General features: G+C 39.5%; 1 protein-coding gene and 3 gene segments (V, D, J or C); all 4 read right to left on the reverse strand.

Moving 5' to 3' along the window:
* Window positions 1–37,358: 37,358 nt before the first annotated feature.
* On the reverse strand, window positions 37,359–48,078 carry LOC105722710 (T cell receptor beta variable 25-1-like). The segment is given in 3 exon segments: window positions 37,359–37,946; window positions 38,071–38,235; window positions 48,011–48,078. Coding segments are annotated over 2 exon segments (387 nt in total).
* Window positions 48,079–69,150: 21,072 nt separating this feature from the next.
* Window positions 69,151–69,962, reverse strand: LOC105713689 (probable non-functional T cell receptor beta variable 23-1). The segment is given in 2 exon segments: window positions 69,151–69,505; window positions 69,619–69,962. Coding segments are annotated over 2 exon segments (375 nt in total).
* A 6,378-nt stretch (window positions 69,963–76,340) lies between these two features.
* Window positions 76,341–80,268, reverse strand: LOC105713681 (T cell receptor beta variable 20-1-like). The segment is given in 2 exon segments: window positions 76,341–78,926; window positions 79,261–80,268. Coding segments are annotated over 2 exon segments (456 nt in total).
* Window positions 80,269–101,212: 20,944 nt separating this feature from the next.
* On the reverse strand, window positions 101,213–107,333 carry LOC135276756 (uncharacterized). Its single transcript, XM_064381504.1, has 6 exons — window positions 107,049–107,333; window positions 106,518–106,923; window positions 105,294–105,332; window positions 103,918–103,995; window positions 103,777–103,834; window positions 101,213–101,410 (listed from the first exon to the last, which is right to left on the reverse strand). Exons 1-6 carry the CDS (start codon window positions 107,257–107,259, stop codon window positions 101,213–101,215), a joined length of 990 nt encoding a protein of 329 aa, XP_064237574.1. The 5' UTR covers window positions 107,260–107,333.
* Between the last annotated feature and the right edge of the window lie 36,846 nt (window positions 107,334–144,179).

Raw genomic sequence — 144,179 nt, forward strand, 5'->3', positions numbered from 1 at the left:
GTATACCTTTGACTCCTTGTACTTTGTAGGAACCGATGTATTTTTGGATGGTGGAATGGAAGGAGGCTACCCCATTCTTCCCAATTGCTTCCTACCACAGGTAGAGCCTCACAGAACCTGTCATTGTTTTGCCAAATCATTATCATCTCCAGACAAGAAGGGGCCCCCCTACCAGTTTTCAGGGCTACCTTCAAACCTCAGAGATGAGTTCCTTGCCCCTAGACCCCTTCCTGGTGAGAGGTGCAGCTCTAACAGTTTCCATTCCATGCACTGAGGATGGAGCAATTCCTATCAGGACCTTATCTCTGATCTAAGGAGGAATGTTCTCTCTTTTTCTATTTCTGCACCGCTCCTTTCTGGAAAGAAATGTGGGGAGAGAACTTGGCTCTGCTTCAGCTGTAGGTGTTTGCATTGTCCTGGCAAATCCTTTGTAGCCTAGCTGTGAGTTTGGGTGTTCTCAAGACAGGGAAAACAGCTTTGATTCTAAAAGCCCACTGCAAATAAATAATTTCATGTTACTTAGTAAACTTTGCCATCCCAAATAGCAAAACCTTTCACAATTTACTTGCATCCACATAGCTAAGCTCACTCTTAGTGGACATTGGATTTCCCCACATTCTGTGGTGGTTTCAGAGTTGAAGAGGTGCATAATTACACTTCAGAGTATCATAATTTTCCCAGTCTCTTTTCATATTATTAAGATTTAAGAGGTAGCTAATCCTGTATTCCGTCCCTCTACCAACTAATTCACTCTCCTCAGCTATGTGGCTTCTCCCTCCCTGTTCCTTTGACTATGAGGCTATTCTGTTCTCTCTTCCTTTTCTACATTAACCAAAGGCACTAAAATGATGCTGTTAACCCGAGGCCCCAATAGCCTGACAGCAGCAGCCATTGTTTGACTTTCTCACCCCTCCTCCCTGCGACATTTCCTCTGATCTTTTCTACCCAATTCCACCACATTTAAGAATTTTGGAAACTTATACTCTATTCCACTTCCCTAATGTAGGACAGACTCCTGTGTTCCTAACAGCAGGAATGGAAAGCACACAGAACCCTCTAGACAGCTGGGCACTCGGAAACATCTTCCTTTGTCTTTGCATTTTGATGGAAAGCATTTCATTCTCCGCTGTGCCGTCCCTTCCTCTCCTTCATACTTCTTCGGTGTTTGCTCTCTTCCTTCTCCTTTTAGAGACTGCTCATTCACCCATCGGGAAAACAGTATCCTGACAAAAGTAATTAAGCCTACACCTGCTAAACTGATGAACTGTTTCTTAAAAACCCTTATAAGAGAACCTATGCTTTGTCCCTTTAAATACATAGCAACCTTTTTTTTTTTCCACGTGATTTTTAGCCCAGGTATCCTATAGAATTCTCACCACACTTCAGATTCTATTTCACTGATGCTCAGGCCATTTCAGTTCTGAGAAAGTCACTCCAGTCTATGTATTTTCTTGTACTATATGATAATTTTGAAAGACCCCAATGAGAGATACTTATATATTATGGTTTTTTAAAATTGATAATACAGTATTCAATTTTATCAAACTTTCCCTCCCACTATTATCTGCATTTTAAGGTTTCTATTACAGGAATATGTTAGTGCCCTCTAGTGGAATATCGCAGTGGTGGGCAAAATGGTCCCTTAAAGATACCCAAATGCTGATGATAATCGCTGCCACCTGTAACTATGTTCGGTTAGCTCTCAAATGGGAATTAAGGCTGCAGGTGCAATTAGGGCTGCTAATGAGCTGACCTTGTGATAGGAAGCGTTTCCTGGATTATCCAGGTGGGTCCAATGTAATCACGCACGTCCTTAAATGTGGAGAACCTTTCCCGGCAGTGTTTAGAGGGAGCTGTAAGTATGGAAGTAGGGTCAGAGCAACAGAAAACACTGCCTTTGAAGATAGAGAAAGCAAGCCACAAGGTAAGAAAATTGGTTTTCCCCTACAGCCTTCAGAAAGAAAAGTAGATCTGCCGGCACCTTGGTATTGACTGGGTGAGACCTATGTTGGTTTCTGAAATATAGAACTGTAAGATGATACATTTGTATTGTTTTAAGCCGCCAAATGGGTGGTAATTTGTATAGTAGCAACAGAAAGCTAATACAACCACCAGACCAAAAATCTGTGGCCAAATGTGTAAGAGAGTAATTAGAATGAGAACAGTAAAGGAACGAGTTATATCAGAGTGCAGAGTCTCTGGGGCATCCTGAGCGTGTGGGGGGGCTCGTAGGGCAGGTCACTGCGCCCCTGGGGTTTGACATATCCACTCGGTGAGGACGTGGCTGCCCTGATAGACTGCTGCTGCAGAGGGGTACAGAAGTCTGGTTAGTGCTGGATGATTTAAGAGTTGGGAAAGATGATTATTTTTCCCTTTTTTTGGTTGAAATGACTATGCTGACTCAGGGCATGTTTTTCAAAGATGCCAACTTCAGAGGAGTAATTAATAGACTAAATTTATCCCCAGCCCTGGATCTTATGGATTCCAGAACGTTTGGTCTGGTTGATAATCTGAAAACATTCCGATACAAGTTTCCCGCTTCTCTGACCAGGTTTATCCACAGCACTGCACAGCCAGCTGCCCTCTGCACAAAGAGGGCAGCTGCAAGAACAGATGAATGCTAGAGAGAGAAATGGTATTCTAGGTAGAGTGACCATTGCAGATGAAGACACAAGAGTGAGTCAGCAGCAGAGACGTATTTGGGGACCTTCGAGAAATGGTGTTACTTTGTTACTCAGGGTCTGTGTTACTTTGACATTCATGAGCCCTTAGAAAAAGGATGCAGAAAGTGACTACATAGCCCACCAAGAACCCCATGTGAAAACCATGTGGAAGAGCCTGTTCCCAGAGCCTGGACACACCAGGACCGTGATGTTCCCATGTGCTTTCTGAGAATACCTGCCCCTGTGAGCCACAGGCCACACACAGATGAGTGCTCCAACAGCTTCTCTCCAGATTAGGTCTTTTCCTCACAGAGTCTTAGGAAGATATGCACTTTTAGACCAACTCAGTTCTAGAAGAAATTGTTTTTTTTCTGTTCTACATATTTTCTAACACAGTTTTGTTCTCCAAAAGACACCTTTTAAAATTTGTCAAGCTGGTTTCTTCTGAAGCTCTCTCCTCGGCTTGCAGATAATGATTTTTTTTTCCTGTATCTTTTTTCTGGTTTTCCCTCTGTGTGTGTCTGTGTCATAACCTCCTGATGAGGACACCAGCCATATTGGATTAGGGCCCACCCTAATGACCTCATTTTAACTTAATTATCTATGTAAAGACCCTATCTTCAAATATAGTCAGTCATATCATAGGGCTCTGGGGTTTAGGATGTCAACATATGAATTGAAGAGGGCAGCACAATTCAGTCAAAAACAATGGAAATAATAAAAGTACTTACCTTAATGGCCAGGCATGGTGGCTCATGCCTGTAATCTCAGAACTTTGGGAGGCTGAGATGGGCGGACCACCTGAGGTCAGGAGTTCAAGACCAGCCTGACCAACATGGAGAAACCCTATCTCTACAAAAATACAAAATCATCCAGGCGTGGTGGCACATGCCCATAATCCCAGCTACTTGGGAGGTTGAGGTAGGAGAATCGCTTGAACCCTGGAGGTGGAGGTTGCAGAGAGCCAAGATCATGCCATTGCACTCCAGCCTGGGCAACAAGAGTGAAACTCCGTCTTAAAAAAAAAAAAGAAAGTACTTATCTTACATATTTGTTGTATCAGTTAAATGAGTTCCTGTGAATAAAGAGGTGAAAAGATTGCCATGCATACAGCTGTTCAAAATATTTTCTCTACTGCTGCTTCTATCACAATGCTTTCTTGACTATCATGTCTGTGCCAGTCTCTGTGTTGAACTACTCACAGTGTTTCATTCAACCCTCACCCCACTTCTGAGAGGCTTATATTATTTACTTCATTTTATAGATGTGAAAACTGAAGGCTTAGAGGGCTTAAGTCACTTTCTAAAGCTACTAAGTGCCAGAAACTGTCTGACTGCAAATTCTGCACTTTCAACCATGATGTGTAAGTATTTCAATTTCTTTACATGCTTGATGTTAAATATGATGGTGAATTTACTGTTCGACAATTTGTGCTCGACAATTTGACTTTTCAATTTCTTTTAGGAATTGTTTTCCAATCACTCCAATTTCTACACCTAAAACAGAATTCATACACTTTCCATTATCTGTGTTGTCTCTTGCTGTCTGTCATCCCCAAGTTACTGGTGGAATATATCCGAGTTATCAGCAGTGAATCCCTGCTGGTCTGTAGCAACCTCAATTCTTGCCTCCTCAGAAGAAAATTCCAGTGAGGGGCATACTGTAGCAAAAGAGACTAAGGCAAGTTTTACAGCAGAAGTGGAAGCTTATTAAAAAGGCTTTAGAACAGGAAAGAAAATAAAAAGCACTTGGAAGAGATCCAAGCAGATGACTTGAAGAACAAGTGCGTTGGACTTGATCCTAGGACTTCATAGGCTGCCATCCTGTGCCCTTTTCTCGTGATTCTTCCCTTAGGAGAGCCTGCCCGAATACGGTACCCTCCTTACGCTTGGGAAGTGAGCATGCGCAGTGTGTTTAGGAAGTTGTACGTGTGCACATCTGAGGCTTTCTTCCTTTTTCTGATGAAGTGCCCCTGGAAGGTCATACGCCACCATTTTGTCTCTCAATGTGTATGCCTGGGTTCACTTGCCAGATTCCTGAGATTTTATTGGCAGCCCTATATGCTTCTCCCTGGTGCCTGCCTTCAATTGCCACGTTAATGTTAACAGCTGTGGATCAGCAGGAGATTGTCTCTCCCTGGCTCAGCCTGCTGAATTATCATTTTTAGAGAGGCAATGTGATTATCTCTGAATCAACACCAGATTGTCTGACATTCCTGGTCCGTGAGGGGAAGGGAGCCTTCTCCTGCCCTACTCATGCCTATCTAACCACCTGTAACATCCAGGCGTCCTATACTGTCTCCCCACATTTCTTGCAGGCTCAGGGTGAACCTCCCAAGCAGGATTGGCTTTGTTTACATGCTAAAAATGTGATTTCCATATCAACAGCAGGAATCTGTTACCTGTAGTTTTCCTTTTAGATTATTACATTATTACAGCAATTTTAGTCAAACTGCATGTGTACTTGTACCCAGGTTGGCATCTTAAATGGAAACAAATATTGTTCTAAATGTGTTCATTTTCTAAACATTCATGTTTCATGTATAGATTTTTGTGAATGGCACATGGTTTTAACTGTTTATCTAGATGCTCCTACAGAAACAAACATCATAGGGTATAATTCTTCTGAGGGGCAATGTGCTAATTTCTTGTACAAAATGGCTTTCTGTTTGTGTGCTTCCATTGTGTGGGAGGGAAGCTGGACAGTGAGTGAGCTTCCTCTCTGAAATTTCTGATGACAAGAATGGTTTCTACTCTCTTGCTGTTCAGAGGGTCACTTTCTACATTTTTTTGTTACAACGTCCTTACTTTCCTTGGTGGCAGCACCTTTATGACTGAGTGCTACTTAGCTGGGTCCATGCACATTATCCTGCAGCAAAGCAAGGAGTTATTCCCAAGATGATGCATACTCTCTCTGAGGATAGAAACAGCTGTAGGGCTCTCTGCTGGAACATTCTAATCCTAAACCTGTACAGATGAGGAATTTGTAGGAATGAAACCTGCAAGAGCAGAAACTGGTAGAATCTGTCATAAGTAAAAGGTCCCAATCAGACTCCAAGACAGGGTTCTTGGATCTTGTACAAGAAAGAATTCATGAGGAGTCTGAGTAAAGTGAAAGCAAGTTTATTAAGAAAGAGGAATAAGAGGATGGCTACTCCAAAGACACAGCAGTCCTGAGTGCCGCTGGTTGAATATTTCTATGGTTATTTTTTGATCATATGCTAAACAAGGGGTAGATTATTCACACCTTCCCTTTTTAGACCATATAGGATTACATCCTGATGTTGCCATGGCATTTGTAAACTATCATGGTGCTGGTGGGAGTGTAGCAGTGAGGATGACCAGAGGTCACTCTCATGGCCATATTGGTTTTGGTGGGTTTTGGCTGGCTTCTTTACTGCAACCTGTTTTATCAGCAAGGTTCTAAAAACTTGTATCTTGTGCTGACCTCCTATCTCAGCCTGTGACTTAGAATGCCTTAACTGTCTGGGAATGCAGCGCTGTAGGTTTCAGCCTTATTTTACTCAACGCCTATTCAGGATGAAGTTGATCTAGTTCACATGTCTTAGACATTTCCCCCTTCCCTTTTATAAGAGATCCCTTAATCCTAAGGTTGTAGGGGGACAAAGATCCATCTACCATAACTTCTTCAGGCTGAATAGGGGCAATGATATTCCTTCCTTACTATTAGGGTCTCTTGTGTTCAGGGTAGAGAGGAACTCAGTCAGAAAGCTTCAGTATGGTGAGGGCCATTCAGAACTCTTGAGTCCTGACAAAAGGTGATATCTGAAAGATTAATAAGAATTCAGTTTAAGAAAACGTTTAGTAAGCTTGGTCTGCATTCCTACATAAAAAGTAAAACAGCAGTATAACAAAATAAGCAAAATTATTCCAAGTAAACTAAATTTAGAAGGCTCTTCATGAACTGGGCAATGACGGGAACCAAGCTGACATGAGGTGACTATCCAATTCCAACACATGCCCAGAATTAGAATACTGATCCAGATTTTTGCATTAACAAAATGTCTTGTTTATTCAGAGTAGCAGGCAGAGATCACTGTTTGGTTCACAGAAATAAGCAGGGTTAGCCTAAACTGTAGAAACAAACTTAACAACTGATGAGACTAGAATTTAATAACAAGTGTAACATAGTTCTTGAAACATATTCTCTCTCCTGTTTCCCATTTTTACTAAAAACAAGTCATAGTAAGACTGATTTGCTTTATTATATTTGGCCTGATTATTTGTATAAAGTGCAGCAAGAATAATTATTTTTCTTATCGACTTTTAACATTGGGTTTGATGGAACTTTGTTTCTTAGAAGGAATCTTAGATAAGACTGAGCTCTACCATGGGTTTGTACCCTCAAATACCTATGAGTTGAGTAAATTCCTCTCCTCTTGGGATCCCAAGATAACTTGGGGCTCCTGGACCTGTTAGAAAGTGACATTGTTTACTTACCACAGGTCAGAAATCATGTACAGGGACTGTTGTAGCAAAGGTCTGAGGCCAGTTCCCCAAGGGCCTTTTATTGACTTGGCAAGTCAAGTTTAATTCCTTAAAGGAGAGTACACCATTCTATCAAAGTCTTGGTAAAACAACCAGTTGCTCCAATTGTGTCCTATTACAAAAGAAAGCAGATTCTTATTGCACTCATGCAAATAACTATATTGCCATAAATTAAGAATACTCACAACTAATTCCCAAAATCTGGAGAAATCGGGTAAAGAGAAAAAATATGCTTTCAATTTTGTTCACACAAGTATACTTTACTTGATTGCTAAAAGCTGTAGTAGCTCAAAGGAAAAGTTTCCTTGACTTTGAAACAAAAAAGATCAGCAACATTTTACTCAAAAAGTTAAAAATATTACTTTAGACTTTTGCTGATTTAGTCCATGAAGTTAACTTCTGTTCTGCTTGATATTCATGAACATTTCAGCTCTCCCTGAGTGCTGAAAGGTTTTCCTCTGTTCTGATGTCACAATGTCCAAAGTTATCAGAAAACCTGCATTTCAGAGCACTATAGAGTCCTACAGTTGATTCTAAACCACCTTTTAAAGGGTATCAAAATGAGACAACAATTGTCTATGGATGATCAAAGTCTTAGGACAGCCACAATTAAAGCCAAAATTGACTAGAAAAATTTGGTTGCCTCTGTGGCACACAATGATTTTAATTAACAATAATTAATAACATACACTAAGACATATCAGAATTATAGAAGCTTTTATAATTGTGGGACATGTACCAATAACACATTTATGCAAATACAGCCCCAAAAAAACCAAACACTATTTTGTAACACATTTATGCAAATACAGCCCCAAAAAAACCAAACACTATTTTGTATTTGATAATGCTTTTGTATGGTTGTAATATTAAATAAGCCAAATGTCACTGTTGCATTGATGCATTATTGATGTCAAACCAATTCTTAGTAAAACTTTATAGACAAATGTGTTCAATCTTAATTATGTTGACCATAAGGTAAGATTTTTATAAACCTTTTATAAGCCTCTACAAGTTTTTGTTAAAGAGCAGATTAGTGCTTTGGAATAACACTGTTCAGTTTCCAGAGTAACTAATACCCTTTTAATTTTAGCCAATATCCACACAATCTCTTTTACAATTATTTTTTCATAAGATTTCCACAGCTTGTTCGAACACTCAGCTTTATCCTAACTTGAAATGATTCTTTAATACTTTAATCTAGACAAAAATCTGAATTCCCATGACTCTCTCTCTCTCTCTCTGTCTATATATATATATATGTACACACACACATATATATAAAGTCTAAATTTATATATATATATGTATTTCCAAAAATACATTTCACTTTCTTTACACAGTTGCATATAAAACTGTTTCTTCAGTAGTATCAATTATATTTTATAATGTTAACTCTTAGCAACTTTTACTTTTGGTGAAAAACCTTGGTAAGTTCAGGATTTTAATTATTTACTAAGTGTGGAGCCTAGCCTGGGACACACCAGGCAGAAGGGCAGATAAAGACTGACTCCAGCAGAGTTAGGTGGTGTGGCTAACTCCACAAGTCCCCAGGTCTTATCTAGAATCTAATGGCTTCAAGGTAAGTAAATGGAACAATTTTCAAAAGTTAAAGAAGCCATTTATGACCTTCAAGCATTTAGCAGTTTAATATTTGACCTGCCTAATTTAAGCCAAATGTTTACCTTTTTGAAGATATCTTTATTTTACTGATAATCTTTAAAACTGTCTTTATTTCTGGAAAATTGCTAAGTCACAAGAACTAAAAGGCATTACACTTTTTACTTTTTTGACAAAACATTAGATTTAAGCTCTCATTATTGTTAAATCCATTAATTAATGCTCTTTTAGAAATAAACATCACACACATAATACACATAAATACACACAGAAGAAGATACAAAAACTCATCCCCTGAGACAGGACTAGAACCCTGAACACAGACTTCCATTGTGAAAAAGAAAATGTGGCCACATCGTTACAGCTTCAACCTCCCAAGGACAGACAAGACAAGAAGGAAACCTCATTCAGTTTTTTTTTTAGGAACCTGCAGCGAAGTTTGTAACTGACCAATTTGCTGAGTTGTCTTGAAAAGTGAGTTTACAGGTGTCCTAAGCCAGTGTTATATCATAAAGTACCCCTCTTTATGACAGGACAATACAGAAAAACACACAAAGCACACCAGATTCACTACAACTTATGTCTAGCCTCACAAATCCTTTTTTCCATTAATCAAAACTTTACAGGAGATAAACAGTGATTTTTACCATTCATTCAACCAGTTTGCACAGAGAAAGAGACAGACAGGGAGAGAAAGAGAAAGAGGAAAGCATTGCCTGAGGCAGGATTGGGAAGGCAAGGCACTCAGAGAGGCCAGAGAAAGACCCACCCACTGCAGTGACACTGAACAGTTCAAGTGGCCGCTTGATGGTTGTGAAGGGACCTTTTCCATCAGCTCTCAAGTTTTCCCTTTTAGGGAGGAAATAGTTCCCCATGTCCCATGATCCTATACATGCCTAATCCTGTCACCCACAGCTGTCAGCAAGGAGTTCAAGGCAGATTAATCCAAATATAATAGCAGCTAACATCCCGTAGTGCAAAACCTATTCTTAACTGAGGGATTTTACCAAGAGGGATTTTTCTGAGAGGGGCCGCTAACCTCTAACCCTCTTAATTTGGGCTTCTAACCCAAAGTCATTCAAGTCTTGCCTTTTATTAAGAAGGGACTTTAACCCACTCTGCGTCAGGAGAGACTCTAACTTCCCTATTAGGCCTCCATCACAACCCCATTCTTTACCTGGGTAGATTCTCCACCGCTTACCCAAAGTCGTCCAATCAGTGCTACAGTCTATTTCCTTGGGTTGCTGGGAGGTCTCCTTAGTAGCTTTCCTTTAGGGTTTGCCAGGAAGATGTTATGGGACCCCAACGCTTACCCAAAGTTATTTTGATTCCGGGGTTTCCTCACTATAGTCCCTTCATCGTCACCAGAAAGCAGTTACAGGAAAGACTCCTTATCCAGACCCCAAGAGAGAGTTCTTGGATCTTACGCAAGAAAGAATTCAGGGGGAGTCCATAGCGTAAAGTGAAAGCAGGTTTATTAGGAAAATAAAGGAATAAAAGAATGGCTTCTCTACAGATAGAGCAGCCCTGAGGGGTGGTTGTTGCTGATTTTTATGGTTTTATCCTGTTCATATGCTAAACAAGGGATGGATTATTCATGCTTCCCCTTTTTAGACCAAGAGGGTAACTTCCTGATGTTGCCATGGCATTTGTAAACTGTCATGGTGTTGGTGGGAGTGTAGCAGTGAGGACAACCAGAGGTCACGCTTGTGGCTGGCTATCTTGGTTTTGGTAGGTCTTGGCTGACTTCTTTACTGCAACCTGTTTCATCAGCAAGGTCTTTATGACCTGTATCTTGTGCTGACTGCCTGTCTCATCCTGTGACTTAGAATGCCTTAATCATCTGGGAATGCAGCTCAGTAGATTTCAACCTTATTTTGCCCAGCTCCTGTTTAAGATGGAGTTGCTCTGGTTCACATGTCTCTGAAAAATCCACCCTTGAAAGTGGAATCATCTGATTCAAACTCCTATTTTTGTACTTTTGCCTTTCAGGCTACTTCCCAGCATGACTTCCTTCATCAGCTGCCTTTTTTCAGCTGCTTGGAAATAGAATCTTATAATAGTTTTCTCTTACTGCTGTACCCTATTACTGCAAGCTTAGTGGCTTAAAACAACACAAACTTATTATTATCTTACAATTATTTTGGTTAGCAGGCCAGGATGGGTCTCATTGGCACTTTGCTTTTTGGAGACTCTAGGAGAGAATACGTTTGTTTTTTCTCTTCTAGCTTCTAGAGGCCTCCCACATTCCTTGACTTGTGGCCCCTTTCATTATTTTCAGCCAGCAACAGCAGGTAGAATTGTCACATCACTCTCACCACAGTCACTTTTAAGTACCTTTATGTTTACATTTAGCCCACCTGCAAGTCAGGATAATCTTCCTGCCTCAAGGTTAGCTAATTAGCACACTTAACTATCTACAAACTTAATTATCTTCTATTAAGTATGGTAACATAGTTACAGGTTCTGAGGTTTAGGACATAGACATCTTTCGGAGTTATCCTACCTACCAGTAGCCCTTAGACAGAAAACAAAGCCAAGGATGGTTAAATTTAAGGAATACACTTTGGAAGAAGAAGGAGAGAAGAGGCAAACCCAGGATCACATCACTGTAGACATTGCTGATTTTTTTTTTTTTGTTTCTTTTTTTAACAGACACATAATGAACACCTGTTAAATATCAGATGCTGTTTCACACCTGAGAATAGAGGCATAAACACAAAAGTCAGCATCCTCACCCCTATATTAATTGTGTCTAATCTTTCATTAAACATGGGTACCATGCATAGAAGATTCTGGGGAAGGAATAATGGAAATATATGTCCTTTGACCACAGGGGTTTTGTAGGCCCATGGTAAGATCACTATACCAATAAACACGATAATCTGGTATTTGCAGAAAGGGAGAATTGTATAAGGTATGGAGAATACAGAGGAAAGAGTCTACAGTCTTCTTGGGAAAACAGCACATTTCATGTAGTGCTGTTGTTTTAAGTTATATTTGAAAGTACAGAATAAATTTGCAGATGTGCCATGTAAGGGAAATATTATGCACAGCATGTTTGGAGATAGGGTTCAGTGTTGCTTACAGTAAGTGGGACCGTGCGTGGTAGGTGTGGCTGGATGTCATACTAGGTTTGTAATCATAGAAACCTTTGTATATGTAAAACAATTTTTTTTCACCCACCCATCTCCTTCCTAGATGGATTTAACCCCTTCCCACTTTCCACCACACCCAGGGCTCTCCTGGTTCACCACAATGTAGGAAAGTAGAAAATGATTTAACAGATTGAAGAAGATAGAGAACTTGTCAGCATGCTATACACCGGTGTACTTGAAGAGCTGGTGAAGACATAGAGACAAAGGGGTGATTATATTGTATGTGTTTCAATCAAGCTGGATATGATCTGGTCATTTGATTTTCTTCACCTTTTCCTCTGGACGTGTCTGAGATTCTGAAGCACTGATCCATTCTTCCTACTCATAAGAAGCAAATGTTTTAGAATATGAGTGTTGTTGTTATTCAGGTATGGTAGAGCTAATGGATCAGAGACAGCTGCCACTGAAAACACAGTTCGTTAGCTACAATTCCCAAGAAGAGGCATGACACACTATGCAGGGCCATACAGGCCCAGTTTTTTTTTTTTTTTTTTTAAGGTGGAGTCTTGCTCTGTCACTCAGGCTGGAGTGCAGTGGCATGATCTCTGCTCACTGCAACCTCTTCCTCCTGGTTTCAAGCAATTCTCCTGTCTCACCCTCCCCAGCAGCTGGGATTACAGGTGCGTACCACCATGCCTGGCTTATATTTGTATTTTTAGTAGAGACGGGGTTTCACCATGTTGACCATGCTGGTCTCTTAACTCCTGACCTCAAAGTGATCCACCCGCCTCAGCCTCCTAAAGTGCTGGTATTACAGATGTGAGCCACTGCCCGTAGCCCCAGCTTTTTTCTTTTTTAAGGCCTGAAACAAATTATTTGAAACCTAGTCATACCTTGTCACCTTTGGCCCAGTTGAAACTTCCCCTCCCGGTATAGTTGGTGGCTATATGGTCTATTTCTCATTCCCCTGACCCAACACACTCCAGAGCTGCTGACCATGATAAAACCTAATGGCTGGGCTGGGCACAGTGGCTCACACTTGTAATCCCAGCACTTTGGGAGGCCGAGGCGGGCAGACCACGAAGTCAGGAGATCGAGACCATCCTGGCCAACATGGTGAAACCCTGTCTCTACTAATACACAAAAAATTAGCCAGGCATGGTGGCTTGCGCTTGTAGTCCCAGTTGCTTGGGAGGCTGAGGCAGGGGAATCACTTGAACCTGTGAGGTGGAGGTTACAGTGAGTAGAAATCATGCCACTGCACTTCAGCATGGTTACAGAGCAAGACTCTGACAAAAAACCAAAACAAACAAACAAACAAAAAACGATGGCCAATGCTACTGCAAGTAAGTTTCCTTTTTCTGGAATGTTTTATTTGAAGTAGCTGACCCATGACCCCCACAGGAAAGCCTAGGGAATAATGCCCGTGGACTTTAATGAAGACATAGTTCCACAGGCCCTCACTTACCGCTCCTGCCTTACCTGCTCCAACTGGATGAGCTCCCTGCCATCTTCACACTTTCCGTAGGCCTCTCTAACCTCTTTGGTTTCTGTGGGTAATAAATTTCTTCTTTCACACATTTTTGTTTTCACTTCCTCACCGTATCTCACCTGACACTCACACCTAAATCTAACTCCCCCTCCGCTGACACAGAGGTCTCCTAGAGAGTAGCTATATTGGTTTAGGGCTAGTCTAAAAAGAGAGAGGTCAAGACAAAGTTGGAAAAAAAAAGATAGCAGTAGGAATCACAACAGTTGGACAGAAGAAAGGAGTGACAGGAAACATTGGCAAGAACCTTTATTGTGGTTTTCACTGAACGAATGAGTGAGGAAGGGTAGCAGGCTAAGTAGGTTTAGCATTGGAGAGTTTGAAAAATTTGAGCAGGCTCCAAGGTGCAGGGATTACCTCAAGTTGTTTAGTACCTGGCCCTGTGGTAATTAGGGCAGGAAAATAGGAGCTCAGAGTATGAGAGCCCAATAAAGGAGGTGGTTTGGATTGCTTGATCTAATATGAAAGGCATGCTCTAGGGAAAGTAGTTTCTATCCTTAGGAATTAGCTAACCCTGAGAGGGTCAGTCCCTCCAAGATCAGCAAGTTCCCAGAGGTAAAAACATCGGAAAACATGAGTGTCAAAACATGGAAAATACAGACAGTAAGAAGGCATGATTAATACAGTATGCCCTCCTCAGTATCCCAATAAGAAGGCATGATTAATACCTTCAGGAAGTTTTCACCAGCTTGCTGATAATAAAGTCACAGTAGATTCTCCTGTTAACTGGATTCGAATAGACATTGCTTTTTCGAGGCTTTATCTTGAGGTTGAGCCTAGTTTTCTACTCACTGGAATTTCAAAGGATTGTGTTACCTCCCCCCCAAATTAATCAGCTGATAAGAAAAAGTATTTCCATAAGTTACCTCAAAATTTGTAAGGACAAAGCTAATTATTTATCTCTTTTCATCTGACAACTAAGTTTATTCTCTTCAGAAACGTGCTCTCCACCCTCACTCCATTCTGCCTTTCCACTGCACTGCTCTTTCATTGACAAAGGTTCTGGTCTCATCTTTCTTCTCTTTTGTTAACTCAGGGACTAAGAAAATTCCGTTCAACTTGAATCTCCAGTGTCCTTCCAGTAAAAGCCAGATCTATTCCACCTTCCTGCCTTTCCTTTTTAGATCTGGTCTTTGCTCTGTTTTGATAAAGACCAATTCATTCTACTTTTGTACTGTGTCCTTGATTAAGCAGTAGTAAGGAAATTTGATCCACTGCATGGCCAAAACTCTGAACCATCTCTTGAGTAGTTTTGAATTCTAATTTAGTATATTTGATTGTATGCTTTCTGAATTTCTATTCCTGACTTTCCTGGCATTTGATCTCCATTGGTATGGTAGGCAGAATTCCAAGAATGACCTCTAATGACTCATGCCCATGTATAATCTCCTTCACTTGAGCATGAATGGAGCCTAAAAATATAATAAGATGTCATTCAAGTGATTATGTTACATTCTTTGATAAAATAAATACTATTCAGGTTGGCCTAACCTAATCACCAAAGCCCTTTAAAAGCAGAGTTTTTCTCTGTCTTGAAGCAGAAGTGGAGATCAGAGGGATTTCAAACATGAGACAGATCTGATGTGTATTTGAAGACCAAGGGGATCAGAAAGAGACTGCAAGGAGCTAAGGGCGAATCTCATTGTCGCTCTGTGACAGCCAATAATATTAAAATGGAGACCTTAAGAGTGACAAAACAGGCATTTTGTAGCAATAAAATATCAACATGACTGATGGCAGGCTCTGAAAAAAAAAATCAAAATATTTTACCCCAAAGTATATTTTTTTGACATATTTTTAAATGGCCCTGCAAAGCTGTCTATTATGGGGAAAATCTACATTCTATAGATAATTCTCTTTCCTTTCCAGGTCTTTTCCCTGATCCAGAAGAGAATTAACTTATGAGTCTAGAACCTTTTAAAGTCTGATAAGAAACACAATCTATTCTCTCTGAAGCCTGCTCCCTGGAGGCTTCATCTGCATAATGAGAACCTTGGTCCCCACAACTCAGACACTCCTTTATATTGATTCCAAGTCTTTAGATAATAACTCTTTCAACCAACTGCCAGTCTGAAAAGTCTTTGGATCCACCTATGACTGGAAGCCCCCTCTTTGAGTTGTCCCATCTTTCCAAACTGAAACAATGTACAGCTTACAAGTATTGATTGACGTCTGATGTCTCTAAAAAGGTGTAAAACGAAGCTGTAGCCTGACCACCTTGGACACATGTTCTTAGGCCCTCTTGAGCTTCTGCCTCTGGCCATACTCACTCATGTTTGGCTCAGAATAAATCTCTTCAAATATTTTACAGAGTTTGGCTCTTTTTGTCCAATACTTGTGAGGAAACTTCTCTTATTTGGGGTGAGGAATTTTGAGGGCAGGCTTTTCCTCTTTATTCTGCACCTTTTTTGTGCAGAGAGGATGTGGGTATGCAGTGCTGTGGCTGAACTGCTGGCGCAGAGATACACAGATGTCTGGTTGGTGCTGGCAGACTTCAGGGTCAGAGGAAAGTATGTCATATTATTTCAAAAAACATGATACCCCTCAGAGACATCTCCTTTTTCAATGCTGCCAGGGCCAGGTGAATAATAGACCAGCTTCAGTCCAAATCCTGGGTCTTGTCGATACCAGAACATTGCAACATGATTCATATTCTGGGAACACTGTAGAATGAATTCCTTTCCTGTCCCAATAATTCTGTGTCTTGGGAATTGTGTAACTGTAGCATTCTTGAAGTCTGTTTGGGGGAAAAATGGGTGATCAAATAAAGACAGAGCCTGGAAAAGGAGACTAATGTGACTTTCATGAAGAAACATTTTATAGTTAGATCCTGTGAATTCAGTGACAGGGACTCCTCACCTGTGCCCAGGACTCACCTGCTCTCAGGAGACAAATGATCACACAGCAGAGAAGCCTGTTGCTCATGGCTGCACCAGAAGCAGGATGCTGTGATGAATTTAGTCTCTGATACCAGCACATTTCATTTATTTCCTGGCCAGAGAAACAACACTCTTCTCCCACACTGCCAACAGCTACATAACTGCAAATCGTATAGCCCAGACACGTGCAATAGTAAAATCTTTGACTTTTAACAATACCTAGAACCAAAGACTCCTCCCCTTAGAAACAAGACCAAGACATGACTGAAACCTGAAAGCCAGACCTCCTTCAGTAGTGAGGGGTCCACTGGCCCAGAAGATCCCGGGTTAAAATGTATCTCAACATACCTTACCATAGATAGTTATATTTGGAGCCCTCTAATCAGACCCTACCAAGTCAACATTTCTAAATCCTTTCCCTTTCTCTCTGATCCCTTAAAACCTCCCCTACACCCCAAATCAAGGTGATAGATTTGAGCCAACTCCTTTCTTTTTGCTGACTGGTTTTTCAATAAAGCCTTTTCTTTTCTCTAAAGCTGGTGCCATAGTTATTGGCTTCTGTGTGCAAACCCATTTGCTTGATAGCAAATCTTAGTGCCCAATGTGAGGCCAATGCCTGCCAAGGCACTGTAGCCCCTCAGTGGGGATGAAAGCTTCTTCACTGACCCTGAGTGGTGCTGCCTAGATAAGTTTATCCAGAGGCTTAGCTGTGGGGTTCTTATTCTCTGTCATGACATTTCAGGCTCCTTGAGTGCTACTTTCTCTTTTGAGGAAAGAAATTGCTTCTGGATAAGATGTCTTTTGGACTAATATGTTGTTAATATGTGGTTACACCTTAAATTGTCTTTGGTCTAGGACTATAGATTAGAGGCCTATTTTTGTCTAGCATCATGGGTTTGAATCCCACACTAGGGAGATCCTGGTTAGATTATTACAGTCCTGGCTTTGGGGTAGGGTCCTAAAGAATAAGTGCAATATTAAGATTCAGTAACTGTTAGAGTTCTCAGTTTGGCTTGGTTTTGGTTTTCCTTTGTCTATGTGTGTGAGTTTTTGGCTTGCATAATCATTTGTCCTAACAGAGGTTAAACTTTTTGGTGGTTGTGACAAGAACCTCATTAGAAGTTTGTTTAAATGAAAGTCCTTGGATTCCAAAGATGAAATACATTGCTTCCTCCTGCCATTTTAGGGTGTTCCTAAGAGCCTGGCAGAGGTGTTGAGGCTATTGGCCTATGACATAAAGTAATTTTATAGGCAGTCCCACCAGAAAAAAACATACCCCATTCCTGGGTTAGAGAGAACTTCAACAGCTCATCCAGAAGGAGCACATAAGGGGCCTTGGTAATGCCAACATCTCAAGCAATCCAATACCATCTGGTGTTAAGGACCCTCTGAGACATGAAAGAGGGCATATCTAGCCCATTGGTGATTCTCTGAAGAGGAATACCTATAGTCACCACACCACAGACCCAGAATACCTTCTTAGTACAGGAACTTGTTCCAGTCGTTTCAGATAAATTTCTACACAATGGAAAACTTTAGTAACATACTTGTCTATGGACTTTTAAGGTAAAATTCCCCACAAGTCAACCCACCACATGCCACAGCTTACTAATAGCAACCAGTAATGATGAGACCCAGAGACTTCTATACACTCTATTAGCTCTGTCAACATTTCCCACAAAGAACTGCAGTTGACAATTGCTGTGGAAAAAGAGATGCATAGATTTTCTAGTTGACCCTGGAGCTACATACTCTATCCCAAACACAAGGCAAAGCTTCTTCTTCCCAAAGTCCACTGCTATTACTGGTATATCTGGGGAAACACCTTTGAAAGCCTTTCCTTCAGCCACTCAAATGCCATAGAGGAAAAACCTATTTAAACAAAGCTTCCTATGTATACCTGAATGTCCAATACCTTTTCTGGGATAAGACTTGCTAACAAAATTAAATGCACAAGTAATTTTTCACCACAACGAGTAAATATTAGGGTGTCTCTTAGACAAGCTTACACCCTCCAAGTTGCCTTATTACAAGTAGAAGAAGGACCACTGCCTGAAATCCATGAAGAGGCTCTATAAGAACAGGACTGACTTGACAAATCAGTTTTTGAAATACCCAGACCTGGGAATGTTCACCAATGTGAACAGATCCATGGATCAGGATCTCTGAAAAGCCAGATATACAGTAGTGACTTACCAGAAAATCTTAAAGGCTGAGGCTTTCCTACCAGGTATCTCTGCCGAAAAAGCAGAACGCATGCCCTCACATGAGCTTCACATCTCAGGACAAAGAAAAAGGTAACCATTTATACAGACTCCAAACATGTCTTTTTGGTAGTGCATGCAAATGGAGCCATATAAAAAGACAGAGACTCACTAATCTCATAAAAAAATTAAACATACAAGAGATATATTAGACTTCTTAGACTCCATTTTGCTGCCAAAAAAGTGGCCATAGTGCACTGCCCAGGACACCAAAAAACTGATAGCTAGATAACTAAATGCAATAATCTAGCTGATCAGGCAGAAAAACATACAGCCAGGACAAAAGAGCCTAAAACAAAGGCTCTGGTGCTTATTCCAACTATGAATCTGGCCTTATTTAACCCAGTACTCAAAAGTAAATCTAGAAAGAGCAAATCAGTAAAGATTTCATACTCAAGACTTGGATAAGGAACAGTATAAAACAACCAAAGAAGCCTAGATTTACAGTGAACAAGGAATAGTGCTTGTCCCTGAGCATTCGATAAAGGATTATTTTCCAGTTACATCAAAGAACTCATTATAGAAGAAACACAACCTATCATTAGTTACCAAAGTTTATTGTCAGGCTACACATACAAAAGACTATCTGAAAGGTTGTCCAAAATTGTCTGATTTGTGCTACAAAGAATCCAAAGACAGTTCACCTCCAGAAGGTGAAGGGATCTAAACCTGAGGAACAGAAACAAGACAAGATTATCAAACAGACTTTGCAGTTATGCCAAGAGCTGGAGGAAATGATAGATGCCTTTTGGTACTTGTAGACGCCTTCACTAGATGGGTCAAGGTCCTTCCATGTCAAACAAAAAAATGCATCTGAGGTAACTCAAGCTTTATTAAAAGACATAATTCCTTACTTTGGATTGCCAACTTCAATTCAAAGTGACAACAGAGATGACAGACTTACATAAGAAGTGTATGGAGCACTTAGGATGCAGTGGAAATTATGCATCTCTTAGACTCTCCAGTCTATGAGAAAGACTGAAGAGATAAACAATATCTTAAAAAATACACTTGCCAAAATGTGTCAAAAACCAATTTAACACAGGATAAGGTCTTGACATTTGCCCTGCTTAGAGTAAGATTGGCCCCTAAAAGCAAGCACTGGGTTAGCCCCTACAAAATTCTATATGACACATCCTTTCTTAAGACTAAATATTATTTTAATCTTGAAAATGATCATAATGTAAATGCATTAGATGCTATAAAACATACAGTCTCTGGGTACAACTTCATCTGCTATACATAATTACTCTTCTAGCTATATTAATGTTTCCTATAGATGTTCCTTTACATTGTCTAAGTCTAGGAAACTGAGTGCAACTTAAGATCTAGAAAAATCACCACCCTGAAGACCAACTACAGTCCAAATAGAATAGGCCCTATGAAGTTCCTTTAGTGATCCGTTCAGGAATAAAGATAAAAGGTTTGAGGCCCTAAATTCATCATTCATGGGTAAAAGTTATTCCCATTTTCAGAAGATTCCTCTTGGCCCCTGTAAAATTCTAAAACAGGTCATACCATTCACAGATAAGTAAAACCAAAGGACCAGACTGACCAGATACCAGATGGCTGTGGAGGCCCACAACCAGCTTTTCCACCCAGGAGCACTCTTGGAAACTCGTAACTGATCTTAAGTTACTTTTCAAAAAACCCAATAAGACCAAAAAGGCTCCTGGATCTCCAGATAAATGAAAATCCATTTCTGTCTCTAACACCAGCCTCCACCTGATGGAACTGGGAGGACAGAAATAGGAGACAGCTAAAGGCGAAAGCTTGCCCAAGATATTGGACCAAGCCTATATTAATGCAACTAAATTTCTACCTTGTTGTCATATACATGATTCTATGCTATTGAATTAATCATCTCTACCTCCTTGATTTAGCCTCAAAAATATTATTTAGGACCTTAGAGCCCTTCTTTGGGTAGAGTTTATTTTATTCTGATTCTTTTCTTTCTGTCAGCCAAATAGCTGCTCCCAGGGAAACAAAACCATTTCCTCTGTTAAAAATGCCCACAGTTTTTCTCTATTATATCCTTTTGCTTGCCCCAACCTCAACATAAAAATATTTCTTTTTTCTTTTTTTTTGAGATAGAGTCTCACTCTGTCATGCAGGTTGGAGTGCAGTAGCATGAGCTCAGCTTACTGCAACATCTGCCTCCTGAGTTCAAGCAAGCACGTCTGGCTAATTTTTGTATTTTCAGTAGAGATGAGATTTCACCATGTTGGCCAGGCTGGTCTCAAACTCCTGACCTCAAGTGATCCACCCACCTTGGCCTCCCAAAGTGCTGGGATTACAGGCATGAGTCACCATGCCCCACCAAAAAGACAGTTTCTTAATAAAAATGTCCCAATCCCTACCTACCTCACAAAATCTGTCTAAATGTTAGAGATGTCATCCAAAACCTTTCTCCACTTGATCGTGCTGATCCACTGCTTACCTCTGTGACCATCTTCTCTAAAGTGCCTAATTTTCTGGTGACCTATGATCAAAAACCCACAGGTATAACCTATGGGGTCAGATTTGCTGGTAGAGGATTGTTAGTTCCCTATTTTCCATTAGCATCCCCTGCAACGACACCTACGTCAACAGCTAAAAAACTGTGAGGATAAAGGGTTCTGTGCTCACAGAAGCCAGACGTTGGCTAATGCAGAAACAGAAATCATCTGTTTACTTGACACACCTATGTTCCACTTCCTGTTTTCTATCCTCTGGTTCAGGAGAGATACACTGGCGTGTCCTCAAACTGTAGATCTACATGATTACATCAAGATTTAAATAAAAAGAACCTAGTATAACTTCAAGGATTGCCCTCTTCCCTACCAATTTGTAAGTTAGATAACTCTTTCTAGACTCCACTATACTCTAGCTTCTAGTGTGACCAAGTCCAAAGTAAAATTCCCCAAACTGAGAACTTAAATGTTAACGTGGTTGGTATTTTATGTACCTCCTCAGGATACGTCTTTGTCTATGAAACAAATGGCCAGCCCTGGGACTATGAATGTCTTGACAGCTGATGCCCAAGAGACATCTGTTTACTAGGGTACTTAGTCACTCCTTTCGCTGCCTATAACGTTAATGATGCTAGGCATTAGACTAACACCATAAAACTGTTCACAATGGCCAAAAGATCTATGCTAAACATCCTCCCAGATAAATATTTACCAGGTGGCCCACCAGATGGTATAGGATATTTCTTTAGACAAACTCTGTTGTCATGGCAGGGAGTTGCTTCTCATAAACATATGATTAAAAACCTTTCTATCTCCCTGAAAAAGCTTGCCAAGGAGACCACATTGGCCATGGTGGCTCAACAGAGAGAGTTAGGTGCTTTGGCTAAAGTAATACTAGATAATAAAATTACTCTAGGTTATATACTGGCTAAACAAAGAGGTGTTTGTGCTTTGACTAATACGTCATGCTGTGTTTACATTAAAACTTCTAAAAAAGCTGAGACCCACCCAAATAATATTATGCCAAAAACCACTTGAACATTTCTAGTGTTCTCTAACAAAACTGGATATAATATATAAACAACCTGTTTTCATCAGGAATAAGATCTATGTTTAAGGGTCCACTTAAACTAAAAATTACATTTCTGTATATGTTGAGATTTCTCTTCCTTCTCTCAAGATCTGTACCTGCTGTCTATCTTCTATTTTTAAGTCAATTCCCCTGCTCATGAAATAATTATTAAATATCAAAAGTTCGCTGATCCACCTGTTTGACCACAACCCAAGACCTGTGAATATTTACAATTAAATACGAATCAATTTCATTCCTCAAACCCAGACCTATATCCCTTCTCAACAAAAAGTAGCTAGAGTGGTAGACAATTCCCTCAAGACTGAAAACTAAACCAAACAAAAAGGGGAAGATTTGTAACTGCAGGATCAGCCCAAAATGGCTCTATTATGCTGATAACAAAATGTTGAGTTAGCTTGTAGGTACAACAGAGCCAAAAGCTCTAACAACACCTGGAACCAATGATTCCTCCCTTCAGAACCAAAAAGACAGGAAGATCCCTGGAAGCTGGATGGCAAAACTCTTTCAGGAGCAACGGGTTCATTGGCCAGGAAGATCTGAGCTCAAATCTACCTCAACCTACTTTACCTTAAATGGCCAAATCTGAAGCCTTCCAACCAGACCCTACCAACTTAGTATTACTAAATCCTTTCTCTCAGTCCCTTAAAACTTGTCCAAGACCCCCAAATCTGGAAGACAGATTTGAGCCCACTCATGTCTCCTTGCTGACCAGTTTTGCAGTAAAACCTTTCTTTACTCAAAAACTGGTGCATGGTTATTGGCTTCTGAGCATATCAGACAGCAAGCCCATTTACTTGATAACACTACCACAAGGTTAGTGGCTAACACAGAAGGCTCTGGAGAGACACTACCTGGGTTTAAATATTGGTTCTTCAACTTAAGCTTATTTTAGGCAAGTAGGTTAACTGTGCATGCTTCAGTTTTACTTTCTGCAAGTTGTGCTAATAAAAGTATGGACCTTACGGGGTTGCTGTGAAGATTAAATGAATTAATGTGTTAAGAAGTTACCGCTGCACCATGCATGCTAATCACTCACTCAGGCTCAGCTTTCAGAACGGTCAGCTAGTAGTAGCACTCTTACTGCTACCACCATTAGTTATTATGGAGTCTTATTCCTGTGCTAGAGATTGTGTCAAGCAATTTACATACATTTTCTCAACTAAATGAAACCTCTGGGAGTCATGTGTGACTGTTTCCATTTTGTAGGCTAGGAAACTACGGCAAAACTAGACTGTGACCAGATCAGTCCAGTTCTAAAATATGTACTTTCAACTATTAATAATACATTTTTCAAATATTCTATACTTTGCATTTTTTTCCTTTTTAAAGTTTGGCTGAAGCCTCCTTCAGAAATTATTTTCATTTTACTCTAATTCCCAAAATTAAACCACACTTAGCATGCTACCCTCAATGGCCTGAAATTCCAAATATCTTTCACTACCAGGCATCATTGACTAGCTCTGTTTATTTTTTTCTGAAAACCTTGAGTGTTCTTATAACAAGTGACTTACTTAAATTCTTTTATCTTTTATTCTTTTGCCTTCATTTCTTACTTCAATTCTTTCATCTCAGTATTCCTGGTGGATCTCTTCTCCGTGAGCAGCTTCCGGAAAGTCCTTTCTTTGTCCTTTTCTAGGTTCTATCCTCTGGCTGTCCTACTTCTTATTTCTAAACTGACTTATTTCAGCATTTAGTATGTCTTAAATGATTCCAGACAGTTCATTATCATGCTGAACCACTCTTGAAACCTCACTGATATCTTCTGAGAAGAATAATGATATTGCCAACTGAAGAATGAGGAGGTTCAAATTTGGAAGGGAGAGCCTTGTTTCTCATAAAGGGCTGCAGCCTGCAGTGTGGCCATTCTGCCAGGCTGGGAAGCACAGCCCCTGGCCAGAAGCCAGAAACAGACACTTCTAGGGAGGGGCAAAGGAAAAAGAAATATATGCTGAGTGGAATGGCTAAAAATAGATGCTCAATAAGCTATACGAGGAGTCATGAACATTAATAAAGGGAAAAACAGGTGCATCCACAAGTGAGTTTCCTACCCCTTCATGGGACCCCTGTACAAAAAAAATGGCCATGTTAGCATGATTTGAGGGTGGAGTTTTTGGCCCTCTGACATCAAAAGGTGAAGCAAAGGACACCAAAAGCCTCACTAACCATCCTCCGTAGACAGGCAAGAAACATTGTGTGGTTGGTGGCTTCTTAACAGGCAACAAGGAGGGACAGCATCAGACGTTCAGTTGACATCAGTGGTGGAGCCTTTTGAAAGGGCTGGTTTGTGTTTAGAGTTTAGGAAAGAAAGCCTCATCACAGCTCCAAGGGAGGGGTATAACAAAGCGTACCTGACCCCTCCATCCTGTCCTGACCAAGAACTCAATGTTCAAGTTTACTCTGGGATGTCCTTGGCCCAGAGATGGTCCTTTCAGTCAGTTGCTGGGTTTAGGATTTTATTTTTAGCTTATAATGTAATTCTGAAGAATTATGTCTTCATAAGAACATTTCTGTTTTAAGTAAATATTTCATCCAACAGAACATATTTTTGTTTTAGCAATTTCTCTTCTTATTGGCCACTAGTCTGCTTCCAAGGGAGGGAATAATTTTAGGGAATGTGATTCTTGGAGTGATTATATAGTTAAATGTGTTGTATAATATTTTCCCACATGCATTTTTTTTGTTGTTGCAGCTGCCTCCTTGCTGGGATGGTGCTGGTGCATATGTTTATGTGTGTGAATCTGTGAGTAAGTTCACCTGAGGTTAGGGTCTGAGAGGGGGAATATAAATAGGCTACTCGAGCCTTGTTAGAAATAGAATAAATTCCAAATTGCAGTTTCCTCAAGGGGGTTACTTCCTGTGATCCTTTTTCTTTCCCTTCCTCTCAGGAGCAGGGTGTTGTGTATTCCTGTGGCTTAGTGGAGGCAAAGGCCCACCCTGATGGCCCATGTAGTGGCAGTGAGGAGATTTACGAGGGAATAGCTCCCCGCTGAGCCCAGAGATTGTTGTGAAGCCCCTCACTGGAAGTCCTTGAACTTGTGAGGAGTGGCATTCATAGAAATGAGCCAATTTAGAAGTTTAAACCAACTGCATCTGCCCTTATATATGGCATCATCAGAGTAAAGGTATTTTTATTCCTGTGTTCCTCTTCAGCATTTTCTGCAGAGATTTTCTTTATCAGCCTCCTATTTCAACCTGCTTAGCAATAGGGCCCACTCTTAACTAGGGAAGGGGGATGAGACCTAAGACATGAGATAGTTAATAAATAATTTGGGGGTAAGTAGGAGATGGTGAGGCATAAGTGCAGGGTCAATTCCATAAAGACATATTTGAGTCTTTCATATTATTGAACAAATATACATCTATGTGCACTATAGTACTAGACTCTGGGATACAAGCATGGACAACAATAAGATCTCTTCTCTCTTGGGACTTATAATTCTGTCTCTGATATATCATTCCTAGTCTTACTACTGCAGTTACAAAGGTAGGAAGATATACGGTCCCATCTTTCACGTAGAAGGAGTCAGACATGATCAAAAAAGCCATAATATAGTGATATATAGTAACAGACTTTTAATTGTTGTAAGCGCATAGGGGAAGAAACCTCCATAACTCCCTGGGAAGAAAGGACTTCACAGAGGTAGTGTGGGTTTAAGTAAGATTTGTAGGAAAATAAATAATTTCCTGGTGGACTAGTTGCGGGGACCAGCTTATGCAATGTCTAAGAGAATGACATTTTTGGAGTTTGCCCAGAGTTTCAGTAGAGCTGGAGAGTACCGTTGAGAAGAGACATGAATGGCTAAAGAGGAGGGTAAATTTCCAGATAGGGTATATCTTAATGATTCCAATAATTATGTGTTCTCTTTCAATGCCTTCCTGAGGCAGCGCTTTCTACTGACTCTTTTCCCAGGACTCAGGCCAACCCCACTGACTAACATCATGGATTTGATGAGTAAGTTTACTAATATTGAACTACCCTTACAGTTCTGGAGAAAGCTCCAATTTGTAGATTATTTTTTAGTGTTGTTGTTTGATTCTCTATTATTGAATACTTTTTTTGTCAATATTAGTCAGTGATGTTGGTCTATAGATTGTTAAAGGTGCAGTTTTGTTAAGTTTTGGTGTAAATGTTAAGCTTGTGTCATGAAAATAATTTAGAAAGTTCCCCTACAATTCTATACTTTGCAATGTTTTAGGTATTCTCAAAGTCTCTGATTTTTAAAAGATGTGGTAAAATCCCTGTAAGAAACTATAAAGAACTGGCACTTTTCTGTGAGGAAATTCCATTATAAATTTCTTTATTTTTTTGTATCCATTGTTTTGTTTAGGATTTTAATTCACATTAGGACCAGTTTTGTTAAATTATATCTTCTTACCACTTCATTTAGGCTTTTAGGTTGTTTGCAGAGAATTATACAAAACATTGTTTTTTAAAATAGAATTTATCATGATAGTCACTTCCCTTTGTCACTTCTTTTTAGTGTCTTTCTTCTCTCTGTCTTTTGGCTGGCAAGTGGTTTTCCATTTTTCCCAACCAACTCGCTTATTTGCCTATTTTTTAATGCTATCATTAAACAATTTTCTACCTTATTAACTTCTGCTTTTATATTGATCAATTCTATCTTTTTGCTTCCATCCTGTTCAGGATAAAAGTCTGAAATGAGTCTTATGGGGCTAAATATAAAGGTGTTGGCAGGTGGTGTTCTTTTTGTTGGCTTTATGAGAGAATCAATTTCTTTGCCTCTTCCAGCTTCTAGATGCCATCTGCACGACTGGGCTCAGGGCCCTTCCATCTTAAAAATGTGTCATTCCAATTGCTGTTTCCATTGTCACATACCCTTTTTCTGACTTGCATCCTCTGCCTCACTCTTACTATGTGCACCAGACACAGTACTAGATTCTGTGATACAAGCATGAACAAAACATAAATGTTTCTGCTCCCATCAGCATTATAATTCTGTATCCAATATATTGTGCCAAGTCCTACATATTGGATTTACAAAGGTAAAAGAATATATAGTCCAGTCCCTCAAAACCCATACTAGTAGTCTAGGAAGAGTCAGAGATGACCATAAATATCATAACATAGTGATGGAAGTTGAAGTTTCTTTAATTTGTTATAAACACATGAAGGAAGAAGCCTCCATATCTGTCTGGGAAAAGAGAGAGGGCTTCACAGAGGTGGTGTGGTTTTAAGTAAGATTTTTGGGAAAGGATGTGATGGTATTGGGCTCACTCAGCTAATCAAGGAAAACCTCCCCCTTTCAAGATCCTTAACAATCACATCTGCAAAATCCTTTCAGCAAAGTAAGAGAACATAGTCACAATTTTCAGGGATTCAGATCTGAACATTTTGGGAGACTATTATTCAGTCTACCACAATGTGAAAATCTCCAAACTATTGCAGCAATAATTTTGAGAGAGAAATGTTTAGATAGCTGAGATCATATCTTAGCTAGGGAGGCAAGAACTGATAAAATCCAGGATTTTTCAATAAATATTTATAGAGCCTGTAATACTTAAGATGCAAAAATTAAAACCTTGGACATGGTCCTTGGCCTCATGGAGCATATTTTATATTAATCAATAATTTTCAAAACTATCATAAGTTAAACAATGAAGTGTGTGATACTCTATATTAGTAGAAGCTATAGATACTGTGGATTATTTACCACAGTCAGAGACTCAGGCCCAGTGATTATGCCATTTAAACATGGAGGATTAGGAGTACAGATAAATGGAGAGAAAGATTATTCTAGCTAGTGTGAACAGCAGCATGTGTAAAGGCTCAGGAGTGAGTGAGAAAGTATATACGAAGCTTTGGGAGAGCTGAGGGATTATGAATATTATTAGAGCATAAGTGTGTAGAAGAGAGTAAAGAGCAGGTGAATTTCACAAGACGGGATAGGTATGCAAGGGCCAAATTATGGAAGGTTTTAAGAATTTGTAGTTGGGAAGATTTTTTTTTTTTTACAAAAAGAATTTATGGTTTAACATTTAGATACGAAAAAGATTGGTCGAACCCTAAAGTCAATGGAAAGCTACTGACGTATTCTCAGTTACAGAGAATGAACTGAGTTAGAACAGAGAATAAGACATCAGGTAGGTGGGTATTTGGAAGATGCTGAAGTAATTCAGGTGAAAGACAGTGGTTGCCTGAGCTAAGGCAGTATTCGTTGGAATAGAAAATAGTGGTAGAATTTGAGAGGTTGTAATAAATAGAAGTGTTAAAGATGTGGTTATGGACCAGTGTGTAAGAAGAGTGGGACAGAGGAGGTGAAGATATTCTGAGGACTCTAGCTAAAGCAGTTGAGTGAATGCTTGTACCACTTAGGGATCTCAGTGATGCAGGAGATATATGTCACAACATGCCTTAGGGTGGATTATTGTCTCAAAAAGCTAAAGAGCCAGGACTTGGACCAGAATGTGGAAAGGCATTGTAATGAATGTGATTGGGACTTGAAAAAGGGATATCTTGTCTGAGGAGCAATAAACCTGAAAGGGCAGAGTAAGGATCTTAATACATATAATTTAATCTGAGAAATAGAAAATGATGCCATTTGAGCTGGCCATAGACTAGGGAAAGTTTTCTCAACTTCTGTACTCACTAGCACAGCACAAGGAGATAGGGGAAATAGTGCCTTTTGAAGTCTGATGCACAGTTGCTGCTCAGATCAGACTTCACACACACACACAAATCTCATGTTAAAGGTTCTGGAAAGGTCTATTCTCTCCCCCTGTAAAAGAGGTTCTTTCTCAGAACAGGGTGGAACCTCATGTGGGTGGGCACTCCTCCCTTTGAGACTGCCACTTTGCGTGGTGAGCGAATACCTGTGCAGTGCTGTGGAGTGACAGCACAAGGACACAGGGACACCTGAAAGGGCTCTGCAGATTTCAGAGCCAAAGGGAACTTCTGTGTTTTGCTGGGAAGTATTATTCTCAACAGGGATATGTCTCTAATCAACAATGTCAATGTTAACTGAATAATGGATCAGCTCTAATTCCAACCCTCTTGTAGAAACCAGTATGAAATCATGGCATATATCCTGAGAACTCCTTTCCTGTCTTTGTAATCAGGTGTCTTGGAGTCTAGGTAACTTCAGCTTCTATGAGCTGAGGGACAGAAGATAGAAACAGAGCCAAGGAGAGACTCTGATGCTGCAGTGTCCAAGAAGGAATCTGGGCTATTGCCAGGCAAGCTCAGAATAACAATTTCCCAAATGTTTGCAAGACTCACTGCTCCCAGAAAACAAAAGTATATGCAAGGGAGGAATATCCAGCTATGGTAGAATGAAGAGATCAGCAAAGCTCCCCATAAAATAAGTATAAAAATCAAACAATTCTAATCAAAAGGCAGGAATTTTCCTTTTTCCTTAGGAGTACAAAGCTATTTGTTATATGTGTGTAAGGCACACATGTTTTCATGGCTTTCTGTGGGTTGTGAGCAGTAATTTGAATTTAAATTTTATGCAAACACTTGTTTAATGCACATTTCAGTATAAACCAAAATTACAATAATTCTGTTACTACAAAAATTGTTATACTGCTATATAAGCTTAGTTGAAAGCTATCTCATTTCTTTATTATTTATTTATTTTAAATTGACAAATATAAATTGTATATATTTATGGTACACAATGCGATATTATGACATTTCGATATATGTATACATTGTGGAATAATTAAATCAAGCTAACATATGCATCACCTCACATAATTACCATTTTATTTTGGCTTTTTTTTTGGTAGGAATATTTAAAATCTACATCCTTAGCAATTTTCAGGAGTACATATATTATTAACTATAGTAGTCATGCTGCATAATACGTCTCTAGAACTTCTTTCTGTCTGATTAAAACATGTACCCTTTGACCAACATTTCCCTATTTCCCATCCTTCCCTTCCTCAAACCCCATCCCAGTGCTTGGCAATTACCATTCTATTCTCTGGTTCTATGGGTTTTACTTTTTTGGATTCCATGTATAAGTGAGACCATGAATTATTTGTCTTTCTGTGTCTGGATTATTTCACTTAGCATAATGTCTCCAGGTCCAAACATGTTGTTGCAAATGATATGATTTCCTTTTTCCGTAGGGCTGAGTAGTATTCCATTATGTGTGTGTGTATGTATGTGTATGTATACACATGTACATATACAGAATATATATCATGTATTCTTTATCTAGTAAGTTTCCATTGGTGGAAACTTACATTAATTCTGTATTTTGGCTATGTGAATAATGCTTCAAGGAATATAAGAGTGCATGTATTTCTTCAACATACAGATTTCATATCCTTTGGATTTATATCTAGAACTGGAATTGCTAGATCATATGATTGTTCTATTTTTAATTTTCTGAGGAACTTCTACACTGTTTTTCAAAATGGCTGTGCTAGTTTACATTCTGTATTAGCCAGGATTCTCTAAAAGGACAGAACTAATAAGATAGATGAATATATGAAGAGGAGTTTGTTAAGGAGTATTTACTCACACGAACATAAGGTAAAGTCCCACAATAGGTTGTCTGCAAGCTGAGGAGCCAGGAAGCCAGTCAGAGTCCCAGAATATCAAAAGCAGGGAAGCTGAGAGTGCAGCCTTCAGTCTGTGGCTGAAGGCTCAAGATCCCCTGGCAAATCACTGGTTTAAGTCCAAGAGTCCAAAAGCTGAAGAACTTGGAGTGTGATGTTTGAGAGTAGGAAGCATCCAGCACGGGAGAAAAGTGAAGGCCAGAAGACTTAGCCAGTCTAGTCCTTCCACATTTTTCTGCCTACTTTTATTCTAGCCTTGCTGACAGCTGATTTGATTGTTCCTACCCAGATTGAGGGTGGGTCTGCCTTTCCCAGTCCACTGATTCAAATGTTAATCTCCTTTGGCAACACCTGCACAGACACATCCAGGAACAGTACTTTGCATCCTTTAGTTCAACCAAGTTGACACTCAGTAATAGCCATCACACATTCCTATCAACAATGTACACGATTCCCTTTTCTCCACATCCTTTTCAATGCTTGTTATCTTTTGTCTTTGTAGTATTAGCCAATCTAACAGTAGAGAAGTGATATCTCATTGTGGTTTTAATTTATACTTCCCTGATGATTAGCAATGACGAACATTTCTTCATTTGTATGCTTTCTCTTGAGAAATGTCTATTCAGGTGATCTGTCCATATGCTAATTGGGTTGTTTCCTTGCTAATGAGTTGTTTGAATTTCTTACATATTTTGGATATTAATCCTTTTCAGATGTGTGGTTTGCAAATATTTTCTCCCATTTTGTAGCTTGTCTTTTTATTCTGTTGATTATTTCCTTTCCTGTGCAGAAGCTTTTTAGTTTGATGTGATCCCACTTGTCTGTTTTGGCTTTTGTTGCCTGTGCTTTTGCAGTAATATTTAAAAATTATTTGCCAAGACCACTATTAAGAAACTTTTCTTCTGTGTATTCTAATAGTATTTGTACAATTTCAGGTCTTATATTTATGTCTTTAATTCATTTTGAGTTTATGTCGTAAAAGAGAAAAAGCAAAACCCAACTATTTTCTGACTATGGGAAAATCACTTTAAAGACACAAATATATTGAAAGTAAAGCATGGAAAAGCATACGTAACGTAAGTAGTAACCATAAAAGCTTGAGTGGTTATATTCATATCAGAGAAATAAATTATAAAGCAAAAAAATATTATTAGAGAAAAACAAGAACACTTCATGATTAAAGTTTCAACCTATATATGTATATCAAATGCTATAAAAACATATGCAAAATATATATTCTATGTGTGTTTGTATGTGTGTATTTTTTTTTATATATTCACACATATGTTTATCCTTTCAGGTGCTTTTAATTTCTTACTATGGATTTTTGTTACTAACAATGTCATTTTCTCTCAGCCTGATGACTTCCTTTAATATTTCTTGTAACATATGTCTGCTAACCACAAATTCCTTGGCCTTTGCTTATTGGGGAATGTCTTTATTTCATCTTCATTTATAAAGAATAGTTTTTGCTGGATGTAGAATTTTTGGTGGGATGTTTTTCCTTTCAGTGCTTTTCCATTATCTTCTGATCTCCATTGTTTCTGATTTAAAGTCAGAAACAATGACTTCTGATTTAAAGTCAGGTTAATTATATTGTTCTTCTCTTTCACATAATGAGTCATTTTTCTCTTGTTAAGAAAATATATTGATTTCAATATATTATTTGTGGATTTTGGCTTTCTGAGGTTTGAGTATAATGTATTTAGACATGGATGTCTGTGTTTACTGTGTTTGAGAGATGTTAAGATTCTAGGTTCTTTTGATTAATGTTTTGCAACAAATTTGAGAAGTTTGCGGTCATTATTGTTTTTTATCTTTCACTTCTCTCTTTCTGAGACTCCAATTTTTCATATGTGGGTATACTTGATTGTATTCCACAAATATATAAGTTTAATTACTTTTAGTGTAGAAACCATGTGCCTGTGTAGCACTGTGGAGTAATTCCTGGGGCCTACCAACAGAGTCCTAAAATACATAAAGTAAAAATGACAGAAATGAAACAAAAATAAACATATCAAAATTGCACTGGAGATATCAGACAATACAGTCAGATAAGAAATTGCAATAAAAGTCGTCCAGGTTGGAAAGGAAAAACTAAAACTCTTTTTAATCTCAGACTACATGATCCTTTATGTAAAAAACACTCCTACAAAATCTATGAAGAAACTTTGAGAACTAATGAATCCATTTACTGATTTCAGGATACAGTATGTATAGCAAAAATCATATGCATTCTAATCCAAAAGGGAAATTAATAAAAATATTTTATAGTTGCATTATAAAAATAGCACTTTGCAATATATTAAACAACCTATACATGGAAAAATATAAAATGTTGAGATAAATTTAAAAAGATCTAAAAGAAAGGAAAAAGCTTTCCATGATCATGAAGGGCTCCATATTATTAAGACAAATTATCTTCAAATTTATCAATAAGTACACTGCAATCCTGTTCAAAATTCTAGTAGTTCCTTTTGTAGAGGTTGACAAGCTGATCCTAAACTTGAATGGTAATACATAGGACTTGAATAGTCAAGGCAATTTTGAAAAAGAAAAACACAGTTTAAAGACTTACACTAGCCAATTTTAAAACATAGTATAAAGCTACAATAATCAACAGAGTGTGATATTAACATAAGATAAACATAGATTAAGGAAAAAGAAGACATAGATCTAGAATAAACCCATCCACTTATGGTTAATTCATTTGTGACTAAGGTGTAAAGTCAATTTAATGATGGAATAATATTATTTTCAACAAATAGTACAGAAGTTATCCTATGCAAAAACACTAATGCTATTAATAATAATGATCTCACATCATACCTCAAAATTAACTCAGAACATTCCATATGCCAAATATCAGAGCTGAAACTATGAAACTTCTAGAAGAAGACAGAAAAAAATTTATGACTTTGGGTTAAATATTTTTTAGAAGTACATGAAAAGCATAATTCATAAAAGATAAATTAAGAAATTGAAACTCATCAAAATAAAAAAATAGTCTTCAAAGTCACTGATTAAGAAAATGAGAAGACAAATGATAGAGCAATAAAAAATGCTTTAAAATCATATAGCTAATAAAAGACTCTTAAAACTCAATAAATAAAAAAGACAAACAGTCCAATTAAAATGAGTAAAGAATTTTAATAAGTATTTCATCAGAGATCATATAGGAATGACTAATAAACAAACAAAAAGATGCTCAACATCATTAGTTATTAGGGAAACAAAATTTAAAAACCACAGTGAGATGACACTACACATTTGCCAGAATGATGATTATTAAAAAAGACCAAATGTTGGAGAGTATGAGAAAAACCTGGAACCCTCACACTTTGATGATAGAAATGTAAAATGAAATAGCCAGTTCTAAAAACATTTTGCACGTTTTCTTGTTTTTGTTTTTAATTTATTATACCCTTACCCCATGACTCAGTAATCTTACTTCTAGCTACCTACCAAATAAAATGAAAGTTTATAACTTCCCAAATATTTAAATAAGAACATTTGTAGTGGCATTATTTATAATAGGTTAACAACTGGAGCAATCCAAATGTCCAAAAATTGGTGAATGGATACATAAACTATGCTATATCCATACAATGGGATAATTTTCTGCAACAAAAATGTAGCAAATAACTTAAATATACTACAACATGAATGAACACTTCAAATGTGAGGTGAACTTAAAGAAGTCAGAAACAAAGACTGCATACTGTAATACTCTGTTTTTATAAAGTTTTTCAGAAAAATCAAATCCATGGAGGCAAAGAATAGATAAGGGGCTGCCTGGGGCTGCCTGAATAGACATTTCTCAAGAGAAAGAATACAAATGAAGAAATGTTCGTCATTGCTAATCATCAGGGAAGTATAAATTAAAACCACAATGAGATATCACTTCTCTACTGTTAGATTGGCTAATACTACAAAGACAAAAGATAACAAGCATTGAAAAGGATGTGGAGAAAAGGGAATCGTGTACATTGTTGATAGGAATGTGTGATGGCTATTACTGAGTGTCAACTTGGTTGAACTAAAGGATGCAAAGTACTGTTCCTGGATGTGTCTGTGCAGGTGTTGCCAAAGGAGATTAACATTTGAATCAGTGGACTGGGCAGGGCAGGCCCACCCTCAATCTGGGTAGGAACAATCTAATCATCTGTCAGCAAGGCTAGAATAAAAGTAGGCAGAAATAGATAGTTATTGCCTTAGGAAATAACTGCTAAAGGGCAGAAAGGATCTTTTGAGGGCAATGAGAATGTTTTAAAATGATTTTGAGATGCTTGTAAAACTCAATATATTTACTATAAATCATTAAACTATACCTTACAGAGGGTGAATTTCATGGCATGTAAATTATACTTCAATAAATCTATAAAAACGAGCAATAGCTGCTTTTTTTTTTTTAAATAAAGCAAGACTGGGTTTGCTCATATATAAATAATATCTATTAACATAAACATGTCACTTATTTCTTTACACTGAACCCCACAATTCACCTGGCATCTTTCCAGGAAGCATTCATCATTATCTGTTCCAGGGGCAAAGCTAGATCTTCCTTTCATCAGAGAATATGGATCAGCTTCCAGCATCACATTCAAAAATACTCAGCAGAGGTGACATTCATCCACACTCAGAGACTTTGCTTTGTTTTGTTTCTGTCTAATTTATACCCTGTGACCATTCTTAAACAAAATGCTCCAGGAAAACCATGTACCAAAAAGAGATATATCCTGGAAAATAAGGAGGATGGTGATGAAGAGAGCCTCCCACACCACTGTTTGGAGGACAGGAACAATCTGAAGCAGATTAAGACTTTTTGTGTTAGCATAGTCATTAATGAGATGCTGGAGTAGAAGTCAGCCCTGTAGATAAGAAGTGCAGACTTCGTAAATAGAGTGACAGCAGGTACAGTGCTATAGAAAATGGTCAGAAGTTCAGTACTCCCAGGATGAAAAACAGCTAGGATAAGGTGTTCAAGATAAGCTAATTTCTGGAGTCTAGATCACAAAATATCATTAAGCCAGGTGAAGAAATTTAAATTTTATCTTGAATATGGAGGAGAAATATGGAGAAATTGTGAGGGCATCCAGTAGCATAATCACATTTGTCTACAGTTATCCCTCAGTATCTTGGGGAATTGGTTCTAGGACCTTCCAAGGATAACGAAATCCACAAATGCCCAAGTCCCTGATGAAAAATGGTATATAGTATTTGCATATAATCTATGCATATACTTTAAGTCACCTGTAAATAATTAATAGTACCAAATATAATATAATGCTATGTAAATAGTTACCATACTGTATTTGTTAGAATAATAACAAGGAAAATGTCTGTATGTGTTCAGTATAGACATAATTTTTGAAAAAAACATTTTTGATCTGTGGCTGGTTGAATCCAGGGATGTGGAACTCATGAATACAGAGGGCCAACTCTATGATGCATATCACTTTTGGAAGAAAGGCCAGAAGGGTAAGGCATGAGGCTAAGAGTTCAGTAAGGAAGGGTTTTTAATCTTTTAGGTGTTTGCTAAGGACACCTGATTACTGGAGATGAGCCTCCCAAGACAATGGTGTCTCCAAAAGAGGATATAGTATTGGGAGGATCATGAACTCTTTTGGGGACAAGTTGAGTTGAGTAGCCTATGAAATACAGAGATAGAAATATCTAGTAGGCAGCTAACTTGAAACTAATGAGACATATACTTCAAGTAACAGAGTTGATGATATTGTCTAAGATGTACATGTAGGTTAAGAGGCAAAGAATAAGAAGTCCAGAAATAAGGACAAAATAAGGAAAATGAGAATAGAAGGAGCCCACAAAGAAGAGTGAAGAATGGCTAGTATTGTAGAATACAGAGAGAAAAGAAGAATGAATAAGCAATGACTTTTACAATAAAATACGAATTATGTTCTCTAGATTCTTTTCCAACATATTAAAGCTACTTTTTAAGGAGGTAAAACCAGGACAGAGACTCTGTGACTTTACTTTTTGGTAACCTCAAAACAGAGGTTTCACATCTGAGCTCAGCACCCACACATTCTCAGGAGACCTAGGGCCCCATAGCAGTCTATGCTTTTGTGAAAAATGAATCTATTCAAGGTCCAAGGTCTGATCTCATGTGGATAGAGAACATTTCCCTGAGATTCAGCATACCTAAGACAGAAGAATCATCTATCTGTGGAATAGTCTCCCAATGGCAAGAGTAGTCTCCAAAGAGATTTAGGGCTGAATCTAGGGACATTGTTGAAGACTATTCTTTGCCAAAGTTGGAGCCTTTTCTCTTCCTTCTGCCTCATTAGATTTAGCTAAAATTACATTTATTTAGAGGGAGATTAGTGAAAATAATCATTAATCACTCATTCCAAGTGAAAACAAAAATTTATTCCAAGTTCAAAGTCATAGATTGAGGAACTGAAGTCGTCAAGTGCAGGACTGGGGTCAGGAAAGGGCAGGGACTTTGTGAGGCTGTGTATGAAGGAACTAGTTTAACATGAGGAAAGAACCATGAACCAGGGTCACCTCTAAGATGAGGACATCTTGCCTTCAGAAACCTCATTTTAAACTACAGAAACCCCTGCAGATAAAGACAGCCTGCGCAGAAAGTCAGAGGATCCTTTTCCTGTTTCTTAGCTGACAAAGACTTTCTTCAGCCAGTCATAAGGCAACTGTCAAATATTATCACATTTATCTTGAAGGATAAAATTCATGCAAGCTCAATTGAACAGCAGAAACTAAATGCAAGAAAGAAGTCAGCCATGATGATTGTGGGGCTGGATCATTTCTCAGTTTGGTAGAGACTGAGCCAGAGATAGTCTTTAGTCTAGACTGTTACTTCAGGCACACTGGTGGTCCCTTAATGCTGAGGAGTCTGGGAAGATTTGCAGGGGTTTCTGTAGTTTAAGATGAGGTTTCTGAAGGCAAGATGTCCTCATCTTGGAGGTGAGCCTTTCTGTGCAAAATGTAGGTGTCCATGAAGCACTGTGTATTTGCTGCTGGCACAGAGGTACTAAGAGGTAGGTGAGGGGCTGGCAGACTTCAGGATCGGGAGAAAATTCTCCTTCCTTATTCTGGAGACTGCTGACTCAGAGGAAAGATCTCCCTCCTCTGTGGAATTAACTCCATGGGAATAATGGATGAGCTTTAGTTCCATTCCTGGATCTTGTCGATACCAGTACATTCTGTCATGGCCAATGGTTTGAGAACATTCCAGAGTGATCTTCTTTCCTGTCCCTATTACACAGTGTCTTGGGGTCTGGTAGATGTCAACTTCCATGAGGCCTATGGGAAGAGACAAAAATTGGCAACAGAGTTCACGATGAACTTAGATGCTGAGTCAGGCACAAACCCAACAAAGAAGAAGTGTTCTTTCTCGATTTTGGAATGAACTGTGTCTATGACTTACCTGCCCCCAGAAAATAAAAGGCCACATGGCAGAGGAGCCCGACAGTCACGGCACAGTCAGGACGAGAGAGGATGTCTCGAGTAGTGGAGAAGCAGGATGGGCTCTTGATGGTCATTGTGTGGGTATGACACAGCCCCTGCCAGCTTCCTGAGTCCCACAGCCATCCTGTTGAAACAGTTTCATCTATATCATTTTAACCTATCAAATGGCTAATATTTTTGTTCACTTCCCTCATCCAAAGTCAGCTCGGTGCTTTGCTTATCTTAACTCAAGTTTTAATATTCTTACAAAACATTCCACTGCAAGTGTTATTTATAAGCTACGAATATAAAAACTACATAGCTTCGCATGCCTATAATAGCAGGATTTTACCTAATTAAAAAGGTTGGGAAAGGAAGTGGCATTTGAGTTGAGTTCTGAAGGATGAACAGGAGCGAACTTTGCAAACCCGAGAAGAATACGCAGAAGAGGGAACCAGTGAATAGCGTGCCTTGATCAGACAAGGAGCAGGAGAACTTGTGAGCATTAAACGTGGCAACCTATGTGTATAAACGCATGTAAAGGGCTTGGAGAAGTAACTGGAATTCATTCAGTTCTCAGAAAATATGGTGTTATTATTGTGTGATAATAGCTTTCTCAGTCTCATTTTGCACTGACTTGGTGTTCAGGCTTTATCAGCTTGATCATCTTAGCCTTTGCCTGGGTTGATTTTAGTCCATATTCCTTTTAATTGCACTATCAATCATGACAGAACAGAAAATACAATACAATACATGCTTTGATAATATTGCTAAAAATCGTTTGGGTGCTGCGGCAGTAAACAATGTCTAAACCAAGTGTCATTCTCCCCCCTCCCTTTTCCTCATTTGCTCTTCACAGAAAAGCCTTTGGTTTTGCTTGAGACACAAAGATTAATCCCAGAATGTCTCCAGCTTTGTCCACTTCCTTTGCCGTAGTTCATTCAGATCCATAGTCAGTATTCACTGAAATTTTTGTTCACCCCATGCTGACATGGGGTTTGGGTTTTTACAATTATATCTCTACTATTTGAGAACCATGTTTTCAGTCTGTATGTATTTTACATGTAACACATGTAGGCCCCTGTTTATTCTTCCTCTGCCATGTGTCACAAAGAAATATAACAGTTTTGACTCACCAAACCCTGAAACACTCTTGCCCTGTCAGGGGCTCCTTTAAGACAAAAGTAACCATTAAAATCATTAATGAGATTTGGCTTTAGCCTTTACTGTGAAATCTGGTCTTAATAGTAAGTGCTGAGAACAGAAAAAAATAAATGGAATATTACTGCCCCCTGCTGAAAAAAAAAAGTGTTAGAGGGTTGGGGAGATTCTGACAAATGTTAAAGAAACAGGAAAGAGGGAGGGTCCCAGTTGTTCTCAGTGTGAAATGACTTAAGGATGAGTGATGAGTTGATGAAAGTCTTCAACAGTGACTGGATGTAAAATCTATATATACCTCACAGTAGAAGCAACTAAAGGAAGGAAAGAAGAGAAGTGCTCAATCTGGGCTTGAAAGTAGATATGAGAGAGTCTCAGGTCTTAGTCAGATGAAGGGGTATTCAAAGGCAGAGGTATCTTATCTACTCCTTGTTGCCCAGTACAGGAATAACTCATGCATAGCTTGCCTTTTGTGGATGAAAACACTTTTCCCAAAGACTACCTTTCTAGTTTAGATAGGGAAGTCTCTGGAGAAGCTGCTGAGAATTTCTAAGTGTGAATAATTACAGAGACAGAAATTATTGCTTGTAATTCTTGTATATATCTCTATATATCTTTGTTCTAGTAAGACACCCTCTCTCAATGGAGGCTCCTTGATTCTCAGAAACTTGTAGTCCTTCTGGTGTCCATGAAGTTTGCATAGGAAAGAGATGCCAAGAAAGACAAGGGACAAAATGCAGTCTTAATATTCAGCCAGGCAGGAAAGATCTGGAACCAGAATATGGAAATGCTAAATTAAGACTTCATATTATGGCAAAGGACTCATCTGTCTTCAGACAAGCCAGAAGAGAGAAAGGCAGAGGGTCCTGGTTTCCCAAATAATGATAGCCATTTCCTAGCTCAGGGCTCTGGGGCCCCATGGAAGTAGTATTACCTCTCAGGTTTCATTTCCCATGCCAAGAATAGCCTGTAACATCATGGTTTCTGTTTTTACAGACTAGAGTTTGATTCCAGAGAATCACAGGCACTGACTATAGGGCATGTGTGTTGAGCTTTTATGCAATGTCTTATGTCTGAATCCCACACCAAGGGCTTTTTATGAGCTTCAGCACCATGTTCTTAACACAGTGGTTCTTTGGTATTCATGGGGGATTAGTTTAAATCCACTGATGCTTAAATCTCTTATATAAAATGGCATAGTATTTGCATATAACCTGTGCACATCCTCCTGTATATTTTAAATCAACTCTAGATTACTTATAATAGCTAATACAATGTAAATGCCACACAAATAGTTGGTATACTGTACTGTTTTAAATTTTGTATTTTTATTGTTGTGTTGTTATTTTGTAATTTTAAAAGCACATTTTTTTTCATCTGAGGTTGACTAAATCTGCAAACAAGGACCCCCATTGATACAGAGTGCCAACCGCATACTCTACCAGCATTTGGAATTTCCAAAGGCCCTCAAATACAGCATATGTAATTCATCCTCTTTCTTCCTTCTAACTCTGCTTCTTTGCCTCTAATACCAAAACTAAGACTCTGGGCGTAAACTTAACTTATTAAATACTTTAATTAGAATGTATTATAGACTCACCTCAATATATGAGTATATAAATTTGTGTTAACAATTAAAACAGGATAAATCTTTCACACAAATGCATATATACATCTACCTTTACATGTCCTCTTTCTCAAAACTCAGATTCCATTAAAAAAAACAGCTTTGATTTCCCCCTGAACATTCTCCCATGTCTGTTTGGGATTATGTCACTTCACACTAGTTCTCAATTAATCGTGTATTGCCATCAGATATTAAAATTGGATAATAATTATTATATAAGTAATTTTTGTCCAGTAAAACCCCCTCTCTCATTTTCCAGCCTTCTCTTAACCAAACATATTTTCTTTGTTTTAAAGGGACTTGTAGATGAGAGGTGTGAAGGACTTAAGTACACATTTACTGGAAGCCAGAAAATATGTTACTTGGAAGAAAATCCTGAAGAACTACTTAAACACATATTTAAATCTACTTCCCTATGTTCTTCTTTTACTTCTTCTCTTCCTTCCTCTTTCTCTTTCTTCCTTCTTTTGTTCTTTCACTAAGCTAGATATTGTACTCAGTGCTAGGGAAATAAAATTGGAGAGGCACTACTCTTAACTAAAGAATATATAGCCTTGTAGAGCCAGTATAAAAAGAAAACCAGCACAAGACAAGGATACCCTCTTTCACCACTCTATTCAACACAGTATTGGGAGTCCTGGTCAGAGCAATCAGGCAGGAGGATGAAACAGACATCCAAACAGGAAGAGAGGAAGTCAAACTATCCCTATTTGCAGATGACATGATTCTATATCTAGAAAACCCCATAGTCTCTGTCCAAAAAGCTGCTTGATCTGATAAATAGCTTTAGCAGTTTTAGAATACCAAATCAACATTAAAAACCAGTAGCATTCCTATACACTAACAACATACAAGCTGAGAGCCAAATCAGGAATGCAATTCCATTCATAATTGCCACACACAACAAATAAAATTACTAGGAATACAGCTAACCAGAGAAGTGAAAGATCTCTACAACAAGAATGACAAAACACTGCTAAAAGAAATTAGAGATGACACAAACAAATGAAAAACATTCTAGGCACTTGGATAGGAAGAATCAATATCATTAAAATGGCCATACTGCCCAAAGCAGTGTAGATTTCATGGTATTAAGTTGGTAGCAAAAGTAATTTTGGTTTTGGTGAATTTTAAATCATTATAGCTAGGCTCAAGCACATCTTTATTAATCAAAATAGGAACCATCACAATCAACACATTTTTGCCAATGAGATATGTTTATTTATTCCTATAGCATAAAAATCTATGCTTTGGAATTCAATGATTTCTTGTAAAGCATTTTCTGCATCCTGCTAGCTGTGGAAGTATTTTGTGTTTTCCCTGCAAAAAGTTGACAAGATACTTGAAGAAGTGGTAGTTGGTTCGTGAGAGGTCAGGTGAATATGGTGGATGAAGCAAAACAATGTTGCTGTGGACAAAAATTAGGCCCCTTCTGTTGACCAATGCTGGCTGCAGGCATTGCATTTTTGGTGCATCTCATTGACTTGCTGAGGATACTTCTCAGATGTAATGGTTTTGCCAGGATTCAGAAAGCTGTGGTGGATCAGATTGGCAGCAGACCATCAAACGGTGAACGTGACCTTTTTTTTTTTCTGGTGCAAGTTTGGCTTTGGGAAGTGCTTCAGAGCTTCTTGGTCCAGCCACTGAGCTGGTTGTTAGCAGTTGTCATATAAAATCCACTTTTCATTGCACGTCACAATCCGATTATGAAATGGTTCATTGTTGCATAGAATAAGAGATGACACTTCAAAATGATTAAAAAAATTTTCGCTCAGTTCATGAGGCACCCACTTATCAAGCTTTTTCCCCTTTCCAATTTGCTTCAAATGCTGAACAACTGTAGAATGGTCAACACTGAGTTCTTGGACAACTTCTCACATAATTGTAAGAGGATCAGCTTTGATGATTGCTCTTAACTGGTGACTGTCAACTTCTGATGGCCAACCACTATGCTCCTCATCTTCAAGGCTGTTGTCTCCTTTGCAAAACTTCTTGAACCAACACTGCAGTGTATGTTCATTAGAAGTTCCTAGGCCACCAAATGTGTTGCCTATGTAGTGAGTTGTCTCTGCCACTTTATGACACATTTTGAACTTGAATAAGAAAATCACTTGAATTTGCTTTTGTGTAACATGTGCATAGTCTAAAATATATACAAAATAAGTAGCAAGTAATAAGTCATTAGCAAAAAAACATAAAGTTAGAAATGTGCATTAAAATGATGTATAACATAATCACATTTACTTTAGAATGTATTCCAATATAAAAAAATGGCAAATTTCAACAATGCAAAAACCACAAATACATTTGCACCAACCTAATATTCCTATCAAACTACTAATGATGTTCTTCACAGAATTAGAAAAAACAATATTTTTAAATTCATATGGAACCAAAAAAGAGCCTGAATAGCCAAGGCAATCCTAAAAAGAACAAAGCTAAAGGCATCAAGTTACCCAACTTTAACTTATACTACAAGGCTATGGTAACTAAAACAGCATGGTACTGTACAAAAACAGATATAGACCTGTGGAATAGAATAGAGACCCAAGAAATAATGCTACACTTCTACAGTCATCTGATCTTTGACAAAGCTGACAAGAACAAGCAATGGGGAAAGAACTCCTTATTCAACAAATGGTGCTGGGGATAACTGGCTAGCCATATGCAGAAGATTAAAACTGGACCCCTTCCTTATTCCATAAACAAAAATCAACTCAAGATGGATTAAAGACTTAAATATAAACCCAAAGCCATAAAACCCCTGAAAGATAACCTAGGAAATACACCATTCTAGTCATAGGATTTGGCAAAGATTTCATGATGAAGATACCAAAAGCAATTTCAACAAAATCAAAAATTGACAAATGAGACCCAATTAAAGAGCATCTGCACAGCAACAGAAACTATCAACAGAGTAAATAGACAGTCTACAGAATGGGAGAAAATATTTGCAAACTATGCATCCATCAAAGATCTAATATCCAGAATCTATAAGGAACTTAAACTTACAAGCAAAAAACAAATAACCCCATTAAAAAGTGGGCAAAAGACATGAACAGGCACTTTTCAAAAAAAGGTATATATGTGATCAATAAGCATATGAAAAAAGTTCAACATCATTAATCATTAGAGAAATGCAAATCTAAACTACAATGAGATACCATCTCACACCAGTCAGAATGGTTATTATGAAAAAGTCAAAAAATAACAGATGCTGATAAGGCTGCTGAGAAAAAGGATTGCTTGTATGCTGCTGGTGAGAGTGTAAATTAATTCGGCCATCATGGAAAGCAGTGTGGTGATTCCTCAAAGAACTTAAAACAGAACTACCATATGATCCATCAATCCCATCATTGTACATATACTCAAAGGAATAGAAATCATTCTTTTATAAAGATAGATGCACACAGATAATCATTGCAGCACTATTCACAATAGCAAAGACATGGAATCAACCTAAAAGGCCATCAACAGTAAACTGAATAAAGAAAATATAGTACATATACATCATAGAATACTATGCAGCCATAAAAAGAATGAGATCATGTCTTTTGCAGCAACATGGATGGAGTTGGAGGCCATTATCCTAATCAAACTAATGCAGGAACAGAAAACCAAATACCGTGTGTTCTCACTTATAAGTGGGAGCTGTATAATGAGAACACATGGACACAAAGAAGGGAACAATAGACTCTGGGGCCTACTTGAGGGAAGCAGGTGGGAGGAGGGAGAAGATAGAAAAAAATACCTATTGAGTCCTATGTTTATTGCCTGATTGATGAAATAATCTGTATACCAAACCCCCATATCACCCAGTTGACCTTTAAAACAAATCTGTACATGTACCCACAAACCTAAAATAAAAGTTAAAAAAAGAAGTGTAAAAACATAACAACTACGGTAACTTTGAAATGCGTAAACTATCACACACAAGAGAAAAACTGAGTCTTTGTCTATAGAAGTCAGAAAAACTGTTATAGGTAAGCTCATCTCTGATCTGAGAATTAAAGGATATGTGAGAATTAGCCAGGCACTCAAGATTTATTTCAAACAGTAGATGTTAGTGAGGTTCCAGAGGAAAGGGAACACTTACACAGTGTTGGTGTATAAGTTCAGCCACTGAAAGAAAAATAGTTCAGCCACTGTATAAAGCAGTTTGGAGATTTCTCAAAGAACTTAAAATGAAGCTACCATTTGACCCAGCAGTGGTACCCATTAATTATGTACTCATTATGTTCATTGTAGCACTATTCACAATAGCAAGGACATGGAATCAACCTAATTCATAATATAATTATGTACCCATTAATTATGTACCCATTATGTTCATTGTAGCACTATTCACAATAGCAAGGACATGGAATCAACCTAATTCGTAATATAATGATGTACTCATTAATTATATACCCACCATGTTCATTGCAGCACTACTCACAATAGCAAGGACATGAAATCAACCTAAGTGCCTGTCAACAGTAGATTGGATAAAGAAAATGTGGTATATATACACCATGGAGTACCATGCAGCCATAAAAAACAAAATCATTCCCTTTACAGCAACATGGATGAAGCTGGAGGACATTATCCTAAGCAAATTAATGAAGGAACAGAAAACCAAATACTGTATGTTCTTACTTTTAAATGGAAGCTAAACATTGAACACACATGATTGTAAAGATAGAAACCATAGACACTGGGGCTCACTAGATGGGTAAAGGAGGGAGCAGGGCATAGGCTGAACAACCACCTGTTGTATATTATGCTTATGGCCTGAGTGATGGGATCATTGGGACATGAAGTCTCAGCATCACGCAATTTACCCATGTAACCTGCACAACATGTACCCTTTAATATGTAATAAAAGTTGAAATTTAAAAAATTATTTTTGACAAAAAGGGAATAAAGAAGTTCATTTCAGATGAAGGAAAGAGGTTTTGCAAAGGTATACCTGTGCAGTTCAGCCTGGTGTATTCAGGGGATTATAAACAGTTCAGTTGAGCTACAGTCTGAAGTGCTGGAGTGAATTTGGCAGATTTGGCCAGATGTTTAGTTGGAAAACCGTTTCTGAAGGGCTTTGTGTGTTGTGTGAAGAGTGTCGTACATGGTCACGCTGGTGACAATGTGAGAAATAGGATAAGGGAAAGGGAAAAGAAGCTAGTAAGCCATGGAGAGGGCACTGCATTTATTTCTAGGCAATGGATGATGAGGGTCTGCCCTGAGGTAGAAGCAATGACGAGGGAGAGGAGTAGCTGAATCAGATAAATATGTGTATATTAGGAACTGTGATGCTGATGGCTCTCTGTGAATGGCCTTGTTCTAAAGAGACACCCCTTTCCCAACAAATTCATGACTGCTTCTCGGAGCAACCCACATATAGTGACATGGTTACAAGGAAAGTGGGAATAAGACCTGCCACCTCACCTTGGGATGGCGCTAAAGAACCATCCAGTTTCAGAGCTCCCTGTGGGGTGAGTGAAGGACTTTGTTGAGGGTGTAGCACAGCCCAGCTTCTCCCTCTGCCCCATTTCCCTCTGCTCCTGTGCAAGGGCAGTTTCCAGAAACCTTTTCGCACACAAATTTCCATCTCAAAATCTGCTTGTGAAGAACACAAACTATGACAAACTGGGATATAGAAGTAATAGATTTGGAAACTGATTTAATGAGGCATAGCAAAAAGGAGGAACCTAGAATGGTTGTTCCAGTCACTGAGATAGAGACACAGGGTGCTGCCAAAGTGGGCGAGTGTGAGGATGAAGAGACAATAATTCAGGAATAAACTGAGTTTGACTTGCCTGTGGAGCATTCTGCTGAAAGTGTCCAGTAGATAGTTGAATTTTCCAGGAAGGAACTTACAAAAGAAGTTGTCATGATAATGAATGGGAAGGTTGTGGGAAAATATGTATATTGAGGAAAAAGGAGGGCAGAAGGGAAAATCCCAGGAAAATCTATCAGAAATGTCCAGGAGACAATTAACTGGGACAGTTAATAGCTTGCGATGGGAGAATTATTATTGCCGATAAGACTTGATGAGGTGTGCATAGAAAGCAGGAAACGAAACTCTGGAGAAACCTGTTTTTTTAAATGGAAAGCAGATGAGATAGAATCCCTAAGACTGACATTCTTTTCACATGAGAATGTAGAGAAGGAAACAAGTTGGATTTTTTGTTTCTGAACAGTCACCAAGTCCTGTGGATTCTTTTGCTGAAATAATTGAGGTTTCTGGGACCAGAAGGCAATGCACATGAGGAAGACATCAACTTGATTCTCAGGAAGACTTTTACATCAAGCTCTGGCAGTCCTTGATCAATTATTTTTGTGCCTGGGCCTCACTGGCTCCTAAAAGAAGCCCCACTGCGAGGGAACCAGGGGCTTATTCCAGTGCCTGGAAAAAAAAGGGGCATTCCCAAGCTCCTAGCTTTGGCCTCATACTGGGGACAGGGAATTTTGTTTTTTGAAATTCAGTATATACAGACAATAAAGCAAGTCTATCTGCACCTGCAGGTTAAAATGAATCTCAGCAGAGATCAAAGTGTGGGTAGTAGCTGAAAGATTGCTCTTATAAATCACAGCGTCTGGCAGTTGAACTTCAACTTCTGAGTCAGATTTAATGATAATTAAATTTACTTACGGTGAAGTTCTAGAAAACAAGCCAGTTATTTTGTTTTTAATAGAAAGGCAACCAAATATAGAGCTAAGTGGTGGAGCTGAGCTGGGAAGAACTGGGGCAGAGAAAGGTTAGACAGGATAAAGGAGCTGTCAGTGGGAACAGAACAAAGTATGGGATGTTGCAAAGTGGGTGGACGTAATGGCAAAGGGACCATAAAAACTACATTGGATTGAGCTCATAAGAAATGCTCTTGTTGAAAATCATGAGCTTCTGTCAAATGCTCAAGTTCATTCTCCTGAAAGGTCACTGTTAGGCTAGCTCACTAGGAAAAATAAATAGACAGGGTAGATTGATTCAGTGTAGCGTGTGGTTTCATAGTCACTAAAGGTCACATGGCTCGAGAACATTGATCGAAAGTGGTCCTTAGCTCAGACCGAGGCTCACACTGCCTAAGCTCACTGAAAGCTCTGAACACCCCACATCCCACAACCCACATCCAGGTGCCCTTCAGAGCAAACAACTCACCCCTGTGTCTGTCTTTCTGTGTAGAGAGCAGGTGGCCGAGAAGCACTGTGCTAATAACTGGTGGCACAGAAGTAAAGAGCTGTGTGGTTGGGGGTGGCAGACTCTAGGGACAGGGAGAATTTAGGCTGTTCCTGTCGAGAGACACTGTATCCATCAGAGATCTCTCCTTTGTTTATATCTCGGACACCAAGGGAGTAGTAGATCAACCGTAGCCCCAGTCCTGGGTCTTGTCGATACCAGTACATTTGATAATCATCTCTAGTCTGAGAACATTCCAGCATAATCTTCTTTCCTATCTTTGTAATCCTATTCCTTGGGGTCTGGGTAACACCAGCATCCATGGACCCTGTGGAGAAATAAGACAGAAACTGAAGACAGAGCCTGGTAAATGTCCTCTTGCTGCAATCTCTAGGGAGAGGCTTTATCCAGAACCTGGAAAATTTAAGGCAGTGATTTCCCCATCTGCTTTCCAAACTCACCTGTTCCCAGGAGACAAAAGGCCACACAGAAGAAGAGCAGGGAGGGCATGGCAGGGAGAGGCAGGATGGAGGTGTTTCCAGCTCTGGATGTTGATGGAAGCAGGGCAGGAAATAGAAAACTGGGAGGATTCAGGAAGTGATGTCATTGTCCCTCCCAAGGTACTGGCCTTAAAGAAAGATGCAACTTTGTCGTATGTCTTGTATGTTCTCAGCAGATGCTGAAACGCTTCTACTTGCTTCTCTTCTCTTTCTGGTGCTTTACTGACAACCAGCAGAGAGTTGTCTCTCTCCCCTTCTCAGGGCATACCTATTTCAGTTGTTCAAGGAGAGATCATCCTCCTGACAAAACATACTGGAGAAAATTCAAAACCAAATTGAATTTTGAATAAAGGGAATGCAGTCTCATTTGAATGATAGAACATTATAGCTCTTCTCCTTTTTTTCTGCATTTAATCATTTATTCTAACTAAGTTCTTGGTAAACAGTACAATTTGAATACATTCTCTGTAAAGTTTGAGACTTTTTTGTTTCTTTTAAGGAAGACAGAATTCCTAACTTTGTTTCAAATTGCTCCAATTTTTTGGTGACTCCTGCTTTTCTGGTCAATGTGTTCTGTGCACAGAGCTTTATTAAAAATACTAATTTATTATAGAAAGGTGTTAGTATAATATGGGTATGTGTTTCAAAGAAGTACTCAACACCTTCATTCCTATTTTGAATTAGCTGAAAATACAGTGGTTTATTAAATAATTGATTTTATCCTAACGTATATTACTCCTGACTTTAGGAGGAAAGAGTTTAATATTTAATGCAGCAGATTGCATGTATAGAACAGTTATAGTGATAGCGTGAAACCTTGTCTGATGTAATAAACAACTGGCTCTTTGCTGCTTCAGATTTGTGCTTGTCTGGTGAAACAGGAGAGTTCTCTGACCCCCCTCGAAGGACTTGCTACAGGAGTGTAACTCACCTCTTTGATTGCTGCAGCTGCTCAAACCTTTGAGGGGAAAGGGAGCACGCAGACGGACAGGTGCAGGAGCCCAAGTGGGCAGATAGCCCTGCCATCTGTGCACGGCTTGCGTGTTAACTAGCTCAGTGGACCCTCTGCTTTTTGGAAGGGCAGAGGGCCAGTGTGACAGCTTTCTGTATCCTGAGCTCTTGGTCAGCGTCCTGGAAGAATCGGGTCACACACTGGCTTGAAGGATGAGTGTGGGGTTTTACTGAGTGTGGAGCTGGCTCTCAGTGGGATGGATGGGGAGCTGGAAGGGGGGATGGAGTGAGAAGATGATCTTCCCCTTGGAGTCTGGCCATCCAGGGGCCAAACTCTTCTCTTACCACCCCTAGCTGAACTCCTCTCTGGGTTCAGACATTCCTTCACTTCTCTTTCTTTCTGCTATGTCATTCCACCTTCTGTCTGCTTGTCTCCTCGTCTCCTCGCCTGCTCGTCTGCCTCTGAAGCCTGGGGCTCGGGGTTTATATGGGTACAGGAAAGGAAGCATCGCAGGCCAAAAGACAAGTTTTGGGACATGAAAACAGGAATGCCTGTCCCATTTACAGCTGCGGGTCTCCAGGCTTGAGGGTGGGGCCTTTGTCAGGAAGCCGCCCTCTTCTACCCAGTATTTCTGTCTCCTGTCCGTATCACTCGCTCTCCCTCATGCATGGGTACACCATGGCATCCTCCCCTAATCATTACTTCTGCAAGCCACATTGGTAAAGTCTTATTTTTAGACATTTTTACTTTTAATTCTAAAAATTTGAAACATGTACAAAGTAAGCTTAAGAAATTAATGAACCTTTGTGTCCCCACGTGAGGCATCACTGGTAATTACCAACTCCTCATGGCCTCTCCTGTTCATCTACCACCTCCTTCACCGATTCTCCCTCTCCTGTTATTTTGAATAGTTGTTGCTTTATTTAGGAGTACCCAAGCACATTTTACAGCCATTGCCTATACTCCAAATGACACATTCCAGTGTCTTCTCCCTTCTTTTCTTTCTGGTTAGAGTTCTCCATTAGCAATATGAATAAAAATGTGGATTTGTTCCCGTAAATTGCTTATCCAGGAGTCTCATGAATATAAACAAGGTAATGATCATAAGAACTTTTATTTTGGGTTCATCTTCAATGTAAAAAAAAACGACAAACAAACATTGCCCTTATTTGCAATTCTGAAAGTAAACATGCTGTTTGCTGCCCCCTGCTGTGGGCAGTAATTTGAGTGGAATTAATATTTGGGAGCTGAAAATAAACTATTCTTGGTGATCACGTTGGTTGAGAGAGGACTCATATCCAGTGGCTGAAAGGACCATTTTTTTTGGGGGGGGCATTTCTAACAGAAGTTTGTAGAAGTACCCAGCAAGGAAAAGAGAAGCAGAAATCATTGTGGGAGCAGAATATATGCCCGAGGAGGAGTGAGTGAGTGTTATCAGAGGAATGAATGGAGGAGACACACAACTGGGCTGGAATGAAATTGAAAAGGGCATCCCAATTTCTGGACAAATGAGAGGGTTCTTAAAGGCACAGGCCAATAAATATTCTCTACTCCAGGCTGGCTCACATACCTCTCAAATTGTATTTATAATCCACTTTCACTCTGATGTATCCTCTATCACAGGCAGAACACAGACCTCTCGGTCTTACCCACATACCACGTCCAGCTGTGTGCTGTGCGTGTGTACATGATTCTAAGGATTGTTGCACCCCTCATTCCATGTGTTAGTTATTGATCTGTATACCACACATCCTCTGGGACAAAGGCTGTCAAAGGAGAAATAATTTTATTTCTTTACTATTGCTTAAAGATGTTGGTGTCCTAAGAGAATTTTTGCCTACTCTGAATTCACAAAGATGTTTTTCTATATTTTCTTCTAGAATATTTGTAGTTTCAGCTTTTATAATTATATCTATGAGACATCTCCATTTAATTTTCATTTATGGTGGTAGGTGACAGTAAAGGTTCATTTTTTCTTCCATAGATTATCCAGTTTTTCCAATACACTTGTTGAGAATTACCATCTCAATGCATTGAAACTTCCAATCCATAAACATGATATATCTCTCCATTTAAAAATGTTTTCTTTAGTTTCCCTTCATGAAGTTTTGTAGTTTTTAATTGAAAATCCATTGCTACATTTGTTCTTGTGTAATTTATTATTGGTACTACTGTAAATAGTATAATTTTCTAAAGTTTGTGTTTCAATTGTTTGCAACTAGTAAAAAAATTTTGATTTTTAAAATACTGATGTATCCTGTGATATTGGTAAATTCACTAATTATTTCTAGTTGTTGTTCCTTGATTTCTTATGATTTTTTTATGTAAACAGTCATGTAATCTGCAAATAATTGTAGTTTGACTTTTTCCTTTTCAATATTTAAAACTTTTATTTTTGTTGCCTTATCACGCTGGTTAAGATCTCCAATATAATGTTGAATAAAAAGAGTGAGAAGCTCCACACAATGATCTCTTAAGCTCAAGAACTCAAGTCCTGCCTGGGCAATATAGTGAGACCACATCTATAATTAAAATAAAGTTGAAAGTAATGAGAAAACTTAATGGCTTGTGTCTTATTATAGGAGGAAAGTGCCTAACACACTATTAAATCTGATGTTATTTGTAAATTTTTCATTTACAACTTTAATCAGATTGAGATAATTGTCTTACCAGTTTACTGACAGTGTTTCTTTTGAGTAAGTATGGATTTTGTCAAAGGTTTCTATGCATCAATTGAGATGGTCAAATGATTATTATTCATTATTCTGCTGATATGGTGAAGTATATTGACTTTAGAAGGCTAAACCACTGTTTCTCCTGCAATAAACTCACTTGGTCATGTTGTAGAATCATTCACATATGCACATATGCATATGCACGTAAATATATACATATATTCATACATACTTGGATTGATTTTTTTATTTTGATTTAAAAGTATATTTTCTATTTTTGAAGTAAATTAGTTTTTTGAAGCTTTTGCTAATCTAAATGCAAGTGAATTATCTAGCCCCACCCCCAACTCTATTTTTTTTTTAGTTCTGGGGTACATGTGCAGGATGTGCAGGTTTGTTACATATGTAAATGTGTACCATGGTGGTTTGCTGCACCTATCAACCCATCACCTAGGTATTAAGTCCAGCATGCATTAGCTTTTTTCCCTAATGTGCTCTCTCCCGCCTTCACCCCTCAACAAGTCCCAGTGTGTGTTGTTCCCCTCCCTGTGTCCATATGTTCTCATGATTCAGCTCCCACGTATAAGTGAGAACATGCAGGATTTGGTTCTCTGTTCCTGGGTTAGTTTGCTGAGGATAACGGCTTCCAGCTTCTTCTGTCTCCCTGCAAAGGACATGATCTCATTCCTTTTTATGGCTGCATAGTATTTCATGGTGTATATGTACTACATTTTCTTTATTCAGTCTATCATTGATGGATATTTGGGTTGGTTCCATGTCTTTACTATTATGAATAGTGCTGCAATGAACATATACATGCATGTATCTTTGTAATAGAATGATTTAGATTCCTTTCGGCGTATATCCATTAATGGGATTGCTGGGTCAAATAGTATTTCTGGTTCTAGGTCTTTGAGGAAGCACTACACTGTCTTCCACAATGGTTGGACTAATTTAGGTTCTAACCAACAGTGTAAAAGCATTCCTATTTCTCCACAACCTTGCCAACATTCATTGTTTTGTGACTTTTTCATAATGACTGTTCTGACTGGTATGAGATGATATCTCATTGTGGTTTTGATTTGCATTTCTCTAATGATCACTGATGTTGGGTTTTTCTTTTGGTATGTTTGTTGGCTGCATGAATGTCTTCTTTTGAGAAGTGTCTGTTCATGTCCTTTGCCCATGTTTTAATCAGGTTGTTTGTTTTTTTCTTGTAAATTTGTTTGAATTTCTTGTGGATTCTGGATATTAGACCTTTGTTGGATGGATAGACAGCAAAATTTTCTCCCACTCTGTAGGTTTCCTGTTCACTAGGATGATAATTTATTTTGCTGTGCAGAAGCTCTTTAGTTTAATTAGATCCCATTTATCAATTTTTGCTTTTGTTGTAATTGCTTTTAATGATTTCATCATGAATCTATGCCTATGCCTATATCCTGAAAGGTATTGCCTAGATTTTATCCTAGGGTTTTTATAGTTTTGGGTTTTACATATAAGTCTTTAATCCATCTTGATTTAGTTTTCCTATAAAGTGTGAGGAAGGGGTCCAGTTTCAATTTTCTGCAAATGGATAGCCAGTTCTCCCAGCACCACTTATTAAATAGGGAATCCTTCCCCATTGCTTATTTTTTCAGGTTTGTCAAAGATCAGATGGTTGTAGATGTATGAACTATTTGAGTTCTCTACTCTGTTCCATTGGTCTATATGTCTGTTTTTGTACCAGTACTATGCTGTTCTGGCTATTGTAGCCTTATAGTATAGTTTGAAAGTTTGGTAGCTTGATACCTCCAGCTTTGTTCTTTTTGCTTATGATTGTCTTGGCTATTTGGTCTCTTTTTTGGTTCCATATGAATTTTAAAATAGTTTTTCCTAATTCTGTGAAGAATGTCAATAGTAGTTTAATGGGAATAGCATTGATTCTGTAAATTACTATGTGCAGTATGGCCATTTTCACAATATTGATTGTTCCTATACATGAGGATGAAATATTTTTCCATTTGTTTGTGTCCTCTCTGGTTTCCTTGAACAGTGGTTTGTAGTTATCCTTGAAGAGGTCTTTCACTTCCCTTGTTAGCTGTATTCCTAGGTATTTTATTTGCTTTGTAGCAATTGTGAATGGGAGTTCATTCATGATTTTGCTCTCTGCTTGCTTTTTGTTGGTGTATAGAAATACTTGTGACTTCTGCACATTGATTTTGTATCCTGAGACTTGGCTGAAGTTGCTTATTAGCTTAAGAAGCTTTTGGGCTGGGACAACGGGGTTTTCTAGATATAGAATCATGTCATCTGCAAACAAAGACAATTTGACTTCCTCTCTTCCTATTTGAATACACTTTATTTCTTCCTCTTGCCTGATTGGTCTAGCCAGAACTTCCAATGCTATGTTGAATAGGAGTGGTAAGAGAAAGCATCCTTGTCTTGTGCTCATTTTCAAGGGGAATGCTTCCAGCTTTTGCCCATTCAGTATGATATTGGCTCTGGGTTTGTCATAAATAGCTCTTATTATTTTGAGCTATGTTCCTCAACACCTAGTTTTTTGAGAGATTTTAACATGATGTTGAATTTTATTGAAGGCCTTTTCTGCATCTATTGAGATAATCATGGGCTTTTTGTCTTTACAACTATTTATGTGTTGAATTATGCTTATTGATTTGCGTATGTTGAACCAGCCTTGCATCTTGATTGAAGTGAAGCCAACTTGATTGTAGTGGATAAGCTTTTTGATGTGCTGCTGGATTCAGTTTGCCAGTATTTTACTGAGACATATTTGGATTTAATCTGTTAATATATTGTGAAAAGTTTTCTTTCATTTGTGGTCATAAAAGTTACTGTTCTGTAATGCGTTTGACAGATTTTGGCATTAGGGTTTTGCTGAGATTATAAAAGTGTTGTGAAGTGTTTCTTCCTCTTCTATTTTCTGAAAAAGCTTATATAAAATGGATAGTCTTTTTTCCTTAAATTTTTTAATAGAATTCATCAAGAAAGAAATATGGGTCTGGAGTTTCCCTTGAGAGATGGTTTTTGATAAAAAATTAACTTCCTTCATATGAAGTTCTTTATATTTCTTATTTCATTTTTAATCATTTTGGTAGTGTTATTCAAATAATTTCATTTCATCTAAGTTGAAGAATATATTGCATATACTTATAATATTCTATCACTATTTTAGTGTCTTTTGTATCTATAGACATATACTTTCCTCATCATTGATATGGTAATTTGTATCTTTCCCCTTTTTGTCTCGATTGCTGTGGGTTAATCAATTTCATCAATTGATTAAATCATGGCCATATTTTCCTCCAAATTCTTGAACATATTTATAGTAATAGATGCTTAAATATTCTCATCTGAAATTTCCAATATCTGTGTTATTTCAGGGTTGCTTTTTATTGTTTATTTTTTCCCCATGTGACATTTCCTAGTTTTTCCCATGCCTAATTTTTTTTCATTTCAAGATTGAAATTGTGGATGCTACATTTTTGACACTCTAGAGATACATATCTCGCTGAGATATTTTTCTTCAAAAGGCAGTGATTGGCAGATCAGCAAGATCCTTTTGAGACTTGCTGAGCTTTGTTAGGGCAGTTCTGGAGTGGTTTACTCTAGGACTTTGGTAGTCATTCTCTTGAGACATGACCCTTCTGTGGTGCCAGCTGCATTCCCAGGGGTTTCAGCAAGTCCTCTCTGCTCTGCCCAGTCAGGATTCATGTCTCCCCTACCAGTGTGACTGTCAGAATCTCCATTCCTCTCACAGCTACCCAGCAACTGCCCTCTGCCAGGTCATATGGAGGCTTTTCCTATGCATTTGCTGCTTAGTTTTTGACCAAAGACTTAAGGGGTCCTCATATAATATTTAGAGGTCTTATTCTACATAGCTTCCTTCTCTGCAGTAGCTTATCCCTACCACCAGCAGCCATGTTTACAGCTCTGAACTCAATTTCTCCCTCCCTATTCTGAAAAGACCACTGCCCTTTGCTTAGGCTTCATATCCTTGTGCTGCAGCCCAGAAATCATACCAAGGCAGAGTCTTAGGACAATAGTGAAATTCCCCATCTAGGTTTCCTCTTTCCCAGTGATGGCAACCCTATATTGCCTGTTGTCTGATGCCTCAAAATAGTTGTCTTATAATTTTTATTAAGTTTTATAGTGACAAGGCAATAGGACAACTACAGTAACAACTATCTATTTTTATTTAAAGCCAAATTCTCAAAAATAAGCATTTTAAAGTTTTTGTTCCATATTGTCAAACAACACTATTATAAGTAGTTTAAAAGAGTAACACTTTGACTAGACTCTTAATCAAATTAGGCAACAAAATTCATTTGTAAGTGTTCTCAAACACATTTTTCACTAATACTTCATTCCATATTCGTATGAATTTTCTGTATTTATATTTTATCATTCATTATTAAATTGTTTGTTTGATTTTTTTTAGATTGTTACCTTTATGGTAAACCCTGATGGTTTTCAGGATATCATTTAAAATTTGTTTTCCTAAATTAATTTTTTCCCAAAATTCTTCAGGAATTTGTTTTAATGTACCCAATGATACATCACTCCCAAAAAGAATATAAATGTTCTAATATTTTTCATGAAAGTAATCTATATTTTGTCATCCTTGTGCACATTATTTGAAACACATTTTTTATGGTTCTTTTCACTCTTCTCGCTTTTCCCAGAGACCAAAATTCCATGTAGTGTAGCTGAAAGTTTCTCAATGCTTTTATGTATCAGTGAATGGGAGTAGCTCTGCAAGCATCTGTGGAGTCAAAATGAATCAGCTGTCATATCAAGAGCTTAAGGACACTGGTGTTTGCAGTAGGGAACTTGGCCCTGAAGGAGATAATATGTGGGCAAGTATTAAGTCTTCAGAAAAGATGTGTGAAGTTTTTCTGTCCTTGGCTATAACCAGGCAGCATAATCCACTTAGAAAAGAGCAATAAAAAGTAATTTGAATCACGTTTACCCCAGATAGTAAAAAAGCACAGCTAAATGGAGTGAAGCATTTTTTCAGCAGTTCTGGATGAAAAGGGTTGTCGATGGGTGATAGAGTTTAGGGACAGCCATGGCAGGTAATTTTTCTATGCTGTTTAAAGACATGAGTAATAACGGAGGAGACAGCATGTTGGGCACTCAGGAGAGTGAAAGTGAAAGACAGAGGTCTCATTCACATAATGGAGATAATACCATCCACCTGCTAAGGTAAGAGACCACCTGCTTCCTCCCACATCGACTGATTCTTTGAAGTCTGGGACAGGGGTGGTACCATTTTGGGTGGTGGTATTTCCAGTGCCTAAAATTTTAAAAAGGAGACTAATATGTTGTATATCTTAGGACCTCCTACAAATTGTCGAGGAAAATACAGAACTCTCAATAGAGAATTTGCCAGAGGATATGGGTAGGCCATTTTGAGAACAGAAATCCAGGACCACTATCATGTGAAGATGTGCTCAAACTCATTAGCAATTAGGAAAATACAAGGGAAGGAAAAGGAGGAAGAGAAGATTATTTAGCTTTCTAGATTGTTGCCAAATTATTGGTTGTATTTACTTAAAAAAAATTGTCACCTGTATCTTTATGGTTAACACTGGCTGTATGTGGGGGGAAGAGGTTGGAATCTCTTTACATTGCTAGACTGAGAACAATCTAGATTACTGGATAATCATTAAAGGAAATAATAGGATGTAGGAGGTAACCTTATTCACTTTTATGTGGGGTTGCAGATTTATACAGTGATTCTGAAGAACCCTGTGATAGTATTTAGATACATAAAATATGCATACTATTCCGTATCTCGGCAATCATGACTCACTCTGGGTATATAATCCTAGAAAGCAATTATACAAGTCTATGAAGGTGTTTGTACAAGAATTTTCAAATTTTTCATTTGACCAAATATCCTGGACTCTGTGTGACTTTGGCATGAAAAGAGCCTGTAAGAGAAAGAAACAGAAACTGTAGACAGAGTCTAGGAAAGACCTTAAATAAATAAATAAATAAATAAATAAATAAATAAATAAATAAATAAAGCAAGCTTGGATCTGGGGGTTGGCAAGCCCAGGACAAAGATTTTTCTGGCAGGAAATGGGAGAAAAACTACGTATGTATTTCTGAAGAATGAGTATAGTACTATCTATCATATAGAAGCAACAGACAGAATGTACATACAGAAAAACAGCATTTCACTTGCTTGAGCTGAGTGGAAAAGTGACATTTATGTGATTTTTAAATACATACATACACACCTACCGTTGAGTGCTCTATGAGAAGGTTCATGGCTGAATTATGACCCATCTGTTTTTTTCTCCTGGTATTTTGAACTCAGGCTTAGAAAGAGCCAGGATGGTGTTTGTTAGTGTAGGGAAATTATGGCAACTGAATTTATAACCTTTAGTGACCATCTCATTCTCACCACAAAGAGATGGTGTGCAGGGAGAGAAAAGCATGTAGCAGCCAAAACTGAAGAAAAATCAGAGCTGGAGAGATAGCCATTCTAGAACCCCACCCTACTGGTACCTTTTCAGAATTGTCTGCCCATCACTTCTTGACTTCTGCTAAACACCCTTGATCCTTTTGTTGAATTCCACTGTGGCTTAAGCTGGCTCCAGTTATTTTCTGTTACTCCGTTGCAACCTAATACATCACCTGCTTCCTGAGCTGGGTCTATGACAAGTTTGCGTGCTGAGAGGAACTGACATTTCAGCGCTGTGGATTGACTGCTGGCACAGAGATACAGGGCCCTGTCTCCCGGGTCTGAGGACAGGATTGCCAGGCTGCAGGGTGAGTTCCTGGGGCATTGAGATAAGAATCGCTTCTTGTACATCTCTGTTTCTTCAAGAATTTGTTCATTCTGAAAGGAAATCAAAAACATCAACTCTTTATTCTGGTTCTGTTGATACCAATAAACAAAAGTATGTCCTTTTTCGGGAGTACAATCCATCTCTGTTTTCTGTCCTTTTCTTTTGACCAAATATCCTGGAGTCTGTATGACTTTGGCATGAAAAGAGCCTGTAAGAGAAAGAAACAGAAGCTGTAGACAGAGTCCAGGAAAGAGCTTAACAAAACAAAAACAAAAACCAACCAACCAATAAACAAACAAAGCTTGGATATGGGGGTTGGCAAGCCCAAGCCCAGGACAAGAATTTTTCTTTGGTGCTCAGAGCTGACCTGCTGCCAGGAGACACAGGGCTGCACAGCCGAGGAGCCTGGTGCCCATCATCGCATTGACGTCGCAAAGGGATGAGGCTTTTTCATTCCCCCTCTGCATCTTCTTGTGACGTGATCCCTCCACAGACTCATAATCATCATGCTACTGCTTCTTGTTCCTGAACAAAAACACTTCACGGTATCGGGAAAAAAGCTTTTATCCTAACTCAATAAATATAACTAAGTTATTCTGTATTCATTTAAAAGATTTTATATCTATTTTTGCTAATATAACTTATGCACTGATGTTTTAGAAAGTTAGAAAATGAAATCGCAAAATAAAAATATGACACACTGCCAGAAAGTGATTATCACTGTTAACATCTTAATGACAGTCTTTTTAGATCCTTCTCTCCCCCATATATAAATGTGTAGATATATAGAAACATTTTTTATTATAAAAATATTCCTGAAATTCTGTTTGATTAGGATTTTTTTCAGTTAATGATCATCATCAGTTCTCATCAATGCATTTTCATCTTATCTACTATTTGGCTTTTATGCAAAGCCAAAATATAAAATTAAAATTGTTTCTAAAGGGTCCCTTGCCATTAATTTGAACATCAGTTACTAACTCAAGACTGGACATTCCTTCTGACCATTAATTATCTAATTATCTTTTAGTATAATACAGATCTCTGTAGTAATTGCTATTTTTATGATTCTGAAACTAGCCACTGCTTTGAAAAATACTTCACCTGCTAACACGTTCTGGCGTCTATTAGCTTGTTCATTTACTAGTGTTTCTTTTAGATGACATCCCTTTATGCTTTTTCTCTCTGTAACTATTTATTTTAAATAGTGCATTTTTGGTGATTTTTTTTCCTCCATCTCATCCTCATTTCACGTCAGTCATGTTAACAACTTAATGTACATCTTGCCATAGACTTTTCCTTGCTTATTTACTTATTCAGTGAGGTTGTTTTCTCCATATTACAAAACTGACTTTGAATATATAGATAGAATAACTTGATAACATACTAACAAAAAGATCACTTAGAAAAAACGATGTAGGAAACAAAATATTACCAGAATATTTGAAAGCTCTTATTTCTTTTCCCAGATCACATGCTCCTGTTCTCTAACTCTATTGAGGTATTTGTCTTTATATTTATTTGCTTCTCTTTTATACTTTAACACATAGGTACATAAGGAAACAAAATAGTCTTTAGTTTTACATGCTTTCAAACTACACAAACAAGACAACACTGTTCCTTTCTTCTGCAATGTAAGTTTTCATTCAAAGTTTTACAATTCAGTCATGTTTGTGTGTTTAGTTTTAGTTCATGAATTTTTACCGCTCTCTAAATTCTTTATAATAATATACCATAATTTATTTATTCTTCTGTTGTTACATTTGGATATTTTATACATTGTTATTATTTCAGATGTATTACAGAAAATATTCTTGTCCTGATTGTCATAGAAGAGTTTCTCTAGAAAAGGCTTTCTCAAGGGTGAAATTGATGGATAGTGGGTACACACATCTTGAACTTTACTAGATAATACCAAATTGTTTTCCAATGTGGAGCTACCAATATACACTCTAGCCAGTGATTCAGAAAGTTCTTGTTGACACTTTGCCTTGCCAAAAGTTAGTAGACTACTATTTTTGTCATTGTAGCCATTCTTGTGGGTATATATTTCATTGGACTCAATTTCTATTTCTCTGATTATGAAATTTGGCAACATTTACATGATTAGTGACCACTGAGATTTTGCTAGGTGCTTATGGCTTTCACTCACTTTTTCTATTGACAGTTACCTTTTTCTCATTGAGCTGTAGAAAAATTAGTTTGTAGGTTTAAAAAATATATATACTAGCTTTTCTGAATATACAAATATAGATAGGGATATGAACTTGGTATAAATGTAATGTATATAATATAGATACAGATATTTAATGATATGTCACTATATAGTCAATCTTGTCACTCTTACATAATTAACTTTGATAAATTCAATATCTTAATTTTTATGTAGCCATCTTTATCAATCTGTTCCCTACTGATTGAGGAAATATGAAATCTTTCTCTGCTTTAAGACTAGGAAGATGTGCTCTAATATTACATAGTATTCTAGAAGCCTTGTGATTTTATTACAATTATGCTTTTAATATAGCTGGGATTGATTTTGGCTATGTATTGAGATTTGTTCAATTGCATTTATTTTTCTTTATATAGATACCCAGTTTTCCCATCACCATTTGTTGAAAAATACATTCTTTGACTACTGCAGTACCATCGCTGTGTTTATGCACATGTATGTTTTTCCTTGGATCTATTTATATATCAATGCCCTGTATTACACCACTTTTATTATTGTGGTTTTATAATAATTCTTCATGTTTGTTAGATTCAGTCCTCTCACTTGGAGCTTTTGCTTGAGTGCCTTAGCTATTCTTTTATCCTTTGCAGCTTCATGTGAATTTTAGATTTTGTTTATCAAGTTCTGTCGAAAACCTATTGCGATTTTTTATTGGATTACATTAAATGTATAAGTTAATTTGGGAAAACTATTTAAAACATTGACTCTATCCAACCTCTAAAGATAGGAAATACTTTCACGTATTTAAGCCTTCGTTAATAGTTATCAAGAAGGCTTTATATTTATTTTTCATGGAAGACTTTCACTCCTTTTTGCTCAATTTATGTCTAAGTCATGTCTCTTTGGCATTTTTGTTTATTTTCTAAATCTGTTGCTGGTACATGGGTGTACAAGTCTGAAATATCAGAGTTATGTATATCTCAGTCCCATGGAGTATACCTGGTTGGGAAAGATGTGTGTATAAACCCCTTTCCCTCCCACACCTTTCACCTTCTCCATAACCTCAAGTTCTACTTCTGGCACCAGCCATTGGTAGGCAGACTCATGCAACTTCACTCAGGGAGGCTTTTCTTTTCCTGCTTTGGTGATTTCATGGAATAATCTTACCTAGCTCTCATGTCTTTCTAAAAGGAATTTCAATGGAAAAGGTTCCTTCCGTTCCATTCAGTAAATTAACATGTAACATTTTACCGACTATTCCATTACCCAAGAAGTGTGTGTGGCTTCTTCTGGCTGGTTTACCTTTCTTTCTTTCCCTCATTTTCTTAGTTTTTTAATTGTTGTTTCTTTCTAGTGGTCTTTATAAGAGTGTAGAAGCATTCCTTCTTTGATAATGTTAAATTTGTAAGTTACAGGTGACATGTGAATGCTTTTTAAAGATTTTTTCAAAGTTTTGAAAAGCTGTTAGCCAGGATCATGGTGTAATAAGACAAAACGTTTTTCCTTTAAAAAAATTTAAGTGCATGTTTAGAGTTAAGAAGCCGTTGTACATTTATGATTTGATAAAATAATTCAAAAGCAAAAAGGAAGTATCAAACACTAGACAAAACAAAACTCTCACTCTCTCTCTCTTTTGTTTTTACATCCCATGTTCTAAAAACTCCCCTCTCTCAACCTTCTTTAATCTCCAAAAGGAACCAGAATATCACAGTCTTAATTTCCATGCATTTTATCTCTGTGATCTAAATCTATATTTTGGGTGGAATTTTATGTCCCCATAGTTCGATTATTTACATGCTGAAATCTGCAGAATCTCAATGTCTAGTCCAGCTTTACGGCACCTCCATTTCACATCTTGTCTATTCAATTGCCTACTTCTAGTTTTTATCTGTTTGTTCCATGGACTTTCTGCTATCCCAAATGGGAATTGCTACTTTCTGCTATCTCAAATTACTTTCTGCTATCCCAAATGGGAATTGCTACTGCTAACATTATTCCATATTGTTTGAAGTTGTGCCCTTTGTAAAGGATCAAAGTTATGTGATGAAAATTGAAAAACTGTATCAATCGCTTGTCTGCTGATGACAGTCAAGCTTCAGCTCTCTCTTTTGAGTAAGAGTGTACAAAGGATTTTCATACGTATTATATTCATGGAACCAAAACCTCAACTTTTCCAAAAACTCCTTTCTGTCTACTTCCTAAAATGTATTCCATTTCTTTAAATTCATATAAGTTGATGATCTTTTTTCTCTTTGTAAACTGTTCTCCAAAGTGTCACACTCTTTAATATGCCTTTGCGAAAGTTGTTCTCTTTGCCTAGAATGCCCTACTCAGAACCACGGGTCTATCTGGTGAAATTCAGATGTGACTTCCTCTTTGCTTTCTCTGACTCAGTCAGACAGAATTGGGCATGTCCTCCCTTGAGCTTCCAAATGACTTCTGATTATAGTATTATTATATTATATATTCCATCTATTATAATTACTTTCTTGCTAGACCCTTAGCTCTTTGGATAAAAGATCAATTTTCTTTTCAGTTTTGTATCTTTTGTGTTTGCAAAAGTAACAGGACATAGTAAAATCTCAAGAAAAATATTTAAAAAATATTAAAAAATAAAAAGTTAATCTAGAAGACGTGATGGGGTCTGTAGGGCTAGGACACATTTCCGCACAGAGAGACAAAGGCTGTGTTTCCACTGTGTTGTGCTACCAGGACAGAGCACAAAGCTCTTTGGCTGGTGTGGGCCAACTTCACCATAAGAGGAAACAGCCCCTTCTGCTCTCAGGAGATACTGTAGCCTTCAGTTAGGTGTCCTCTCTGAGCATCCTCTTCAACCATTGAGTAATAGATTAGTCTCAGATTTTGTTTTGGGTCCTGCCAGTACCAGTACATGGCATTGTATCTCAAATTCTGTTTCCACTCCAGGGTCACATCCTATCCAGCCTCAGTGAGCTGAAATGGTGTCTGGTAGATGTCAGCATCCCAGGGTCCTGTGGGGTAAAGAGATAAAGACTGGAGATCATGTCCAGAAGGCAGGTGTTGGCCAGGGAGGGGCTTGGCAAGCTTAGGATAGGAACTGACCAACAGGATGTGTGCTGGGCTCACCTGCTCCCAGGAGACACAGGGTCACATAGCGGAGGACCCAGCTGCCCATGGCAGGGATGAAATCTCTCTGAAGTTACAGACACAGGCTCTGAAAGAGAGAAAGGCCAAGGGAAGGGGCTGAGATCTAGACCCTCCCCTGGGGTTCAATGTAAAGAATTCGTCATTGCTACAGGATGACCGATTGTCACAGCTGATTTTGCAGATGGTGAGACTAAGACTTAGAGGGATCAAGTCACATGCACCTCCTCTTCTGCTTATAGAAGCTTTTTATATCCCTTCCAAATGGACAAGGGACTGCCTGCATGGTCAGAAGAGCTGATCCCTCATTGCCTGGTCAGAGTCATACACAGAATGCCATGTACCTGTGCTCAATGAAACACAAGAGGAGGTTGAATGTTTAGTTGTTAAAAATAACTGATTATCTACATCCTCTGTATTTACTATAAATAATTAATACAGTAGAGATGGAGTGGGGCTACTCCTGTAATTTTAGGAATAGCAAAGAGTCTGAAGCACCACTCCCCTAGTGACAGTGGATTAGAGCAGGGACTCGGGAGACAGCATGGGCTTTAGTCATGTCTCTGCCATTTAGCAGCTATGTAACCTCGGAAAAGTTACAGAGCTTTTTGATTTTATCTGTAAAATTGAGATAATAAGTAACTACCCCAAAACCTGTGATGAACATTACATACAGCATTTAGAACAGTTATTAGTACATAAGAAACACTATATTCGTTACTACTTTCTGGACCTGATGTTCTAATTCACAGAAGGTTAAGAAGTCAATACTATATCAAGTGAAATCAGACATTTGCAGTCATAGGATTGTACTGCTGACTAAAGTATCATTTTCCAACACTGAGTAGAAATGTGTGAGTGTAAATTAATTGCATAACATAGGTTCTTCTCAATAGTTTTAGTAAATAAAAATAGGATCCTAGATGATTTCTTAATGAATGCATTTGTTTTGGTAGATGAATGTTGTTCTATTTCTGAGGTTATCTGCAATTAAAAGAGGCTTTCATGATGAAACCTTTGGTTGCAAGCTGGTGGGGCTTAGAAGCTGTTGGTGTTCCCTCCTGGAAGAAAAACAGAAGGTAGAGAGAGAGAGAGAAAGGGAAAGAGAGAGCGGGGTGGGGGGAGAGAGAGAGAGAGAGAGAGAGAGAGAGAGAATGAGAATGAAGTAATGATTTAGAGTGAGAATCACTAAGAGGTGCAGCAGTGTGGCTGAAACTCTCAGAAAGAATGCTTGCAACATGGTTGCTTCCAATGCATGGGTCTAGGCTTCTCAATCATACCCGCAAAGTTGAGGATCTTGTTCTTTATACAGCAGTTCTTCACTTTGTACCATGGACCTCTTTGTCAGACTGGTAAATCCTAAGGATCCCATCTCAGAATAATATCTTTAATGCATAAACTAGAATATAGAAAAACAATCATTTTGAAATCCAGATATCAAATTTTTTTATTCTCATATATTAATATAAGTACACCTTTACATTTCATTAAATAAAATATAACCTGGTGAATCTGAAAACTGTCATGATTTCAACATAGTGATGAAAGCATATTTACTGCATGTAATGTGATATGAAAATATCAGACTTTTATATCAACTGTCATTTATGCAACATATAAGCAAATATCTGTGATTTCTATTGTTGACTTTGTCACTGATATTACTAAAGCTGCTATGGTTTACTCACTATATCATAGAAGGAAATGTATATTTCAGTTAGAGATTAGTTAAAATAAAGATCTATTTTCCCATTCAAATTTATGGATTCCCCGAATTTTATCTGTGCACTTCTTGGAGGTCCATGGATCCAAGGTTAAAAATTTCTGCCTTAGAAGACAATATGCTTTATGCTGGAATTCATAGTTAGGAAGTGTTTTTTAGGAAGCTCAAAAGTACTCTTGGAAAGTACTTAGCCTATATGTGTACTTCGCAGATTTGTCAAGGTGTCAAGAGAAAAAATTTGAACTACTTTGTTAGATTGCTTACAGACTTCAATTATAACAGGTACCACATTATATTTACCATGATTATATTTTAGTCCTGGAAACATGGTACAAATTCTATCTATCTTTCTACATATTATCTGCATTATCAATTATATTCATCATTATCCATATCATCATCATCATGATTATCATCATCATGTATGTTTTATTCCCGAGGAGGATGATTGGAATAGAAAACTAGAGTGACATAGTATGATAGTATATACTCTCTTGCATGACAGAGTGAGGCTTTATGCTAAGAAACCATGTAATCAGAAATAGTATTCCTAAAATGGAATCACAAAATTATCTCCACACTGTTTTAAAATAACCTCTACAATACTATGTGTTACTAATTCTGAGACACCTCAGATCCCAGAAATGGTAATATACACATTACTCTTATTGACAGAATTTTGACAATTCTGCTGTATTTAAGATCCTTGCATTCAATGTTAAGTACTGTCCTATTTCCTAGATAAAGGAGTAAATAATGAAAATATTTCTATCATTAAACACCCTTACTATATTGCAACAGATTTGACAGTATGCTCCCATTTTGTGCTTCCAATATGGTAATTCTCCATCTGAATACTTGTATCCATTTTTAAGTTAGTGAATTGTATTTTTGGAGCAAATTTAAGTCCACAGCAAAGTTGAGCAGAAACTACAGAATCCCAAGTATTCCCTGTTCTCACACGAACAACCTTTCCTACTACGGACACTCTGTGTTGTAGAACTACAGAACTGATGAATGCGGTCCATGGGAGAAAGAGAATGGAATTCAGAGACTTGACCAGCAGGGCTGTCTCACCCAAATCCCTCATTCCAAATCATGTGCTTACCTGCAAGACGTTCCCTTTAATAATCTTAACTCATAGGTATGTTTTCATTAACAAAATATACCTCTTCTTAAAGCACACCTTGCAGAAATTTCACAGCTCTTCCAATACGTGCGAATGAGTATATTTTTACCTGGAAACAGAGCGGCACTAACACTTGATTGGTTCACGTGGTAAATGAGGCTGACTTTGTGAGCTCACATATGGTTGCTCCAAACTATACACAACTTCTGAAGAAGGTGTTTTTATGTAATATGCTGAGGTAGAGATATCAATTGAGAAATGTAAAGATGAAATTGAATTAGGCTGACGTGAAATCTTGGCAGAAAATATTTTTTTAAATATATATTTTATTGCATTTTAGGTTTTGGGGTACATGGGTAGAACATGCAAGATTGTTGCATAGGTACATACATGGCAATGTTTGCTGCCTTCCTCCCCATCACCTATATCTGGCATTTCTCCCCATGTTATCCCTCTCTGACTCCCCACTCCCCACTCCCCTCTGTCCCTCCCCTAGTTCCCCCGCACAGACCCCAGTGTGTGATGCTCCCCTCCCTGTGTCCATGTGTTCTCATTGTTCAACACCCGCCTATGAGTGAGAACATGCGGTGTTTGATTTGGCAGAAAATATTTTTATTGAGTACATTTATAATCTTACTAAAATAAAATTTAGGGAAACATGTATAAAATCTGTATAATGAAAACTACAAAGCAATGCTAAGAGAAATTAACAAAGATCTCAATAAAGAGATGTGGGGAAACTTTCTGAGATGATGGAAATGTTTTGTATCTTTATTGTCATGATGGTTATATGGGTATAAAAATGTTTTGAAATTTGTTGAAGTGTACACTGAAAGTGGGGGTGTGTTTTATCGCATCGGTTGCATTTGTTTATTGCATAAATACTCCATATATATCTTATATCTCAGTAAAGTTGCTTTTAAATTTTTTGTGATTGTCCCATTACTGGGTATATATCCAAAGGATTATACGTCGTTCTGTTATAAAGACACATGCACACGTATGTTCATTGCGGCACTGTTTACAATAGCAAAGACCTGGAACCAACCTAAATGCCCACCAAGGGTAGGCATGTCCAATGATAGACTGGACAAGGAATATATGGCACATATACACCATGGAATACTATGCAGCCATAAAAAGTGATGAGTTCATGTTCTTTGTAGGGACATGGATGAATCTGGAAACCATCATTCTCAGCAAACTAACAGAAGAACAGAAAATCAAACACCGCATGTTCTCACTCATAGGCGGGTGTTGAACAATGAGAACACATGGACACAGGGAGGGGAGCATCACACACCGGGGTCTGTCGGGGTAGACTAGGGGAGGGACAGCAGGGGGTAGGAAGGTTGGGGAGGGATAACGAGGAGAAATGCCAAATACAGGTGACGGGGGCATGGAGAGAGCAAACGACATTGCCATGTATGTACCTATGCAACAATCCTGCATGATCTGCACATGTACCCCAGAACCTAAAGTACAATTTTATATGTATATAATTTTGGGGAACAACAAAAAACAATTTTCTGATTGTACTATTCCGGAGGCAGGATTGCTAGTGGTTCCCACTAAGCTTCCACAGCAGGGAGAGCTGTAAGAAGCCCTCATAAATCCCTTAGGGTCTCTGTCTCCAGTTCAAGGAAATGTGCTGTGTCAGATGATCAGGGTCTACACCTGAAAGACACAGTTGATTTGCTTGTCATTCTTATTTCTGAACTCACAGATTTACTAAGTGAAAAGTACAGAATCATATTCTTTAAGTAGAGATTGTCAGAAATCCATAAAGCTCATATAAAAAGAGAGAGAAGGTAACCTAGTGTATCTTACCTAATATCCCACACACTGAGGAATCTGAACTTTTTATGCCTTCTGGGTCCTTCCCTAGGGCTTTGCCCCCATCAGCTGTTTTAAATAACACCCCCCCTCTTTGGTTTTTCCTCACTTAGAGCTGTTATTTACAAGTTTTTCCTTCTGATTTATTGTCTTTCAAGCTTGATTTCTGATATTATAGTTCCTACCAACCTGATATACCACTTATTTCCCGAGCTGGGTCCGTAATGAGTTTGTGTTCTAAGAAGGGCTGACATTTCCCACTGTGGCTTTGCTGCTGGCACAGAAATACAGTCCTGCATCCCCTGACTCAGTGGACTGGATCTCCAAGGCACAGGGTGAGTTTTTGGGGCATTGGGCTGAAAATCGCTCATTGATCACTTCTGATTTCTGAATAATTTCTTCATTCTGAAGGTAAACCAAAAATTTGAGTTCTTCTTCCAGCTTCTTACGATACCAGTAAACATAACTATGTCCTTTTATAGGAACACAATCTATCTTTGCTTTCTGTTCCTTTGCTGTGACCACATATCTAGGTCTCTGGGTGACCTTAGTGTCCAAGGAGCCTGTGGAGGAAGGAGAGAGCAGCTGTAGAAACAGTCCAGGAGCAAGCCTGATTCTGCGGCCACAGGAGAGAGTCTTGAAACTGGAATTCAGCCAGTTCAGAACTGGGACTTACCTGCTCCCAAGAAAGAAAGGGCCACACAGTAGAGAAGTCTGAGGCACATGGTTGGCTCAGAGAGAAATCGTGGTGGTGGCTTTTTCTATAAGGCCTCCTCAGCCCGTCAGCAACCTGCTTGTGACGTGATCACTTTCCATAGCCTTCGTAGGTGCTCTGCACGTGGGACAGAATCCTTTCAGTTTCATAGAATGTAGGAGGGCAGGCTTTGTTTTAGCTGGTGAAAACAGGTAGTGTAAGTTTCAGCCTGCTTTTAGTTTCTTTCTCATGACCCACTGTTTTGCCAGTTTTTTAAGTAAAATTACTCATGCATTTTATTTACTTTTTTAACTTGTCAATTTGCTTCTTCCCATCCTCCCTTCCATCTCAGGTAAAGAATCATACAACTTGGTATTTATGAATAGTAGCTTTTGCCACACTTATAAAATCACATAGCAGCTGCTTTACATTAAAGAATTCTTTTTTTTTCGAGACAGAATCTTGCTCTGTCTCCCAGGCTGGAGTGCAGTGGTGTGATCTTGGCTCACTGCAGCCTCTACCTCCTAGGTTCAAGCAATTCTCCTGTCTCAGCCTCCCGAGTAGCTGGGATTACAGACTCCCACCACCACACCTGGCTAACTTTTGTATTTTTAGTAGAGACAGGCTTTCACCATGTTTGCCAGGCTGTTCTCAAATTCCTGACCTCAAGTGATCTACCCGCCTCAGCCTCCCAAAATACTGAGATTACAGGCATGAGCCACTGTGCCCAGCTATATTAAAGAATTAAATGTTGAACTATACCGAACAATATTTATGACAGATATGCAATGCATATATAGAAGCAATGAAATGAATACCCTTGCCTGAACCAATCAGCTTAAGAGACAGATCATTGCTGAGAATTTCTCAGTCCATGTTACTCTTTAAGGTTTCCTCATTGTTTCTCCATCATGCCCAGGTGGGTGTAACCCTGAAGTTTAAATTTGTCATTCACTTGCTTTTCATTATAGTCTTCAGCACTTACACAAGAATCTGTAAATTACATAGTATTTAATTTTGTGTGTCTTTGAAATGTATCCAAGAGGAATCAGCCAGTTTATATGTTTTCTATAATGTTATTTTTTCATTCAACATTAGGTCTGTGATATTATGTTGACACATACAATCTAGACAATTGACTTTCACTACCATTTAGTATAATGTTATATTCATTGGCTAGAATTTATTATTTATTCTTGAATTAATGCCCACTAATTTCTCCCTGGGTGTTTGTGCAGCTACAAACAGTATTGTATTCTTGAACATGTCTCTGCTTACCTAGGTGCAAGATTTTTGCCATAGTCTTCAAGTCAACATATTAACTTTACATAACATAACGAAATGCTTTCCATAGTGATTAAGCCAAATACATGATCCCACCAACAGCTCATGAGTGTGTTCAAATGTTCCACATCGAGGACTACACTTACTATTAAATATACTTTTAATTTTGCCAGTCTAGTATGCTAAAATTATCTCATGGTACAATATAGTTTTAGTTTGCATCTTTCTGGTTGCTAAGCTGGTTGAACATATTTTATATATAATAGGCCACCAGTGTTGCCTGCAAACTGCCTTTGCACACATTTCTTTTTGGTTGATTAGCTATTGTTTATTTGTAAGAGTTCTCTATAGATTCTGGCTACCCAACCTGTATCAGCTACGTGTGTCGCTAATATCTTTCTAATTTGTGGTGTATGTTTTCACTCTCTTTGTGCTACTTTTTGTTGGATTTTTAAATTTATTCTTTTATTTGGGGTAAACTTTTAAAAAATTCTTTATAAAAAAATTTCCCATAGCCCAAGTTGATGAAGATATAATCCTTATGATATACTGAAACCCCTAACATTTTGAATTTTGCATTTAAGCATTTAATTCACTTGTGATTTATTTTGGCGTAAATTGTGAAGTAAGGTTTAAATTAATCTTTCCTTGTATGGATAACCACTTGCTCCAGAATAACTTATTGTGTATTACATAATTCCTCCATACAGCTGCAATAACACCTCTATCATATATGAAATTTTTTAATATTTATGGGCCTATTTTTCATCTTCTATTTTTCATTTGCCTATTTAATCATGCTTTTTTCATTATCCTGAATGATAAAATAATTTGATAATTAGTAGAGCAATTCACATCACTTTTTGTACTTCTTAAATATTATCTTGCTTATTCTTGTTCTTTTTCACTTAATTGTAGATTATTTGCCAAATTTCATGAAATAAATCTTTTGTAGTTTGATTACTGTGGTATTGAATATACAGATAATACGGAAGAAATTGAGATAATCTTACTATTGGATTAACTTACTCATGATCATGTTGTATATCTTTATTTCAAACTTTAAAAATCATTTCCCTAGTTTTTTTTTTTTTTTTTTTTTTTTTTTTTAATATGTAATCTTGCTCTGTCACCCAGGCTGGAGTTAGCAGCATGATCTCGGCTCACTGCAATCACCTCACAGTTTTGAGTGATTCTCCTGCCTCAGCCAGACTCCCAGGTAGCTGGGACTACAGGCATGCACCACCATGCCTGGCTATTACTATTATTATTATTTTTTGTATTTTTAGTAGAGTTGGGGTTTCACCTTATTGGCCAGGCTGGTCTCAAATTCCTGACCTCGTGATCCACCCGCCTTGGCCTCCCAAAGTGGTGGGACTACAGGGATTACAGGTGTGAGCCATCACGCCTAGCCCTCATTTCCCTACAATTTTAATGATTTTCTGCATGATAGTCTTGCTTATCTTCTAATAGATTTGTTCTTAGGCATTTATTTTATGTTTTATATTATTTATCAATTGTCTCTCCTGTTAAGAAACATATCTTTTAACTGCTTCGAGTATGTGAAAATAATTTTTTTATATTTATGTTAAATTCAGTAAACTTACGACATTTTGTTATTGATAACGCATTGCTTCTTTAGATCCTTCTGAATCTCTATAAATAAACTTGTCATGGGCCAATACTTACTTATCTTTCTTTCCTGTCTCATTTTCGACTTTTTCCCCTTGTCTCACTGGTTGCAAATTCAGCACAATGTTGAATAGAAATCATGGTGTTATTCATTTATGTATTTATCAGTTATGTAGAAACCACACAACTACAGGTGTCAGATATGGATAAACGCTAAGGGCATTGCAAAATGTTAAGATTAGATCCCGCCATTTTAAAGACCAGTTGGCCTCCCAGGATGTCTGCAAATATTTTGGTCAATCAGTACCTAAGCATCTCACCTGAAATATCTGGTGAAGATCTGAGTCCCAGCTTGATGAGCGGCAAGTATTTTATAGAAAGATCCACATCACCCTCTAGTGGTCAAAGGATTCGCCGATGCCCGCTGAGCTCTGCCTGGGCCTCCCCAAGTTGGGAGTGGCCCGCCCCCCAGTGAGGCAGCAGGGAGACATCCAAGGTACCAGCGCGGAATTAAGAAAAAGCAGCACGTGATGTGATACCTGCCACATACTCCACAGCATTGTTACTATCAATTACTTACACAATTACTCAGCCATTAGTCTAATGCCGATGATGCTTTATCAATGCATTTTGCCTTCTCAACCTGTTACAGCCCCCAAGGCGGGTGTACCCCCTAAATCTCAATCCTGTGTTCTCTGCTCTTTTCATTGTAAACTCTGTATCAAGGGGTTGGAGGCACTTTCATTCTTCCAGTGATGCTAAATGTCCCAAAGGTGTATTTGTTATCCAGACCCGTTTTCTGAGTCCATGACTTGTACATCCAGCTGCTCTCTGCATATGTCTGGTTAGATTTCTGTCCCAAAGGCACTCTCAGTTTCAAAGTAAATCTTGCTCTTCTTCCCACTTGGTCCTTTTTATCTGTCTGGCTGTAGCAGTCTCTTTTAATCACCCCCTACCCCTCGCATATTGCTGCTCGTATCTAACCAATTGTCAAGTCCTTCGATTTACTTCCTTTTAAATTTCTCATTTCCCCGTATTTCTAACACCATCGTCATTATCCGAGCTAAACTACCGCTTGCCTGAGCTGACATGTTCCTCTGCATCAACTCTATCCACACCGCTGGAGGGTGGCAGCGTAAGCCCCCCAACCCTCCACCCAAAATATGCCGCTTTGGCATAAGGATTATTTTGAGCTAGAGGCATTAAAGAAAATAGCAGGTGTGAGATGAGTACTCTGACCCTTCCCTTTTTCTTCTTGAAAAACAGGGGACAAGCCTCCCATATAAAAGATGTCTTATCTATACCAGGAAGAAAGAACATTCTGAACATCAATGGTTGGATGAGATGATGCTGAGGCCAAGGGAATCTGTACCCAAAAAAAGCTTGTTAAACTAACCCTCCCCTTCCTAGTCACTTTGTCATTTGACCAGCCAACCTAGCCCTGGTGCCGTTGCTTTTTCACATTTCCGCAACATGTGACTCTTTGCCTAATTCAGTATATGTGTGTTCAACTCTAACTGCATATTCTGGCCTTCCTTAACTTATCAGGGCTTTCGTGTGATGTAAAACTTATATTAAATAATTTGTGTGCTTTCCTCCTGTTAATCTGCCCAGTTCTCAGACCCAGCCGAAAAACCCTAAGAGGGCAGAGGTAAAATTTTGCCTTTCCTGCAAGGACCATTGTTTCTTCATTTTGTGACCAGGGTGATAAAATACACAGACACACACACAGCCACTAACGTGATTACTACATAAATCAAATATTTAAAACCTCAGTGTCTCCTGTTAAGCTTTATGGTGAATTCTGTATCATTGACCTTGACCAGTAAGGTTCTGAGTGGTCCAGTGCCTTCCTGCCTTCTTCAATTTCACCCTGTATTCCACCCATTCCTCCCTCTGCTCCTGTACACTGCTGACTTCTTTCCAGTCGTTAAACACACCAATTTATTTCCTGATTAAAACATTTTGCACTGGTTCTTTAATCTTTTTAAAATGCCCTTTATTATTCCTAGTCCTACTTAAATAACTCTAGCTCATCTTGATGTAATAATATTTAAAATTTATTCCCATACCTTTTATTAAAAGGAGGATAACCATTAAATATGCAAAACCAGGGGCTTCAGACTCTCCAGGGAGTATTTCATCAAGAATTACTTGCAAGAAATTATACATAGTTCATTTTTTAGGATAAAAGAGTCTTAACTGGTTTTTAAAAATGATGCCAGATAGATTACAGATAAAAGACACTCACATATTTATGGATAGTTGAAATTGACTACTGGTCAGCTAAAAGTAGTCACAGTGCTTTCCATATTCCAGAATGGGAAAACAGCAGCAGGGCTATGAAGTTGTGAAGTAAATAATCAAATATTCACCTTTGGACAGCTGAGATGGTGCATGTACTGTAACAAATGGGTCGAGACTCCTGGAAACCAGTTCCTGAGATTATTTTTGACATTAAGAATGGGGCTATCCAAAGATATGGAGGACTTAGAGGACCCTAGCCCCCTTGAAACTTCTGAAATTCTCCCCATGCTTCTCCATTACTGGGAAATAGTGCCTCCATTGTGTGTGTGTGTGTGTGTGTGTGTGTGTGTGTGTGTGTGTGTGTTGGGAAGGAGGATGTAAGAGTCTCTTACCTCACCCGTCACTGCCTCTGAAAGGTGAACTCGACTTACAACAAAGCTCAGAGAGTAGAATATAAAATCAGAACAGAAAGTTCAACACTTCAAAAAGAATTGGTCCTCAAAAATTCATGGCATTGAAAATGTATAGGAAATGTGATAGGATTTTATTTTATTGGTACTTGTCCAAGGAAGATAGAACACAAATTTGGACTGGATGCTGTTCAATGCTGCTTTTTAGCCCCCGAAACATAACGTAGGTAGGCAGTATACTGTGTCCTTGACAGTCAACTGGGTTGGGAAAGGCAGGTCTGAACCCAGCACTCCTCCATGCTAAATATCACTGAAACACTACACTCCTCAGCTTAATGCAGAGGGGAATAGTGACAGCATGTAATAGGAATGTAACCACTGTTTCCCTGTTTCATGCCAGAGCCTTAAATCCTCTTGTCTTTTCCATGCCATTAGTGAAGCAGTGGAATATTTAAAAAGTATTTTACTAGGTCTCTTCTCCAGGCTGAAAACACTAACAGAGTAAAAGGCTACAACTAAAATGGGTCATTGAGTTCAGTGGCAATAGCACAGTTTGAGGTGACTGAACCAGGTCGGGTATTTAACCTCCAGCGACACGTGGTCATAGTGGAGATAAAATGTAGCAGCACGTCCGCTGCTGAATTGGCTCCCATCTTATTCCAGGCAGTTCCATGTTGGTCAGGGGCCAAGTGTCATCCCATGCTTTCATGTGCACCCTTCGTGTCTAAACCCCTGCTCTCTCTTGCAAAGGGATTGACAAGGGTCCAGGTCTGTTGGATGGTAGGTTGTCCGCTGTGATTAATTTAGCAACAGATGTCTATATGAGGATGGTAGCAGTTGAGCCACTGCTATTTCACTTCCTGGTTTGGACTATAAAATGCTCTTGATCCTTTTCTTGTAAGAACTCTAATTTATTTATTTATTTGTTTTATTTTCTCTTCTTTTTGATTTTATATACATACAATTTGATTAATCTTAACGAGTGGTTCATAACACACAGGTATTGCTTGTCAATGAATCGTTATTTATTTAAAAATGTAGTAGGCACTTGTAAAACATCTCCTCATCAACGTTAGGCAAGATAGACCTTGATAATATTTCCATGTATAGCTGTGTAGTTCTGTCTTATTCTATCTCCTGCCACACCCCAGCCTTATAAAAATCCTGAACTTGGATCATTATTATTCCCTGCCAGTAATGTGTTAGTAAAGGTTTGACAACTAACTCTCTGGAGGAAAATAAAGCAAACCATAATTTGTTCTGTTTGCTGATTTCTGTCGTGTAAATACCCTCACTATGGCCAGTTTCAAGCTAACAACATGATGTCACTAACACTGGAACTGGGAAAAATGCGTAGAGTCAGCCCCCATGAGCTGATAAGGTTGGCTCCAGCATGCAACTGGTCTTTGCTTTCCTTTCAACATAATTTGATCTAATATATTTTAGTCCTGAAAATTATTTTCTTGACTCATTTGTTTTTAGCCTATGCTTTTCATAATTTCATTAGAAATTATGTTTTTGCATATTTTGCTATTATATTGCTAAGATTCACCTATAACCTTGCTCTTCACTACAGTTCATTCACTTTGACTCATACGAATATGCCACCGTTTATTCATTCACTCTTCTCAGTGCATATGTGGCTTGGTGCCATGTTTTTCTACTGTTTGATGCTGTTAAGAACACTTTTGTATTTACGTCTTCCGATATGTGTATGCAAGAGCTTCTCCTGAGGTAAACCTAGGAGTGGAATTGCTGAGTCATGTATGCAAGAGCTTCTGATATAAACCTAGCAGTGAAATTGCTGAGTCATGGGATATGGGAATCTTCAGCTATGAGATAATGCTGAACTGCTTCCAAATGGTTTGTAGTACTTATGCTCCCATCAGTAATTTATAACCAAACCTATGAATCCATACCCTTGCTAACATTTTATATTTCTAACCTTTTTATATTTTGCTAATCGAGTGGATATAAAACTATGTATCACTGTGTCTTGCTTCATAGTATCCTGATCATCAGTGAAGTAAAATATCTCTTTATATGTTTATTGGTCATACATGTTTCTTCTTTAAAATGTGTGATCATATGTTTTGCTCATTTTCTACTGGCTCATACAGATTCATGATCAATGTAAATTTTTGGTTTCCCTTAGGAAAGGATTTTCACTGTTCCACTTACTGTCTTCTAGCTACTGGCAGAACTTTCCATCTGTGTAGACAAGCCATGTTGTCTGAGGTCTTCCTTCTAGGCTTCTAGGCTCCCTCTGCCTCCTCTTCCCCTTGACACGTTTCCCAGGAACCAGCTCGCCAGCACCTTCCCTAGGGATACGTTCCGTATGGTGTGTATCTAGGATCAGAGGGTGCGCCCCTTCCTTGTACCCAGCCTTACCCTGTTCATTCATCAGCTGAAGCACCATGGAGAACATGATGGCATTAAAAATTCACAGGAGGCCGGGCACGGTGGCTCAAGCCTGTAATCCCAGCACTTTGGGAGGCCGAGGTGGGTGGATCACGAGGTCAAGAGATCGAGACCATCCTGGTCAACATGGTGAAACCCCGTCTCTACTAAAAATACAAAAAAATTAGCTGGGCATGGTGGCGCGTGCCTGTAATCCCAGCTACTCAGGAGGCTGAGGCAGGAGAATTGCCTGAACCCAGGAGGCGGAGGTCGCAGTGAGCCGAGATCGCGCCATTGCACTCCAGCCTGGGTAACAAGAGCGAAACTCTGTCTCAAACAAACAAACAAACAAACAAGCAAACAATTCACAGGAAATGTGATTGGATTTTATTTTGGCGGTCCTGGTCCAAGGAGGACAGAATGCAAATTTGGAGTGGATGCTATTCGGTGCTGTTGCCATCCTTTCCTAGGGTAACGTATTCATGCAGAACTCTCTCTGCTTGGCTGCCTCGTGGTTCTCTTTGTCTTGAGGGCCCAGCATGGTGACAAGAAAGAGAGCCAATCACTGAAGTTTATTATTAGGAGATGCACAGTGATTCTAGAACTGTCTTCATATCTACCTATAGGATTATGTGTAGATCTGTTCAAGAACATTGACTAACATGGCAGAGTCAGGGCAAAATTCCAGGTTTTATCATTTTCAAGGAACTTTCTGAGTCCAGTGACCACTTTAGGCCCGACTCTATTGCCATTTCACGGGTCTCGAACATTATACCCCCTCCACACTCCACATTCACATTGCTTCTTTTCTTTTTCTCCCTCCTTCTCTCTCTGTCTCTCTCTCTCCACACACACACACACACACCCCACCCCACACGCCCACATGTCTCAGTCAGGAAAGCTGTGGTTTTCCATTCTCCACGCCTCCCTTCTCAGCACTCAGCGGGCCTGTTGGGGCGGAGGGCTGCTGCAGGGGTTCTTGCTGCACTGTCTCATCCCCTCCTGGCGCTGTGTCTCTACCACTGCAGAGGTAGAAGCTGCTGTCTTCAGGACGGGCACTGGCCACAGTCAGAGATGAGAAGGTCGGGTTTGGATGGCTGATGGGAAAGTTGTCCTCTGAGAAGCCTTGCTCATATGTGGCCTTGGAGCCCTCATTGGAAGTTGCCATCAGCATGAGTCCCTGTTTCTGGGACTGATGATACCAAAACATAGTTGTGGCCTGAAAGTCCAGGGCGCGGCACTCGATCTTCACAGAGGTTCCAGTCTTACAGATAACCCTGCTTGGCTGTTGAGAGACGACATCGCCAAGCCCAGAGCCTGCTGAAACAGGAGCCAGAGAGAGGAGAGGCCAGTGGGACGTGAGTCAGACAGGATGTCAGGCAGAGCTCAGCCTGTGCTCACTGCCTCCCCGTGCTCCCAGCTCCTGGAGAATTCTGTTTGTTTTGGGCAATCTTCCTGTCATCTTTCTAGAGCCATAATCCCCCATCTCCTCTGACCAGTGGCTCTCACCTTACCCTTCACACCTCTAGAGAGCAGGCTCGCTTGCTCTCCCTTTGATGAGCACAGGCAATCCACATTGCCTGGCCACCACTTTACCATGCCAACACACGCAAGTGCCCACCCAAGCTCCCAGGTAGGAGGAGGCTCATACCTGGCCCCAGAAGCAGCAGAAGCATCAGCATCTTCTGTGATGGCCTCACACCACCTTCTGTGGGGAGAGTTGTGACCACTGTCTCAATTCACCAGCTGGCTAATCACAGAATCCCAAGGATGCTCTGGTCTGCCCCCTGGTGGCGATCTTTGCCCATGACTGATGTTACATCCATCTCTGCCTGTCAAAGAACCATGCATTGCCTAAAGGGGCCTAAGGGTTTCCCGATTCAACTTCTAAATGTATTGAAAATACACTGAGACATAGAGCATTGCAATGACTTCAGTGAGTTTCTTATAAGGAAAGGAGTGTATGTTTGGGCAGTGAATGGCGTTGTAGTCTGTTTGTTGCTTCCGTTTCATATCCTCTAAGTAATCACACCAAGACAACTCATGGTTGTTAATCACTAGACTTACAGGCTTGACCCTCTCTTCTAAGTGCCAGACTGGACTTATGGAGCCTCCTGGGCATTTCTACACAGATGTCCAATGAAGATCCACTACAACCAGAAACTCAATTTTGTTCAATAACTTTTACTCCATTCATTCCTCCAAATTTTCTTCCATTGCCATATTCCGGTGGAGGAGGGAGTGTTGATTTTTTTCCTGGTATTATCTCATCACTCTTTCCTTTCATAGTTCCTTTAGCCTGCCTCCCTCTTTTGGTGCTTGCCCATCTGGTGAAATCCTACTTGCCCATCTGGTAAAATTTGAATAATAAGTTTCATTTCAAAATTTGCTTTCTCTTTGACGCCCTTCCTGATGTCACCAGACAGAATTGGCTGTGTTATTTCCTATACTCCACTAATGTCTCTGATTAAAGCACGCGTCATGTGAAATTATGATTACAGGGTTTGTCTTCTGCATCTCTCTTTCCACAGGCTTTTATTATCTTCCTGAAGGAAGGAAAAATTTTCTATTCATTTGTCTTATCTAGCATTCAGTAAAATAGGAAAAAGCTTGGGGTTGTGAGATTAACTTTTCTCTTCTTTCTTCTCTGTGTCTCTCTGACTGTCTCTCTCTCTCATATATATCTTATGTACAACATATAACAGATGTATATATAAGATATATACATATATATCTTATATATAACGTGTACATACATATGTACATATATGTATCTCTACAAATGTATATATCTTATATACAACACACAACATATATATAACATATCTATATCCATATCCTATATGGCAGGAAACTTCACTAAACCACTAAGTGGGCTTAAAAAACTCTCTCTCTCTATAAAACACACTATATAATATATATATATATATTTATATTTATAACTATATAAAACTATAAAATGGCTGGGCATGGTGACTCACACCTGTAATTCCAGCACATTGGGAAGCCAAGGTGGGCGGATCACCTGAAGTCAGGAGTTCGAGACCAGCCTGGCCAACATGGTGAAACCCTGTCTCTACTAAAATACAAAAATTAACCAGGTGTGGTGGCATGCACTTATAATCCCAGCTACTTGGGAGGATGAGGCAGGAGAATTACTTGAACCCATGAGGCAGAGATTGCAGTGAGCCGAGATTGCACCACTGCACTCCAGTCTGGCGACAGTGTGAGACTCTGTCTCCAAAAAGTAAATAAATAAAACTATAGTTTATAAAATTATATATATACACACACACATATATGTACATAACTATAGTTTAAAAACTAGATATAAAACTATAGTTTAAAAAACTATATATATGAAACTATATATATAGTGGCTGAGTGAAGTTTCCTGACATCACACAGTCTGTTGATGGCAGCAGCTGCACGGCATGCCTGGCTGAGGTGCAGGAATGAGGGCAGGCAGGGACGGTGCAGAGGAGCCCTGCCACCTGGTCGGGGAAGCAGGACCGGGCACATTTATGCACAGAGAGGCGGCATCTGTGCTTCACTGTGTCAATACTACTGGCACAGAGATAGAAAGCTGTCTGGTTCCATTGGGCCGATGTCAGATTGAGAGGGAAGGACTCCTTTTTCTCCCGAGAGACGCTGTAGCCTTCAGCTATGTCTCCTTCCTGAAAGTCATCTACTATCCGTGAGTAGTAGATCAATCTCAGCCCTTGCCCTGGGTCCTGTCGGTACCAGTACATGGCATCGTGGTTCAAATTCTGTTCACAACCTAGGGTCACAGCCTGTCCTTCCTTTCTGAACAGGTACTTTGGGGATTGAGTGATTCCACCATCCACGATTTCTGGAAAAGAAAGACATGCTGGAAGTACAGCCCAGGGAGGTACCCGATGCTGCTGTCCCTTGGGAAAGCCTTAGATCTGGAACTCGCAGCATTCCACATAGGGATTTTCTCCCTGAACCCAGGACTCACTTGCTCCGAGGAGACAAAGGACCGCACAGCAGAGCACCTGGTTGCTCATAGTGGAAAGGGGCCCTCCTTGTAGCTCCAAGCACTTATTGAAAGAGAATGAGAAAAGAGGCTTGGCTCCTGGGCTTCCCCTGGCCTGATGTGCGGAGTTTGTCAGAGGCTGGAATGAAGAGGTGAGAGGTCTCTGGAGATATTCAAGCAGACTTTCTAATTTTGCAGATGAGGAGACAGGACAGAGAACAGAGTCATTCCCACCTCCTGTAACTCTACATCGCATCTGTGCTGAGGGGGCTGGCGCCTCACGTTTCCGGGTCAGAGTTTCACTCCAATTGGCTCATTGGTTTTTACCTTTCCAGTGACCATATGTTTCAGTTACTTTAGGAGCACTGTAGACACTCTGATTATACAAGAATGTGAAATTCATTCATTTTTCCTTTTTTAAAAACTGATACACAATATTTGTATCTATTTGTGGGTGCCTGTGATATTTTGTTACGTGCATAGAATGTGTAATGATGAAGTCAGGGTATTTAGGAAGCCCATCCCCTGGAGTTCTTATCATTCTTTGTGCCATCAGCTCTCTCAGGGAGAGTGACTCCTGGGGTCTGGCCAGTGGTGTCTGTGGCCACTGTGACAACCTACTGCTTAGCCATCCTGCTGCACAGAGCCCAGTGCTACTGTTCTAGGACCCTCACGTGATCACTCCGAGACCTGGCCCCCTTTGACCGCCTTCTGACTGGCTGGTCTCACTCGTGTCCTTCTCATTCTCCTACTTGTTTCTTTGACTTTGTTCAATGTCCTGACAAAATTTTCATTTGAGTTTATTCTTCCTTGGTCATCTTTTAATTTATTTTTCATTAATGGGATAATTTTGTCTTTTTCTTTCACATCTTTCCTGGGTTCAATCAATTTCTTTTTTTATGTCTTCCCAAGTTGGCTATTTCTAGTCTGAGTTTTTGAACTCCTGGTCTGGTTATGGTCACATCATATCCTGAGCTGCTTACTTGAGTGTATTTAATTCTGTTTGGAGTGTAGGCTTACGTTTTCTTCTGACTCATGATTGCTTTCGAGGTGAGGAACAGGGGACAGAGGTGAGATGTTTTCCTTTGTTGTATGGGTTTTCCTTTCATCTTGCTCATTTTTGTGTTATTGGGGTGTTTTACAAAATTCCTAGTTTCCTGTTCCTTTTGCCATCGTTCTTTCAAAGTCCACACTCCTTAGTGAGCTTTTTGTCCTCGTAGTGGGGCTGGTTGCGTCCTCTTAATGCGTGATTTCCTCTGTTTTGCGGAACTCTCAGTGTCCCCCTTTTCCCTCTTACTCCTCACTATTGAATCGTCAGAAGACCCTCTTTTCTCCTCTTTGCCTTTTTTCCCCTCCCTGCAAAGCAGTACCTTTGGAAGCCTGTTCCTTTAAATTACACATCTGGTGCTTTAGATGGCATGGAGTTTGCCATCCCTCTTCCTTGCAGCCTTGCTGGGGTCTCAGGGTTGGTCTTTTTTGGGAAATCTCTCTGGATTTTTCTCAGGCTCCCCAGCCAGTGTCCCTCTTCTGTCTTCCTGGAAGATTTTCTAGGTGTTTCTCCTTTTGGGTGAAGTGCGGGAGGGGCAAGAGTATATTAAATGATTTCAGAAAATCAAAGGATAAAAACTGCAGTGGAGTCGCGTGGTTTATACTCCACGCTGGTGAGTCTGGACTTAGCCTGCATATACGTTTGAAGTGACTTTGCCGTGGTCTGCCTTTTGATTTTAGGAAATTGTTTCATCAAAGCAAATTATAACACATCTTTTTCTGTAGGTGGCCTATATCTGTTGAGTGATGAGAATAAAAACAAACATTAACTGAGTCAAAAAGTTGAGGTGACACATTTCTAATGAGCAATATCTGTGGGCCAAACCTTTTCCCTAAATTCTAGACAAATTTATCCAACTCGATTTCCATCATCTCTTAGATGTTCTATAATTTTATAGCAGAAGTTCTTGAACCTAACATCTGTACAAACCTGCACAGGCACTCGGCAAGGAACAGAATGAGGATTATGCCTGAAAGAATGCTAAGCAGCATGATGTGGGATAAAAATCATAACCCTTTGAGCCAAATGCTTTCTCTCACCAGTAGGTTTCTTTCTCTCTTCCCTCCCCTCCCCTCCCCTCCTCTCCCCTCCCCTTTCCTTCCCTTCCCTTCCCTCCCCTCCCTTCCCTTCCCTTCCCTTTTTCTTTCTCTTTTTCTTCCCCCCTCCCCTCTGCTAAGTGTCTTGAAACTGACAAATTAAGTCAATGTTGAAACTGACAACTTATGTCTAGCTCTTAAAAATCTTTGTTCTTTGGATGACAGAGTCTTAGTTTCTGAGCATATAGCCTGGGATGCTTCATGATATTCCTACAATCCTCCCCTATTTCCATCCTTAACTTGCAGAATGCCTTAGAGCTGACCTGTTCTCTGTACAGGTAACACGTTTCCTTTCCCAGCCCACTGCTGTTCCCAAGGCAGGTCTAGAGGATGTTTGTGCACTGAGAGGACGTGGCTCTGCGTCGATGTGGGTATTGAGCTGGCACAGAAATAAGCTGCTGAGTCTCCACGCTCTGCCTGCTGGATCCTTAGGACGCTGGGTCCCTCTCTGGGGAATTCAGCAGAAAACCGTTCCTTTGGCATTCCTGACTCATCTATGATGCTTTCTTTCTGGAGATAAATCATGAATTTCAGACCTTCCCCCAGGAGTTGCTGATACCAATAAACATGATTGTGTCCTTCCACTGGGCTGCATCTCAGTCTTGCCTCCTGTCCCCTCCTCCTGACCAGGTGTCTTGGGTTCTGTGTGACGCCAGCATTTGAGAGACCTCAGAGGAGAAGAGACCGCATGAGACAGAGTTGTAATGGCAGAAGAATGTCTTACAGTGAGGGAGTCTTTTCTGCATTCATTTAAAAACTCACATGAATTTTGCTTTTTCCTCCACAATGTAATTATTTGTTTTCATATACAAAAATCTTTAGTCAACACAGAGGTCCAGGGCGTATTTGAGACTCTGCTGTAGAGCCCAGAATGAAGTCCAGCAATGGTAATCCTTTAGCTCAAAACTCACCTGTCCCCAGAAGGCAGATGAGCGCACAGCAGAGGACTGTGGTGTCCATGGCACCGCTGGGCATGGAGGGAGCCTGCAGGCAGGGCTGGCAAGGCACTCACTGCAGCGCATTAGGGAACCAGGCCTCACAGCTGCCTCCTACAAGACACGTCTTCCTGTGAGGTCACCACTTCCAGTGGGTCCTATGGTTTCTAGAAAGAAATCTCGTATGTCGGTTAAATGGTAGATCTTTTGTTCTTACCTGTACATACAACCTAGGCTTCGTGTGTGTTTGTGGGGAGAGTGTTTTGAAGTGAGCACCTCTATATGATTGGTTTTCCTTATTCACTTTTTTTTTTAAGACTATGTCTAGCTCCGTTGCCCAGGCTGAAGTACAGCAGTGCAATCCTACCTTATTACAGCCTCAATCTCCTAGGATCAGTCAAGCGAGTCCTTCATCTCAGCCTCCCAAGTAGCTAGGACTACAGGCCACCAATCCCAGATAGTTTTATTCATTTTTTTTTTCATAAATAGAATCTTGTTATTTTGTCCAGGCTGGTCCCAAATTCCTGGGCTCAAGGAATCCTCCCACCTCAGCCTCCCAAGTAGCTGATCTCAGCACTATTCTTACTTTTTGTTTCTTTATTTTCCTTTTGTTGGCTCACATCATTTTTCTGTTTTCTGGCTGTTGCTGAGTGGAGGTATTGACAAGAGCTGATATCTAGATGCTCACATTAAGAGACAGGGAAGTGGACACCAACATTGCTGGAGGGAAAATTAGAGACAGAAAATGATTTGGCATTGTCTCAGCTTGTTTTTCGCTCCCACACCTCAGCTAGGGAATGGCTTCGAGCGTTTTGAGGGAACTTTAAGATTTGCAATTCCCTTTCATCACCTTTGCTTATTCCACTTGAATTTTTGATATAAGTAATTCAAAGAACAAACCCTAGAAAAACTTCTCCCTCTGATCTCACGTCTCCTTATTCTACATACCTATCTATACCACTCTCTGTAGTCATACTTGGGATGCCTGTGTTTGAGAGATCTTCCTTCCTCCCGTTTTTTCTGTCCTTTCTTATCCTGTAGCATTGAATAAAAATTATGTGAAAGTCTACTTTGTTCCAGGCATAATGAGAGAAAGATCTCACCCCATTGGATAGGCACCCTAGAGGAGTTAGGTGTGTGACTTGTACCTCTAGGACCCTCCACACTTAGATTAATAAATAAGATCATGTTAACATTTAGTGTCCAAATAACAATGACTCACGACCTTACTCATATCAAGATCCTAGGAATCCCCAAATATACTCTTTTTTTCTGATGTTGGAGCTGTAATTTTGGATATTTTCATGTTGAGGTGTCTTTTTCCTTAAAATTGAAATATAATTTACATGCCATAACATCCACACTTTCAAAGCAAGTAATTCAGTGGTTTTTAGGATATTCACAAAGCTGCAACCATTACCATGAATTCCAGAACTTTTTTTTTTTTTCTTTGAGATGCAGTCTCACTTTGTCACTAGGCTGGAGTACAGTGGCGCAATCTCGGCTCACTGCAACCTCCGCCTCCGAGGTTCATGCAATTCTTCTGACTCAGCCTCCTGAGTTGTTAGGACTTCAGGTGCACGCCACCACACCCAGCTAATTTTGTATTTTTAGTAGGGATGGCGTTTAGATCCTTTCCCATTTTTAAATTGGGTTATTTGTCTTTTTATTATTGAGTTGTAAGAGTTCTTTATATATCCTGGATACAATTCCCAGTGAGATATATGATTTGCAAGTATATATTCATTTTGGAGTTATTTTTCTTAAAAGTGTCCTTTGAAGTACAGACTTAAAAACATTTGATTAAGTCCAATTTATCTTTTTCTTTGGTTGCCTGTGTTTTGAGTTTCATATTTAAGAAGTCACTGCCTACTCTGCAGGACAAGTTCCTGGATGGCCCTGGCAACACAGATCCCCCTTTTCTCTTTTATAGTTCTTAAGAACAACTGTAGGATGTGCTAGCAATACCACATGCTGTGTGGTATTAAGAGGAACTGGCAGGAAAAGCCTGGGCTCGGTTCTTGTCTCTCCTGGAATAGGATGTCCTGCAGTGCTTTAACCCATTAAATGTAGCCCCTGGGTTTTAAACCCAGGGCAGAGTGCACTGTCAGAGTCTCTCAGCTGCAGTGCAACATGAGGCGTATGCAGACAAGATTCCATCCATCCTGGGTAGTTTTTCTGAGACTTGAGAGGATAAACTCATCATGAATCCTCAGCTTCTACTGCCTTTTGCTGCCTATCTGTGAGTAATAAAGTTGCTTTGCTCAAATTGTTATGTGAATCATGCAAGTGATGGAAATTGCAGTTCAAGATGCAGTGGGCTGAAGTGGTGGTTGGCATGGTGATGACCTCTGTCATCCTTGATGCATTTCTCCCTGGAAGATTAACACAGTTCCCTAGGATTAGTAATGGTGCACAGCAAATCTGCTTCACATATACCTGCTAGAATAGGAGCAGGGCAAGAGAGACCCCCTCCTCACACACCAGAATGTCAGGTGATCATCAGGTGATGGTCAGGTGGTTGTTAAACTGTCTCTCAAAGATGATAATTGGTCACAGCCAGCATCATGGAAAGACAGTTTCCACATAGATAAAAAAACATCTGGAGCTGGTGATCAGCAGCCTGCTGATAAGATCTCTGGAGTTGGGCAAATGGGCTCAAGCATGTGTACAGAGGCTAAATGGTGGAGTTTAACTAACATATGACTCTAGGAACACCCCACTGGTAAGGGAAAAATGCCTCAAGTGAGCATGTGCACAACTTCAGTAAGAACACTACTCACTCAGCCCCTCCCAAGTGCTGCTGGGCCCCTGAGCACACGGACAGCATTCCCCAAGGAGAAAACATCAAGGGAGGAGAAACGCAAACCCTAGAATCATGGTGATGAGTAAAACCCCAAGTCAAGTGCTAAACAGGGCACTTAGGGCTCTCAGGACGCCTGCTTGGCTCTCTTCCAAGTGTACGTTGCTTCCTTTTACTCCTGCTCTAAAACGTGCCTGGGTCTTTTCCTCTACCTTAGACTTCTGCCCCTTGGCCACATTCTTTCCTCCCAGGAGTCTAGAATTGAGCTTACTACAGAGCTTACTACTGTGGATTTGCTGCTGGTTACATACACACCAGGGTCACAAAGATGTATACCTATGCCTTCTTCCAAGAGTTTTTGCTTTTACATTTAGGTCTTTAATTCATTTTTAGTTATTTTTTGTTTATGTTATGAGGCAAGATCCAACTTCAGTCTTTAGTACACACATACACAGGTTTCCCAGTACCATTTGTTAAAAAGACCATCTTTCCCCATTGAACGGTTTTTGCTGGACTCTTGTCTAGGATTAATTGCCCACAAATTTATGAATTTATTTGAGGGTTCTCAATTCTATTCCATTGACCTATATGTTTATACTGTTCCATTACCATACAGTTTTGAATAATTTGGTTTAGTAATAAGCTTTGAAATTGTGAAATATGAATTGCTTAACATTTTTTCTACTATTACAACACTGTTTTGGCAGATATTGGTACTTGAGACTTCCGTATGAATTTAAACATTGGTTTATCAATTTCCAAAAAAAAAATACAACTAGAATTTAAAAATTTTGATAGAGATTGAGTTGAATCTATAGATACATTTGGGGAGTATTTCCACTTAACAATGTTAAGTCCTCCAATCCGTAGACATAGAGTATCTTTCTATTTATTCAGATCTTTAATTTCAACAATATTTTGCACTTTTCAGTCTACAAGTCTTTTCTGGGGTTTTTGTTTGTTTAATTTATTCCAAGATATTTTATTATTTTATTGCAATTCTACACATAATTCTGCTCTTCATTTCATTTTCAGATCATTCATTGATAACATATAGAAATACAATAGAACTTTTGGATTTAATCTTTTATCCTGCACCTTGCTGAACTTGCTTATTAAATCTAGTGGAGTTGTGTGTGTACACATTAGTATTCATTAGTGTTTTCTATATACAAGATTATGTCAGATGTCAACTGTAATTTGAGATTATGTTATGTCTTCCTTTCTAGTCTCTTATTTTCTTGAAATAACTAATTTCCCTGGCTAGAATGAGGTTGTTACAGGTTGACTTTTTTTTCTTTCAGTACTTTAAGAGTGATGCTTTCCTTTTTTTTTTTTTTTTCCACTAAATACCCCAGAAAAAAAAATTGTCTGTACTTTGCCTAGACTCGCCTGTACCCAATAGACAAAAGCCTTATGCAAGAATTTCCACTCACCCATTACAGAGTGCAGCAGAGAATGCATACCTGCAGCTTCAGGTACCAGATCTGAGGATGGTGAGAAACGATGCTGAAGTTGCAGTTCTGCATGGATTCACATGCACATTTTCTTTATTCTATCAAATGACAGAAGCCATAGATGAATGGTTCCTGGATTAGATGAAGATCTGCTCTAAATTTTAAAATTTTAAATTCCTATGGTCTAATTTTAAGCTACTTTTCTGTGTGTGTGTGTGTGTATGTGTGTGTGTAAGCCCTGAAGTGTAAGGCAGCAGTGAGCAGTGAGTGAAGTCACTGGTCATAGAATGAGAAGATAGTGAGTTTGTTTTGATTATAAGGATAGATGTGAGGATATCTCAAATGTGCCTCATTTTCAAAATGACCCCATTTGAATTTGTATGTCTCCTTTATTGAATATTCTCTTTCATCTGTGTTCTGCAGATTTGTTGGTCATATTTTTATTCTTGAAATCCAAGGGTCACCTTAATCTCTCTAATCTCCCTCACTTTTTACAGCAGACAGTGTTAAGACTGTGTTCATTCTATATCCCAAGAGTTTATTCCCCTCTTTCAAATTCTGTTACTGCTGTTTCAGTTCAAAGCCTCATAATTTCCGGTCTGGGTTCTTCCAATAATTGCCTTTTTTCTTTAAGAAATTTATTTCATTGTTTGTTCTATGAGACCTACCCTGCTAACACATTTTTGAGCGTATCATACAGTATTGTTAGCTATAGGTTAAATATGCTACCTTTTTTCTTTCCCATTTTAACATCCTTCAATTTAGTTGCTTTTGACAACTTTGTTTAAAATAAAGATGACCTAATTATTTTCTGGCTCAATAATATTAAAAGATCATGTTTGAAATCAAAAGAAAATTAAAAATCTTTAGATTCTCTGTGGCTTAATTTTAAGCTACTTTTCTTGACTTAATCCCTAACGACGTGACACTGTGCTCCGGTTTTGCGGATCCCACGTGTGCTTTCACACTTCCGTGACTGTCCTGCTCCTCCCCCAGCCTAAACCTCCACTTTCTAATTCCACTATCCAATGCAAGCATCATTCAAGGTTGCTTTAAAACATTCTATTTCACCAATAGCCTTGGTTTTCACCCCTAACTCTGAGCAAAAGCAGTACTTTTGTATGTCTCTCTTATGGCATTTTCCTCAGCCTCTACCCCTCTGTTTAAGTGTGTGCATTTGTGTGTGTGCATGTGTGTGTGTGCATGTATGTGTGTGTGCGTGTGTGTATCTGTAGGTGAGTGTAGCTGTATGTCTTTCTTCTCACTAAATGATAAGCTCCTAGAAGAGAAAATCTTATTCTTCTTTGTGTTGTTAATAACATTTATCATAGTCCCTGATGTGGAAGAGCTGTTCTTTAATAACTCTTTAAATTGATTAAATTTCCCATTAGTCAAGATTGAGTTTATCCTCCCTAAAATTTCTAAGCAAGTTGGCCTCAAAAAATACAAATCATTTTTTTTCTCTTTCCTGCTTCATCATTCTCCCTTTAGCCAAAAAGTTACTTGAGTGCTTATAATATAGTTGTGTGGGTCTGGGGCTTCTGGGTCTTCTCAAGAGCACTAAGATTGATATGTACACCTGTTCTACTAGATAACTGAAGCCAGGATAATTTCCTATTGCAACCAGGTGATCTTATCACTCTGAGTAGCCAGTGTTGTAGGGGTAACTTGCAGAGTCATTTTAGGCAGCCGATAATTTGCTGTGAATAAATGTATTAGCCTCAGGCAGACTGACTACAGATCCTTGGGAATTACTTTTTCTGACTAATCATTTTACTCTAAGCAGCTATAAGCAAGCTGTGGCCCCATCCCTGGATTTGTCAATACCACAATATGAGACATTCCTCAATGTCTTCCTAAGCTTGCCTCATTCTCAGCTTCTGATTGGATATTGTCATTTCTGGATGACTGAAAGACAGTGGGAAAAAAAAGACAGAAACTGTGGAAAGGGCAGAAGAGTGAGCCTAATGATGCAGCCATCATTAGGAGCTTCAAGCCAGGTCCCGGAACATCTGGAACCAGAATGCCCCACCTGCTCCCAGTGGAAAAGGCCACATAACAAAGAATCTGGGGGCTAGGGCAGGACCAGTAGGTATGTTCCATAAATAAGAGAGAGAGCTTACGTCTGTCTCTCTGTGACTTCTCCACCCCAACCCAAATAGCCTGGCTGAGCACACCACAGTCCCTGCATTAGCTCCTCCCTGTCAAGAAGGCCTACCTCCTGTGCAGCCTAAGTCAGGTGTCAGAAGTAGTCAAAACAGCCTCTCCACTAAATCCTAAGTATCTGAAGCTGGGTCTTAGGCATTGGCACTTTTTATCTACTCATCATCAATCAAAATATCTATGGCAGGTCACCATGGCAACTGTTCAATCTCATGCCAGCCTTCCCAAGTGTCAAAATTTCTGCCTAGCCACAAGCAATGGCACTAGCATTTGCCCACACTATGGACAAGTTTGGTGGTCACTGTGTAGGAAGGAGAAATAATGTGCTGTGTTCAAACCTCTGGGAACTGTCCTTGTTCTTGTCTTTCTCCAGATAACTTGTATTTGTCTTCTAGCAATATTTCTGTACCCTTCAGCTTCCTGTTTTCAACTTAGATTTGTCATCTTTTAGCTGTCGTGCCCCTGGGCTTTTTTTCTCTCTGCTTTTTCTAGTTCCTTTCTCATTCTATTAAAATGATTTTATTTTTAATTTTTATTCTGTTTTGAAAATTTCTTATTTTTTTTTTTTTATTTATAGAGATGGGGTCTCATTGTGTTACCCAGGCTGCAGTTCAGTGGCATGACCGTATCTCGCTGCAGCCTCACAAGCAATCCTCCTGCTTCCGCTTCCTGAGTAGCTAGAACTACAGGCGTGAGCCAGCACACTCAGCCCTTTGTCATTCTTAATTCAACATGATGATAGTAGAGCAAACTGAATTAAATAAAATCCCTGGTTTCAAATGCCAGTTCTACAATTGGCTTAGTGTACATCTGGCACTTACTCCTTAAACTTCAACTTCTTTGTTAGTAAAATAGGAATAAGTAAAATAATTTTGGGTTGCTGGTAAGGATGAAATGAAATACCATGTGTGAAAAATCTAGCATAGTACTTCACCTATAGCGATATCCTGCCTAGTTTTCTCTCCCTTTTAAGCAAAGCCCAGGCTACCTTTAATGAATATTACAATATGTTTTTCTAGGAGATGATTAAGCTGGTTTAACATAATTGTTGTGATGATACACTATGTTTGCTTAGAAAGAAATTAAGGTCATTCTTGTAATCTTACTAGAAAAAAGTTATTCCTTCATTTCCAATCTTTGCCCTGAAACATATTCATAGTTGTGAGACATTGGACAAATTATTACTCTTTTGGGGTCTATAAAACTGGGGTTAATAATACCTACACTAATAGTTATCTTATTCCTGATTAAGGGAACAAGTCCCATGTAGCATATGGTCACAGTATCAGCAGATGTTGACCACATATGGTAATTTTGACATTTATGCTGATATTGTCTGGCACGTCTGGATTGACTGAAGCAGGATGACGTCTCTGGACAGATTCCTTTCCACATGGATGGAACAAGGAAAAGAAATGCACCCTCGTTGTTTGTAGTAGATTTGGAAGATATTGCACAATATCGGGGGGTAATGACAGAATAATGAGTCATGGAGTTGCTTATGTCAGTGGTCCAGTAAGAGACAAACCGTGAAACTCAGCACAAAGCTGGAGCACAGCAATCCTAGACAATAATAACGTATCATAATAGTAGCCCAAACCTGTGTATATGAGTGTTTTAGTTTTAGGCACTGTACTAGAGATTTTGATGAATTATTTTATTTAACCCAATACTGTCAGGTAGGTACTATTATTATCTTCATTTTAGAGGTGAGGAATTGAGGCATAGAGAGGTTTATAGTCTTGCTCATGTTCAGGAGCCAGAATTGTGGTCTGCCTTATTTGTTTCCAGAGCCTATATTTTTAACTATCACCTCGTAGTGACCCATGGCAGGCAGCATCACATACCTAGGTGGGCAGTGGGCATTTGAACATCTTCTTAGGACATCCAGGATGAGACTTAAGGCTGTGGACACAGTTCCTTTGAGAGAGAGGTATATTTCTTTAATCATGAGTGAGTTGGGGTTGAAGACTATACATATCAGAGTCACATTGTCCAGGACGTTAGATGAAGATTACTAATGTTGTTATATATTATGCATGTTGAATGGACATTTTTATTATGTATGGAAAATATATGTGAAAAATTTTATTATCTATGAAAATATATATGAAAAAACATCACAAGGTCAAGAGATCGAGACCATCCTGGCCAACATGGTGAAACCCCGTCTCTACTAAAAATACAAAAAAATTAGCTGGGTGTGGTGGTGCAAGCCTGTACTCCCAGCTACTCAGGAGGCTAAGGCAGGAGAATCACTTGAACTCAGGAGGCAGAGGTTGAAGTGAGCCAATATCACACCACTGCACTCCAGCCTGGCCACAGAGGGAGACTCCATCTCAAATACATACATACATACATACACACACACACGCGCACACACACACAAACACACACACACACACATATATATATATATATAATATGCCAAGGTGAACACCAAAGATGTTTCTGTAATTCTGAGGATTTCTATGGCAGGCAATAAAGATGCCTTCATTGAGGGAGTATCATTGAATAGGAAAATATTTTAAAAGACCAAACAGAAGGCACAAGTTGGAAAAGAATCAAGTAAGAGAGACAGAGAAAATTTGGTTCAAATGATGGGCACTGGCAGAAGGGGAGAGAGAAAGGGGCTGGCCTTGTTATGACAGCCTTACAGTCTCTGGGAAGAGCAGGAGCTCAAATGCTCAGAGAACCTGGAAACATAGAATTAATGCATGAAAATAAAACAAATGATTCAGTAAACCGTGGAGTGCTAAATGAATATGAGGTATTTTTACAGACAATGACAGTGCTGGCAGGGTGGGCAGGAGACTAGAGAGAAGAGGGTGGATTTCTCCGGATGGCCAATAAGTGTATAACCATTCATTTCTCCTTTTCACTTTTATTACTTGTTTTACCCTGTTGTCGCTGGCATGTGATGACATATATGTATTAGTAGATGAATGAGGGAAAGTTGACATTGCTTGTTTTTATTTACAGAGAAAATAGGTCTGGAAATATCCTGGTTAGATTTATTAGCAGGTAGGAATTGGGAAACATTGGAACACACTGAGAGGCAGTGGGTGCTGGGCAGACAGTGATAGAAGCACTAAGAAGACCAAGCTGAAGTTTGTAAGTTGAGGCTTCATAAACTGTATATCGCTAATACAAACAGTAAGTAGGGCTGGGATATATTTAAATAGTAAAATGACACAAAAGCAGACCAATGCTGTAGCTTCTGTTTATTTCTTCTATAATTTAAAACGTCTATCTTATTAAACTGAAACGAAATGCAGGTTCTGCAACATTAATAAACAATTTACTTTTAACAGAAATGCTATCATTCGTGTCATTATCTACAATGACTGTGTAGTTTAATGTTCAAACTAAGACACTTTTGTATGTGAAAGAGGTTGCTATAAACAATCATGCCGGGACGACAAGACTAAACCAGGACTGCAGGGTAAGTCATGACATCCACGCGCCAGTCACAGACTTTCTAACATGTTGCTTTACTGCCATCTAGCAACGGTGGAGGGGATTGCAGAAAATGTATATTTACTTTCAAATCAGCCCCAAAGTTGTGGTATATAGGGGTGATCTATAATGTCCCTTGCAACCAGATAGGCTCTGGATCTGTGTTATCTGCATATGTAATTATGTTCATATTTGCCAGGTGGTAGTGATGTCTTCTGTAGCAACCCTGATTGTCACATGTGGAAAATAGAAAGCTGTAGATAGAGTATACATATACACACATATTTACATATTAATATTTATATATATTTGTATTGAACAATATTTACATAAACATTTGCATATATTTATATATAAATTTTATGTGATATAAAAATTTATATTTATATCAATAAATAATATGTATTTCTATAAATGTATATAGTTATACATTTTGTTTATATTAACTATAAATATATTTATGTTAAATATATGTAAATTAATATTTGTATAAATAAACAAATATAGTGAGTCAAATAATCATAGTTGTATCAAATCTTAGAGTCTAAATAGTGAAAGTCTCTCATTTTGAAGAGGAGGACACTGAGTCCCAGAGAAGTAGGGCATTTGTCAAGATTTCACAGGTGAAGGGGTAAAAACAAAGCCAGATTTGGGATTAGAAATCAATTTTTCTGACTCCAATTCTAGTGTCTATGAGTCTAGGGCCTGCAAGAGAGGGAAAGGAACAGTTGAGTGTTTGAAATAAGAGAGAAAAACGTCATGCTCCCCTGGGCAGCCATGGGAGGAACTGAATTTGCTGGGACAGACCTCGAGTGGGGATTCTAGCCAGTGTTTCTCTGGCATCGTCCCCTAAGAGGGTCGTGTTGCCGCCCACCTTGCGCTTTGGCTTAGTCACTGCCCTCCAGGGAAAGTTGTCTTGTTCAGGAGGTGGACCTGCAGTACTCAGCGGGCTGTTGTTCCACGGACGTACATATCATTGCCTCTGCCGAGTACGGTGATGGGGGAAGAGTCTGCAGGAGAACTGTGAGATAAAATCAGTGGGAATGTTGTGTGTTTTGGTTAGTAATATCAACCTCAGATCTCTGGTCTCTGCACTTGAAAAATGGTTTGGGGGCCCTTCCTTCTACACATATGGATTCCTTCTAATCCACAGAATGTCTAGTTCTGTGTTTGGGTAGTTTCAGGAGCCCACTGCCCAGTGTGTCCATCACTATCATTAAAGATGTTAATTCATGGTCTTGTGCTCTTCTGGTCACAGCTGCAGCCACAACAATCAACCCACTTCTTTCTTCTGGGTTAGGAAGATGAGGAAGGGGATTTTTCAAATGTCTTCTTGGAGTTCAGTGGGGAGGAGGGCAGCTAGAGCGTTTGTACCGGGGAACTGACTCCTTCACGCTGTGCCACTGCCACTGCAGGGATACACGGCTGAGCCCCTCGGCTCTGCGGGAGGGATTTTCAGCGTGGAAGACTTTCCGCTAGGTCTTTCAGCTGTGAATCGTTCCTTGGGAATCCCTGAATCAACTGCAGTGTTTTTGTATTGGAAGAAAATCAGAATCTCCAGCTCTTGCCTCAGATTCTGTCAGTACCAGTAAGCAAATATGTGACCAGATGATAAATCGCACCTCAGCATCACCTCCTGTCCCATCTCTGTGACCTGGTGTCTGGGGGTCTGGCTGACTCCAGGCTCCGAGTATCCTGTGGGAGAAGACAGAAGCCACACAAGATGAAGGGAAGCCCAAAGAAAAAACATCTTTTTGGTTTGTTTGTTTGTTTGTTTTGAGACAGGGTCTCTCTCTGTTGCCCAGGATGGAGTAAGGTGGCATGATCTCTGCTCACTGCAGCCTCCACCTCACAGGTTCAAGCCATCCTCTCACCTCAGCCTCTCAAGTAGTTGGGACCACAGGAGCACATTACCATCCCTGGCTAAGTTTCATATTTTTTTTGGTAGAGAAGGGGTTTCACCATGTTTTTTTTTTTTTTTTTTTTTTAAATTGCATTTTAGGTTTTGGGAAGTACATGTGAAGAACATGAAAAATTGTTGCATAGGTACACACATGGCAGTGTGATTTGCTGCCTTCCTCCCCTTCACCTATATCTGGCATTTCTCCCCATGCTATCTCTCCCTAGCTCCTCACCCCCTGCTGTCCCTCTCCTATTTCTCCCCGACAGACCCCAGTGTGTGATGCTCCCCTCCCTGTGTCCATGTGTTCTCATTGTTGAACACCTGTCTATGAATGAGAACATGCGGGGTTAGATTTTCTGTTCTTGTGTCAGTTTGCTGAGAATGATGGTTTCCAGGTTCATCCATGTCCCTACAAAGGACATGAACTCATTGTTTTTTATGGCTGCATAGTATTCCATGGTGTATATGTGCCACATTTTCCCTGTCCAGCCTATCATCAATGGGCATTTGGGTTGGTTCCAGGTCTTTGCTATTGTAAACAGTGCTGCAATGAACATAAGTGTGCATGTGTCCTTATAGTAGAACGATTTATAATCCTTTGGATATATAACCAGTAGTGGGATTGCTGGGTCAAATGGAATTTCTATTTCTAGATCCTTGAGGAATCGCCACACTGTCTTCCACAATGGTTGAACTAATTTACACTCCCACCAACAGTGTAAAAGTGTTCCTATTTCTCCACATCCTCTCCAGCATGTTGTCTCCAGATTTTTTAATGATCGCCATTCTAACTGGCATGAGATGGTATCTCAATGTAGTTTTGATTTGCATTTCTCTAATGACCAGTGATGATGAGCATTTTTTCATATGTTTGTTGGCCTCATATATGTCTTCTTTTGTAAAGTGTCTGTTCATATCCTTCGCCCACTTTTGAATGGGCTTGTTTGTTGTTTTCTTGTAAATTTGTTTTAGTTCTTTGTAGATTCTGGATATCAGCCCTTTATCAGATCAGTAGACTGCAAAATTTTTTTCCCATTCTATTGGTTGCCGGTTCACTCCATGTTGACCAGGCTGGTCTCAAACTCTTGACCTCAAGTGATCCACCTGCCTCAACCTCCCAAAGTGCTGGGATTATGGCCATGAGCCATCACGCCCAGCCAAGAAACATCTTTTATGCAAATTCTTACATATACCTGAACTCACCTGCCCCCGAGAGATGCAGGGTCCCCCAGCAGAGGAGCCTGATGTCCATGACGAAGTCAGGCAGGACAAGGCACACCCAGCAATGGGTTCTGATGTACAGTAGCAAACAGCACTGAAGGTTCTGGGTTCCCTTGGCCCCATGAGGTAGGATCTGGCCATGACATCGTGTCCCTAGCAACGCCCAAAACCTCAGGGCAACTTCCATGGAGATGGAAATCCTTGGTTCAAATATTTGGCCTCATCCTTATTTTGCTACGTGGATGATGTAAACAGGGCTCCAATCCCACTTGCTGGTGCTTAGGAAAGCTGAAATTAAGAAAAACATAAGAGGAAGTGGAAAAGGAAAGAGAAGAAAGTGAGAATAGAAAAAATGAAGAACAAAATTGTAAAACACTACAGAAGAATTGCGATTTTATTAACCTTATGAAGTCCTCTGGCCAGAGCTTTAGCACAAACAGAAATACCCAGGAGCAATGATATGTATTCCACCAACAAGAAATTCCGACGACCCTGTCGTAGAATATACCTGTTTAATCCATACCTCAGGTGATACTAAGAAAAGTTGTCTCAGACCACACTTCAAAATTTTTTCTTTTCTTTTTTATTTGTTTATTTGTTTTTTTGAGACGGAATCTCTGTTGTCCAGGCTGGAGTGCAGTGGCATGATCTCGGCTCACTGCAATCTCCACCTCCTGGTTCAAGCGGGTTCAAGTGATTCTTCTGCCTCAGCCTCCCAAGTAGCTGGGATTACAGGCTCCTGCCACCACATCTGGCTAATTTTTGTATTAAAAATTTTTTCAGTAGAGATTTTTAAAAGGCTAAACAAAAAAGAAGACCACTTTCCCATTAAACTAGAATGTTAAATTTTAAATAAAATAAGAAGAATTTTCCTGGGAAAGAGAATATTAAATGGTTAGTTTTAGTTTTTGGGAACTGCATTGAAAACAAAAAGAATAAGGATGAAATGAGAAACCTAGTTGAAAATGATGTAAATGAAACTGAACGAAAATTAATGCTCAGGACTTAGGGCATGGTCAGTATTGTCAAGAGCTTCAAAAAGATCAAGCAGGCAAAGAAACAAACATGTATCTTTTGGTCTGGTAAATGTGGAATTTTAATCTTTAGGAGAACAGTGTTTTTTTTTTTCTTTTTTTTCCCCAGACAGAGTCTTGTTCTGTCACCAGCCTGGAGTGCAGCGGTGCAATCTTGGCTCACTACAACCTCCACCTCCCAGCTTCAAGCATTTCTCCCGCCTCAGCCTCCCGAGCAGCTGGGATTACAGGCATGCACCACCACGCCTGGCGAATTTTTGTATTTTTAGTAGAGACAAGGTTTCACCATGTTGGCCAGGATGGTCTTGATCTCTTACAGGTGTGAGCCAGTGCACCTGGACAGGAGAACAGTTTTGTTAGAGTGAAAATATTCCAAGAAAAAGCTAAAGATGGCCTCTAGAGGAGTGACTTCCCTGTGACAAAAGCAAAGATATAAACCACCAATATCAAGACTGGGCTTGAGAGTGACCGAGAAGTGAATGCTAAGGAACATGCACTTATGGAGAGTGGGAAAAGGAACTTGAAATGAGAAGGTGGCCGGGCATGGTGGCTCACGCCTGTAATCCCAGCACTTTGGGAGGCTGAGGAGGGTAGATCATGAGGTCAGGAGTTCAAGAACAGCTTGGCCAATATGGTAAAACCCCACCTCTACTAAAAATACAAAAATTAGCTGGGCGTGGTGGCACAGGCCTGTAGTCCCAGCTACTCAAGAGGCTGAGGCAGGAGAATCGCTTGAACCTGGGAGGCGGAGATTGCAGTGAGCCAAGATCGTACCACTGTGCTCCAGCCTGGTAACATAGTGAGACTCTGTCAAGAAAGAAAGAAAGAGAAAAAGAAAGGGAAGGGAAGCTAAGGGAAAAGGGAAGGGAAAAGGGAAGGGAAGGGAAAGGAAGAAAGAAAAGGAAAAGAAAAAAAGAGAAAAGAAGGGAAGGGAAGGAGAAAGGAAGGAAAGAAGGTATGACATTAAATAGATCAGAAAAGTGATAAAGTGAGAACTTCTGTTTCAAGGAGTCAGAGTGAATGTTTTCCCAAAATTCACTTACTTCCAGAAGTGAATTTTGGACTTCTGGAAGTAAGACAATGAGGTTCAACTTATTCTGAAATAAGAAGAGATTTAATTGGAGAGAATAAAGGAACTTTTCTCAAGGTGAATACTAGGTGGTGACCAGATTTGTGAACAGAATGGATTACCAGATTTTAGCAGAGGTATTTTGAATTCCATAACTCTCAACGTAAGTATAGTCTCCTGCCTAGGTAGTGTTGATACCATAATGCCTCATTAGGAATACTGATGTTGAATACCTTGCCCCTCATTACAATTTGAATCATATACTTGAAGATTTTTTAACTGTCTGTGCATTAATATGTTTTATACCAGGGGCCGGGCGCGGTGGCTCACGCCTATAATCCCAGCACTTTGGGAGGCTGAGGCGGGTGGATCACGAGGTCAAGAGATCGAGACCATCCTGGTCAACAAGGTGAAACCCCGTCTCTACTAAAAACACAAAAATTAGCTGGGCATGGTGGTGCGAGCTGAGGCTGAAGAATTGCTTGAACCCAGGGGGTGGAGGCTGCGGTGAGCCGAGATCGCGCCATTGCACTCCAGCCTGTGTAACAAGAGCGAAACTCCGTCTCAAAAAAAAAAAAATATATATATATATATGTTTTATACCAAGAACACATTAATTTGCTCTCCTTCAGTGCCATAGAGGCCAATGAGTGAATGTGTAGGATCTGAAGTTGTCACACTTAAAATAGACATGCTTTTTGTGTTATCTAGGTTTAATTTCTTAGGGAAAGATTAATCAGATTCTCTACGTGGTCTGATATTGTTCTAAATCCTAAGGTTTTGATCCCCTCTCCAAACGCTTCTCTTTCCCAAGGTCTCTATATTCCAGAAAATGTATTAATTATCCCTGACTTCTCCCTTGTGATGGATGCCTATTGGACGTCCTGACTGGATTCCACCCCTTGAAATCCTTGGTCCTTAAAATCAGAGGGACAGGTTCCCAGATACCATCTTGTTCAAAATAACTCAATTCCTTTGGATTTCCACGAGCCTATTTTGAGTAAAGCAGGATCACATTTTTTTTTTCCTCCTGCAATCTGCATTTGTAACCTAGCATGAGAGAAAGTCAGGTTAGTCTCAATTGACTGGAAGGCTACCATCTGAATCTGCAATTTTCTAATCACTATGAGACCTAAGAAAGAGAAAAGACAACTTATATTAAAAGAGAATAATGAGGCCAACAAAATATATGAAAAATGAGTTGTCAATTGGCCATGCCATGGTTCTAAGTTTTCACTGCAGTTTATTTCCCAGAAGTTTCTGTGTTCTTGTTTTGTGGTTCTATGTGACATACATTTAGCCTTGTAATACATTCCCCTTTGGCTTAAGCTAGCTCTAGTTTCTGTTATTTACTTCCAACCTAGTACACTACCTGCTTCCTGAGCTGGGTCCGTGATGAGTTTGTACCCTAAGATTAGCTAATATGTAACACTGTGAACTGGCTGCTGGCACAAAAATACACCGCTGAATCCTGCGGCTCTGTAGCCTGGATCTCAAGGCTACGGGATGAATTTTGGGGGCATGCTGAAAATTTTTTCTTGGGTATGCCTGTTTCATCAAAGACATTTTCATTCTGGAAGGAAATCAAGAACTTGAGCTCTTTTTTCAGGACCTGTTGATACCAGAAAACAGAACCATGTCCTGTTATTGGGACACAATATAATATTGCTTTCTGTCCTTTCCCTTTGACAAGATGTCTTTGAGTCTGGATGACTTCTTCACCAGGAGAACCTGTAAAGAAAGTAGACAGGAGTTGGAGACTGAGCCCATGAGGGAGTTTGATGACATGGATGAAAGGCTTACAGCAGGGGGCTGACAAGTGCAGAACAGGGACTTACCTGCAGCCAGGAGACAAAGGATCAGGAAGCAGGTGAATATTGGGCTCATGGTAGAATTAGGGGAAGAGCAGGCAGCAGAGGCAGGTCACTATCTGTGTGACTCTCCCTGCCTCTGTCAGTGGCTTCTCTGTTATGTGACCACTTGATATAATCCAATTGCCTTTGGCATCCTGCTTTATACAAGTAATACAAATTAACAGGACATATGAAACAATTGTATTCAGCCACTGGAAAGCAGGCAGTACAGGACCGTAATTCTGCCAAAGCACCAAAACACGGGGGCAATTTCTGTACATACAGAGTGAACAGAGCAACAGAGCATGGCAAATTTTGAGTTACGGAAACAGGTTACAAAATCAGCAGGGGCTGAGGCAGCTAGAGTTTTCAAGGAAAGACCACCAGAGAGGAGGAAGCTGCACGAGAACTCCCGCTGTGGGGAGGAATTATCTTAAATTTTTGACTAAACAATAATCTGTGTCTGTGTAGGAAAAAGCTTTAAAAGGCATTGGAGAGAAACCCCAGAAAGGCTTCACCAGTATCTGCAGAATGGCCATGCTCTAGTAATGAGACAGAATTAGGCTAGAGCAGGGGTTGGTGAACTATAGCCCACAGTCTGGATAACTATTTCTGTAAACAGTTTTATGGGTGGAGGGCTGGAGAGGAGAAGTAGTCCCAGAATGGCAGCATGAGGGGCTTTGAATACCCTCTCCTCAGAGGAAAAAAAACATAACAGCTGAAAATTTAAAAACGACCATTGGATATCGCTGAAAATTCATGAGTCGCGATCAGTTACCTGAATCTGACCTTGAGTTAATCCTTCTTGGCCTCTTAGTTAGAGAGTTGGAAATATCTAGTGTTGTTGATCTCTATAGGTGGTGATGTAATAAACTATTCCATAGTAGGAATTGCTGCCTTGTCTTTCAAAATTAAAATGAGAATGAGGACACATTCCTTCTCATCTTCTAAAACTGACATTCTATAGCTAGGAAGTACCAATTCTTTCTTGTACTAGTCAACCTTATCCACTCAAATATCCATTTATTCAATCCATCATTATAAGTATTTCAGTGCACTAAAGGCCATAAGATACATACTGGCCTTTAGAAAGTTATTCTGATAGATTTCAGACACCCCATTTCTTCTGAACAAGTTGTAGTACTTTATATTTTTTATTCATATTAAAAATTTAGGCCAGACTCTAATAATTTTAATATATCTTCTAAAGCACCACATCCAACTTTTTAATATAAGTCCTATTTATGTGCTATATAAGTGGTTCATCAACAGATTTATATTATGGAAAATAGTTAAATGCACTGTAAATAATGCATGACCCAGACAATTCATTTGTCTTAAATTCTGGCACAAAGTTTTAGCAGTTCTAATTTTCCCACTTGATAAGAAGACTGTGAGACTGCACCAATGTTCCTATGAGGGAAGTTTCTTCTCTTTTTAGGGCACGGATTCATGAGAGTGAGGTTCTCTCTTGTCTAGGCTTGCCCTTAAGTGTAAAGATCTATACAGGTATAGGATTCTTTACAAGTCTGGAGGCTCACAGATGTCTGCCAGACTGGGTTTGTGCTGGCCAGCGTTAAGGTAACTGTAAGGGTCCTTGGGTTCTTACCGAGTTTAAAATGAAGAAACTGAGGCCAGCACAAGAAGATCCAATGCGAATTTATTCAGCTTCCGGGTGAGGTTCTGCGGTCTGACAGGAGGGGCCAGAGAAGTCGCACGGACTCCTCTCAGATGTGGGGTTTTATAGGGAGCAGGCAAGCTTGTTATTGGCAGGTAGGCAGGGTTTGAATGCTATTGGGTAGATTTACAAGACTTAACTGCTATGGGGTAGATTTACAAGACTCGACTGCTATTGGGTATCTAAGACTCGAATGCTATTGGTAGATTTACAAGACTTCTTTTGCATTTTGCCGTGGTTCTTTAAGGAAGGGCTAGGCTGTGTGAGGGGGGTGGGCATGTCCGAGCTCCCGGAGAGGGAGGGGGTGTGTCCAAGCTCCCGATGAGGCAACCGGCCTTACAGTAACAGTCTCCTTCTTGTCCAGAGTAGCATTGTTCTCATCATGTACATCTGTTTGGTTTATAACTTCCAGGAGTTTTAAACAAGTCTGTCTGATTTGTTTATTACCTTATTCCCAGAACCTGGAACAATGTCTGCTATACGGGAGTTCCTAAATACACATTTCCTGAACAAATGGCATAAGAATAAACATCAGTGCCAGTCCAAGTCCTGAGTCTTGTTTATAGCATTGTAAGTTTCATCACTCACATCTTAGTGTCACCTCTGTTCTGTTTCTGTGATCGGGATATGCACAGAGTCTGTGGGACCAGAGTATAGGAGCAGGGGCTAAAGAGAAAAATGAGAGTGAATATTGAATTACCAGAGGAAGGTGTGGAAACAGACTACAGTGTGAGTGCCCAAGGTGGACAGGCCATCTATGCCCAGGACTCACTCCCCTCAGGAGGCAAAGGGGCTCATAGCAGAGAAACCTGGTGCCATAGGCAGGCTTGGGGTATCAGGGGGCCTCAAGCTTCAGAGTTCTAAGGGCTCTACCTCCAAATTATGTGTGCTGCTTCTATTTTGTCTTATTACCTACAGCTCTCTAAAACCCTGCACATATTTGCTTGGTAAGAAATTGGCAAGTTTTTTTGGATCAAAGAGGGGTCCCAGACTCTCAGATAAAATAAAACAGGGTTAGTTTTTCTAGATCAAACTAATGTGTTGTCAGCACTAACAGCACACCCCAGAAAGCCCACAGGTGGCTAATTCATGTCTATTCTTAATGAGGAAGGCAGACCGAAAGAAAGGAAAGAAGGAAGGAGGAAAGATTGAGAAGGACAAGAAAGAAATCATTTTATTTTTATTGAACCTGAGCTTCCTCCAGAAAGACGGGCTTTATGCAGGTCATATAAATTAATCAATCACCTCTAAATAGTATGGTTCTAAATCATATAGTTCATACAGAGGACTCATGAAAAGGTCTAAGCCAGCCTCTCTAGCTAAATCCAGGGTTCTAGTCCCTGTGGTGAAAGTGCTCTTCTGTCTCTTCTGTCCCAGTGGGTGTATATCTGTGATACCACCACACATACCCACTCTCGGATTCCAAGAGTCCTTTTTTGACATAGTCACCTTGCAGTTTATGATGGCCCTTTCCCCGTATCTCCCAGCCTTCCGGACTGCATGTTGGGTGAGTCTGGATAGAGGTGCTCCACAACTTCTCTCGCCACTCTCGGAGGCATCTGCCTGCACCTACCCCCGAACATCCTGTCACTTCATCCACGTTCCATCCTCATACTTTCCCTACCATGCACATAACCATGGTTCAAAGTTTACTGCTTGAGGAAAATACCTCAGCATTTCTACAAGTTAAAGAGTTTATGTTTAATTTCTCACCTTCTAAGGGCGGCTCATCCATCTTTAAAGGATCCCTTGGGATCAGGATTTAAGGTCAGCATTTTTGACCCTTCATCCTCCCAGGTTTATCCTAAAGACCTTCTTACTCTGAGTTGGTCCTCAGCACCACTCAGTGCTAGTCAACCAGTGAGGCATAGTCACAGGGGCTCACCCCTCTGGCCAAGATGCAAAGGAAAGCGAGTGCAATGTTGGGTGAGAGTGTGGGAATCTTCCAGCTTATCACCATTTACCTTCCAATCCGAAGGTCTGGCTTAGAATCCACATAAACTCTGAAGAGAGAATGAGCTCCAGAAGTAAATTATCTACATTTTGATACTGGCTCCACAACAAACGAGATGTGATAAAGGGCTAGTTACTTGTCTGTGTCGCAGTTTCCCCATCGACAAATGAGTGAGATTACAATAGTACCTACTTTCTCAGGTTGTTTTAAAGCTTACATGAACTATAAATATATGTGAAGAAGACTTAACGTCTAGCATGTAGTAAGTGCTTAGTAAATGTTAGCTATCATTATATTATCATTAATATCAATAAAACAATGTAAAAGCTCTTTTGTAATAGATTTTGTCTTTTTTTAGATTATCTTTATTCAATGTGCAAAATTTTACATTTTTAGATAGCCATATAACTATATTTTCTGCTTTTTTTCTCAGAATACCATTCTCATCGAGGGATGTTAATTATAAGATAATTTGTAAATTTATACTTCCATGTGACAATTTATGAGGTTTCAATATTTCTCTCTCAGCATTTTGTTTATCTTCATTAAGGGGAGCAGGAACTCTCTTCTTCTTCCGTCCTGTAGCTGTTCTTTTATTGACGTTTGCTGGAGCCCTTATGCACCTCAGTGACATTATTACTCTCTTTTATACCAATGGCTCCATGATCTTCATCTCCAAATGTACTCTATTTTAGTATGATTTCTTTATATATTTATGGTTTCCATTTGGCCATCACAATAGTACCTCTAACTCCAGATAGGAGCAGATTAATGTATGGTCTTCCCTTTTTTCTCTCTCTCTCTTCAATATATTTTTTTCCCCTGAGAGATTTTTATCTTGGGATACTTGTGTTTTCATTTTCCCATTAATGAGGTAGTTGCTCCAGGTCTGGGCTAAAAACATGTGGATTATCCAGGAGTATGAAATCCTATAAGGGTTAATCAAATGCCAGAGACTTGAGTTTATATGACCTTGGGTCTCCATAATTCTTCACATATCACCTCTTATATTTCTAAGCCTCTGACTTAGATTAAAACAATCAAAGAAGAAAGAAAAGGCTTCTATTCATCTTCTGAAAAGGACAGCATGGGTTCTCAATATGATCCTGAGAAATACCACAAACTGAATGCCAGGCATGTGTAACCACTTTTCCACTCTTGGCATAACTGTCAATGTTTTTTATTGATTTGTGCCTAACTTCTGTCTACAGATGAGATATTGACAGCCACAAACCCACTTCCTATTGTTGTAAGAGGTGGTGGGGGAGGAGTCCTAGAGAAAGCACCTGGATCTGGGAAACGATGAGGTTTATGAACAGAGGGAAGGCAGCACTGCAGCTCTGTGTCTCTGCTGCTGGCACACAGGTATGTGGCCGCATCCCCCAGGCCTGATGAGCGGATGTCAAGAAAGCAGAAAGAGGTATTCGGCCTCCTGGCTTGGAAGTTATCAGGCGTGTCTGCTTCATTGTTCAAATCTTTGTCATAGTAGTATAACAGCAGCTTTGGGGGCTGACTTGGCTTCTGCTGGTACCAGTACATGGCATCATGGTTCAGATCCTGAGAACAGCTCAGAGTCACTGGCTTTCCCAACTGGATAACCTGGTATCTTGGGTTCTGGATGACCATGGCATCCCCATGACCTGTAAAGAAAGAAGACAAATTTGTAGTCAGAGTGAAGGAGAACAACGTTACTGCCATGAATGAAAGACCCAGACTGAGGACAAGATAGCTTTAGTCAAAGATTTTCTTTCTACCCAGGACTCACCTGCTCCAAGGAGACAAAGTGCCACCCAATGGAGAAGCCCAAGACCCATGGCGGGAATACCACCCCATACAGGAGTGAAGCATCTGTCTGTCTCAGGCTCTGATTCCTGGGTTGGGAGGCGGGAGTTTAGAGAGTCCCCAGTCCCTGATAGGCAGATTTGCCTGTGATTACTGTTGCTGTTGACTTCACCAGGGCTGGGGTCATTCCTCATTGCATTGTTATACACAACTTCCTACTTGGCAGGTACATGGGCTTGTCTGGAACAGGGATGGAACAGATGTTTACTTTCTATATCATTTGCTGCTTCTTTGAGACAGGCGTTCCTGTATTTGCTCTATCCCTGTCTCTGTCCCATGTTCATCCAGTTCTCTTCACTTTACCCCACTTTTCTCACATCCTGAAAAGCAGCACCGTGGTTTCTCCATACAGGTAGCATTTGCTAAAGTCTCACTCAGAAACCATTGCGATAGTGCCCTTGCTTTTTCCTACTCACATTAAAGATGGATGAATGTAATTATGTACTTGGTGTATTTATTATAGAAAATTAATTTCTATTTACATCATGAAGCTATATTTTAAAATGTTGGTGCCTAGATTTAGGAAAACTGATCACATAATATTTGGAGTACAGAGGTATATGTGGTGAGTAGGGTTGTATCTGACCTAGTCCAGGAACTGTGAAAAATGATACTTGAGAAGAGGGGCTTTATGCCTGTAATTATTGTAGGTGTCATCTAGACCTTGGCTACTCCGTGTGGGCCATGGACTGGGAGCTTTGGAATCACTTAGACTCTCGTTCAAAATACAGGGAATCTTAGGCTGTACCCCAGACTGATTGGATTAGAATCCACATTTTAACAAGGTCATAATTTACATGCACATTAAAGTTTGAGGAACCCTGGGCTAAGAGGATTTTTGGAGATGTTGGAGAAATATATGCAAAGCAGTATGTTAAGGACACATTACAAGAAATGATACCATGTAAGGATGGTTCAGATAGAATCATTTGCATGGTGGCCTTCCTAAGGATATCATTTCTTTTTTGTCCTAAAGCAGACAATTAGAAGTTGAATATTAGAAGCTTGCTGGACTAGCTGCCATGAATCTGTACCTTTCTCTGGTCTGACTAGGAGAAGAATAAGGACAATCCATTTCAAGTCAAAGGTAGCAATTCATGATTTTTTAGTGGTCTAGGAACCTGTAAAAGACTCACTGTTATGAAGATACCAGTGTTCAATTAATATATAGTTTTAATATGATTTCATTCAAAATGTCAGATTGGATAAGGCTGATAATAATTTTAATAAGCATGGACATTTGAAACTGTATCATAAATGACATTTGTAGGCACAGTGTGGCAAACAGCAGGAAATACCTGAGGCTAGAGGTGACTGTTTGCAAGGTTCCCATGGCCTGGGTCTTGCCTGACTTCTGTCATGGTTGAGGGGATTATTACAGTGGCATGCCTGTCATCCATTCATGGAACTCCATTGGTGAGCTCTTGTCTACATCACAGGGTGAGTCTGGCCCATCCGTGTAGCCGGTTTGGTCAACATCGCATGGGTGTAGCCTCATTATCCTCACGGCACCCCGCTGAGCCCACTGACAACACCTTCAGGACAATGAGAGTGATGGGCTTGGTGAAGCATTGAAAGGCTTTCAATTCCATCAGATCCAACCATATGCTGTGTATTTATGACTGTAGACACTTAAATCCAGACAGACATGTTCTTTTAGGGATTCTGTAAGAAATACCTTGTTAGTTTTTGCAATTTGTTCTGGGTGTGGCCTCATGTGGCATCATGCCCAGGGCCTGCTTCAGAGTTGCCATCTCGCACGTGTCCAGGCTTAGGATGAATTTTCTGTCATAGGGTGATAATTAAGGGAGAACCTTTACTGATGAAAGGGAAAACATAAAGGCCAAGGGCAGCATGGGAGGAGAAGACCCAGGTCCCTCATCATCCTGTCATGCCAAAGACAGGTGTGCTGGGTGCAGGGGTCCAGGCTGCTTAACACTAGACATTCCAGTTTTGAAATATCATCTGTTTATAGGACTTGCCGTCCTTGACTTCTTCATGTATAATTTAAATTGCAGCTTTTATCACTTCCTGGAAAGTGCAAAGACCTTAGAACCCTTATCTTCATTTATTCTTTTCCATCCTTTATGCCAATATTGTTCATTATTTATAGCTAATCTAAAAATAGCTATTATTTGCAACATGAAGACATATTTGAGACTTAATCAGAATAGAAGTTGATGTTTTGGAGTATTCTTGAAAGTTCTGGAGACCTAATGGGCAGCATGGTGACTATAGTTAATGATAACATATTGTACACTTGAAATTTTCTGAGAGTAGATTGCTCTCACCATACATACACACACAAAGGTAACTTTGTGAGGTGATGGATATGTTAATTAGCTTGAGTGTGGTAATCATTTTGCGATGTATACGTCTATCAAAACATCACCTTGTGTACCTTAAATATATACAATTTTTATCAGTCAATCATACCTAAAGAAAGATTAACAAATGAAAAAAACAGCATTAGAAAAATTTTACATAAAGATGTCACTTGAGCTAACAGAACTATAAAGACAGCCACTGTGTGTCCATTACAGAATAGAACATTAGATGTCTATAGTATGAAATGGCAAAGCACTGAATTAAATTTCTGCTTGTTAGATTTTGGAATTGAGGCAATGTACCCACTGAGAACTTGTTTTGCCTTATAGCTGCTATTTTTAAATATAATGGAGAGATTAGAGTGCAAAAATAAATCAATAATTTAGCCACTTATTATGACCTTGGATTACATAACACAATAAAAGGAAAGGCACCAGTTAGGGTTCTCTAGTGAAATTTTGAGCAAAAATTCATGTTCAGTGTGTGACTATGCTTTATAAATCAGTTTCTCTTTGTTCTTGTCATACTAAAGAAGGTGATAAACAACTTTCAAGCAAGATATGTGTTTGTGATGCCTGTGACAGAAACAATATACCTATTCATATTACATGTCCACATAGAGAGTACTGATTGTCTACAAATTCGATCTTGATCATTAGAAAAGGAAAATATGGTTTGAAAAAATACTACAAGCCCGCTTGTAGTATTTTCTCACTATCTATTTGCCTAATCAACATTAGGATATACGTTCAATAATAATTTGATGTGCTGAATAACAATCAGACTAGGGAAAATGAAACATTATTAGAATGAATTTCAGGATTGTTTGCAAAAACCTGACTGAAACACAAGCAGAATATTGGAATCCAGATTTAAAAGAAGGCAGTTGAACCGGGTAGAATGTATTATACCATTTAATCTCATTAAAAACTACATATTCCAGGCCAGGCATGGTGCCCTATGCCTATAATCCCAGCACTTTGGGAGGCCAAGCCAGGAGGATCAGTTGAGCCAAGAAGTTTGGGCAACATAGTGAGACCTGTCTCTACAAAAAATGCAAAAATTAGCTGGGTGTGGTGATGCACACCTATAATCCCATCTACTAGGGAGGCTGAGGCAAGGGGACTGCTTGAGCCCAGGATATCGAGGCTGTAGTGAGCCGTGATCACGCCGCCATTGCACTCCAGCCTGGGTGACAGAATGATAATTTTTCTCTTTTTTTTTCAAAAAGAAAAAAAAGAAGGCTGGGCATGGTGCCTTATGCCTGTAATCCTGGCACTTTGGGAGGCCGAGGTGCTCAGATCACTTGAGGTCAGGAGTTCAAGACCAGCCTGGCCAACATGATGAAACCCCATCTCTACTGTAAATACAAAAATTAGGCAGGCATGGTGGCGGGCACCTGTAATCCAAGCTACTTAGAAGGCTGATGCAGGAGAATCACTTAAACTCAGGAGGTGGAAGCTGCAGTGAGCCAAGATTGCGCCACTGCACTCCAGCTTGGGTAACAGAGCAAGACTCTGTCTAAAAAAAAAAAGAAAGAAAGTGAAAAGGAATACATATTCCTATTGCAGCAACTGGAAGTGATCTCAAAAAATGTCAGCTGGCATATCTATTTATAGTGCTAATTGTATTTTTTATATTAAAATCTCAGACCGTATATGGACAGAAAAATTAGCATTAACCTCTGATAATGGAGTTGGCTACTGCACTCAAAAATCAGATTGTTTTAAAGAGTTTGAAAATTTATAAATGCTAGACAAAAACAACCTAAAATAATTACCACTGTTACCAATGTCACCACTACCACCGTTACTAGCACTGTCATTGAGCAACCTAAAAATTGGTAGTAAATGCATTTTTATTCACTATTTTTATTTCCATTAGAAAGAATTCTTCATCTTACTATAAGAAGGGATATAAAGATGTGCCCTCACAGTCAGAGTCATGAACCTGTCAGAGCAGCAGGATAGGCAAGAAGTCAACTGTGCTTTATAACCAGGGCAACGTACACTTTAAAAAATAAAACCAGAAACACATAGATTGAGTTCTGTGTAAGGAACTTCAGAGATCCCCAAACCACAACTATTTTCACCCAAGTCTTCTTAGAATATTCTTGTATTTCAAGAGTTAATTCTGGTTCTTTATCTCCCCTTCCCTGGGGGAGGAGGCACAGGGAAAGCCTTCCGTTTGGGTAGGTGTGAGTTGAGAGAAGGCTATGGTTTTGCACAGTGAGGGCATGACTGTGAAGCACTGTGTCTAGGCTGCTGGCACAGAAATAAATTCCAGAATCCTCCAGTTCTGCAGATTGCACCTTCAGAATGGAATATGTCCCTCTAGTCCTTTCAGCTGAGAATCGATGATTGGGCATACTGGACTCATCTGATTTAGAGTCTCTCAGAAAGTATATCAGAAATTTTATTTCTTTTCCCGTAACACGTTGATACCAATAAAGAGACTCATGTCCAGAAATTGGGTCACATCTCAGAGTCACAGCCTAGCCCTTCTCTATTATCTTGTGGCTGGGGAACTGAGTAACTCCAGTAGCTGTGTGCTCTGTGGGAGGAGATAAAAACAGAATACATGACATTAAAGTCTGGGATAGGGTAGAGCAGAGATATTTAAGTTTTGGAAGACTAACTTGCTCCCAGGAGACAAAGGGACACTAAACTGAGAAGCCTGGAAATCATGGCAGGACTCAGGTAAATCACGTTTCCCGATGAGGGAGCTTGCAAGCATGAGAAAAAGGCAAGCAAATCTGTCTCTTGGCCCTATAATATGTGGCCTCCAGTGACGTCAGCATGTTAGCCAATGTCCACAGCCTCAGGAGCTCCCTCTAGGGACATGGAACGTAGAAGACCCAACCAGGGTTCTCCGAAGAAGATTGACTCTAGAGGGGGCAATGGAGAAAAATTGACGTCAATTAAAATCAACCTGTTTATGCATTTGACTAGGTGTTAACCTTCATCAGGAAGTCATAGCTCCTGCGTCTGATGTCTGGATGCTTCCCTATCCCATCTAGCCCTGTCTTCCCTCATGTATCACATCCCCGAAGACTGTGGGCCATTTTGACTTATGGCAGCTCTTGTGCTATTGCTAATGATCAATACTTACCTCCAAATTCTCTTTTCCCATTATCTCTTAACACACTCCAATCAAGCTTCCCCCCGCACCACTCTCAAACAGCATGCTCAAAACATGAAAGATTATCCTCAACTTTGCTCCACCAACAGCCTTCCAGCTGAAAACCTTAGAGTGGTTCTTGAATCTTCTTTTTCTATTCCACTCTATAGCCAATCCATTGGGAAATTCAACTGGCTCTATCATCAAAATATACTCAGAATCAATCCATTTTCATCACCTTCACTGCTAACCCTCGGGACAAAGCCACCATCATCTTTCTCCTGGATTACTGCAATAGGTTCCTAACTGATCTCTCTGTTTTCACCTACTTCTGAACTAGCTCTCAAACGCAGCCCTCTAGACCATGCTAGATCATGTCACTCATCTCCAAATCATCTACTAGCTCCCAGTTTTATTTGGAATAGGAAAACAAAGCACTTAAGGCCACTGAGGTCTTGTATGATCCCTCCTGCCCCATTACCTCTCTGACATAAACTCTACCACTCCCTTCCTTGATTTTCCAGACATATGGGCTTCCTCACTTGTCCTAAAATATTCTTTAAGGCCTTTGTACTGGCTCCTCCCTCTGCCTGGAATGCTTTTCCTCCAGATACCTACATGTCTCTTTCCTTCTTCTCCTTGAAATTGTTGCTCAAAGGTCACTTCCTCATTGGGCTCTACTCTCAACAATGTATTGTAGTTTCAATGCTCCTTACTCTGACAGTCCTGGTCCCCCTTATCATAGTCTGCCTTTTCTTTTCTTCATAGCAGGTATCACCTGCTAATACACTATATGCCTTATTTATTTGTCTCTGTCTCTCCCTCCCCACAAAAATGTAAGCATCAAGTAGACATGAGTCTTTGCCTTTTTTCTTTTTAATATGTGTACTGAGAACATAAAGGCTAAAACTCCTTCAAGAGGAGGTGCTGCTGGAATAAAATCTTGAAAGATGACTGGATTTTTCCAATAACCTATGAAAGGCACACCCCAGATAGGGGGATATTAAAGTCTCAAAATTATTTTCTTTCATTGCAGTTTGAGATGGGCGTCAGATTAAAACATAAGAACAAGGTTTGCAGAAAATATGAGGACATGAGTTTCTTGGCCTAGTCTCAGGTTAAGTGAACATATTGGAGTATATTAATTTTGAGTGACTGCTATAAAAATTACCACAAAGTTACTAGCTTATAACAGCAGAGATTTATTCTCTCAGTTCTGGAAAAGTCCAAAATTAGGATCACTGGACCAAAATCCAGGTGTCATCAGGACCATTCTCCCTCTAGAGGCTATAGGAGGAAATTCATTCCTTGTCTCTGTTTCTAGTGGCTGCCTCACTCCTTGGCTTGTGGTCACAGCACTCCAATTTCTTTCCCTATGGTCAGATTGCCTTCTATTCTCCATCTGTGTTTGATCTCCCCCTGGCTCTCTCTTATAAGGATACATGTAATTGCATTTGGGGCCACCTGGCTAATCCAAAATAATCTCCTTATCTCTAGATCCTTAACTTCATCACATCTATAAAGTCTGCTCTTACCATATAAGGTGACAGAGGCAGACCCCAGGGATTAGGATGTGGATGTGTTTGTGGGGAGGGGTATTATTCAGCCAGCCACACAGTACAATATCTGGCTACTGAAAATTCTCACAGGTATTATTTTTTTGCAATAGTAGTGCATCAACTCTAATCTTTTGTGCATAAATCTGACATTGCCATTCTCTTCACAGTGGAGCCTCAGTATTTGTCTCCTCATAAAAACCAGCTTTGGTGGAGTCTGTGTGGCCCTGCATTCTTGGGATTGTGCACAAAGGAGACTACAGAGGGAGCCCCTGCCTCAGAGAAGCTCTAGTGATGGACTTCTGCATGACAGGGTTCTGCTTAGCTTCCCTCATCACCCCTCCACCCCATCATGTTTAGGATGCAGTGAAGCAAAGGTCAAGAAGAAGAGGTTGATTCTAGGTCTATTTGAGCACTCTGAGCCTGGGGAGAAAGGACAACTAACAGCAGCCTCAAGAATTGGCTTGGTAGGGACTCAGGTGACCCAACGGTGGTAACTGATGTCCTGTAGCTATAACAATATTACTAAGTGACTTTATAACCTTCATCCAACACCCACTAGTGCTAACATGACACAAACTAAGAATTTGACACTGGCACACCTAAGACTGTATTCGTATTTCCCCAGTGTTTCCAATAATGACCTTTTTCTACCCTAGTATCTAATCCAAGGTCCTGTATTGCATTTAGGTGTCATATCTTCTTAGTGTTCTAGTGTTCTTCAATTTGTGACAGCCTCTTTCCTTGTTTTTAATGATATTGACATTCGAAGATTACTGGTCAGGTATTTTGTAGGACATCTTTCAATTTAGATTTGAAGGAATATTTGAAGGATTTGGAGGAATATTACAGATATGTAGTCATATGATAACATTACAACATTGTATCATACAAGAATGCACGTGAGGTTAACAAGACTTATTATGGGCCATGTTTATTAACTTTGGTCACTTGGTTACCATTTTTTTATTTCCTGTGTCTATTCATTAGAGGCGGGCCACTGAATCCAGGAGAGGGGAATCCAGAGGGAGGAGTATAAAAGAATGCGTGGGCATATGTTAAAACCACCATATTAATTAATATTTTGGGGATGATACTTTGTGACTGTACAAATGATACATTTTTTTCTTAAAGTTACACCCACTAATTTTAGCAGTCATCGTTGGATCTTATGTGCAGCAACCACTTACAGTGGTGTAGTAATGGTGACTTTTCTATTTCTCTCTCTTTCTTCTATATATGCAATTTGGAATTTTTCAGTAAGAGATTGTCCTTTCTCACCATTTTTTTATTGTTTCTTTCTTTAATCATTTCATTCTCAGTGTGAACATACGGATTTTCTTTTATTCTTTGTATTTTAATCCACTACTAACATTATTTTGTTATTCAAATTGTTTCAGCCTTAGTCATTGGGGGAGCTCTTTCAGACTGATTCCTCTGTTTTTTTGAGATGTGTCCCATCTTTTTTTTTTTTTCTTACACATCTCATTACAATATTCTTGTATTTTTTTATTTCAGGGTCCTAGAATCACCTCTCATTTTTTAAATTGGAGAATAATATTTGGCAACTAACATCTGGGCACTAGTGTTCTTCCAAGTAGACATAACTATGAAATATATGTATATATACTAACCCATTATTCACACAAGTATGTATTCATTTCTTTACTGTTTTATCTATATATTTAAAAATAATAAATTCATACTGATATCTCTAAACAGATGTTCTTGTACATTAGAAATATTCTTTAGTTTTGCTCTGAGACTTAAGTTACTTGGAAACAGTTTGATCTTTTGAAGTCTCGCCCACATAGGCCCAGAACCAAATTTAGTGAAGGGCTTATTTTGCTTTAATACTGAGGCACACGTCATCTAAAACCTCTACTGATTGACCCATGAATTATTAAATTTCCCATTCTCATTGCAAAAAAAAAAAAAAAAAGTATGACTCCCAGCCCTTTGTGAACTCCAGGCATTGTTTCCTTTTGTCTTGATGAGTGGCTCTTTCTCTAACCTTGGGGAGTTTCCTCACACATGTGCTGTTTACAGCACAGCTAAAGGGTTAAGGGAGACCCTATAAAGGTACAAAGGTCTCCAGGATTCTCTCTGTGCAGCAATTGCCTTTTCAGTTCCCTGTCTTGTGAAATCTAGCTGCTTTGATCTTGTATTTTTAACTCTGACTCTGAGCTCAGTGAGATCACCCAGCTCTGCCTCAATTCCCCTTTCTGGCCCACAGCCTGGAAACTCCCTCTAGGTACTAAGACAGTCATAGTTCTCAGCTTGGTTGTCTCCATCTCTCAGACATCATTGTCTTCTGTTGCCTGACTTCCAATGTCTTGACAACTGTTGTTTCACATGTTGTGTGTATAGAGCAGGGTGGGATCAGGGGTGGGGTGTTAGCTGTTTCAAGCAAGAAGTTAAATAGAATTCCTGTTAATCCATCTTGGTTGGAAGCAGAAGTTTACTCTAGAACCATATTGAATTTCCTAATGCCAGGGTCCCCAAGGGTTTTAATGGTTATGGACCTTTTTGTCAGTTTTTGGGTATATGGTTTACATTTCATAGAAAGAGTATATTTGATTCCAAACACATGGTACACACAGCCTGAAGATTCAATTTTTCTCTCCTAACTTTTCCTCTTTATCACCAAAAGGCCTAACCAAACATCCAGTTTCCAACTGCATTTCTGGGTCTTTGGGTTGTAATACTTTTAGTTCATAAAATTTGGGAGCATTTTGAAGCTCCAGGATGAAGGCAAGCAATGTAATTCTGGCTCCTTTGTGTCCTCTCTTTTCTAGACTTCCAATGACAAATTAAAATCCCAGCTCCAGCTGTGAGGCCTATACTGCTCTGAAGCTTATAAGTCTTTATTATTTTAACTTCCCCTTAATACTCTGCCTATAAGCCCCCTCTTTTTTTCTACATAGTAAATTTCCTTTTCTTTTTAGCTTGTCTGTATATTGTTTTATAGCAGTGGCATAGTTTTAAATTTTTATGGTAAATAGTGTATCAAATTTGAAAGGGAAAAATTTTAAACAAAGACAAGCCTAATCATATTCTTTCTGCTCTTTCTATAGTCCTTTTATCTCTCCAAATAACCAGCAAAATAAATCACAACTGGCTTTCTTCCTTACCCAAGTATATAAAACTGTGTATAAACTGTATGTAAACAATATGTGAAACAAACGTTGTTTCAATGTTGTGTGTTTGTGTGTGTGGAGTGGGGCAAGGTGCAGGCGTGGGGTGTTAGCTGTTTCAAGCAAGAAGTTAAATCTAAATTCCTGTTAATCCATCTTGGTTGGAAGCAGAAGTTAATAGGGATATTTACTGATTTATTTATTTCTTAAATAATTTTACATGCCATGCATTATTTTGCAACTATTTTCCCCTTGGAAGTTTGTCTTAATCATTCCTACAAGTGAATGGATAAATATGGGTATTCAGCATTCTTTTTACTCTTTTGTACATATGAAGTGAAGCACACACCACATAAAAGTGGTAGGATCATTTCTGGGTGCATAACTTTTGTTAGTGCTTCTATAATTGTCAAAAGTATGACTATAATTGAAAGACAAAACTGACAAACTCATTAAACAGTAACAAGTCCTTTTAATAGAAGAAAAGTACCTAATTTTATACGCACAGAGGGACTTACAGACCTGAAGAGGCACTCCATAGTTATAATACTGCTTGACAAAGGTAAGGGACATTTTATGTTCTCTGTGTCATTGAACGGGGCACAGAGTAGGCCCCATTTTATTTTCCTGGTAAGAAACAGAAAAAGAAAAGATGAGATTGAAGACATGTGCCAGAATTTCACAACCATCTTGGAACACATAGTCTAAGTCGGATAAAGAATAAAGTGTATGAGGAGGTGATATATGGTGCAATGCTTGCAGGAGAAGTCAATCGGTGGTCCTGATGGGGTTGAAGAATTGCTGCAGAAGTAGTACCAGAGATGGAAAAGAGAAGTCCGCATGAGACAATAGGATGCCTGAGGGAGCTATTTGGGGGTAATTCAAATAATTTGTCATTGGAAGTCTAGAAAAAGAAAGTGGAAATGAATATCTGACATAAGGCGAAGGAAATGATCATTTGCATTGAGCAACTGAAAAAACTGAGAAGCCAAGATTGATGTTGGAAGTCATCAAAGATGTTGAAAGTCATCAAAGATGTTGAAAGTTTTAAGGGAGAAAAGAAACGATGAGAAGCCATGATGAAAAGCAGCAAAGGAGATAAGCATCCAAGTGCAATCGCTGCACAGTTTTAAGCTCACTCAATCACTTGAAAGCTCCAGTCAGTCTGTGACACTTACCTCAAACTTGGACTCATATGTGAGGAATCCCAGGAACCATCCCACCCACTCAATTGCTACCAAAAGTCTCCTAATGTGATGCATCCTTATGACCTGTTCTTGCCTTGCCTAGGGACATGTGAAACACCAAACCTATGTACTTCCTGTGCTAGAGGAGGAGCAGAAACGGCTGCTGAGAGCTGCTGGGTACTGGAGGAGAAGAGGAAGCACAAGGGTTTCTGCACAGGGAGTGGGTGATTCTGCAGGGCTGTGACTAAACCACTGGCACAAAGATACACAGCTGAGTCCCTGGGTTCTGAAGGCTGGATCTTCAGAGAGGATAAAGATGCAGTAGGCATCTCTGCTGACAATCGATCCTCGGGCATCCCTGAATCATCTAGAGAAGGCTGGTTGCGGAAGTAAGTCAGCAACTCCAGTCCTTGCATCACGGTCTGTCTATACCAGAAAACAGTATTGTGGCCAAGAATTGGCTGACATCTCATAATTACTTCTTGTCCCATCTCTGTCACCTTGTGCCTTGGTGTCTGGGTGACTCTGGCATCTGTGAGCTCTGTGAAAAGAGATAGAATCTGAGGACAGAATAAGGCCTGTAACTGGAATCATAACTGGTAATATACAAAAATGCAGATGCTTTATTTGTGGAGACTCACCTTCTCCCAGGAGACAAAGGACCACACAGCAGAGGAGCTTGGTGACCATGGCAGGGTGGGGAAGGTGGGGCCTTCACCTAGATGAGGCCCTTGTGGGCATGAATACAGGAGCTGGGGATTCTAGGCCTCTCGCTTACCCAATGTAAAAGGGGGACTGTCAATGACATCACCATCTCTGTTCCTGCTCAAAGGACCTTCCTCCAAAGGTGAATGCTAAGTCTCTACAGAAGATTGACTGAAATAAATTATAGTTACTCTGGGATGTGTTTGGTTCACTCAAAGATTCCAAGTACCCCCATTAGTTGTCACCTTTTCTAGCTCCAGTGCTTCCGCGGCATTGCACATCACATTACCCATTCTGCTTTTTCTGATGTGTCACATATCTGCGTGGTGCATATTGCCACTTAGGTGTGCCGTCAACACCTCAAGTTCTGGACATCAATAAATTACTTGTGAAATCTCAAGAACTTTATTATTCCCCTCACTGGCAATCCCTATATCCCAGACACACAAAATCAAAATAATGATGTGTTGCTTAGTTAGAGCTTTGCCCCAGATCCCTCCTGGAAGCATCTGGACTGCCATTCTCCTCATGCAGAGAACAGGTGGCTGCTCTGGAAAGAGAACTGTGCAGATTTTATTCCCAGTGAGGGCTGGAGATGGACCCCCTTGTGCTCTGTGACTCTCCCAGCCCACAGCACAGTATCTTCTGCATTTCTGGAGGACAGGGTCCCATTTCACTTCTCTAGGGTAAGGTTCAAAATTGTTAATCTTTGGCGATGGGTAAAAATTGAGCAGGGATAAGTGAGAGCTTTGACTTCTTGAAAAAACACAATAAGGCGCTCTCCAGTTAAATGTGATCTTCCTCTTACTTCTAAGAAAGCACTAAGAGGTTCCTTTAATGATTAACTCTTGAGTCTCTTGCTGTAATAAGTTAGCCAGTACCCACAAATAAATTCTTTCTGGTGAGTTGATGAAATTCAAGAAAATGGCCCTTTTTAGGGTATAGATAGTAGTAAGATTTCTGTTTATAGAGTGGATGGGACACACTAGCTCCATGTCTTTGCTGCTGGCACAGAGATTTCTCCTCCCACACCCCAAACAAGGGGGGTATGTCAGGTGACAGAGAAACATATGACTGGCAGGGTGAGAAGTTGTAACAGTGATATTTTTGTGATGTTAGAGAATCAGCAGTAACCACTCCTTTCTGGTCCTGGGTTTATTTGTATCTGTGTGTGTGTGTGTGTGTGTGTGTGTGTGTGTGTGTGTTAGTGTTAGTGAGACTTAGTTTGGAGGGAAAAAGGAGGTAGGAATCATGTGTGCTCTTTTACTTCTATGCTTTTCTGACCCCTCAAAAAACCCCACAGCTTTTTATTGTAGTGTGTGTGTGTGTGTGTGTGTGTGTGTGTGGTCTTGTGCTATCTCTGCAGTCAGGTGTCTTCAGACTCCATAGCATCCTGAGATTTGTGGATGGAGAAGGCAGAACCTAGATATAGGGCTTAGGAAGGAAGATGAAAACTTGCAAACATATAGAAAACACTTCGATTCAAGTCCACTGTATACTAGGATAGGGATTTTTTTTCTTCTCTTTTCTTTTTTTTTTTTTTTTTTGGCATATCCAGGACTAATGTCTTCCAGGATACAGAGTCATGAAACAAAGGAACTGTGAGCATACAACAAGGAGAGCACATGAGTGAGGTATTTCCTTCCTCTGTGCTCTGATCTTCAATGGAAAAAGAAGTCAGACTTTGGGACACCACAGGCCCTAGTGATTTTTCTGATGATATTCATGTATTTGTCCACTTATGAGGAATGAGGAGCCCTCTGACTTAGACCACAGTTAGGCTGTCCTTCTCAGGTGCTGGGTTGAGATGCCACATCAGCAGGATGGAACCAGGCTAGATTTAAAGGAAAGCCCATTTCAACAGCTTCCCTGATGTTCCCGGAACAGTTGCTATCTCAGTAATGGGCATTAGCTTATGAAACGCCAAGATTCTGTTGTGTTTCTTTTAACGAAGGCCACTTCTTTGAGAAGGAAGAGGCTTCTGTTACTATACTGTCATAGAGATGACCCTGTCCCACTCCCACGTAACATTAATATGTGGACTGTTACAGGGCTGGGTCCTTATCTACCATAATATTGGCCACGATTATTGCAGTCTACCTTTGTGCCACCCAAGGAAACATTTCTGTGGGTTAGTGAGGCTTAGTTTGGAGGATAAAAGGAGACAGGAATCATGTGTGTTCTTTTACTTCTATGTTTTTCTGATCCTAACAAAACCCACGCCTTTTTATTGTAATTTGAACTGCATTGTACTAGTGGTGTATCAATGGCTCCTTTGTCTGACAGCCACCCCAAAGTTGCCTAAAATCCCAACCTCACTATTGGTCTTAGCCCATTCGCACAAGCTGAGAAGTCTTTGGGTCCTCCCTTGTCTTTCCAGTGCTTTCTCAGTGCTCAACAGATAGGGCTTATGATTCCAGGACCAAGCCTGAGCTGCTTCTTAGTTTCCCACTGCCAGATAGTTCTCTCAGCAGCTCTAAAGTGTCAGTGAGTGGTTGTGGCACTGTGGTACTGTCTCCTGATGGCTAGAAGGACTCAGTCACTAGAAATGAGCCCTTTGTCAAGACACGAAGTAATATATGCTGTGTTACACTGGCACAGTGATCAGGCACAGGGGTAACCACTCTTTCCGACTAAGACTCAAAAAACCTGAGAGAAAAATACTCATGTCAGATCAACTGAAGTCGAAATGTGAGCTTTGGTTCTGGTAAAGAACGGGCTGATGGGCATGGTGGCATGCGCCTGTAGTCCCAGCTACTCAGGAGGCTGAGGCAGGAGAATCGCTTGAACCCAGGAGGCAGAGGTAACACTGAGCTGAGATCATACCACTGCACTCCAGCCTGGGCGAAAGAGCGAGACTCACTCTCCAAAACAAACAAACAAACAAAACAAATAAAACAAAGGGGCTGAGCTTTGCAGCTTGGTGGGCTAGCTAGCATTCTCCTGAATCAAATATGCCTTTCCATTACCTTTCCTTAGTGGACAGGATCCCATACTGAATGAAGAGTCGGCTCACTATTTTTTTTTTTCTTTTCGAGATGGGGTTTTGCTCTTGTTGCCCAGGCTGGAGTGCAGTGGTGTGATCTTGGCTCACTGCAACCTCCACCTCCCAGGTTCAAGCGATTCTCCTGCCTCAGCCTCCTGAGTAGCTGGGATTACAGGCATGTGCCACCACACCCAGCTAATTTTTGTACTTTTAGTAGAGACGGAGTTTCACCATGTTGGCCAGGCTGGTCTCTAACTCCTGACCTCAATTGATTCACCTGCCTCAGCCTCCCAAAGTGGTAGGATTACATGTGTGAGCCGTTGTGCCTGGCCTAGGGTAAGCTGAATTTCTAGAAGTTTGAAATCTTTGTAAATTTGTCCTGTTCTTTCTCAAGCACATGTAGTGTTAGCAATGTTCACTAGAATTGAATTCCTTCTTAAATTTTATACTTGCTCTTGTCACTAGTCTTTTCAAAATATTCTTCTAGATTTGATCTCTGTGATCTTCTCTATTGAGAGATGTGCAATTAACAATGTCTGGGTCTTTAAAGCAAGCACTATTAAGATAAATATTACATATCTTTAATTTTCTTGGTTAAGCAATTGCATCCAAAAGCTATTCTCATTTTTTGTTTGCCTGCTTTGCCTTTAATATGTTCCACCTTTCTTATACTTCCCTAAGAATCATAATTTTAAAAATAATTAGGCAGGTTTCTTTCAAACACAGGCTAGAGCTGAAAGTCACATAATTTGAGTGTCTTCAATTGATGTCTCAAGGCAACTCTTAGCAAAAATTTTCAAATTACATGTAACCCTTTATATAGTGTTGATTTTGAGTCATTTCTCAATGAATTCCCAAATCTTATCTTCCTATGAAAAGTTTAAACAGTCTCTTCTCTGAGATCCTGCATCTCTTTTTCCTCCACAAGGCTTCTTTATATCCAGTTATCTTGCCTGCCTTAGTAACAACCAAAATAAATCTCTCTCTTCTAATAACCCCTTGAGAGCAGTTGACCCTAAGTGCATTTCCTCTTCTCTTTAAAATTTATCTTTCCTAGATATGAGAGCCTCCTCTTTCTTTCTTTCTCTTTCTTACTCCTCTGTTTCTTTCTCTTTCTCTTTCTTTCTCCTTCTCTGTTTCTTTCTCTTTCTCTCCCTTCCTTCCTTCCTTCCTTCCTCCCTCCTTCCCTCCTTCCTTTCTCCCTCCCTCCCTTCCTTCTCTTCCTTCTTTCTTCTTTCTTTCTCTTTCTTTTTCCTTTCTTTCTTTAATTCTTTCCTTCTTCTTTCTTTCTTTCTTTCTTTCATTGGGGGTGAGGTCTCACTCTGTCACCTAGGCTGGAGTGTAGTAGCATGATCTTGACTCACTGCAACCCCTGCTTCCCAGGCTTAAGGGATTTTCCCACCTTAGCCTCCTGAGTAACTGGGATCACAGGCGTGCACCGCCAATTCCCAGCTAATTTTCTGTATTTTTAGTAGGGATGGGTTTCACCATGTTGCCCAAGCTTATCTCAAACTCCTAAGCTCAAGTGATCCACCTGCCTCAGATTCCCAAAATGCTGGGATAACGGGTGTGAGCCACCACACCGAGAACTTCCTCCTTCTTTCACCCGAGAAGTATAAGTCTTCTAAGAAGTTACAACTATTCTTGAGGAAGTCTTTTTCTTCTTCCATTTTAATAAACCTATATTTTAAATTTTGGTTATAATAGTTTACGAATGGTTAAAAGGAATCCAGTCCCCAAATTCTTGTGTTTGAATCCTCCTTTCCTCCATTTACTAGCCATGTGACATGAAGAAAATTACGTATCTTCTCTCTGCTTCAGTTTACTCTTCTATAAAATAAGGCACTCTAAGTAGATGCTGAATGTTTTCTACTTGGAAAATGAATCCACTTGAAACACCCAAGACACAGTAAGAATCATGTAAGAGCTTTCAATTTTAAATATTCTTCTTTTGCTCCTGTTCTGATGATCAGAAGGAAGTATCACTTCAAAATACTGTAGTGTCTCATCCATCTTCTTAGCAAATTAAATTCTCCATGACAAGTATTCTAAGAACATTCTTTTAGTTCTAATCTCATTTTTTGTAATAATAAAAAACATCTATTTTTTAAATTGATTTTGAATCTTTGCGTGTACTTTAATTTTTTTCTGAGAGTCCTCCTCATACATTTTCTTCAACAGAGAGAGCCTGCCCAGGTGTGCTTACTATCACGTACTCTGTATTATTTCTTTCTAGGAGCTCACTGTTCCTGATAGTTCATCCTCTTTAACTTCAAGAGTCTTGGTAATACAAATTCTCCCATAATACTCCACCTGATTAGACAATTCAAATGGTTATCTCCTTTTTGGTTTCTTCAACTTTTATTTTAACTTCAGGGGTACCTGTGCAGGAAGTGCAGGTTTCTTACATAGGTAAATGTTTGCCATGGTGGTTTGCTGCATGGATCATCCCATCACCTAGGTATTAAGCCAGCATTCATTAGCTATTCTTGCTCATGCTCTCCCTCTAAGTAACCCCCTTCTGACAGGCCCTAGTGTGTCTTGTTCCCCATGATATGTCCATGTGCTCTCATCATTTAGCTCCCTCTTATAAGTGAGAACATGCAGTGTTTGGCTTTCTGTTCCTCTGTTAGTTTGCTAAGGATAAGGGCTTCCAACTCCATTGATGTCCCTGCAAAAGACATGATCTCATTTCTTTTTATGGCTGCATATAATTCCATGGTGTCTGAGAGACTGTTATGATTTCAGTTCTTTTGCACCACATTTTCTTTATCTAGTCTATCATTGATGGGCATTTAGGTTGATTCCATGTTTCGCTATTGTGAATAGTGCTGCAATGAACATACACATGCATGCATCCTTATAATAGAATGATTTATATTCCTTTGGGTGTATACCCCATAATAGAATTGCTGGGTGAAATGGTATTTCTGCCCCTAGGTCTCTGAGGAATCGCCACTCTGTCTTCCACAATGGTTGAACTAATTTACACTCCCACCAACAGTGTAAAGTGTTCCTTTTTCTCTGCAACCTTGCCAGTATCTGTTGTTTTTTGATTCTTTAATAAAAGCCATTCTGGGTGGCATGAGATGGAATCTCATTGTGGTTTTGATTTGTGATGTTGAGTTATTTTTTAAATGTTTGTTGGCCAAATGTATGTCTTCTTTTGAGAAGTGTCTGTTCATGTCCTTTGCCCATTTTTTAATGGAGTTTTCTGTTTTTATTTTTTTTTCTTGTAAATTTGTTTAAGTTATTTGCAGACTCTGGTTATTAGATCTTTGTCAGATAGATTGCAAAAGAGTTTCTCCCATTCTATAGGTTGTCTGTTTACTCTGATGATAGTTTATTTTGGTGTGCAGAATCTCTTTAGTTTAATTAGATTGCATTTGTCAATTTTTGCTTTTGTTGCAATTGCTTTTGGCATGCTCATCATGAAATCTTTGCCTGTGCCTATGTCCTGAATGGGATTGCCTACATTTTCTTCTAGGGTTTTCATAGTTTTGAGTTTTACATGCAAGTCTTTAATCCATCTTTGAGTTAATTTTTGTATATGGTGTAAGGAAGGAGTCCAGTTTCAATTTTCTGCGTTTGGCTGGCCAGCTCTCCAAGCACCATTTATTAAATAGAGAGTTTTTTCCCCATTGCTTGTTTTGTCAGGTTTGTCGAAGATCAGATGGTTGTAGGTGTGTAGTATGACTTCTGAGTTCTCTATTCTGTTCCATTGATCTATGTGTCTGTTCTTGTACCAGCACCATTCTGTTTTTGGTTATTGTAGATTTAAAGCATAGTTTGAAGTCTGGTAGCATGATTCCTCTAACTTTGTTATTTTTGCTTATAATTTTCTTGGCTATTCAGGCTCTTTTTTGGTCCAAATAAATTTTAAAATAGTTTTTTTTTTTCTTTCTAATTCTGTGAAGAATGTCACATGAGCATGGATTCCACTGTGAGCATGGAATGTTTCTTCATTTGTTTGTGTCTTCCATCACTTCTTTGAGCAGTGGTTTGTAGTGGGGCTTTAGTGCAATACATTTTCCTCTTAACATTGATTTATCTGTCCCAGAGATTCTGGTACATTGATTCTTTCTCAATAGTTTCAAACAACTTGATTTCTGCCTTAATTTTGTTATTTACCCAAGAGTTATTCAGGAGCAGCTTGTTCAATTTCCACGTAGTTGTGTGGTTTTGAGTGAATTTCTTGATCTTGAGTTCTAATTTGATTGCACTGTGGTCTGAGAGACTGTCGTGATTTCAGTTCTTTTGCATTTGCTGAGGAGTGTTTTACTTCCAAATATGTAATCAATTTGCATAAGAGCCATGTGACAGTGAGAAGAATGTATTTCTGATGTTTTTGGGTAAAGAGTTCTATGGATATCTATCAGTTCCACTTAATCCAGAGATGAATTTGGGTCCTGAATATATTTGTTAATTTTCTGTCTCAATGTTCTTTCTAATATGGTCAGTGGGGTATTAAAGTCCCCCACTATTATTGTGTGGGAGTCTAAGTCTCTGTTTGTAGGTCTCTACAAACTTACTTTATGAATCTGGGTGCTCCTGTATGGGTTGCATATATATTTGGCATAAGCGATTCAACAGGAAATTGCATATCCTGTTGAATTGAACCCTTTATCATTATGTAATGCCCTTCTTTGTCTTTTTTGTTCTTGGTTGGTTTAAAGTCTATTTTGTCAGAAACTAAGATTTCAACCCTGCTTTGTTCTGTTTTCCATTTGGATGGTAAATTTCCTCCATCTCTTTATTTTGGACCTATGTTTGTCTTTGCATGTGAGATGTGTCTCCTGAAGACAGCATATCAGTGAGTCTTGGCTCCTTATTCAGTTTGCCATTTGGTGCCTTTTAATTGGGGCATTTAGCCCATGTACACTTAAGTTAGCATTGTTATGTGTAAGTTGGATCTTGTCATTACTATGCTAGTTGGTTATTTCACAGACTTGTTTATGTGGTTACTTCATAGTATCACTGGTCTATGTACTTCAGTGTGTTTTACAGTGACTGGGAACAATTTTTTTCTTTCCATATTTAGTGCTTCCTAGAGGAGCTCTTGCAAGGCAGTCCTGGTGGTGACAAATTTCCTAAGCATTTGCTTGTCTGAAAAGGATTGTATTTCTCCTTCACTTATGAAGCTTAGTTTTGTCAGATACTAAATTCTGGGTTGGAAATTCTTTTCTTTAAGAATGTTGAAAAGTGGCTTCCAACCACTCTGCCTTATAAGGTTTCCACTGAGAGGTCTTCTGTTAGTCTGATGGGCTTCCCTTTGTAGGTGACCTGGCAATTCCCTCTGGCTGCCCTTAATAATTTTTTCATTTCAACCTTGGAGAATGATAATTATGTGTCTTGGGGTTTGTCTTCTCATGGAGTATCTTATTGGGGTTCTCTGCATTTCCTGAATTTGAATGTTGTCATGTCTTGCTAGGTTGGGAAAGTTCTAGATCACATCCTGAAGTATGTTTTCCAACTTGGCTCCATTATCTGTATCTCTTTTAGGTACCCTAATCAGTCATGGGTTCAGTCTCTTTACATAATCCCATATTTCTTGGGGATTTTGTTCATTCTTTTTTATTATTTTCCCTCTATTCATGTCTGCCCATCTTATTTAAGAAAGACAGTGATCCAGCTCTGATATTCTTTCCTCTACTTGGTCTGTTCTCCCATTGATACTTGTGATTGAATTGCGAAGTTCCTGTGTTGTATTTTTCAGCTCCATCAGGTTGATTATGCTGCTCTCTAAACTGGTTATTCTGGCTGTCAACTCCTGTATTGTTTTATCATGATTGTTAGCTTTTTTTGTGTTGGGTTACAACATGCTTCTTTAGCTCAGTGAAGTTCATTATTATCACCTCCTGAACTCTACTTCTGTCAATTCAGTCATTTCAGCTTCAGCCCAGTTCTGTGTCCTTGATGGAGAGGTGTTATAGTCATTTGGAGGAGAAAAGGCACTCTTGATTTTTAAGTTTTCAACATTTTTGTGTTGATTCTTTCTCATTTTTGTGAGCTTATCTACCTTCAATCTTTGAGGTTGCTGACCTTTGACCTGGATTTTTGGAGGGTCTTTTTCATTGAAACTGTTCTTGTTGTTGTTTTCTGTTTGTTTGTTTTCTTTTAACAGTCATGCTACTTTATTGTAGGGCTGCTATGGTTTGCTAGAAGTCCATTCCAGACCTTAGTTGCTTTGTTTTTTTTCCCATGCTGGAGGTATCATCAGTGAAGGCCATGAAACAGCAAAGATGGCAGCCAGCTTCTTCTTCTGGAAGCTCCATCCTAGGGGGTTACTGACCTGTTGCTGGCCAGAACACACCTGTGGGAGGTGGCGGGAGACCCCTGTGGGGGGTCTCACCCATTTGGGATAAACAGGATCAGGGACCTGATTAAAGAAGCAGTCTATCTGCTTTTTGGTAGAGCAGATGCACTGCATTGAGGGGAGCCTTTCTCATCCAGATCATTTGGATTCTACAAAGTCAGCAGGTTGGAAGGACTGAGTTGACCGAACTGTGGAGATGGAGGCTGCCCCTGCCTGCCAGGAGCTGCATCCCAGGGAGAGATCAGAGCTCTCAATGTAGAGCCCTAGCTGGAATTGTTGAAGCCTCTGCAGGGAGGTCCTGTGCAGTGAGGAGGAAGGGATCAAGGTTTCACTTAAAGAAGTAGTCTGGCCATGATCTGGCAAGGCAGCTATGCCTCATTATGGAGATCTTTCCTCATCCAGACCATTTGCATTCTCCAAAGCTGGCAGGTTAAAATAGCTGAGTCTACTGGACTGCAGAGTTGGTGGCCACCCCTTACCCTGGGAATTCAGACTTATCTCAGGGAGATTCTAGCCTGTTTCCATTGACTGTCTGGAATTTCAAGCCAGTGGGTCTTAACTTGTGAGGTGCTGTGGAAGTAGGGCCTGCAGAATGATGCTGCTTGGCTCCCTGGATTCAGCGCCCTTCCTAGGGTTATATGCGGACAGATTTCCCACCTTGCTGGGGATCCTGGGGGTGGAATGTGTAAAATACCTGGGTCTCTGTGTGTGCATGAGCAGCTGCTCTGCTAAGACTCCATGCATCTCTGTGTATTGGATCCAAGGCCCTGTTGCTGTGGGCTCATGATGGGATTGCCTGATCCATGGGTTGCAAAGATCTGGGGGAGAAGTGTGGTTACCTGGGCAGGGTTGCACACTCACCCACTGCTTTTCTTGGCTGAAGGTGGGGGTTTCTTTGGCTCTGTGCTACTCCTGGTGGGCCATCGTGCCCCCAACCCCCTGCTTTTCTTTGTTTGCTGTGGGTCAAGTTGTTTGCCTAGTCAGTCCCAATGTGAGAACCTAAATATTTCAATTGACAGTGCTAAATTCACTCACCCATTTCATTCCTCTCCCTGAGTGCCACAGACCACAGCTGCTTCTAATTGCCCATCTTGTAGACCCTGAATAGTTATCTTCTTACTGTCTGGAAGACTTAATATCAGGTTTGACCCTGAATTAAAATTTTTTTTCATCAATGAAGGAGAAGTTTGTAATCATCCAGGATTTTAGAAACTATCCAGACAAGAGTAGCTACTATTGTATAGCTAAGTATATGATGGAGAACCCTAACACTTGCAGCTACGTAATGCAAAATACAAATTCTGTATTTGAATTGAGGAGCGAATACAGTAATATGTTTGTCAGTAAACCCAAATAAATCTGTTGGATGTTACTAGTCCATAATTAGAATAATCTACTGGCAATATTAAAAGGACACATCTATTTTACATGAAAAAGTAATTTCCCTGCATATCACATATTTCGGGAAAGGACACTGTTGAATTTGTGCTTATGTGTCCAAGAATGACCAAAGATCAGTGAATCAGCCTCAGTAAAAGCCAATGACCACTCTGGGAAGTGATTCAGAGGCACCAGAAATAGTTCATAAGAATTGATATGCAAACAGGAACTGCAAAGACCATGGTATCTTCAAAATGCAAAAATGTTTAAAGACCATGGTATCTTCAAAATTGCAAAAATGTTTAAAGAATTACTAATTCAAGATAGTAAACTGAGTACCTTACCATAAAAGAGAATAAAAAATGACAATAAAAATGCTGAAACAATAAAATATGTTTTCAGAATCAGAAATGTTAAGGGCTTCTGGAGGTTTGAAAGCCGCTGGAACTTGTGCTCATGTGGAAATCAAAATAGAAAACAGAACAAAGGCATCAGAGTTGAGCAGCACTCTTCATTAAAAGAACAAGCTTGGAATTAGTAATGGTCTATGGGATTATGATTAGGACAATTTTAAGAAATCGATACTGTAATATAGAGTATATCAATTGACAGCTGCACAGTAATGCTGTATAACAAGCCTCACTCAAGTCTCACTGGTTAAAGCAATAATCATTTATTATTGCTCATGATTCTAGGTGTTAAGTAGACAATTCTGCAAATCTCAAAATAGTCATGATAATATTCCTTTGTTGGATATTTACTTTACAAATGTTTTATCCATTGCTGTGGTTTCTTTTTCATCCTGTTAACAAGGTCTTTTACAAATTAAGGTGAAACGGGAGAATTCCCTTATTCCCCTCACAGGGCATGTGACAGGGGTGTGACTCACTCCTTTGATGCCTTCATGCTCAAATCCCTAGAGGGAGCATGCAGACAGGCAGGTGGAGAGGCCTCGGGGATGCTTTTGGGCCCCCACCCCATGGCAGCATCTAGGGCTCCCAAAGCCCAAATGGGCAAGCGTTACAGTGCACTCTTTCAGTTTTGCCAGCTGCAGACAGCTTGTATTAGTCAATCAATAGACCCTCTGCTTATTGCAAGGACAAGGGGCCAATGTGACAGTCTGAGTTTTTGCCCAGCATACTGGAAGAATCAGATCATATGTGGACTGAAAGGTTGAGTGCAAGGGAAGGTTGAACGACACTACCATCTTCATTCTCTCCTAATTCTAAGTTGCAAACAGAAATTTCCCTCACAAGATTTCTGGATTGTAAAAGAAAGTTCTTTACTACAATTGTGGACATTCCTTTATAATGCCAATTTCGACTTTACATTTATTTAGGGATTTTTTCATTACTCCTAAAGAGTGTCTCAAATGTAGCTGGAGCAAGCAGGTTAGTACATTAGAGGTAAGCTACCTGTCCCCGAATCTAAGGATCCATTTGTCTCTATTCTGCATAAGAAGAGCTGGGCACTGGCTAAAGGCTATGCACACTCACAGAGCACTGATGAGGCCTCCTCATAAGGATCCACACTGGGGTATCTAAAAGCAGACAGGCGTGTTCAGTCTTCTGTTTCACTGCTTCCTCCCTGATTATATGTCCTTACAACATAAATTTATGTTTTTCTCTTTATTTATAGAAGTTTCTATACAATGCCTGTAATTCATTCTGAGTGGTTATAGTTTCTCTTTTATAGTCATATTTACATATTGATTCCTTCTAAATCCCCATGGTAGCACTGACAACTGAGGCAAAAGATCCCTGGTGCGCAAGGCAGTTGAGGTTTCCTGGAGTTCTGCCATAAGCCAAAGTCCACTTTGTCATTCTCCTACTTTTTTTTTTTTTTTGCCATGTCGGTTTCCTGACTTTCAAGACTGAAATAGTGCAGAATTTTTCCCTGCTGCTCCCAGTTCATTTCCCTTCTTCCTTCTTTAAAGCCCAGCTGCTTCATACATATTACTTTAAAATAGTATCCCTTCTCATTGTACTTACCTTATTACCTTTGGAAATTTCTTATTCAGTCCTTCTGCCTGCTACTAATGCAGTCATCACTCTTAATACTATTCATCACATAGACAGTTTGTTCACTAGCAAGGCTTCTAAGTTTCTTGACCTCCTCTAACCTGAGTCTTTCCCTTCTCCAGTCCTTTTCAGACTTGCTTCCATGATTATAGACCATTTAAGGAACAATACAGATCTTTCAATATTTCTATTTAAAGTGTCCTATCGTTCTACCACTACCTCCCTTCTGTTTACCTCACTAACTCCTCTTCTATTTCTCTGCCCTCTGCAGTTCACAGAGCCCACAACTTTTAAACTCTCATGTTTTAATTCTCACATTGTTTTAATCATATTTTAAGGTTTAAGACTATAATGTCAACCCCAATTAAATCCAACTCCCTGTAGGTTCCTAAGAATGGCAGAGTTGGGAAGGGCACTAAAAAACCCCCTGGGGATTCATTCGATTTATCTTCTATAATTGTAATAGTCTTCTCCTAGTTTCCTCTACTTCTGAGTTTGCCCTCCCTCATTGTAGCCACCAAATCAGGGTCTACTATCAACACAGAAGTCAGAGTGATTCTTTAGGTTAGATGTTGTAGTCAGTCACACTAAACTATACAGCAGGCTCCCACTTCACTCAGAGAACAGCCTACAGCCTGAATGGGCCTACGAGGTCCTAGGTGATCCCCCTCTCTGTTATATTCATTGCCTCCTCTCTGTTCCTCTTTTCCTTGCTTATTTTTTCACAACCACACTGGTCTTCTGGCCATTCCTCAAATACACAAGGCACACTTCTGCCTTAGAGCCTTTGACCAAGCTATTCCCTTTTCCTGGAACATCCTTCTCCAAAGCATCCCAGTTAGGCCGGAAAGAAGCTTTAATTATTCTAACAGTGACACAACAGTTTTCCTAAAGCAACTTATCAATTTTTATACATTTAACAATTCTCCATTGTTCACCAGATAAAAAATTTGCTTTGGAAGGGCATTTTAATTTGTAAACATTTCGACCATATCTTATCCTATTTTTGACGACTGAATAATATAAATGTTACTTTATCAAATGTACTTCATACCCTTACAAAATAGTCTTACACAATTTAATGCCTGTTCATATATTTGCTTCTGTGATTTCTACCACCTTCTTCACATTGTTCAACCCTTCTAATCACTCAAGACACTGTTAAATGCTTTCCTTCTCTATGAAGCAGCAAATGGTTCTGTTTACTCTGTTTTCACTGTGGTATAAAGTAGATACACATTTTGGAAAAAAACAACCACGACAATTATAGAAATTAAACTATTTTTTCCATAATTTTGAAGGTCAGGAAGTTTGGAATAGTTAAGCTATGTTTTGCTTCTACTCAAATTTACATTCCCCACCACTTGAAATCTTCCAAGAGAGGATTTCCCTCATTCAAATTAAAAACATTTGATACAGGAGGGGGGAAGGGAAGTGCTGGGTAGAAAAGGGCAGGGTCCCTGGTGAGGGCTCCACCCTCTGGCCTGTGCCCATGGACCTAAATGAGGAGAGGTATTTCTGTTTTTGCACTCAAAAAGTTGCCTTTTGGTCCACCATGCCCTCCATCCCGTGCCCATATAAATCTGAGACCTTAAGCAGAATCAGACACAAGAGGCTGGACATCGAGATTGCAGAGGAACACACCAGCAGACACAGCAGCAGACACTGGCAGACCAGATGAGAAAAGCTGAGGGCAAGGGCAAGGTTGAGAAAGGGCAGCTCCTTTCTCGGGAGCGCCCACCATTCCCATGGGATGGCAAATGCAGGAAGGCAGGGAAATCTACAGTATGAGTAGCCAACGTTTATCTTACTCCTGTGCGTTTTGAGCAGGAATAACTTTTGAGGAATCCTCAACACCTATTTCCTACATAAGGTTTCTAAGGTTGATACCTTCTCATTTTGTCTTTGTCACACCCCAAAACCACTTTTTTCTCATGGGGAAGGAGGAACAGGAAAGACTTTGTTTGCTCAGGACTGCTGGGAGCTAGACGGGGAAGGGGCAACGGCAGGGTTTTTGCACAGGAAGGGGGCGATTCTGCAGCGCTGTGGCTAAACTGCTGGCACAGAAGTACACAGCCGAGTCCCCGGGTTCTGAGGGCTGGATCTTCAGAGTGGAGAATAATGCATTAGGCATCTGAGCTGAGAATCGATCCTTGGGCATCCCTGAATCATCTATCAGAGCCTTGTTGTTAAAGTAAATTAGCAACTCCAGTCCCCGCATCATGGTCTGTCTGTACCAGAAAAGCTGGGTGTGGCCTGAAATTGGTTCACATCTCAGAGTCACTTCTTGTCCCATCTCTGTCACCTCGTGCTGGGGTGACTGGATAACTCCAGCATCTGTGTGCTCTATGAAGGAAGACAGAGTTGGGGGCCAGAATAGAGAAAATATTGGGCATCATCCCTACAGAAGCCCAGCATGACGATGGTAAATATCTGAGGACTCACTTGCTACCAGGATACAAAGGGACACACAGCAGAGGGTCCAGGAGCCCATTGCAGAGTGAGAGCAGATGTGGAACATTCTAGACCAAGGACTCTGTGAACATGAGCAAAGAAGTGAATTTCGTGACATTTTATCCCCACAGGATGCATCTGTCAGTGACATCACTGAATGGGCCACCACCCCCAAGTTCTTTAAGAGAAGGCTGCATCTCTGGGAGATGAATCAGGCAGAACTGAACTCAACTATAATTGATCTGAGATACAGATGCACACTTGCAGAGGCTCCATGTAGATTGGTTTTGATATTATCAATTCATAGTACCTTCTCCAGAACATGCCTTACCTAGAAGCCTGTCTTAGAAGCTGAAAAGGGGAGAAAAACATTTCTCTCTTAGAGCCTCGAGAAGGAATGCAGCTTTCCCAAGGTGTTGATTTTGATTTTTACTGGGTTTTGGACTTCTGACCTCCAGAACTGTAAGATAATAAGTTTTTGGTGTTGTAAGCCACCAAGTTAGTGGTAATTTGTGTCAATAAAAATTGAGTACCTTATAGTAGCCATGGGACTGATGGGTGAGAGGCAGAAGCCAGATACAAAATACAGGTGGGGACAGGTGCATGATCACATGGAATTTAAAATCAGGCCAAGGGAAGCCTAGACAAAAACATCTTCTTATGTCTACCCAGGACTCATCTTCTTCCAGGGGTCACACTGGACTATGCCTCTTAAGTGGATATGCTGGTGGCGTCACTGTGATCGTCAGCTCCCTGGGGACAGGGTCCTTCTGATGTGGTCCAGGCTAGCACCTCCATTTCTTGCAGTTCTACTCTCTACATTCAACAGAGAAGGTAGGGTTGGCCTGGGCTGGTTTGGGTCCAGAAAGGGTTGGTTACTAATTCCTTTATTCCCAGTCATCATTCAAGACATCTGGAAACCAACTTCCTGAATCTAGGTCCAATCTCAGGGTTATCCTTAACCATCTTCTTCCAGGGAGCAGTCTCAGTTCCTCCCCATAGATTTTGGATGACAATGAAGCCACAGTGTCTCCTAGTGGCCAGTAGGCCAGAGCATCACTAATGTGCTTGCTTTTGCCAGGACACAGGGACTTGTGCTTTGTTTCACTGAGTACAGGGGATACAGGACATTATAATTAGTTGGTGTTAGAAGGCCAACAAGTAATATTGGTGCTATGGGGTAGGATAGAAACACCTGAGACATTGATGATAAAGTCAGAAAGGTGGAGACATAATGTCAGTTTTAATACTGATAAGCAGCAAGTCTCAGTGTGAAACATGATGCTGAATCCGAATTTAACCCATTCTCTATCCCCTCCAAACTGCCGGCCAACCTTGTGTGGAAAAGAAAGTTCCCCACTGATCTTAGCTCATGTTGAAAAAGCACCAAAGGATGTAGCTTTTCTCTAGGGAACCAGGAGAAAAATGGGAAAATAAGGAGAGACTAAACTAAAATGAAGAGAGCAAATCCCATAACTGATTTCCCTTCCCATAGGCAAGATTTGGCAAGGAATAGGAAGATTAAATCAGGATTCCTACTTTAGGGGAGCCCCACAAAATGGGGTATGTGGAACAAACTGTTGTCCCAGGAAATTGGCTTTAAATGGGGTAAAACAATAGCCACAAATCAGTTACTCCCTGAAATTTTGACCACTGCCCCTCTGGAATTTTCATAAAACAGCACAAATGCACCCCCACAGTAAAGCAGTTAAATTAATTTGCAGCCTAATCTGACCTAATCTCTTTATTCTGTTTTCCATCTTGCTGTATGGTCCCATGGAACACAGAGGTTATGTGATAGAAATAAATAACAATATAAGAATACTCTATTAATTACATGTCCCAAACAAAGGTATGTCCTAATTTGATTATGAATGTCCTTTAAGTTTTTAAAAAATCAGTATTTGATTGAAATCAGAGTTTAACATCTCTATACTATTTAAGTTAAATATCAGATAAATCACAGACTAAGAATCTAACATTACAATTCAAGGAAAATTGAAATTCCAAGTAAAGTTATTTTCACCTTAATCCCAATAATTAAGGATAATGGCACTCACTCTGTTGTTACCTACATAGTTGGAAAAAAAATCAAAAACAACATTAAAAACTTCAGTTAATTAAAGTCCTAAAGAAATAATAAGGAATAACTTGGCTGGAATGATGGGGAGGGCAAGAGCGCTGGGAGGTGAGCATGGCAGTCCTTTTGCGCTGGAGGGTATTTGTGGATCCTGACTCAGCACTCAGGAAGCTGACTCACAGCCAGCAGGGTAAAGGCAAAAGTCAGAACATATGGAATGTGTCATTGCTGAATTCCAATAGTAACAATGAGCCAGAGACAAACCTGTTCTCCAGGTGCTCCAGGACACCTCAAGCCTTAAATTGTGATTCAGGGAGCCTGATTGTTTATACCTACAGGCACTTTCAGAAGCACAGAAAAATTGTCTCTGGAGAGAAATATGGTCCATCCTACACCCAAAATTATTTCTACAACCATAGTGTTTGGCACAGTGTCAAACATTAAATACAAACGCCATGAAAAATCAGGCACCCTGACTGAGAGGCAGCACAAAAAGAAAATCAACAAAAACAGCCCACGAAGCTCTCAGAGGTGAAAATGATCAGACAGACTCTGAAACAACTGTGTGTCCTACGTTCAAATAATAGAAAGTGAGCTCAGAAAATGTTATGAGGGAGTTCCTAACTATAAGTAACAGCAGATTGGAAAAAGAAAAAAATAGAAATTTTGACAAGGAGACGGTGACTGGTGGTTTTCATCCATCCCATTGGTGAGGTTTTTATCAGAGGAGGAAAGGAAAGAGGGAGGTGTGCAATGAGCAAACGAGCATAAAGTCTGACTGCCATCAGGTGTTAGATTGGATGAGGAGGGGGAGGAAGCCAGGAGGGGCTAATGGACAGTGGCAATGCCTTCAGGCAATATTCAGCAAGCTACTTTTTAAGTAATTCTAACCAACACTTCAGAAAGATTTCTAATATTAGAGCATTTTGGCAGAAGTAGAGTAGTGAATATGGAGCTAGACACACAGAGTGTATTATCAGAGGGGGCAATTGATCAGGGCAATTGATTGCTTCAGAAGTTCTTACAAGGAATATTTTAATGCACTAAGGAGCTTTTAATATACAAGCAGGCAAGTAGAAATGTCCTCAACAGACTCCGAATTGACTGGTCCAGGTCTAGATACACTCTTGGGCTGGGATGATTACATAGAAGAGTTAGAGAGTTCAAGAGAAATAGAATTCACTTGGAACTAAGATTTGCAACTGGGTGCCAAGGTATCCATTCATGTTCATTTCTCTGAACTTGCAAAAGGGCTGAATAACATAGCTGAAATTATAATCACTATCATTAACAACATTATTATTACAATACTTTACCAAAAATAAAACAGAAGGGAAAAGATTTCTGAAAACTTACTGTGTGTTGAGACTTTACTAGAGAGCCAGGTTGTCACCAAGGATAACAACCAAGTCATTCACATGCTGACAACTACAGAGGGGGAGCCTGCTGTTTGTTACTTGGTGTCATCACTATCTGTATTATTAAGTTAATTGCACGTGTTTCATGGGCACATACTTTTATGAGAGAGAAACCATCACTACCCCTGAGGACTAAGTCTCTGACGAGTCACTTTAGATTTCTTGAGTTGTCCCTGAAAAGTGTTTCAAATCCCTGAGACATAAAGCAACAATTCTAGTCCTCATGTTTTAAGAAATAGTTCATTTTCTCCCATTATATGAATCCTAACTGTATCTGAAAATTCACTTCTTCCCTGGGAAGATGAGGAATAAGGAAAGGCTCCTGTGAGCTGATAGAGAAGAGGAGCCCTGCAGTTTTCTGCACAGGAGGGAAGTGTCTCTGCAACGCTGTGGCTAAGCTGCTGGCACAGAGATACACGGCTGAGTCCCCAAGCTCTGCAGGCTGGATCTTGAGAGTGGATTCTACTCCTTTGAGCCTCTCTGCAGAAAATCGATCCTTAGGCAACTGTGAGTCATCTACTACATCCTCATTCTGATATCGAATCAGAAGCTTTGGGCCCTGCCCCAGGGTCTGCTGGTACCAGAAAAGGCCAGCATGGCCAGATACAGGATTGCACCAAAAACCCACAGCCTGCCTTTTCTCTGTAATCTTATATCTGGGGGACTGGGCAACTCCAGCTTCTGTGAGTTCTGTGAAGGAAAAAGAATTTGAAAACAGAAAGAAGGAAATGGTTGAAATAATCACTGAGATATCCAATGTGCCATGGTGTTCCTAGGACTCACCTGCTCCCAGGAGACAGAGGGCCACCCAGCAGAGGAGCCTGGTGCCCATGGCAGTGTCAGGGCAGGATGGGAGCTTTGCCAAATCAGGGTCACTGTGAGCAGAAGCAGGGGAGGAGGGACGTCCTTGTCCTCTCATGGCAGCTCCCACGGTGACATCATTGCCTCCACAAATGCCTACATTCTTAGAAATCAATTATTATAAGTTAAAACAGAGCACGAAGGTGTTTTACCATATTCATAGACTGCGTAATTTATATGAGTGTCCTCACTCACATATTCAGGGCTTGGGATATTAGGTCTCTCACTACATCTCTAGGCCCATCCTCTGCTGGACATTTCTACTTGGAAGCCTCAAAGGAAACTCGAAATAAATATTAGTGACCTCTTGATTTATCCATCTCTTTGGGTATGTCTTTTCTACCAGGTCCTTTATGCTCCCAGTCCTCTAGGGTAATTGACCCAGCTTTATCATAGAAGTGCATTGAACTAGCTGACACGGTCTAAACTAAAGGGGTAAAAGAATTCTCTGAACACAAAGTGGGGAGGATTCATTTTATCTGAAGGCCAATGACCAGTTCCCTTTTTGCTGTTATCAATCTTCGTTATGCATTATGTATCAAGCCTTCACCGGGGTTCTGCCTGTAGTTCCTGGTCACCAATATATTGAAAGTAAGTTCTGATATCTTAACCAAAATGGGTGAAGAACACTCTAATTCCTGAAAACCTGAGTGTTAATATCTAACAATAAATGCAAAATTAAACAGAGCTTCTGGAATCTTAAACACTTACCCCTCTACCATATCTTACAATTGAACTGCAGTGTTAGTATCCAGCAATTATTTTAAAAATTGTGCTACATTAGTTGTGACACACTTCTCATTGTCTGGGTAGTAGAGTGGGAAGGCTTGAGGGATGGGAGGAGCCCTGAGAGTCAATATGAATGAACTAACCAAGGACACGTGTGTTCAGAGAAAAGGAATAGTACAACTCAGCCTAGAGAAATCCAAGTTCCTCAAACCTAGGGGACGGACATATGTCAAGGTTATCAGGTGAAGATCTGTGGTTGTAGAATTATCAGAACTATCAGAATTACTATCTCTTTTTCATATAAATTGTCTATCATTGCAGTAGAAAAGCTGCTAGTCGGAGTTCACCTTATGTTGGCACCAATTAATAATTTCATGATGGAAAGTGTCTTCACATCACAGTGTCACTACCTCTTCCATCCTTGTGGCCAGGGGTTAAGGCCCTGGATGACAACAGCATTGAGATGGTGGAGGCTTGGTGGCTGCAGACAGGACTTATCAGGCTTCAGGTGATATACTTGAAATTGGGGCATCCTAATTCTAGGAAAGACACTCCCCATATGTTCTCAGGCCTACCCTGCTTCCTGAGCAGAAAAACAAACAAACAAATAACAACCATGATTGTGTCAGGGCCCAAAGGGGCATCTCATTGCTTAGGGAAGGAAATACCAGAGTTCTGGGAAATCTGGTTCTTGTTAAGAATATTTGCAGAGTCACTACAATTTGAGATAAGCCTATCTGGAAACATCTACAATTGTCCACTCCCCTATCCTACATTCCCCTTACATCCTCCTGTCCATTATCCAGGACACACTAGAATGGGTTAGGTGTAGGGTAGAGGCACATTGCTAAGGTTTCTCTGATGTTCTCTCAAGGAGGCAGCTGTTCTCTCTTTTCATGGGTCTGTGCACATTCAGGTTGGCTCCTGGCTCTTCTCCATCTACCCCTCAAGTAGGCTCAGAAGCTTCTCCACTCAATAGTGTTCTACAGTTCAGATTTCACTACTGAATAGAAACCACTGGCATCAGTGAAGGAAGAAGAGTTTCTACTGACCACTCAAAACGCCTGAAAACTAGATACTGAATGCTAGGATGAAGCCACACTTTTCCTTTAAACGCAACTTTTCAGGCAACGCTTAGCTCTGTTTCAAAAACATTTGGACCCCATCAAACCTCAGTGCCTCCTGATGGCCAATGGTTCAGAGTCACTGGGCTTAGATTCTCCATCCATGGCTCATGGAGGGTGATGGGATTTCTAAACTATCGAATTAGATCAGGGCACTATCAGACAGTGTTTGTGGGGAACTGAAGGGAATTCCTTCCGGCTCCATCTGATCCTTCTGTCCTGCTAGAGACCCCTCCCCACAGACAGTGTTTCTGTCCTGCTAGAGCCCCCTCCCTGTTACACAAACACATATTATCCAACCACAATTTAGGACAAGCACTATCCCTCCTCTGCGTATATTCATCAACTCCCCAACATCTGTGCATCCTTGACCAACCTGCAGAGAACTCAAAATCTCCTGTTTCAGTTAAAACAGTCCTGTGTATTTACTAAATGGCTTCTTGATATGCATTGTTAGCTAAGTTTTGTGCTCATCTCAGAGATATCAAGCTTTTTGTCCTCAGACTATAAATTCTCTTTTGGGGGGACCTTTTAAAACATCATAGCCTGTCCCTGTGGAAAAAGTACATTATAGGACTAAAAGAAACCTTATCTTGTATGTTCATTTTATGGTAATTATAGAATATTTCAAAGATATTGAAAATGAATATAATAAATACCCACCACCAAATTGAAATCATGCCAACATTTTGAGATCTTAAGATTTTCTTCTAATTGCATTTTAAAAACTGACACCTTTGGAAGAGCTGAATCATACAACAAACAGAATATTAAAATATATTTCAATTATTAATATCTTTTCACATTTGCTTTATCTCTTTTTGTGGATTTTACCCTCAATTTCTGAAATAAAACACTTCATTCTTAATAATTCAGTGTGTTTCCCTAAAAAGAGGCCATTATCTTAGATAACCACAAATGCCTTTATTACACTCAAACACTTAACATTCATATAACATTATTTTCTCATCTATACTTCACGTTCACCTTTCTCCAGTTGTACCAATGTGTCCTTTGGTTTTGATTTTTTTCCTACAGGACATTATCAAAGATTATGCATTTATTTTGGTTATCAGGTCTTTTTAGCTACTTTTAAACTAGACATCTCTTTGGCCCACTTATATTTTACAATTTTCATGGCCTTGATTTTTGTAAGAGTTCATATCAGCTGACTGGTACAATGACCCACCATCAGGATTTCCACATTATAAGAGGTTAAATATTTTGGCAACTACCACGCCAAAGTTGATGTGTGTTTCCCATTGCATCTGACCGACTACAAGAACATACCATGTTATCTTTACACAGTTTTGAATACTAAATTTGACATCATAGACATCAGATCTCTCCATTGTGAAGGTATCATTTATCTTTTATAGTTAATAAGCAATTAGTGGAGTGATACTTTGACACAGTATAAATATCTTGGTCTCCAATAACCTTTCACATGTTGCTTTTGGCATCAACTGATGGTCTCTGTCTATAACTACATTAATGGTTACAATGATTTTCTAATTAAATATACTAACTAGCCTTATTCTGTAATGAAGAGATTCTTACACCTTTTTATTGTCGTTATAGCCTTACAGATTTTAGAAATGTGTTATAATTTAGTATCCTCATTATTCTTCTTTAATGTTTAGATACTTGTGTTTGGCTAGGGGGAGTCCTGTGAAACTGGTTCTATGGATTTTTTGGTATGTTTTCTGGGTCCTGAAACCTCCTTGATTTCTGCCAAAAGATGTTTTTGACTTTCTCTGCTCTAGATCTAGAAGAAGCTGTTTCTGTTGTTTCTTTTAGAAGCATTTAGAAATTAAATACCATGCAATAATTCTGCCCATTACTGCTGGGAACACAATTGCAAAGAAATAAAGTTATTGTCCATCAGCTTTATATTGCTTCTTACATATTGTATGGTTAGAGTTAGAAAATACATAATTTTTAAATAATAACTTCATATTGATTCCTCCAATTCAAGTCAACACCAGAGATTCCTTCCTCGTCTTTTCCTATTTCTTACTTGTATCTCTCTTCCCTTTCTAAGAACTCTGTTTCCCAGCAATGTCAATACATTTACCTATTCTCTGTTTTGCAGTATATTAAAACTGTTTCAGAAATATGCACTAAAAACACTAACAGTAACAAATCTCCTAAGTGAAGTTAAACCTCAACCGCATTTAGCTTTATAATAGTAAAACTACTAAAATCTAAAGACAAAGAGAAACTAGAAAACAATCAGAAAAGAAAAGCCATTACCTCGAAAGAAAATACACAAATGATCAATAATATATGAAAAGGTGCGAGGCCGGGCGCGGTGGCTCAAGCCTGTAATCCCAGCACTTTGGGAGGCCGAGGCGGGTGGATCACAAGGTCAAGAGATCGAGACCATCCTGGTCAACATGGGGAAACCCTGTCTCTACTAATACAAAAAATTAGCTGGGCGTGGTGGCGCGTGCCTGTGATCCCAGCTACTCAGGAGGCTGAGGCAGGAGAATTGCCTGAACTCAGGAGGTGGAGGTTGCGGTGAGCCGAGATCGCGCCATTGCACTCCAGCCTGGGTAACAAGAGCGAAACTCCGTCTCAAAAAAAAAAAAAAAAAGAAAAGATGCTTAGTGTCTAATGTTTTGGTCTTCTAAGTTCAGTTTATTACACACAACATGTTGGAAAAGCTCTTTGACATTGGCCTTGGCAATGATTTCTTCGGTATCATAAAAAAAAGTTCAGGCTACAAAACCAAAAATAAATGAGACCACATCAAACTTAAAAATTTCTGCAGGTAAATAAAACCATCAACCTAATGAAAATGCAACCCATGGATTTGCAAAAATCTTTGCAAACCATATCAGATAAGAGATTAATATACCAAACGTATAAAGACTCCATACAACTCCTTGGCAAGAGAACACATAACCCTATTTAAACTGAGCAAAGGGCCTAAACAGACATTTCTACAAGAAGACATAAAAATCAGCAACATGCTCAACATCACTAATTGTTAGAAAAGTGAAAATCAAAACTGCTATGAGATTGCACCTCACATACATTAAGATAGCTATTATTAAAAAGATAAGTTTCAAAAGTATGGAGGAAAAGGAACTTTTGTACACCGTTGGTGGAAAAGTAGATGGATGCAATCATTAAGAAAATCAGCATAGGTGTTCCTAAAGAAATTAAAAGTAGAATTATCATATGACCCAGCAATCTCTCGATATATACACAAAGAAAATGAAATCCCTATCTCTTGGAGATATCTGCCCTCTCATGTTCATTGCTGCATTGTTTACAATAGCCAAGACATGGAAACAACCTAAGTGTCTACTGATAGACAAATGGATGAAGAAACTGTGGCACACCTATACAATGGAATATTATTTGGTCCTAAAAAATAATGAGACCTTGCCATTTGCTAAAACGTAGATGAGCCTGGAGGACATTATGCTAAGTAAAATAAGGCAGACACAGAGAAATAGTGTATGATATTTTTATAATTTATAAAAAGTCAAATATACACAGAGAATGAAATAGTGGTTACTGGGAGGATGGCATGGGGAGGGAATAGGAAATGGGGACATTTGGGCTGAATGATACAAGAAAGCAGGTAGGCAGAATGAAGAAGTCTAAAGGTCTAAGGTATAACATGAGGACTATGGTT

This window comes from Aotus nancymaae, unplaced genomic scaffold (genome assembly GCF_030222135.1).
Source record: "Aotus nancymaae isolate 86718 unplaced genomic scaffold, 86718_ANA_hifiasm-v0.15.2.pri h1tg000002l, whole genome shotgun sequence".
Lineage (NCBI taxonomy): Eukaryota > Metazoa > Chordata > Mammalia > Primates > Aotidae > Aotus > Aotus nancymaae.

Excerpts from the sequence above, each read along its gene's own strand:
- LOC135276756 (XM_064381504.1), bottom strand. The coding sequence starts at position 107,259 with ATGAGGAATGACCCCAGCCCTGGTGAAGTCAACAGCAACAGTAATCAC. Across the intron at positions 105,333-106,517 it reads CTTACAACAATAGGAAGTGG|AGTTTATGTGGATTCTAAGC; the intron begins GTTTGTGGCTGT and ends TTCTCTCTTCAG. Across the intron at positions 103,996-105,293 it reads CCAGACCTTCGGATTGGAAG|CCCCTGCTCCTATACTCTGG; the intron begins GTAAATGGTGAT and ends TTTTCTCTTTAG.